The following is a 110,782-nucleotide window of genomic DNA, read 5'->3' as shown; positions in this document are numbered from 1 at the left end:
CTCGTGTCATGCAGGAAACAATAATTAATTAATAGTTCTATATATTATAATTTGATCGATGTGAGAGGAGTAGGATGGAATCTAATTTTTTCCGTTAAAGCAGGAAGATGGAAGAGTAAAGTAGTCATGCCCATCAATAAAATATATATATATATATATATATAAATGAGTTAATTCTATAAAGTTGGAAACTCTTTTTAATTAGAACAAAAGTAGTTTGTCTCTTTTTCACTCCTCATGGCTGTAATTTAACACCTTCTTACTATTGCACGCATCTTTTTGCACATTCGGATTGCTCACCTTTTTTGCTCTTAGAGGATTTCGTATATAGCAAAAATAGAAAAAAGTTGTCTGGCCTGGCCTGGCCTCGTACCTAAATGAACAACACATGAAAGATATACGGGTGGTGATAAAGGTTCCAAAATAGACCAATGCGATCAACGCATCATGCAGCCACCGAAAGACATGCACTAGCTAGCTAATTGGAACGCATGCATTTTGAGTTTAATTATTAATGTATATGTTAATGTTTAACATGCATACCGTCTATCTACTTGTACCACACACCAAATTGGTCAAAAAGTGGGCTAATTTCTATATCATCATGTGTTGACCTGATAGTTTTATTTTTAAATTACAGTACTATTACAAGAAAAATGAACATCTATGACTAATTATTTACAACATTTTTTACGAGAATAGATTCATTTTGACAAAAAAGTACGAAAATAATTAATAATAAATAAATAATTTTCTTGTAATGAAATTTAATATGTTTATCATTTAAATAGTAATTTATTGAAGTATGATCATCAAGAACGATAAAATTTTAATTTTAAGATGAAAATCACGGCCGGCATTTCTTTAAATTCAATGCTAGCTAGCCCAAATATTCGCATCAATAGAGTTTTTTTTTTTCCCTAACTATTTAATGCATGGCCAAAGCTTTTTCGAAAGTTTGTTGGGACAAGCCCCCAAATGTGCTATATATATATATATAATATACGTTGTCTTAGTGAACACGCATGCAGGTTAAACTAATTGATCTATGCTTTATTGATGGGGGCAATGATGAGCTTATTCTCTCTATATTGAAAATAGACTTCTTTTCATTTAATGAAACCAAAATTACATTCGTGACTAATCAATATAGGAAAAAACTCAGATTACAAGTCAAGTTACTCATCTGTTTAGAACTCTCTCGTATACAAATTTCTTTGTGATGGATATTGCATGTCTCAACTTCTATAAACTCTCTACTGACAAACCTTCCAATTTGTTTTAGAGAAACCACTTTGTTAAGACAGAGCTAACAACTCCCCACCTCCAAAGCAGGAGAGGGACAAATGACAATCACCCTCCGTCCTCCAAAGAAGGAGAGGGGCAACAACCCACCATCCTCCAAAAGAGGAATGAGACTCTTCTGCTATGGACATAAAGTCTAACAATCTATTTCTTTTTATTTTAACCTAAAGCAAAATAACAGAACTGTAAATACATAGAAAATATTAAAAAAAAAACAGATGTACAAACAAAACAAAAACTGGAAATGCACTGATATCGAACAAAACATTGAAAAAGAGGCTGTAGTGGCACGTGAAGGCTAGGAGAATGCCGGGAGGTTGATCTTGAAGCTACCGAGCTCGCTGACTCCAGAAACGCCGTGCGTGGCGACTATAGAACACTTCATATGGTGGTGTGTAGATGCCACACGTGAACTTTGACCCGCTCGTGTGGACAACACGACGCATGAGCTTATTCTCACATACCCTTATTGTATATTATTTTCCTTTCCCAGTAAGGGCCATTGCGTTGCCTTTACTTTTGGAAACCTTTTCAAACCACCACCACCAAATGAATACCTAATTAACTTTTTGGAAATCTAATCATATTATATATATGATGATCATGTGGGTTTTCATCTGCTGCCTTTTCGATGATCAAATAATCTTGGGAGCCTCTTTGTCACATATATATGATCTTGCCCTTCCTTTCTCTAAGAACTACTTATTAAGCCTTTTAAGATGAGTGGACAGTGGCCATGCATGGCTCCATCTTAGACATAAGTGGAACCGACAGTGAACAATAATCCTTTGGATTCTTCCGCACTGTCTTAACAACTCTTTTACGTAACTTAAGTGGAATCAACGTACGTATTAATTGATGACGATCTTCTCGATGCTTCAAGATTGCCTAATTAACAATTAAATTAACAATTTCTGAACAACCAAACATAGCACAAGAAAATTTTGAAATACTTCTAATTAAGCCATCGCCAATCTAGCTATATACGTACGCACTACTTTTATATTTTTTTAAAGTGGCTAGCTTCAGCAGACAAAGATTCTAACAACGGGATTGCAGTACCCCTTTCCTAGCTAGTTCTGATTTTGAACAAACAAAGACAAGCTGCTGCGAGGCCCATAACAGGAACTGTTATGGATTTGAGACCCACCAAAAAAGGATCGAGGATTGTTGGCATCTGGAAAAGACAACGATTAAGACAAAGTTTCCACACACCTTGAGCCTTTTGCAGACTTCAAGAAAAGCGGAGCTAACAATTAATGGCTCTTTTGCACAAGGTCACTGTCGATCTATTCGTTCCTCTTTACTTTCTCTTATACAAATGAGTTCATTTTTTGGTTTTTTTTTATTTTTTCTTCTTTCCCTTCCCTTCTGCATAAAAGTAAGGGAAATCTCAGATCCAAAAGTCCCTTAACAATCTGTAGATAGATATTCCCCAGCTATAGTTTCGTCTCTCTCCTATGTTTTTTATGGATTTATCATTTGAAAGTGATGAGATTGAGGGATCCAAGGAGAGGGTACTTTCATGTGCTGCTGTTTCAGTTATGGGTAAGAGAGAGAGAGAGAGAGAGAGAGAGGGAGGTACAATAGCCATGATCGATGTTCGTTTTGGTTTTTGTGTATGGATCTGTGGGCCGGTCGGGGTGGTGGTCTTCGCTATAAAAAGCTCGGTCAAAAAGGAGAGTCGAAGGAATGCTCACGCGAATAAGCCTGAGAATATATGTGTCTGAGCGATGATTGGATTTTGCCATTTTGGAGCTTTTGATGAACGTGTTACGTCGTTTTCCAAAAGCATGTAATTATACAGAGAGAACATGAGAAATTAGAGCTAGCCAAATACGCCATCGGAATATACGAATATGGCATCGATCTTGGAAATCATACTTCGCGAGTACTACGTACTACGTGTTTTGCATGTTTTACTGCACAATGTCTCATTTGCAAACTTTTGTCATATTTGTGTAATGAACTTCGAATTTCAAAAATCAGAGTCAATGAATTAACTTACGTAACAAAGGGATCGTATAATATATATTGATCATGATATCAATACCATATATGAATATATAAGAGATATTTACATATAATATAATACCATTAATTAACAAGCTCGATCATATTATAAAGATTTATGGCGCGCATGAACATGTTTATTTTGTTAACAGGACTAATTTCTACGACCAGACTTAATGTTCGGTCAGCTTGCACAATTTATTGTGTGCCCCGGCCGATAATGACAAAATAAAATAAAATAAACTAAAAAGAAATTGTTTTCATATTTTTTTAGCCCATTTGATGTGGAACCTCTGGTCTCTTTTTTCTTTCTTTCCAATCGTCTTGTCCAGTCTTAGCCCACATTTACAGCAACTTCCAGCCTCAACCCAGAAAATCCAGTACCTAGCTTAATAGGGGCGTTCATCGGGTTTCGATCCCGGAATCCGAATATATCCAGATTAAAATGTGGGTTTCAAATTCGGGCCGGAATCGGGATGGATCCAGATTTTTGAAATCAGAAATCCGGGTCCCGAGTTGTATCCGGATTTTTTTCCTGGGCTTTTTTCTTTCAATTTTCCCAACAACCAAACATATTCATTACACTTTGAGTATGGATGAGTACATATAGAGAGTGAAAAGGATGAAGTAAACAACTTTAGACTTTTTTCCTTCAACTTTCCCAACAACCAAACAGATTCTTCATTAAACTCTGAGCATGGATGAGTACATACAGAGAGTAAAAAGGACGAAGTAAACAAAGTTGGGCTTTTTCCCTTCAACTTTCCTAACAACCAAACATATTTATTAAAATAGAGAATCAATGAATCCATAAACAAGTCAATACCCAATACAGATTAAAAAAAAAAAGTTTCTAAACATTCCAAAAACCACACGGCCACCAGCAAACAGATGGTTAAAGCATCTATTCACCACCGCACAACCCATCTCAATAGTAAATAGTTCACACATCACACACCCAATGACCTTGTACTCATGCACAGAAACATAGTTACAAGGGGGAGAGAGAGAGAGAGAGAGAGAGAGAGAGAGAGAGAGAGAGAGAGAGAGAGAGAGAGAGAGAGAGAGAGAGAGAGAGAAAACTGGAACAACGACCTAGAGGTAAAGGTCGACGGCGAAGGAGATGCGGCGACGGGGTCACGATGGCGACGGCTAGGGTTTCTGCTTCTCCCGCAGCGCAAGAGAGAGAGAGAGAGAGAGAGAGAGAGAGAGAGAGGTGAGTGGGGGGGAGGGTTTACTGGAACAACGACCTAGGGGCAAAGGTTGACGGCGACGGAGATGTGACGACGGGGTCACGATGGCGGCGGCTAGGGTTTATGCTTCTCCCGCAGCGCAACGAGAGAGAGAGCGAGAAACTAGAGAGAGAGAGAGAGAGAGAGAGAGAGAGAGAGAGAGAGAAGTGAGTCAGGGGAGATTCACGATCAATGATATTTTTTTTTTAAGACCCGGGACCCTAACCCGTACCCGGACCGTGTTGGTCCGGGTTTCATATCATTTTTTATCCGGGCCGAAATTCTTTATTTGGATTTTGGACTGGATCAGAAAAAAATCTGGCCTGGATGAATAGTACTACTTAGCTATATATCAGATGGACTTATGATAGAGGAAAGTTGAGATGAGTACTCTGAAATAAACAAACCCAGTTCACGCGTCCATAAGGCATGCAGCTAGTAAAGTTATACTTGATTTCGTAGTACAGTACTGACATTAACCATTAGGGCGTAATTGCTAGGCCTAAGCCTAAGGAATGACGTGTATATCTACTTTCGTCTAATATTTTCATTTTCAATTTTACCCCTGCTTTTATTCCCAAATTTCGATTTTGCCACTGAGATTATTCCTATTTTGCCCCTGATTTCTCCCGCGCGCGAGGCCCTCCTCCCCTCTCCCCCGTCCGTTTCTTCATCTCCTGCAGTGCGCCGCCGCACGCCGTCGTGCTCGACACCGCCGCTCTCATTCTCTTCCCCTCTGACTAGCGTCCATTCCCTTCCAATCTCAGCTGCTCTCGTGCCGCCATTGACCTCCACGAGTGAATCCAAGCCGCGGCCCGTCCAATTCTTCGTCGCCTCCAGTGTGCTGCCGCACGCCGACGTGGCTAACACCGCCCCACCCATTCTCTTCCCCTCTGTCCGGCGTTCCTCCCCTTCCAATATCAGCCCCTATCGTGCCGTCGTTGACCGCCACGAGCGAATCCAAGCCGCGGCTCGTCCGATTCTTCGTCGCCTCCAGTGCGTCGCCGCACGCCGGCGTGGCTAACACCGCCCCACCCATTCTCTTCCCCTCCGTCCGGCGTTCCTCCCGTTCCAATATCAACCCCTATCGTGCCGCCATTGACTGCCACCAGCGAATCCAAGCCGCGGCTTCCATTTTTTTTTTTTTAAGAGCTGCTGTGTCTTTTATTGTGTTTTATTTCCTTTAATTTTGAATTATGTAAATATTGAATTCAATTGTTCCATTTCAATATATATCTAATTTTTTCCTTATTAATGATTTTTGTTTAATGATTTATTAAAAAATAAACTTAAATATTTTTTTTTATTTCTGTATAAACTGAATAGTTTATTAATTAACTTGAAATTAATTACATTATTTGAGGTAGATCTATAGTTTTTAATGTATTATAGTTTATTTAATTTTTTTTAAAGGAAAATGATAGGATTACTACTCTCCTACTACTCCTCTACTACTCTTTTATATTTGATTTTTTTTAAAATTTTTTATTTTACTTAATGATTAAAGAAGTGATTATTAATAAAATTATATATTTTTTTAATTTTTTCAATTAAAGATGTTAAAAAAATACTTCAAAGAAAATGATAAAATAATAAAAAAACTTGAAATTAACTATAAGTAGTAATTGGGTAGTAATAGTGTAGTAACCCTATCATTACCTTTTTTAAAATGTAAAGGATGAGACTTTATAAAATATATGATTAAATTATTTAATACTTACCACTGTAGTTTTGAATTTTAAAACTGACACATTATATATTTATTTTGAAAATAACAAATATACAACATACGCATCCAACTATAATTATTAAGAGTAATAATAGTAGGTTGGTTAGTATAATTACAAATTTTCATAAGAAAATAAATTATAACTTCTTAATAATTTAAAAATATAATATGTCATTATTATTATTTTATTTAGCCAAGTGTGAAAATGTTAAATAAGTTAATGTTTTTCATTGTTATTATTTCTTATAGTGTTTCTGTTTTAATAATATTAAAAAGAGTTATGAAAACTTTTGAAATAAATTAAGATGATGTGATTTGCATTCTTAAATTAAGAACTAAACTCCCTTTAAACTAATGCAATAATTTAACATTATTTGTAGTGTTAAGTAATATGGTCTAGAATATGTTAATATATATTAGAACATTTTTAATTTTTTCCTTCTCTGAAAATTTATATAATGTTAGAGAGAATTAGATGAGATGAAATTTTATAAAAAATAATTGAAAGAGAGAAAGAGTTAAATAAAAAATATTATAAAATTAAAATATTATAAGACACTTAGATTATAATTTTATAATATTATTTTTGTTTTGAAATTTAAAAAGATAAATTATATTTTATTTGAAATTTGAAATTTTGAGAAAGTTGTAATGATTATTTTAAAAGTTTTGTATTTCAGTTATGTTTAAAAATGAGATGGGATATGATATGAAAATTTTGGAATAAAATCTATTTTCAAATAGACTTTTATTTGAAAATAAGTAAAGAATGAACAGTGTTCTTATCAATCTATTTTATGTTTTATGTTTTATGTTTTTTTATTTTTTTTCTCATCAAATCCGGTTCTCTTATGTTTTTGCTCTTTTGCCGATTAGGTGAGTTTGGATACTAAGGTTTTTTTTTTTTTTAGGTTAGATCCTAATTGAGATGAGATTAGTTAAAATGAAAATTAAAAGTTAAATAAAATATTGTTAAAATATTATTTTTTAATATTATAGAAACATTAGCCTTTTAAACAAGAGATTTTGGTAAGTTTAACCAAACAATATTTTATTTTTAGTAAAAGAAATAATCTTAATTTGCTTATGGATGTTACATTTCATTTAAATGTATTCAATTCTTGAATTTGCTGCCTAATAAGATCTAAGATTCTTATTATATGTTATTTTATCTGAAACTCGTAAAAATATTATTGGATATAATCATTGATATTTGGGTTTATAATATGAGATAAAAAAGAAAATGATTTAGTAAAGAATCCTTACGCATATGTTGCTTGTGATAATATGATGATTTACTTTACATGATGATTTTATCTGAAGTTAGTCATATTTTATTATCTATTATATATCTCGCAGCATTTAATAGTAAACAACTGGGCATACGTGCAGCGCAGCACGTTGCTCTAACTAGTATATATATATCTACTTATATATAAAGTGCGAATAGCTGGGGAACAATATTTTCTTCTAAATTTTTTTTTCTCGATTTTACCCCTGCATTTATATTTACTATCCTTTTCTATCCTTCATTTCTGTTTTCTGCTGATTTTTTTTTTACAATTTTAACCTTCTTTCTGCCGACTATTATCTTTATTGGCATATTTACAGATTTACCCTTACTTTTGTTAAGTTCTTCGCATAACCGACTTACTTTTTAGTCTTTTAATTTGTTATGCTTATCCTGTAGTGCGAATAACTGGAAAACAGTATTTTCGTCTAAATTTTTTTCCCAATTTTACCCCTGCATTTATATTTACTTTCTTTTTTTTTTTTTTACAATTTTAACCTTCTTTCTGCCGACTATTATCTTTATTGGCATATTTACATATTTACCCTTAATTTTGTCAAGTTCTTCACATAACCGACTTACTTTTTAGTCTTTTAATTTGTTATGCTTATCCTGTTGTTTTATCTATTTACCCACCGTATTTATATACAATTTTTGGTCTTCGTGAACCTAGAGTTCTATCTATTTACCAAAATCTGAAAACTTTGTTGTCTGCTTGTCACGGTTTGCATCATCGTCTGGTATGATTTGTTATTTTCCTTCTTCTGAGTAAAATTTTTTTATTGCTTATTATATTACATAATTTGCTCACAAGAACAATCGGAAAAAAATTGCCAAAACTAAGCTCACCGGTGTTATTTCTTCTTCTACCTTCGATTTCTATCTCAGTTATTGTCTCTATTATTGTGTTACATAAGAGGTTAACTGGTAACATTTTCAAAAATTAATATACAAACACCAATAATAAGAAAAAATCAAGTTTCAAATCTACATAAAACAAAAAAAAAAAAAGTAACAAAAAAAAAACATCTACATGTTACAAATAAACTCTCAGATCTGTGAGGTGGAAAAAAAAATTGCAAAAATCGAAAATGCATATCTAACCAAAGGAAGAGAAAAAACCTCAAGCAACAATTAAATAAAAATTAAACAGAAACAAGAAATAAGTATCAACCGAGAAGCCAAAAAATAAAAAAAAACTTACAGATCTCAACATGCTCTCTTACATATTAGACGCAACAAAGTAGAAATTTTTTCTACATATCTGAAAAATAGAATCTCGGATTTGCAAAGTTTGAAGGAAATATGCAAAGAAAAAAAATACACACAAATTTGTGTTTTGTTGTTGAGAAGAACATGAAAGAAGAGAAGTGCAGCCGGGGTAACGAAGAAATGAGAAGGACGAAGAAAGAAAGAGGGAGAGGGAGAGGGAGAGGGATAAAGTAAAGAAAAATCTGGAAGTTGTGTGACTTGTGTAGCGATATATTTATAGGGCCTTTTGACTTAGGGTTTTTTCCTTTTGGCCCTTGAAACTTTAACACCAACTTGCTAATAAATTATATTAAAGTTATTAGAAAATATAAATTTGTAAAATAATCCATTGGAATATTATACGACTTTTATTTCCAATCTTACAAATTTTATTTGAATTATATAGTTATTTTTGTTTACATAATATGACGGTTGTTCATAGAATTTGAATAAAAAAATATTAAGAGATGATATTCTAATATGTTAGTGTAGCTTTATTAACAAACAATATTCTAATAAATTAATGAATATTAAATAATATTCTTAAAATAATAAAATCATTTAAATAAATTAATTTTTTAAAACTATATTATTTTCAAAACTCTAAAATATAAAAAGATTTACTTAAAAATTAGTGTATGTTTAATAACACTACAAATATCTCATTTACATGGACCTAGCTACCAGCACATAATTTATTAAATTTTTTTACTTAGTATAAGAATTGTACATGGAACCTAATAACACATGAAAATATAGTTTATTGATAATTTAAATCAATTCATATATCTATTACAAAGTAAATAATATGTTCCAATTTATTGTATTTATTATTATCCCTAATATGTTAATATAGTTAAACTGAATAAATATAATTATATTTTTATTATATTATATTTTTTTTAAAATATATCTGTTGATTATATCTTTATTTCAGTTGTGCCCATCGCGATCGTTGGAATCCTACATTTTCACTTGCCTTTTATTAGTCCCTGCTTTTTGGTATGTCCTGATCCCTTTTAATATAAAAAAAGTCTGGTGTTTATGTTTTATAATAATTATTTTACTTATTTACATTATTGTTGACAATATCTTTTAGCATATTTATCCTAAATTCTAGCTGCAAATATTGAACTACCTACCTAGCTAGCTAGGAAGTACGTACTAAAAAGCCTTGCACGAAATCATAACTAATACTTAGGCCATATATGGAAAGTGAGATGAGTACTTTTCATTTTATTTCAAAATTTTTTATAAGATTTTTTAGATATATTAGTTAAATATAAAATATTTTTTAATTTAAAATCTATAATTTTATCATGTAATCATTACAAATTTTTAAATTTTTAAACAAAATATAAAAAATAATACAATATTTTCAAATTTTCAAATAAAAAATAATATTCAAACAAATTTTTAACTTTTATAATATTTGTATTTAATTTTTTCTATTTCATTTTTTAAAACTCAATAAAATATCTTAATTCAAATTATTTCACTACTATTTATAAACAATTTCATTACTATTTAAAAAATTATTATCTCATCTCATTACCCAAACATAGATACTTAATAAATTGAAAGTGCAGAGCATAAAACCGATCAATTAAGCATCTTTGCGTTAACTTTTTCAAGAAAAATGATGTATAAATTTATGGTTTTGGTCCAAACTAGCCACTGAAGTCTGGGGGAGTATATGCATGCATGTTTACCGTTGTAAGTGCAGTATTATATGATCATAGAAGTCTGGGGGAGTATATGCATGCATGTTTACCGTTGTAAGTGCAGTATTATATGATCATAGGCTGCTTTGATTAGTGACTTTAGTAATAAATAACTAAAGGTCAACGTAGACTTAAAACACATTCTTTAGGTACACGCGTCCAGTACTTAGTACCATTGTTTCCAAACTTTGGTGGCAAAATTCCAAAAGCTTGATAAACAGTAGCTCATTAGTACAAAGATTATAACAAAAACCAAAAAAAATAAAGTAGCATTTCCAATATTTTTCATTTTTGTAGTTCTTTTACAGCCTCTTATTTGTTTTTATTTTATTTTTCTTATATGTTTTATTAAAAATAGTAATGATAATAAATTTCATTTAATGCATTGTTTTTTTCCTTCCAAATTTTTTTCCTATAAATGCTAAATTTATTAATTTAATTGGTTATTATTATTAAAATATTTTTTCTAATGTATTTTTTCTTTTTTATAGATTTGCTGCTTTTGCTCTTACTTTACTGTTCGTCAATCCGGTTGTTATCAATTTCCTCTATTTGCACTGTTCTTTTGTTTGTCCTCTACTTTCTGATATGTTCTCTTTTATCTTATCTGAAAAAATATTTTTTAATTTTTTTATATTTATATAAATGCACTTGTCGTCAAGATAAATTGTTGATAATATATGTTTGTTGTCTGAATATTTGTTTTCGTCATGATATTGATTTCTTTTAATAGATTTGTTCTATGAGAAATGCTAGGGAGCTTGTTTTGAGCTCTTGGTTGATCTTCCCGGTTGCATTTTTTATTTTATTTTTTATTTTTTTTGACTTAGTGATTAAGAAAATATTGTTTAATAATATTGTGAATTTTTTTCTTTTTCTTAAAAAGTATTTAAAAGTGTTAAAAAAAATAATATAAAAAAAAAAGCAAAAAATCTTTAAAATTTTTTTTTCCACAACATTATTTTAACACTTTTAAATATTTTTAAAAAAAGAAAAAAATTCACAATATTATTAAACAATATTTTCTTTATCACTAAGTAAAAAAAAACTACAAAAAAAAAGAGTCCAAAACGGACTCCCTAGCATTTTTCTTGTTCTATTCTAAGATTTACTATTTCATTTCGTTCACTTAATATCATTTGTATGAAATTCTTTCGAATTAATTATTTTCTTCTTTTGATTTTAATATAAATGCTTATAATATTTGTTATGCATATTTGTTGTCATATATACATACATATCTAGCCACATCTTTAATATGTTTTCAAATCTTTTTTAGATTACGCTCTGAAATCGACAAAGAATTTATAATCTTCCATAACTTTATGCCGACTGGTAAGATGAAATTATTAAATGTAAAATATATTTAAACATTATTAACACCAATTCTATTCAATTTTATCTAACTTGTTCTATGAATAAACTTTGAAGAGCGTGAAAAACATCCGGCAACAAAAAGTTGGTATAGTGCGCAATCAAATGAGAAAAAAGAAGAGATTCGTCGAAAAAAAAGAGAGAGATATGTTGAGTTGAAAAAACTTCCAAATAATAAAATGCGAAGGCAAACACAAGCTCAGTCTGCTCTCTCTTTTTGTTCAAACAACAATGAAGCTATTTGTATAAGAGAAATTGGATCATTTTCGAATATCAATTCTTCTGAAACTAACGTCCATAATGATACCTCTCCTTCAATGTTGAGCAATCAGGTTTATTCATAACTATTTCTTGTGAAAAAATATTTTCTTCTTTTTTTTCTCATTCTATTAAATAAATATTAAAAAAAAATTCTTCCATAGGTTAATTATCTTAATGAAGAAGAATTCAATTCTGAAAGCACGTTAAATTTCAATTCGGGTAATGTATAAATTAACACTTTCTTTCATTAATTCCTATGTTAATATTTAATACTTTATCATCAATTAATTTATTATTTCTTTTTTCTTTTATATAGGAAAACGACAAGGCAAATCTCCTTATTTTAAACAAATATTACACACTACAATTCTTGAACCAGATTATTTACCATTAGTACCATCATGTAAACATTGTGGAGCAAACAAATTTTATCATGAACCAAACGGTTTTTGTTGTGGTGATGGAACTATATCATTAGCTTTTAGTCAAATTCCTGATCAATTTTATCAATTATTTACTTCTGACTCAAGTGAATCTGAAAATTTTCGTACATATGTGCGTACATACAATAATAAATTCGCCTTCACATCATTTGGAGTCAAGTTCGATATAAATTTGTGTAGAAGAAACAAAGGAATTTACACATTTAGAGTTCAAGGACAGATCTATCATTACATTAATGATTTAATTCCCGAGGATGGATGTCCTTCATATTTGCAGCTATACTTTTATGATACTGAACACGAATTAGAAAATTGTGTTAATGATGCTGAAAGATTAGATCATTCTATTATTAGTCAACTTATGGCTATAGTCAGGGTTAATCCATATAGTCGTTTCTTCTGAAGTTTGAGTAACATTCCAAATCTCGAAAATCATATAATTCACATAATGCCCCATCAGTATCACAAGTTGCAGCTATTTGGACTGAATCTGACAATTATACAGAAGAAACAAGTCGAAACATTATTGTTTTTAGTCATACAGGTGGAAATCATATTGTTCAATATTATTTTCGTTGTTATGATCCACTTCAATATCCATTATTATTTCCTATTGGTGATTCTGGTTGGCACGAAGGAATTGAAAAATTCAAAAAAGGAACAATATCATTAAACAATCAAACATCAACACTAACTAATCTCCAACAATTAAATAATGCAGAAGAAGTACTTCGAACTGAAGAAGAAGGTAGTAATACTTTAACTCTTCTAACTTCTTTATCTTAAACTTTCATATCTTTATATTTATAAATTTTTTCCCATAATTTTTGTAGTTTTGAAGAAGGAGAGGAAACAACCAACAGTTTCATGTCGTGAATATTATTGTTTCAAATTACAAATTAGACAACACAACAAATCAATTCTATTATTATCTGGTCGTTTATTACAACAATTTGTTGTTGACATGTACATTAAAATTGAAACATCAAGACTAAATTATTTTCGTTCAAAACAACAAGAAATTAGATCAGATGTATATCAAGGTATTGTCGATAGTATTTCAATTGGAGAAACTAACGCCTCTAAAATTGGAAGACGTATTATCTTACCTTCATCTTTTATTGGAGGCCCAAGAGATATGCGCAAGAGATATATGGAAGCAATGGCCTTAGTTCAACGTTTTGGCAAACCTGACATTTTCTTAACTATGACATGTAATCCAAGTTGGAAAGAAATTTTAGATGAATTAAAGCCACATGAAGAAATTCAAAATCGTCCTGATTTAATCGCGCGAATCTTTAGAGCAAAATTAGAAGATTTAAAAAACGAGTTATTTAAGCGAGAAATTTTCGATAAAGTTGCAGCATAAGTTTACACAATTGAACATCAGAAAAGGGGCTTACCATATGTTCATTTCTTAATAATACTACAAAAAGATTGGCGAATTTATGCCCCTAAATCTTTCGATAAAATTGTTTCAGCAGAAATACCTGATAAAACAAAAAACTTACATTTATATAAAACTGTTGTTAAACATATGATGCATGGTCCTTGTGGAATATTAAATCCAACTAATATATGTATGAAGAAAAATGGAACTTGCAAAAATCAATATCCCAAAGAATTTACATCTAAAACAACTGTTGGAATTGATTGTTTTCCACTATATAAACGTTCTAATGATGGAGTAATTGTGAAAGTTAGAGGACAAAATTTAGATAACCGTTGGGTTGTACCATATAATCCATACCTTCTTTCAAAATTTAATTGTCATATAAATGTTAAAATTTGTTCTAAAATCAAAGCTGTTAAATATTTGTATAAATATATTTACAAAGGACATGATCGTATTGCTTTCAATTTAATTAACGATGAAAATAATCAACAAATTGATGAAATTGAACAATTTCAATCAGGTAGATGGATTATTCCACCTGAAGCTATGTGGAGAATATATGGTTTTACACTTAATGAAATGTATCCATCAGTTTATAATTTACAGCTTCATCTTGAAGATCAACATTTAGTAGCTTTCCATGCACAAGTAAACTTAAACAATATTTTAAATTCAGATTTTTCAAGAAAATCAATGTTAACTGAATTTTTTTTAACAAATCAAATTTATCAAAACCCACGCAATTTATTATATAGAGAATTTCCTAAAAAATTCGTTTGGAATCAACAATATAGAATTTGGACTCCAAGAAAAAAAAGAAATGTTATAGGTCGAATTGTTACTGCAAATCCAATTGAAGGTGAAAGATATTACTTACGAATATTATTGAATCACATTAAAGGACCAAAATCATTTGAAGATTTAAAAACAATTAATGGCATTGTTGTACCAACATTTCGTGAAGCAGCTGATTTACATGGTTTATTGAACAAAGATAGTAGTTTAGAAGAATGTTTAGAAGAAGCTTGTTTATACCAAATGCCAAACAGCTTAAGAAGTCTTTTTGCAACAATTTTGGTGTATTGTAATCCTACAAATCAAAGAAAACTTTGGGAACGATTTGAAAATGAAATGTCTGCAGATTTTCATTTAACAAATACAACAGTAACAAATATTAAAAAAATGGTATTACAAAACATCTCTTTTACACTTGAATCAATGGGAAAAAATATAAATATGTATCATTTTGCTCCCATTGATATATTCTCTGATGATGAAGAATTTACACATCAAGAAATTGATGATGAATTAACTGTTACAATTTCAGAAGAAGATCTCCTTGCATCAAACCATCTAAATTTTGAACAAAAACACGCATATAATTTGATTCTCGAAACTTTACTTCTCAACAAATCTGCTGCATTCTTCATTGATGGTCCTGCTGGCACTGGAAAAACATTTCTATATAAAGCACTTCTTGCTGAAATTAGATCGAAACATATAATAGCACTTGCAACTGCATCATCTGGTGTTGCTGCATCAATTTTACCTGGAGGCCGAACAGAACATTCACGATTTAAGATTCCATTAAATATAGAAAAAAATAGTACATGTAATGTTAGCAAACAAGGAAATCTTGCTAAATTATTACGTCTTGCAAAATTAATTATATGGGATGAAGCACCTATGTCTGGAAAACATTCTATAGAGGCAGTAGATAAAATGTTGCGAGATATAAATGATACAGACCTTCTTTTCGGTGGAAAAGTTATTGTTTTTGGTGGAGATTTTCGTCAAGTATGACCTGTAATTCGTAAAAGCACAAGAGAAGAACAAATTGATGCAAGCTTAGCTTGTTCTTATTTATGGTCGTCTTTAATCAAAATTAAATTAACAGAAAATATGAGAGCTAGATTAGATCCTGAATTTTCCCGTTATTTGATTGAAGTTGGTAATGGTAGTGAACCAATTACTATTAATGAAATAATCAAAATTCCAATAGAAATGCTTATTCCTTACAATAATGATATTGAATTTTTGAATTATTTATTAGAAGCTATTTTTGGAAATATATCGAATTATTCAAATAATTTAGTTGAAATGACAAATCGAGCTATATTAACACCAAAAAATCAATCAGTTGACGAAATAAATGCCATAGTCATTGAAAAATTCCCTGGTGACATGGTGCGATATTATAGTTTTGATGAAACAATTGATACATCTGAACAAGGTATTATGGAAGATTTCTTAAATACTTTAACACCAAATGGATTTCCATCACATGAATTATTGCTTAAAAAGAATTGTCCAATCATGTAACTTAGAAATATAAATAATTCAGAAGGTTTATGCAATGGCACACGATTGATCTGTTGCAATTTTAATCGTAATGTCATTGATGCAGAAATTTCAGTTGGTCATCATAAAGGAAAAAGAGTTTTTATAACTAGAATTCCGTTCTTGCCAGATGCAAATGAGAATAATGGTTTTCCATTTAAACGAACGCAATTTTCCATCAGATTAAGTTTTGCAATGACAATAAATAAATCACAATGACAAACATTAAATTCTGTTGGAATATATTTACCTGAACCAGTATTTTCTCATGGACAATTATATGTGGCATTATCAAGAGCTAAAACTGCTAATTCAGTAAAGATTCTTATAAGGCCAACAACAATTGATAATTATGATAAAAATTATACAAAAAATATTGTGTATAAAGATTTTTTAAAATTAACAAACTCATTATGATGCTATATAAATAGTTGGATTTAATATTTTCTTTATTCTACTCAATTAATTTTCTTAAAATGTTGTTATTATTTATATGTTCTATTGCTTTTTTTAATTATATTATAGAGTTTGTAATACATATAATAATATTTCTCTGTCTTCTAATTTGTAAATACAGCAAACATACGGACTGTTTATGCATCAATCAAAGATATCACTCCAGTTACCAAAAATTGGAAAATAAAGATGCTCGTTGCAGAAAAATCACCAAAACGAATAGCGCAAAACTCACCAACAAAATATCAAAACCTCACATTGATAGATCCTCAGGTATCAATAATTTTGTATTTGTTATATTTTATACATTTTATTCTATAAATATTTTTTATATTATATTTATTATATTGTATTTCCTATTGATACATAAATATTTAATTATTTAAATTTAAATGATTAGTTCTTTCGTTATTTTCTTGCAGGGAAATCGATTGCAGGCAGTAATATTTGATAGAGATATTGATCTACGCGATGATACACTGCATGTTTTTCAATCTTATTATATAGGCAATGCATATGTGAAAGCAATAGATCCAAGACACAAGATAGAAGCGCATCAATATCAATGGATAATCAATTCGAGGACAATTATTGAAAATCTTGAAGATGATGAACCAGCACTAAAAGCTCCAGAATATAATATCATCTCTTTCAATGAGCTTGACGCTTATAAGGATACTGATTCTGAAATAGGTAATTATTACATTGATAACTATTATATATATATATAGTTTTATTTTCTTATGAACTAACAACAAATATTTTGATGAAATAGATATTTTAGCTGTTGCAATCCAAATGATGCCACCAAGAGAAGTCAACACTATCCATGGAAAGACAACAGTTCAAGATATACAAGTTATTTATGAAAGGTTTAAACACCCCCCAATTACATTTATAGCATTTTTTATTTAATACGTTATAATATTTTTATTATTACAAATTTAATTTTATTTATAACTTGTATAGCCTGAAGCCTTTGCGTTTAACAATGTGGGCTCGATTTGTTCATGACGAGTGTCAACAAATTTCAAACATTATTGCAGCAAAACCAATAATCCTTGGAACGCGAATTAAAGTTGGTTCTTATAATGATATTTCTCATTGAAAATAATATTCTTCTTGATTATTTATCATATATTTATATATTTGCTAACACATATTTATAATGTAGGTCTTTCTCTATCATCAAAACCAACAAGTGTTTTCATCATCGATCCTCTTTCAGCACCTGCGGTTTCATTACGTACATGGTAAATCCTTCATTATAATATAATATCATATACCTTTAGCATATATTATCGTTTTTTTTTACCACTTATGTCATTTTAATTATTAATCTAATTTTTTAGGGCAACACAAAATGATGGATTGCTAGAAGAAATCATTGCCAAGAATTTAGACACATCAAGAGGATCAACTTCAACCAGTGCCATGCAGACGATAACAAAAATTTCTGAGATTACTGAAGTTATTGAGTCCACAGAACCAATGGCGGTATAACTTTCATTTTTAAAACTAAATTATTTCTTTCTATTTAAATTCATTTTACTACTACTTTCATATTATACATTTATTTCTCTATTTTTAATACAGAAACCAACATTCACAGTTAAAAGAAAATTTTTATTACTCGACTTACGTCAGTCGTTCTGCTATATGTCCTGTGCAAATTGTAATAAAGTAACTGGATATGATTATAATGAAAAATTCTTGTGCTACAATTGCAAAGAAATGAGCATTGCACAACCACGGTAAGCATTTTATTTCATCATTTTAAATAATCATTTTTTACATGATAAATATAACATAATAATTATCAAAATTATGCAATAATAATATTTTTATTAATTATAGTTGTCGAGTCTATCTGGAAATAGAGGACGATACTGGATGCATATCAGTTGTTGTCTTTGGATTGATGGCAGAAGAAATACTGAATTCTACAGCTGTTGATCTCTTTGAACACACAGGCGAGGTAAAATATATGTTTATAAATTTATTCAAAAAAATTTATTGCATTATGTTTTATATTTTTTTCATTATTATAGGAGCATCTATCGTATTTAGCAAATATTGCAAGTACAGTTTCAGAAAAAGAATGGATTATACACTTGCGCGCAGAAATGAATCAATATGGACAATTACGCTAAAATAAACTCAACGTGCTCTCCGCCGAATCTATAAATCAGGCTACATCATAAACACTCTAAATCTTTTTTTGTTAAACTTATCACTATTGTAATTATATGTTTAAATAGAACGCTGACTTGTATGTAAATTTTATGTTTCTTTTTTTACTTTTAAGTTCATATAAATTTCTTACCGTTGTAATTATATACTTAAATAGAACGTTGACTTGTATGTAAAATTTATCAAAAAATCTACTCAACCTCCTACTATTGATACAACCTCCACACTCCACATTATTTTTAATTTTTATTATTTTTTTCTTTTATTAGATATTTATTATATAAATAATGAATAAAAAATTTAAAATAATTTAAAAAGAATAAACTCAAAAAAAAATTTTAAAAAATATTAAAAATTTAAAAAATTTAAAAAAGTGTGGAGTGTGGAGTGTGGTGGAGGTTGTGTAGCAATTAGCAAAGCTCAAAATTTATGTTTATTTATTTTTATTTCTATCATCTGGGCATACGTGCGCTGGGCATACGTGCAGCGCACGTTGCCTTTGCTAGTATATATATATATATATATATATATATATATATATATATATATATATGCATAGCAATTAGCTAGCATGGACCAAACAGACATAAAATCATTCTTGGGCCAGGCTTCAAACGTTTACAGGCCTAGGTAAACCGTACCATAATATTACTGATCTGCTTATAAAGACATTAGCGTAAAGTTAGAACCTTAATTACAAGGCTTATAAAAATCATTTTCACAAGTCACAAGCTGGTGGGTTATATATATGGACAGTTTACCTAAATCACGGCCAGAAACATAGAAAGTTGCTTTTCTTCATCTGATCACGATCTTATCCGTATCTCCAAGACTCATTAATTTAAAGGTTTTAACTAATTCCTTATAAATCACGGTCAAATTATATCATGATGTTATATTTTTTTTAATTTAATAAATAAAAAACCAGCAAAGGCAACATGCATGTCCAAAAACTTGCAACACTCCTTATAGGGACCCAAATCCCACGTAAAGTTTTCGACAGTCTATTAATATTGCTGCATGCATGCATGAATGCTTGATACATGGATACGTACGCATGCATACAACATGGAGCCAACTAATTAACAACTTTATTATACCTACTCGTGGTTGCAAATAACTCTCGTCCGCCCAGCTCATTCAAATTTTAAATGCAAGTCCTTCTCAGTACCACATTGATGTCTACGTCATCATTAACTCTCTCGGTAACTTGACGGATATTATATGAATAGCCTTTTCCGTGATCAACAGCCCAGGCCATAGTAGCCACAATCTTTCTACCTTTTTATCCACCCAAATCTATCTCCCTGCATAATTAAACAAGTTCGATCGTTTTCCTTCAAATTACTCGCTTTAATTTGTAACGCAGGGCTTGCAAACAAATAAACTCTAGCTCTGTAGCAAAACCTACCTAGGCAATCTAGCTCCACTTATTTGAGTCTTCGTTTTGTCTTTATGAGTTTTCCGTTTCAACCGATGCCAACGATCTCTCATAAAACTACTCAAATTACCAGCTGGTACTTCTTTGCTCTCAAAGTCCTGCCAACGGTATTTAATTAACCCAATACTCCAATCTACTACTGTCAGCCATGATCGGTCCGAGCAAGCTCGCCTCGTCTCTCACCGCAATGTTCGCGGTGTCTCTCTTAGCTATACTCGTTCAGCTATTCTGGGTGCTCCGGCGCAGGCGAAGACTCCGGAGACAGAGCATCGAGGTTGGCGGAAACTCATTCTACAGCTCCCCAAAAGAGCTCCTCCACATCTTCTGCTGGGAAAACCAGTCGCGCATCGAACCCAACGAAGCTCCTGCCCCCACTCCATCTCCCCAAATAACGACGGAGGCCGATGACGTTTTCAAGTGGCACGTACTGTACGGACAGTCGAGGATTTTGTTTACGATCAAGGAGGAGGCCGAGAGAGAAGGTCTGGACTCTGAGAACTGTTCGTCTTCGGAGAACGGAACGAGGACTAAGAGGGCCGTGTGCACGGAAGAGGTTGTTGGGGTACTTGCGAGGTCTTTGCCGGTCGTGGCTGTGAAGATTGACGTAGACGATGCGACGCCGTTCTCTACGCCTTGTGCTTCGCCACCTTACTACACTCCTTTGCCATCTCCTACTCGTGAGAAGTAATATGGGACCCGAAAGCTAGCTGACACGTTCGAGAGGAAGAGAAAGAGATCACGAAACAATCTGTTAAACGGCAGCAAGAAAAGCCAGATGATCAGCATGCTTTTTCCGGGAAATAACAAGTTGCCGTTTGTGGGCATAGATGTTAATTAGAATTTAGGTGTTGCCATGTGAACATGGTGGCCGTGAATATCTCCGGTCGGAGATCGATCATTTGCTGGCAGTTGAGCTTCTTTAGTATTTTTGTAAGATAGATCCATTTCCCAACAATCCATCCATAGCATTAGCGTTCAACCTTTTTCTCGATCGGTTTGTTTTGCTCATGCTTTTGGGAATTGTAGGTGAACATTATTACACTAATTGTGTAGTCAAAAAGCATAAATATTTAATATTAATAAATATTATAAGACGTAACTCTTCTTCCAATTGATCCAATTTTAAGAATGTTATAAATTGGATTATAATTTATAAGAAGTACTTGCCAGCTCAAAGTTAGTTGTGAAATTTAAATTAGAATTCGATAGACTAAACCCAACTTTTATTAAGATTAAAGTTTTAATTTTTTTAAACCTTGCATCATTACCAATATAATAAGAGAAAGAGTAATATTATATATAATTATAAAATATACAAATATTATACCGTCGTTTTAAAAAATAATAAGATTTATTATTAAAAAATTAAAAAAAAAAAAAAAAGTTTGACATAGTCAGTGTAAACGAATATAATGGGCCTTAAAGTACATTCGCCCATGAGATTGGGCCATAAATCAATGGAACACAAATGCGGGCCGGATAGAGTTCCATCTCAACGAGATTCGGGTAGAAAAGTAATTAGCTAGAAACAAATTTCCAATTATTTGGTGTTATATAAAAAGTTTAGATAAGAATAATAAATAATATTTTTTTATAACGCATAGTTTGGATATTGATATATTATGAGAATATTTTATTATTAATTTTGAATTATTTTTCATTATTATTTAATATTCTATTAAAAAAATATATACTTATAATTACTTCACAATTAATTTACAATTCATTTTAAATCAATTAATGTAATTGTAACACTTTATTAAAAGATAATTTTAATTTAAACTACCCTTTATTTTAAATAAAGTAGTAAACTAGTTGTAGACTAATTATAAATTTATCATTTTCCATTCTATTATTACTTTTTTTTATTATTATTATTCACAAAATATCAACCTAAGTTCAGTGCGTACGAATCTCACGAGACTTTTGAAAAAAAAAAAATCAATCATAAAAAACAGTTTTTTTTTTTCTTTCCAATATTTTCTTATTTTTATTTTACGAAGATTCGCAGAAAGTATATTTTTCCTAACTTCACCCAAATGTCTGTTCGCAATGTTGGCAGTGGGGTCTACTAGATGAGGGACGGATCTACTGTGGCGCTCTCCAAGTGACTTGACATCCTTTTTGTAATGGTTTTTATTTCCGGTAATGAATGTGAAGTGTCTAATGCTCCACCGTACAAGCTCGCGAGTGAAGCAAAAGCGTTAGGAAATTTAGAATAACAAAGGATATGGCCCATATAATGGGTGAGGTCATAGATTTTAATTCGTAGATAGACTTCTTTTCTTTATAAAAATAACAAATAACAAAACGATTTAATCTTAATTATTTATATTAAAGGAATATTTCTCTATTTTAAAAATTATAAAAAATATCTAAGCACTTTAAATGGAGATAAACATATTAAATATCCACAATAGTTAATACAGGCAATGCTAAATATTGTAAATATCTTTCTAAATCGTAAATAATTCGTTTATCTCTTTAGAAATAAAGCAATTAGCACGACATTTGAAAAAAAAAAAAAAACTCTAGAAAACTTATCATAATTATAAACAAAATATTTGGATAAGTGGTTTAAATAATTTGGAGGGAGTATAGGATGGGGCGTGTTTCTCTAGCTCTGCCTTCTTATTTAATTATAGTGCTCCTGCATGTGACATATAATATATCTATATATATATATATATATCACCAACTCCTTCGTGCCCAAATGAATTTTAGGTTTTTATTAACATTTTTTTATATAAATTGTAATATATAGGTTAATATATAGATAGCCGTCATGTTGATTTGTTATTACTTTTAGCTATTTATTATATTGTTAGTGTGGTTGGTATATGATAGCTAGCTAGCCATTTAATTCAAGGGTTAGATGTCATGAACACCTTTAGCAAATTCAACATGACCTAGCCTTCTGATCTGTCTCTTGTTTTCTTGGTTGCAAGTGGGTAATCGTTCATCTTTTTTAACAGAACCCATGGATTTAAAACATTTATGATCATGTCTATGAACAAAAAGTCCACTACGTACGCATCAAGGCACGACAATCAGCATCGAGACAATATGAAGAACCATTAATTTCGATCTTTACTTATATTATACATAAAAAGTAAACACCAAATTAAAAACGCATGAGAAGAAAAAACATCTTATGTAACGTATGCAAAATAATATCATATTAGTCGTACGTCTATATATAGCTCACCCACTAGCTAGGCAGAAGATCTAGAGCCTAACCATCGTCTATGGACTACGTACATGATATGTGACAGAAAATCAACATGAATTAAGAAATAATGAAAAGGAATCGAAGACTCGGGGAGGCAACTGATCAGAAATCAATGTCGCACTTGGTAGTCTGAAAGCCAACCGCTACTTTTCCATTAGAACTCAAAGGAACCTTCAAGTCGCACTTGATCTTGGGCCTCATCCGCCAAGACTTGACCTTACCCAACTTAAACCTAATCCGGAGATAGAGCTTAACATCAACGTCAAAAACCCCACCGCTCTTATCTGAATTAAGCTCGGAAAGCCCCTCTGCTCCCAGCAAAACAACTTGCTGCCCTTTAAACACCGGACTCAAAACGGTCGTATTCTTATGTCCTTGGTAAAATGGGGGAAGCGTCACCGTACTAAACCTCTGATCTTCGAAATAGGCCCTGGCTTCGATGCGATCGTAGTATATGCCGATCTTTTTGTTGGGGTTTCTAACGTTGATGTCGAGGGAAAGGTTGTAGTGGAGCGTGTTATTGTTGGTGGTGAAGTTGAACTGGGTAAGCGAGGCGTCGGTGACATGAAACTTGACCCTGTTGGGGCGGACGATGAGCCAGAAGATGAGGACCGCAAGGCCTACAACGATAGCGACGCTTACAATGAGCTTGAAAAGCAAACTGAAAAGGCACCCACAGCAGCCGCAACCACGGCTGCTTCCGTGGCGGTGATAGTATCTATTAGGAGGTGGAACTGCAGGGCCGTAGTATGCTCCGTTCAAGTGAGGTTGTTTCTCTGCCATGGCAACCAAGAAAATTAACGAAGGAGAAGAATCAAGATTGCTGAAGAAGACTTCGAGAATATGACATGGAAGGGTACTGGGTGGTTATGGTTTCATGTATGTATATAGAATTGTGTGAGGAGTTGGTGAGCCACACACGCTTCGAGCATACAATATGAAAAGGATTTACTGCAGCAAGCTGCGTGAGACCGTGTCAAACCTATCTCATTCATTAGAAATGTTACGAAAGTTTTTTTTGGATGTGAACAGAGAGAAGATCCCCAGAAAATCTCTACAATTGATACATAGTCCGAATTGTAAAATTTTCAGCCTCTCACATTTTGACACGTACAGATATGATGGAAAATTTTATTTGTTTATCTAAACATATATTTTCAGCAACATTGAAAAAAAAACGCGGATTAGACGGCGTGCAACTTCTTCTTTTTTGAAGGAAAATTCTTAATTAAATTGAGAAGTGGGTTCTAACAATCGATCCAATCAAGCTCAATTTTATTTATTTATTTTTTCATAGATTAACTTTCTTGCACATTTTATTTTTCTATCTATTTTTTTTTTTTTCAACCCTAAGTTTTCCTTTCGTCCATGGCATGCATAGTCTTGCACGTCTCTAGTGTATATTTTTTTTATCCACTCCGCGCATGTCTCTGACTTTACCTCCATGCACACGCACGACTCAACCTTTCATCTGCATGCACGTGTCCCTCGTCTATCATCTAGGGTTTTTTTCGAATCAACTCCATAAATACTGTTTTTCTCACCAGCAAAAGAAGTTGCTGCAGCCTAACTTGTTTTCCAGTGAATCACCTCGTTCACGTAAGTGCCTCATTCTTTCTTCCACTCAAAAGTCACCGTGTGATAGCCCCACTGCCCAGCCCGTTGGCAAACTGTGAACCCCACGTAGCCCCGCCGCTGCCTCTGCGTTACGACCCCTTTAGCGCTGTCCCTGCACCACCACCGTTGCATCCCTTCTCAGCCACCGTGGTACAACTCCTACTACCTAACCACCCTGCCTCCTCCAGGGTCAAACAAACATCGAGGATGCCCCTATTTTAGCCACCGAAAACATAGCAGCACAGCCCGGTACCCTTGTTGTTCAACGCCACCACACACGGTGCCAGCACCTCCATGTCGTTACCACCAGCACAGAGAACTCTGACAGTCACTCTTATCACGCTGCGTCCCTACTGGAAAGCTCACGCTGTTCTTTATTTTTCTCTTTTATTTCGGTCTCTCCCTCACTCTCTCACTGTATGCTTCTCTCGATCATCTCTCTCTCTCTATCATTTGCAACTGCCCAGGTGTCGCCCTCACCGCCGTTGACTTCAGCCAGTCCCTGCGTCGTCACACGTTTCCTTCTCGGTGAGCCCTGCCATGCAAAACTATTTTTTTTTCACGCAAGTTTTGTATGTTTTCAAAGACAAGAGGTCTAGCTATACCTTACCGAGCAAATTGGTTCATTAATTAAATGAAATTACAGTATTACCCTTCGAGTAAAATCTATGTAAATATGTTTTAAACTTTTAATATATATACTGGTAGACTCATTTTGTTTAGTTTTACAGAAAACTTTTAAGCATTTTAAAATGTTATTAGGTAAAGATTTATTTTAAGAGTAAACAATATTAGTGTAATATTATTTTTACACTTTATATATGATTTAGTCTATTTAAAAATAGTTATGGTTTATTTTAAAATATTTGGGATAATTATACTATATAGTATTAAAATTTATAATTTGTTTCCAATAATAAATAGGTTAGATTTTTAAATGTTTAAGTCAAAGTTATTAAATCAACATTGATGATTTTAGAAAGTGATGATTTATAATTTTAAGTTTTGAGGAATTATATAGGTTATTTTAGAAGTTTAGGTTTAAATATCAAAATACGTGAGTAATTAGATATTTATGAGAATTACGTGATTATTTTATAGGTGACGATTAATTATTGTTCGACATTTTGATGAAAATTCTGAAAAAACTAAGAAGTCCGGGTAAGCGGGGTTCTTATGTTAGATTTTGCATTAAAATAAAATGACTTGAGGTTGATTTTTTGGAAAATATACATATTTGGTTACGAAAATAAATTTGAACTACCTCAGTTATTTGTTCTGCATTACTCATGAGATTCTATTCAAGAAGAAAGTATTTTCTGTCATGACTGGTGTAGACATAAGTTTATTTTTGACATTCTGTTCCTGAACTTTGAAAAATAGAGCGAATATGAAATTTGTGCATAAATTATGTTGTGATATGATTTTGTTCTGTTCTGAAGATTTTGTTCAGTACTCTGTTTGGATAAGACGTGATTTCTGAAAACCTTTGGCATGACTCTCTGATTCTGAATTTGATTCTGTTTCTGCTCTGTTTAATTACGGTCATACCACGGGTGATAATAGTGGTATACGGCCCAACCACGGGTAATAATAGTGGATACGGCCCAACCAAGGATAATAATATTGGATACGACCCAACCAATGGTTATAATAGTGGATATGACCCAACCACGGGTAATAATAGTGGATACGGCCTAACCACTGGTAAGAATAGTGGATACGGCCCTGCCACGAGTTATAGTAGTGGTCTCTGTTTTGAGTGCACACCTTGGTAACAGAGTGATTTATGTTCTGCTTGACTATCCATAGATGCACAACTCTACCACGGGGGTTATACATGGCTTCTGTTCTGATATGATGTTCTGATGATGATGATGATCATTTATGTTATACCAAAGGATATTTTTGAATGAATTTATTTCCGAATCTTCACTCTGATATTTTGGTAACATGTTCTGTTTCCGCACTTTGAAAATGAAAATATTTTGTTCTACATTCTGATCTCTGTAAATGCTCATGTTTACATACTAGTATATGTCATCTGCTTATTGAGTTGTTGATAACTCACTCATTATCTCCAAATATTTTTCAGATAATTTTGATAGTTCAGCTGGAGAACAAGAGTAAGAAGTTTTAACAAAGTGTTATGATCGTAGAGGAATAAGTACCCGATGGTACAAGTGCTTATTTGAGAGTCGTAGTTAGAAAACTGATTTATTTTTAGTTATTTTGATTCAATGAGTTAAAGATATTTTCGAGTTTTGGAGAGTTATTAATTTATGTTATTGAGAATTTCTTGGTTGTCCCCATGAAGGAGCATATATATTTGGATTGTTTAAATAGATTAACATTTTTTGAAATTTTTTTAGATTTTATAATTGTGTTATTGAAGTTTGATAATAAGTATTAAGAGCTAACTCTCCGGACTTTCGAGAACGGGGCATTACATGGGTTCATGTTATACTTTCTCATTCAAAAAATGACTAACATGATATGTAAGTAATGAAAGTTTACCATAAATCGTATATGTTTGATCAACAGATATATGTATCCAACTAGATCTTGTGTAGTGATACCACGTGCAAGTATTAATTATATATCGTAATTACGTGTTATATGCATCAAAATCCATAAAAAAAAAATGCCTGTTTGAAAAATAAATCAATGCATTTTCCACAAAAGACGTCTCTAATGCATAATTAGCATTACAATCAAATGATATTTTAGGGCTCGTTTGGGTAGTATGATGAGATGGTATATTTTAGATGAGTTAAATAAAATATTATTATTATTTTAAAATTTAAAAAAAATTAAATTATTTATTATATTTTATGTAAAAATTTAAAAAAATTATAATAATAAGATAAAATAAAATCATCTCTATATCCAAATAGGATTTACTTTCTTTCACAAGGGATGTTTAGGAATCTGAGTCCTTATATCATAACCTTCAGTTAAAATAATAAATTAAATTAAATTAAGAAAAATAATCATGAAAAGTAGTTAATATCCTGCAACGTCTATTATTAATTAAATTAACCTGTACGTACGTATGTTCGGTTAACATTCATTGATTTTTTTCATCTTATATGCTTCAATTAAATTTGATAGTAAAACTAAAGGTACTTAACCTAATTGACATAATTTTCAACATTCAAAATTGAAGTGTGGAGTTCAAAATCCCACTCTCCAATTCAAAAAAAAAACTCGATAACAAATCTACGTGAATGATTTGTCATATATTTTTACGACCAGGTCTACAAAATTACAAATGATCAATTACCTCTGTTACATAACATAATTTAAATGGTTGTTTTAAGTAAACAAATTAGATAAATGGAACAATTAGTCATGTAAGAGTGATTACATGATCAATACCTGAATGAATATGCTTTGGGTCCGAATTCGGGATTCAAAATGTGTCCCGAATGTTTTTTTTTTTTACTGAATGATTAAAAAAATATTTTTTAATGATGTTGTAATTTTTTTATATTTTTAAAAAATATTTATAATAATTAAAAAAATACATAAAATAAAATAAAATAAAATAAAAAACTTACTCGAGATACATTTTGGGTCCCAAATTCGGGAGCCATAGCAGTTCCCATAGCTGAAACATTCCTTTCAGGGTCCCACGTTCTTCCCTCGTTTGTTTTCTTTGGTCTGAGTGCTACGTAGTACGTACCTCTGCTTGCAAAAATTATACAACTACGGGGAATAACGTCATAATTTATGGTCGGGCCTCCGTACACACGCTACACCTATTTACTTTTTGTATTTAAAATTTTTATTTTTGTATTATTATTTTTTAATATCCTTAATTATTAAAAAAAAAATTTAAGAATATACAACTTCACTAATAGTTATTTTCTTAATCATTAAATAATAAAAAAATAAATAAATAATAAATAAATAGTAAAAAATAATAAGCCTATCATTATCTTTCATATTTCCCTTTCGAATATATTTAATATTTTATTTTATTTCCTTTATTAGCCCGTGGGTATTTGGTAATTTCCTATTATATAATTTAAGAAATACGATGCTGATCAGGAATTTAAAAAAAAAAAAATGGCGCAGGATTAATATATTTTTCTCTTCTAGTTAATAACAAGTATTTTATGTTGCAAAATGATGACACTAAAGTAAAAGTAAATAAAAAATAATCAATCACATGACACTAATTTATATGGTTCGACAACATGTCTACGTCTATGGAGCTACAAAAGATTTTATTATGTTGAGGAATCACAAGATACACTTTCAGACAATTTTTTATTGTTCAAAACCGTCATACTGTACAAAATAAGCATATTTATAGAGTTACACGATAAAAACCTAATTTCTATTTTTATGCAACATTCGTTCGAGCGAAATGTTGAGCGCACATTGAGCGAATTCTATGTCTGGTTTTCGCTCAAGCGCTGAATCGAGCGATTGTCAAGCGAACTTTTTGCTTAGGCATTGCTCAAGCTCACTGTCAAGTGAGACTCGAGCGAACTTTATATCTGATTTTCGTTCAAAAATATAACGAATTATTGTCGGATCGAATATATATCTGGTATATTGCCGCCACAACAATATACCAGGCTCCACAAACCTGTCACTTTATCATTTTTCGGTGGTACAAGATGAAAGTCCATCAGATGAATGGATGAAGTGTTTTCGAAGTCTCGAATATGTATAGTGATGATCACGTCCATTCGGCCATTGATAAAGACATGAGATAAGTCTATTTGTTTATTGTTGGTAGGGGTGAAATTCTTTTTTTCAAAAAAAAAAAAAAAAAATCTGAGTTGATCAGTCTCTATTGCTGCTCTAAGATTGACTAAAGGTAAAAGCATATTATGAGTTTAGATGAGTTAAATAAAATATTATTAGAATATTATTTTTTAATATTATTATTATTTTAAGATTTAGAATTTTTGAATTATTTATTATATTTTATTTGAAAATTTAAAAAAAATTATAACAATAAGATAAGATGAGATGAGATAAAATAGTTTTTGTATTCAAATTACTAGCCCTAATTCGGATTAACATGCATGTTTGCACAAGTCCGATTGAAGACAATCATGACTCTCTCTCATGGAAAATTTAATACAATGTACGCCTTGAGAATGATCGGCCTCTCTTTTTTTAGAAATGATATTTGCAATCATAGATTGTATAAATATTGCGTAATATTTTTAAAAAAGTGAGTAAATATAGGATCTATATAAAAAAAATTAATTTTTTAATAATTAACCTTACTTTTATTCAAAACAATTGTGCGGCACATTCGCATTCTATAATTATACGTAGTATTACTCTTATTTTACTTATTATATTGAATGATGTAAATTAATTAATTAGCAGAAGTCTAAAAAGAGTAGGTAAATGCGTAGGAATCATTAAAAACTCAAGAATGGCGACTATATCCACGATTTATTTATTTAAATGCATGCATGACGATATCATGAAAAAGAAGAATACGATATTTAAAACCCAATAATAAAGACTAAACAAAGAAATAGTCATCTATTACTCCTGCATATCTCATAAGCATCCTAGATACATATAAATCGTGTATGCAAAAATAAAAAGGCTAACATCACGTAAAACATTGTACAGAAAAATAAATAAATTAAACACTCAATCAAATATATATGAAGAGGGCATGCAGGATCAATCATCAGAAATCGATGTCGCACTTGGTAGTCTCAAAACCACTTGCTGATGTCCCATTAGAACTCAAAGGAACTTTCAGGTCGCACTTAACCTTGGGCTTGAACCGCCAAGTCTTGATCTTTCCCACCTTGAATTTAATCCGAAGATACAGCTTCACATCAATGCTGTATACCCCAGCGTTCTTCTCAGCGTTGAATTTGGAAAGCTCATCAGCACCAAGCAAAACCAATTGCTGCCCAACAAACACTGGGCTCAAAACACTAGTATTCTTATGCCCTTGGTAAAACGGCGTCAAATTCACCGAATCGAAGCGCTGGTCCTCATAGTGAGCCCTAACCGAGATGAGCTCATAGTAGACTCCAATCTTCTTGTTGGGATTTCTGACGGTGATGTTGAGCGCAAGGTTGTACTGGAGGGTATTGTCGGCGGTGAAATTGAACTGGGTGAGTGAGGCGTCCGTGACGTGAAACTTGATGTTGTTGGGACGGAAGATGAGCCAAAAGATGAGGATAGCAAGGCCAAGGGTGACAACCACGGAGATTACGACACTCAAAAGGAATCTGAAAAAACAGCCACAGCAGCCACACCCGCTGCCACGGCCAGGGCGGTGGTAGGATTGGCGTACTGGTGGTGGTGGAACTGAGGGACCGTAGTAGGCCCCATTCAAGTCATGGGCTTGTTTCTCTGCCATGGTTGACAAAGCACGACAAACTAAACGTACAAGAGAAACTACTGGGTTGTAAGAGGAATGGATGGATATATGCGAAGGGGAAGGTAATAATGCGTGTTGTATATATAGAGCTGTGGGCTGTGAGAAGTGGAGTTTGAAAGTTAGTCGTCGGGTGCAATTTGGTAAGCGGTGGTACGTGTTTTTTCTGAAATTGCGGCACGGCTGCATGAGAGCTAGCCGCCTGAGGTCTGCCTAAAATCAACGCGCTTGCTTCGGAAAGAGTACATGATAATTGGCGTGGCTTCTTATTCCCTTCCTACGTATGTTCGATCTGTGTGTGAACTTGGTACGTGTTTGGGAACTCGTTTTGATATATGGGCTGTACGCGTCGTTTGATAATACTGGACACAACCAAGGGACTTTTTTCCTTGTGTGGTCTGAGTGATAAACTACGAAGAAGAAAAGAAGAAATTCTTGGGGCGTGCCATGATCAATTAGGCGTGACTCATCGTAATTGGACGCATCAGTTCAGCACTAAGGAGTTTTGACTCCCACCAGGGTTGTGCAGCCATGAAAGCCCTATTGCAAAAGTCTACCCAAACTTTTGCACCGATCCACTAAGGCTGGGCTTCGAGCCCACTGTATATCTTCCTCTCGTAGGACCAAAACGTTTTGGGCTCTATAAGCCCCTTTTCTTTTGTTTCGGTCCTCCGGTAGAATTTTATAGTCTACTGTCTACAGCATAAATGTTAATTTTTTTTAAAAAAAAAATTTGTTTAAAAAAGGTTACTTTATCAGAAAAAAATCTTTTTATAATATAAAGAATAATGCTAGTTGTCGTGAGGATCCCTACCGATAATGGTCCCGATATAATTTATTTATTTATTTATTTAGTAATTAAGAAGGTATTTTTTAATAATATTATGAATTTTTTTAAAACCCTTGCTCGAAAAAAAACCATCAAGTATTTTACGATATAGACAACATGAAGCGGAGTGCTTCAGACCCAAAAAAATTAATTAGCATACAAAATTACAAACAACTCGGCAGCTTGAGGCATGCCTCCACAATGTCTATTCCGAAGAATTCTAAAAAAAAATAAAAATAATAATTTATACAATTTGGTAAAAAGGGTAATCATTTGGTATGCCTTCTATGTTATGAAGGTGCGACTGATGGAGAGCATATACAAGAAACAACCATTTCACAGGTTTTCTTAAAAGGAGTAATAAATTATATTTGCAAGTGTGTTGTTTATTCCTTTTAAAAAAATAGTAAATATGAAATTTATTTAAAAAATAATAATTTTTAATGACGAATTCTTTTTCTTTTTTTTTTAAAGAATGCATTTATACAACTTATACTCATTCTTAAAAGGAGATATAGAATCATAGTTAGAATTAAAAACTAACGTATGCTGGATTTTTTTCTTTTGAAGGCACATAATTCCATTGAAATTATCAATTATCCTAGGTATATTGTAAGAGGCTGTCCCGTTGAGTTATAAGGAAGTCTCGCGTCTCAGTCTCACAATCCATTCCTTGCTAAAATTTATGACACAGCAGCTTTTCAAAATCCCCCTTCTTAAATAGCCTTCTTCGTACACTAACCCGTTATCCATCTACTGCTTTTATCGCAAGATTCGCAAGCAACTCTCTCCCTCTCTCTCTCTCTCTCTCTCTTAGCTTTTTCTAGTCTGAGCCGTTACGCCATGGGAGCAAAAGATGGGTGCGGCTGTTGCAGCTGCCTTTGTGGGTGCCTCTTCAGTTGCCTTATAAGCCTTGTTCTTCAGATCCTTTTCACCGTGCTCGTCATCGTGGCCCTCGCGGGCTTTATCTTCTGGCTCATCTTCCGCCCCAACGAGATCAAGTTCCGCGTCACCGACGCCTCGCTCACCCAGTTCAACTTCACGGCCAACGACAACACTCTACACTACAACCTGGCTCTCAACGTCTCCATCAGGAACCCCAACAAGAGGATCGGAATATACTACGACCGCATGGAGGCCAACGCCTACTACGGAGGCCAGCGCTTCGACACCGAGACCGTGACGCCGTTTTACCAGGGACACAAGAATACGACCGTTATCAGCCCGGTGTTTAAAGGCCAGCAATTGCTTACGCTGGGCGGCAGCGAGGTCTTCAACTTCGATTCGGAGAAGGCAGATGGGGTTTTCGGCATTACCGTGAGGCTAAATCTTCGAATCAGACCCAAGTTGTGTTGGATCAAGATTGGCCACTTCAAGCCTAAGATCAAGTGCGGCTTGAAGGTTCCGCTAACGTCTAACGGGAAATCACCGGCTGGCGCGTTTGAGAGTACGAAATGCAGCTTGGATTTTTGATCCATATTGCAGCAGATCTTCTCTCTTCGATCGAGGCGTTGATTTTTGTTTTTCTCATGTAGTTTTTATTCTTTAATTGTTTTTGTTTTATTAATCATCATTAATATTATCTAGCCGTTGGTGACATTTTTTTTTATGATGTTTTAAATTAGCCGTTCCATCCATATTCGGATATAAATAAACACTCGGAGGTGATTAAAAAAAAAAAAAAACACTCGAGTTTTACGATCCGTTCAGATTTTCTTTTCTTTTTCCCCCCGGCCACCTGATGATGATGCCTTTAGAATTTGTATTTTCAGTGGATTGCTGTCTTTCTACGCTCTCTTCATTTTCTTTTGTTCTTCACACCATGCGAATCAAAGGACAGGCGAGCTTTAGACAGTCAAACAGATGTATACACGTGTAATCCACTTAAAACAGGCGGTGGAGGGTTCACGAGTTAAATCAACGTTTTCTTTTTTAAAAAATCTACACAACTTCTTACTATTCATATAATCTCCACACATTACATATTTTTTAATTTTTATTAACTTTTTCTTTTATTAAATATTTAATATATAAATAATAAATAGAAAAATTAAATTATTTTAAAAAGAATAAACTCAAAAAACAAATTTTAAAAATATTAAAATTTAAAAAAATATGATGTGTGGAGGATAAAGAAGTTATGTAGCATTACTCTTTTTTTTTACCGTTACAACTTGCATTTTTGTTTTTGTTTTTGTTTTTTATTCTGAGTAACACTTTCTTTACATTAAAAACAAATAATGTATGATAATTGATTTTAAATGGAAAATTATGGATACAACATGGACTACATGAACAAAAGGATCAATCATCTAAGATTTTTTAAGCCGTATTTGGGATTTAGTAGAATCCACCCAATAGAATATAAGGATTTCTGTTAAGAAAAAAAAAAGAATATAAGGATTTTAGAGGATCTTATAATGGGCATATGGACCCTTTTCCATCTGACATGATATCTTTCCTTGAGATAGATTCCATCAGATAGATTCCTAGCCTAGCCCAACTTGAGGCAACTTTTAAGTTAAAGGTCGCAAGGCCCAATTAGATTAAAGGGTCTGGTTCCTAATCAGCTGTTAAAAACTTGAAAGGGTGACTGTTGTTTGTGGTACGGTGGTTGCGTTGTGTTTGGATCACTTACTGCCCATTAAACTAATGAAGGGCCGAGTGAGTCTGGACGTCCCCAAGATAACATTTCCACAAGTTCCAGGCCTAAGCCCAGCCCATACACGAAAAACAAAAAATAAGTTGGAGTTACCAGTGCTGAATTTCCTGGTCAAGTCCATCCAGGCCGATATAAATTAGCACGTGCTACTCGACCGACCTATACACTCGGCCTAACTTCATTAGTCGTTGCTTGACTATTAGCCCCTCCAAAACTAACAAAAGTTTGATTCTTTTATTTATTTTTGGGTAGATTTTTACAAATTAATAAGTTAAATTTATTTATTTTACAGAGATTTTTGCATTCTAATATATTATAATATGCAGAATCAATTTGTGAATTTGATGTTTATAAAATATGTTTTGTGAGCTAAACATTTATGCAAATTAAAATGGCTGCCAACCTCCAGCAAACGCAAAAATAAATTTGTTTGTTTTTAGAAAATAATTGAGATTAAAATTAAAAATTTAAATAAAATATTGTTAGAATATATATTTTTTATTTTTAGATTTGAAAAAATTGAATTATTTATTTTATTTTATATATAAATTTAAAAAAGTTATCAAATAAGAAAATTTCAAAATTTTTAAAATTTAAAATTTTAGTCTTCAAAGCTGACTATGTAGGAGGGCCATTTGCCTTCGGCAAACACCCATGCACGTGTGGGCTTTAAGTACAAATAAGGTGATTCGTACACACCCGGCCTGTCCTTGGCTCATTGTATAAAAAGAAAAATGCTATTATTTCTCTTCATTTATCTTTTTATTTTTGTTTATATATTTAATTTTTTTATTAATAGTTAAGAAAGTGATTATTAATGTATTTGTATTTTTTTAATTTAATATTAAAACATGTTTAATAAATGTTTGAAATAAAAACTAAATAAAAATATAATTTACACTAAGTGGCATAATGAGCAGGCACCTGTAAGCGGCAGAGTAGCACTACTCAACATAAAAACCATAAAGGTCAGCCTAGTTTGGGTAGTGAGGTATTATTTTATTATTACTTTTTATCTAATTTTTATTTTTATTTACTACTATTTAATATTCTATCATTACTTTTTTTTATTATTATTTATAAAATATCTGAGAATACCTTATCATCCAAACGCAACCTAAAAGAGAGATAAAATGATAATTTTTACTATACATTGATTACTATTCACTCTTACATCCTACACTCATAACTTTTCTATAGGATGTGTGTGTATTTTTTGATAAAATATAGGATAATAAATAGTAATTATTATAGGCACAGAAACAAAGTATTTTGTTTGATTATAGGCACAGAAAGAAAGATGCATTCCCTCAAACAATTATTATTAGGTAGAGGAGATGAGAAAGAGGTGGAAAGGACCACCACCACCGCCACCCAGGCCCATGTGGAATACGAAAAAGAGAAAAACCCATCCCGGGGGGGGCGCATAAGTAGAAGGATTAAAATACTTTGTATTTAATGCTAAATGATAATTAAAGAGAACTGTTTCGTACATCTTATTCCATGAATTATAGTGAAACATGTTCCTCTTTTTTTTTTTTTTTTTTAACCAAGGTCGTAGTTATTTCTTGGTTTTCTTTTTTATTTATATCTACACAAAATTGAACTTAATTTTGCGTCTAATTTATTGGCACATGGAAAACTAATTCACTATCAAAAGCAAGCCTTTTTTTCCCTTAAAAAAAATGCACTTTTTTTAATAGAAAAAAAGGTTGACGTTATTTTTATCATTTCAAAGATAAGCATGAAATGAAAAGCAAGCCGAGTGGAAACAACGAGTAATAATCAACGGTAGGAAAATGAAAGAAAATGACACCACAACCTCCATATAATACAGATATGCACCCAATAATTGATATTTTTATATATGAAAAACACTTAATTAAAATTCAGATAAAATTACACAACTTGTCTCCCATTGTAATTTTGCTATTAATTTGTCTCATATTTTTCTTTTCTTTTCACCTTTTCGGTTTGTTCTTCAGCAAAATGTACAATTCACACAGTACATGACTTGAATCCTGACGTATAGCTAGAGAAGATAGGATATTAAATTAGGCGCAGAATTTGATGGAGAGAGAGAGAGAGAGAGAGAATACTGAATACTCAACGGCCGGCGGCTCCATTTTCATACGCTAACGCTGCAACTCTGCACTAACTGGTACTTAACGCCGCCGCCATTTTCGAGGGCAATACCGCTGGTCCCGGCCGATCCAAAATTTATAGAGGCAGGACACCTCACGTATAAATGGTACCGACCCGAGATGAAGGTCCCGACTTTCCATCTGACCCGTCCGTCGATCTTGATCATGATCATCACAGCACCAATGGCCTTGTCCTGGCTTAGCGCGAGGGCGTTGTACGGAGCCACTGGCACAGAGTTGCCGTAGATGAAAGGGGACCAGATGTTGACGTCCTTGTGGCCCTGGTAAGTGGAAGGGATTTGGCTACGGAGGGTGATCTGCTGGTTGCGGTAGGTGGCATAGACGTCCAGCTTGTCGTAGTATATGCCGATCTTGTCATTTGGGTTGCGGGAGTAGAGGGTGACTTGGAAGGTGGAGGTGAGGGAGTTTGGTGGGCTGGAGACGTTGAAGGCGTAGACGGTGGCGTCCTGGAGGACGAACCTGGGCTTCCTGGGCTGGAGGATGGCCCAGACGATGAGCACCGTCACCAGGACGACGAACATGAAGATGAGGATACCAGCGAAGATTCTCCGGAAGATCCAGTGTCGGTGTTTGAGCCCGTGGTGGCCGCAGTCCTTCTTGGCCGACATGGCGTCTCTGTAGTCAGAGTAGTGAAAGTGGTGTTGCTGAGAGATTTAGGAGACAGAACAGGGTTTTAGTTGTAGATAGGAAGGGAGAGGACCGAAGCTAGAGGAAGAGGAAGATCTAGAGGAAGAGAGGAAGCGAGGGAGGGGCCTCTGCTTTTGTGAGGAGAGCTAGCTTGCTAGCGTGCCGTGCGACGAACGCCTTATGGCCATTGGCCGTGTGCGTGTATTTATATATATAAGAAGCTTCTGCTTTCTAGTACTGTTGAATAGGCTAGCTATACACTAATACATGTATGGTGTAGCAAAAAATGGTATTTATCTACTCATTATTGGGCCTCTATATTTAAAAAGAATATATTAATCAATGAAAAATATAATTTTATTGGCGCAAAGAGTTTTATTTATGAAGAAATCCAATGACACAATTTATTTTTGTTAAATTGTACAAGTTTAACATTATTATTCAAGCTTAACATTAATTACTAGTACTTTTGTTCTCGCCTGCACCGTTTCTTTATTTTCCTTTAATGGTTGCAAAAGTCGGTAAAATTGCCGCAGATGCAAAAACAAGTACTAAAGCTATTCTAGCAACAAGGATCGGACTTTGCACGCAATCTAGAAATTTGTATACGGTAGGTTTCAGTGCCTCGTCAACTTCAATTTTAAGAATTATATTTTAGTCTAAAGTTTAGATGGCGAGATGATATGGTTTTATATAAATTGAATAAAATATTATTATAATATTATTTTTTTTTTAGAATAATTTGAAAAAATTAAATTATTTATTATATTTTATATAAAATTTTAAAAAAATTATAATGTTGAAGTGAGATGAAAGAGTGTTTCTGTATCCAAACGAGATGTATTGATCTATAGAAGGAAAAAATTTATGGATGGATCCGAGTAATACGGTGCGTATCAGTCATTTTTCTTCATAACCCTGCCTATTAGTCGTCGTACGTGCGTGCATGCCTTTATAGTCAACATGTGAAGCTCCCAATCTTTCCATGGAACCAGCTAGCTTTGGGGAAACACAAAAATTAAGTTCAGCGAAATAAAACAGTGATAAAGGTTGATAACTTTTTCCGTCTTCAGCTTGCTCGCGAAGAAAAGCGTTCTAAATACGTAAGTGCCTATAGCCGTTTGATCATGTTGATCTGATCATGAAGTGCGTAAGTTAGGTTGATTTGGCCCAGTTATCATGACAGAGAAGGTCCCACCTCAGTTCACCGACTTTTTCTTTTTCTTTTACTTTGTTATTTTTTAGCCCTTTCCACTGAGGTTCCAGAATATACATGACCTTATGGGAATTGATGGAAGATAGTGAAAAAGAATCAAATCGTATCAATGGATTTGGACAAATAAATCCCGTATGTATATAACACAAATTACTACAGTACTCAAAAAGCTGTGCAAAAAAAAAAAAGTGACTGGAACATGAGAATTAGAGTTATCGATAGATCAGTTCAGTTAATTAGGCAACTTGAGAGAGTTGGTGATGAAAAGGTATTGACAGATCACTTCCACAAATCAAGCAAATATCTCTTCCATATTTGCAACAACATGATTTTAGGAAATTAACAATTAATTTTGTAATTATAAATTCATACCATACTCAAGCAGTTACCATAGATAGATAATTAATCAAGCAAAGATCTCTTCCATATTTGCAACAACATGATTTTAAGAAGTGATCTGTCAATAAAAGGTGTGCGATCGAATGGTGACATGAGTCGAAGAAAAAGGCACCCAGCTGGAGATCACACATGAGTGGCGTCTTAGATGCAAGTTAAAATATCCAAAAAAGTCACCCAGAATGTGATTTTATATTATATATAGGAAGACTAGAAGAATTAAAGGCTTTTTCTAATCTCTTTTTCATCGTCTATGATTAAGATTGTATGCTCTTGGCAATATTCAAGCTGCTAGCTACCATTACGTACGTACATGCATCTTTCTCATTCATTTATTTTAATTACATGTATAGTAGCTAGTCATGATAATAGCAGTACATGAGTCCAATGCGGACAAGAAACCTATATAGTTTGCAAGTTGAAACATGTACATGACCCAACGTCCAATTGATCATCCCCAGCAGATAGACTTTCACTTTCATGTTTGTCAAGAAGGAACTGTTGGCATGCAGCGCGCATGCTTCAATTGCTTGGAATTTTCAACACAAGCTAGCTGATCATGTGAAACCAACCATCTTTGCCCAAGTCCACCTTTATTTTTGTGTGAAAGTGATCTTCTATTCAAACCATGCATAGTACGTAGTACTACTGGCCCATAGTTTGATGTTTTGCCATCCAATTTATACATATAGGATCATTCTGAAAATGTTAGTTTCAGAAGTTTGTTAATTTCAGAATTAGTTAACTTCATGAGATCATGATAATATTCTTACAGTTGATCTAATTAAGAATCTTAATCCTATAAATGAAGTGTTCGCCGATCTGAGCTGTTTTAAAGACTTAATAACAGTCCAAAATAATTAAGTAAAAAATCCGATTTTGTCAGAGATTATTTAATTCCCATCTGAATGATATGGGAATTCAATCTTCATGGTCCATCTAGTATAGGGCTCGTTTGTTTTCGGAGATGTGATAGGATGAGATGAGATTAAAAATAAAAAGTTGAATAAAATATTGTTAGAATATATTTTTTAATATTATTTTTGTTTTAGGATTTAAAAAAATTGAATTGTTTATTTTATTTTATATTGAAAGTTGTGAAAGTTATAATGATTAGATAAAATAAAATGAGATGAGATGTGATGTTTTCTCAAAACAAACGAGGCCTATCACGTTGAAAATTATAAGGGCTATCAAACAAGCTAGACGTGTCAGCTGGAAGAAATCACGCATGAACATGACCACATAAAGATTTCCCAAGTGTTAGCAAAACTAATTAATAGGAACCACGTACGTTAGCTAGACATCTGATCCGGCTCTGTTTAGATAGTGAGATGAAATAAAAAAAATTTTAAATAAAAATAAAATATTATCAAAATATTATTTATTATTATTATTATTTTAAAATTTTAAAAAATTAAAAAATTAAATTATTTATTATATTATATGTAAAACTTTAAAAAAATTATAATGACGAGATGAGATAAGACTATTTCTATATCCAAACGGTCCATCAATCTACTTCAGCTACACAGTACCTGCATTATTGATCATTTACCTGAGTCTTCTCTAATAAAGTTCTCTATATAGTAAAAACCCGTCCACCAAAGTAAATGATCCAAGTCTCCAAGCTTGGGTCCCTTCTTTGAAAAGAATTTAATTTACCTTCAGATCAGTGCCATCTTTATCTTCTCATGCAAGTCTTATCGATCCCATGTATTTGATAGTACATTAATTAAATACGCCACAACCATATATGACATGTATGTAGGCATAACAATAAAAGACGTGTATATATATATATATATATATATAGTAGCCGGCCCCCTAATTTGGACAAACAAATTAAACAACATATATAATTTGACAGATCATCTGTTAAGCAGCTTAGAAAAGGCAGATAAAACAATGGGTTTGGGTTGATATATCTTTCTTTCTTTTTATTTTTTATTCAGAAATGATCAATTAGCAACAATCCGCAACTTTTATACAATTCAACCACTTAATAAAATAATTTTATTTTTGGAAATTTTTTTTTATTCTTACTTTAATTTGAAGTGTTTATTTTTTTAAAAAAAATATTATTCTATTTATAAGAAATTACGAAAAGAAATTGTTAATTATTTTTAGATGGATTGTTATTGTATGACGTCTATTTTTTATTGTGAGTTTCTTTGTTTCTTGCTTCTTCTTCTTTCCTTTTAATACTTTATCTCAGATTTTATTTATTTATTTATTTCTCTTTATATTATATGAGTGCAAAATGTAGATAAAAAGATAAAAAAAGAATAATGCTATGGATACATGATGAAAACTACGGAAACACTTGTACGTACGCGCTGACATGTATTATATAAACAGTAAAAGCTATGAACTTTTTTCTTTTATAAAAATAGACTGAAAATTATCTGTCGTTCATCCCTCACATGATTTGGTGATCTCTTTCATATCTTTTGCTTGATCTAAAGTCTAAAACCCATTTGTTCGTCAGTACTCAATCGCAAGCTTTCATCGATCCCTCCTAACTTTTGAAAATTGAAACCCACTTTTTGAAAGTACCTCTTTTGGCTTTGCAAATTTTCTTCTCTTATTATCGGTTTTGCCCCCATTTTGTTGGATTCAATCACTACTTTTAGTAGTAGAGAGATTCTCTTTTCAAATGGTCTGGTTGCATTGGATGTGGGTATAATTATTGGGTTGCAATGTTAGATATATTTTTCTTTTTATGGATTCGATTGAATGTTAGGAATTTGACGGTTTGGAGGAAAAATGAAATTGAAAAATGTGAAAATATTGGGAGAAATTTAATGCAAGAGAGATCAATTCCAAAATGAAATATGCAACTTTCTATTTGGGTTTCTTCAGCTAGAAGTTTTAGATTTTGTTTATTTTCGCAAATGAGATAGGTTGAGATTAAAATTAAAAGTTGAATAAAATATTATTAAAATATATTTGTTTAATATTATTTTTATTTTAAAATTTAAAAAAGTTAAATTATTTATTTTATTTTGTGTAAGAATTTAAAAAAATTGTAATGATTAGCTTAGATAGGATGGGATGAATTGAGAAGAATTATAAAAACAAACAAAGCCTTAGATTTTGACTTATTTTGACAAGAAGTGGTGCCGGATAAGTTTAGAGTTTGTGCAAAAAAATTAGGTGCTGATTGAAACTGCCGAGGGTTGCTGTTTGTTTTTAGGGTAGTGATAGGATTATTATTCTATTATTACTTTTTTATTATTTAAGTGTATTTAATTGTTTTTATTTTTTTATCGTTTTTTTTAAATATTTTTTTAACATTCTTAATTATTAAAAAATATATAATTTTACTAATAATTATTTTTTTAATCATAAAATAAAATTAAAAATTAAAAAAATCAAATACAAAAAATAATAAATAATTAATAATAAGATAATAACTCTTTTTTTATCTAATAACTTGATGACATCCTTTTCGTATTATTTTTAAGGCTTCGTTTGGATCACAAACTCCTCTCAACTCATCTCAACTCATCATTACAATTTTTTCAAATCCCAATACAAAATATAATAAATAATTCAACTTTTTCAAATCTCAAAATAATAATAATATTAAAAAATGATATTCTAACAATATTTTATCATCTTAATTCAACTCAACTCAATTCACTTCAACATCCAAACATAATTTTAGTGCGGGAGTTAAGTCCGGGGAGCAAAGCCCGCGCGCATCCCGAAAAGATAGAGAATAAGGTTGATTGGTTATGCACCCCCACATGAATGCCGTGGATTTTTGTGGCTATGGATACTGTCAATATGCATAGATGCTTCTGCACTGACATTCAAGCTGATTCCTTCCTATATATCCCCCATGGATGCATGTTTCTCCTTAAAAAGCTTCTAAAGTACGGACATCCAAGCTGATTCTGATCCTCCCATTTTTCTTCTACTGCTAAAAGTCCCAACAAAATCTTCCTCGAACCTCCAAATTAACACCTCTCCTTACATCCAAATTTTTTTATTTTTTATTTTTTGCTGAATCTAGACTCCAAGATTTTGCTTCCCTCACTTAACCATTTGGGCGCGTGTGTAACGCTTCCAATCATAGACAGGATGTAGTTGTGAAGTGAAACCTTCTATTCATATACGTACGTAGTATATAATCCTTTAGGCCAGCCACTTTCCTAAAATATTTACATATTTGTTCGATTTTATTCATAGCCATTTGAGCACGTTTTGTACACGCTCTTAATTCTTTGTTCCTGGTGGTTTCTGTTCACTCCGTGACCTTGCGGTGTCCACATATTTAATAAGAAAATAAAATTAAATAAATTATAAAAATGATGGTGTGTGGTGTATGAGGCTTAGGAATAGAATTTTTCTCAAAACAAATGCACTAATGGCTAGTGAAAGAGACAAAAACAAAAAGGTGGATTGGAATAAAGCAAGGGAGGTAAAGAACTCTTGATTGATGAGGAATTCGATCCCATGGTGAGAAAAGCTCCAAGCTCAAAAGAAGAAAAAGAAGGTCTCGGAAAATGAAAGGAAGGGATTCCCGGAATCAAGATATTGACAAGGACTGTAAGCAACGATGAGATGGTTAAATCTGTTGATTAATAAACAGCCATGCATGCACGAAAAGATCGATTTGAGAGCTTCTTCACCCAGTAATTATATAAAAGTGAAACACACAGTAATACTGATCGACTTCTGGAGGCCTAGAATATTCATGAAGTCGTTGATTCTTGCGTCCCTACGAATAAAAGTAATAAAGACTAGAAAGTGATCAGTGCATGAAAGATAAAGGCGCCATTGCTTCAGATCTAATTTTTCTCATTATTGTACTAAACATAGTGTTATATATATATATAACTATGTGTTTAGAATAGTACTTAGATCAATTCGATTGGATTATTCATAAAGCAAGACAGATAAATGGGCCCGTAACAATGACATCCACGTTCATATCAAGCTCTAATTAATTAGAAAGAAAGTGCAGGAAATAATCAATGTGTCGGCTACCGCAAGTTTTCGTCCCAAAGAAAAATCTACCTACTGATCTTCTTTTTCTTAAAGTACAATTAATAATATAATATAAATAATTAAATTTATCTTTTTTCATCACTTTAAATTTTTAGAATAAGCTTCTTAGATTAAAAATTTATCTCAATTCATATCATCTCATCATTACAATTTTTATAAATTTCTATACAAAATATAATAAACAATTTAAATTTTTTAAATTTCAAAACAATAATAATATTAAAAAATAATATTTTATTCAACTCATTTAAAACCATGTTAACTCATCTCTGAATCCAAACGAAGTATTCGCATAGTATCATACCAGAGGCTCTAATTAAGTTCGAACTATGACTCAACATTTTACTCTATTTAATTAAATATTCTACGTATTACTCTATTTACGTATTTACATTTGTACAGTCCATTACTATATTTAGCATTATATATATATATATATATATTTAATTTCCCTCGACAAACAACAAAAGAGGGGGTCTGGTTGTAACTTCTCTGATTTTCCGGATGAGATTGGTATGGTTTTCCTAGTTGTTTCCGGCCGTGTCATTATTGCTCAAGCAACATTCATGAAAACATTTGGACAAAACCGAAGTTTCCTTTGAACTCAAGTATTTAACCTTACCAGAAACAACTTTCTAAACCCAAAATTATATATATATATATATATATATATATATATATTCACGTTGCCTCTCTCTCTCTCTCTCTCTCTCTCTCTCTCTCTCTCTCTCTCTCTCTCTCTCTCTCTCACACACACACAGACACAGAACATGATGACCAACTAAGGGTCTTAATCGATCAATTAGTCAATTAGGACAAACACAATAGGGTCCCTCTCCTGTTGATGGGGGAATCTTATCGTGTCTGTATTATAACAAAAATACAATGGCCATTGTGATATCCATTGCCAAGCTAGGCTTCTATAAAGTTAAATATGATGGTGCAATTAGCCATTAGGTTTGTCGGATTGATAAAACATTTCCCCTCTCTCTCTCTATATATATATATTTTTTTAGAAAAGCCGGTAGCCACACACCTATATATATATATATATATATATATATATATATTTCCGATTGAAGCCAAGTGACATTTTCTAGTCGTTCCTAATAATTTAAGAGTGTTGATCAACACAAACCTTATATGGTACTGTGTGGGCAAGGCCACTGCATGCAGGCGCTAGTTCTATGTGGGGGACCTGTATGTCTTTTATCACTTCATGGCCATGCAAAGGGACAAAACACGCCTTACTTGGAGACTTATATCATGGAATATTGCTCTAATCCTAGCTAGGAACCGGGCCATGCATGCCCATCCGGCCATCGACCTTTTTTTTCCTTAAGGTCCATGTTTCGGCAAAGTGAGTCCATCATAATTAACAATCGAATGTTTCCTTCTATTAATCATGCGATTCATTTTGCATCTGAAAACATTTTCATGTGCAAAGATACGTTCCCCATGCAATCGAACTTAATTTAGGCCCGGTTTAGTTTGCCAAACTATATCTCATCTAGTCTGTACGGATGAGATAGTTTTGTTTATTTAAACGGTTAATTTTATATCTCTATTTCATTTCTAAGTTTTAAATTCATCTAATTATTTTCTTATATAAACAGTAAAAAAAATCTCACACAGTAAAAAAAATTCATTTGTAATTAAAATAGAATAATCAATAAGTCATTATTAGAATAATATATTTTCACAAAAAAATTGATAATTTTGTGAGTATTGAATAGAAGTGCAATTTAGGGTTTTATTAGAAAATTAGAAATTAATAAATTATTCAAAACAAATCTACAACATAATTCGTATACTTATTTATTACAATAATCAAAATTATTATAATTTATAATTAGAATAAAAAATGATGAATTTCTTATATATAGAAAAATAAATAGATAAAAATATCTTTTGAAAAAGAGAAATTATAAATTTCGGCTAACAACTGCCCAATATATTTTGGGATTTAAATCTATTTATGATATATTTTTTAATTACTCATAAATATTATTTTTATTAATATATTGATAACTATTATTTAATCATTGGTGGGACCCGCCCCTTTATCAAAGAGTGCTTCTACACCCACACATGAGTCGGGATCCCGCCCAATGTGTTTGCTTTTTTTTTTTTTTTGCTTTTTTTCATGCATTTTGTTTATCATTTTTATTTTTTTTTAATTTCACAACATCAATAAAAAAAACTTACTTAATCATTAAGTAAAAAAAAACCAGTCGGGATCCTAGTTGGGAATACTTAGTTGTGGTTTTAATATTTTCTTTTATCAAATCTCAGAAAGTCAAAACTATCTCATCTAATCTCACTATCCAAACATACATTTTTTTATAAAGTATCTTATTTCATCTTAATTCAAAACATGTTATTACTATTCAAAATATCTTATCTTATTTCATCTAAACTCTCTATCCAAACCGGGCCTTACATCGTTCAAGTGGAAATCTACCTTCGATAGTCTTCTCACATGCGTTTGAAACAACCAATGATTATCAGAACATCCGTTCATCACTTCTCCGCAAAGCATTGTAGAATATCGCAAAGTGGGGGAAAAAAAAAAACCATTTTTTCATGTGCAAAGGTTAATGTTAATATATGTTTGATAGCTGGCGATCGAGAAATCCCAATCAGCAAACGTTATCTATCTTTCTGAGGGATTTATCTCGATCACAAATTCATGAGGACTGCAGCAAATGAACAGAGAAATAAAGAATAAGTAGATAAATGAAGGAAAGAAAACAGAGCAATGAGGGGAATATCCGAGGCACTGATATCTCTCTCCTCCAAACAAAGCCAGACACAAAGAATCTTCTTGCTAGTCTGACTGAATCGAACAAGAGAATCAAAACATTTTCTAGGCTAAAAACAGAGAAAAGAAAAAAGTTTTATTACAGTCAGACATCATGGAAAACCTAACTAGAAGTAAATAAAAAAGGATAAAAACCACCGCAATGTTCACTGCTACAACAAAGCCAAAAACCACTATTCTACAAGAACTACTTGACCTCTTTCCTAATTGCAAGATGGAAGCCAGAGATAAAAGAAGACTAACAGATAAAATTCTCAAAACAATCAGACGCAAGCTTCTTGTAATTGTAAGGTGTCAGGAGGCAGAGCAGAGTCTTTGGAGGCTCACCTCACAATGAGTGTTTTGCAGGGTCTTCACCCACATATAGACGCATGCAGCTGCAAAAAACTGAAGTCTCAAAGATGGTCATAGCGTTTCTGCAATGATCTTCTCCTTTTGTTTTCCATTGGAGAAGCTGGCATTCCAATCAAAATAGCCAGGATTAATACTATTTAGCATTCCATCTGCCAAGAAGGGCAGCAGTACAAGAAAGAGAACGATGGGTGCTATCCCAGATGAATCTACTAAAACATAGCTAATGTAAGGCTAGTCATATTGAAAACTAAAAATAACAAATTAAGAAGAGGGACACAAAAATCTTAATTTTTACGAGATATGGCTTAAATGCGCGCAAACATTAACAAGTTAGATATTATATATAATTATATAGACATAGAAAATGGCCCCCCCAAAAAAATTATAATTTCCATATGCTCTCTAAAATTTCAATATACTTAGAAATGTCTTTTTTTTCTTATAGTCTCAAAATTTTGTTTAGTTTCTATATATTATTTATTTTCAAAGATGCGACCTCTCTAAGATTAAAATTAAAACTAAGTTTAGGAGAAATAATAAGCTTATTAATATAGATCTTAAAATTTTTTGATATACAATTTTGAGATTCTTAATATAGAATTCAAAGTGAAAATATAAAAAAAATTATTTAAGATCGATGATCTATAAGAAAAATAATTGAGAGATTTTATCATCTAGATTTCATTAAGCAAAATGATGTTAACAGTTTTAAGATGTGCAAATCCTAATTACTCCTTTTGAAAAAAATAAGTAAATTTAATATTCACATAAAAAAAATTATTTTTTTAATAATAAATCTATTTTTTTTTCGAATGAAATGAATACCGTATGACTTTACCTCATATTAATCTTTACATAAATATATCATACAGTAAAAAGTTGACATACTCGACACTATTGCTGGTTCCACTGATATTATGGATCAGTACTCATTATGTACAAGTACCCCTGTGGCAAGTAAGCAGTACCATTGCTATTGAGAAAATAACTTTGCTACACAACTTCCACCACACTTCACACTCCACACTTTTTTAAATTTTTTTTTTTTTTAATTTTTTTTTGAGTTTATTCTTTTTAAATTATTTCAAATTTTTTATTCATTATTCATATAATAAATATTTAATAAAAGAAAAAAATAATAAAAATTAAAAATAATGTGGAGTGTGGAGGTTGAGTAGATTTTTTGTTGAGAAAATCATTACGTAGAGGAAAATTATAGTTGCCACCCAACCCCCAAAAAAATATCAAAATTTTGACCAAACTTATTTTATTTTTATTTTTTTCATATTTTAACTTTTTTTAATAAAAGTGAAAAAAATGCCAATTATGCTTTTTTTATTTATTAGAAATATTTAAGAGTGATTTGGATTCAAAAATGAGTTGAGATAATTTATGAATAGTAGAATAAAAATTAAATTATTTATTATATTTTATTGAGAAATTTGAGAAAATTATTTTGAAATTTAAAAAAATTAAATTATTTATTATATTTTATATAAAAATTTAAAAAAATTATAATGATGAGATTAAATAAATTGAAATAAGTTAAGATGTATTACAAATACAATCCAGACAATATGAGTAAAAATCATTTCTAAGAGCATTCTCATTGGATTAGCTAAAAGTTAAATCTAATGAGAATTTAACTATTAGGTCATAAAATCTCTCACATTGAATTAGCTATATTTGGAATATAGCTACAGTAAAATCTAAACTAATTTTCAAATTTAGAATACACTATTCATTCATTAAATCTTTTTTATATTATTTCTTTCTCTCTCCTTTTAATATCAATTATTTCTCTCTCCATTTTAAATAACAATTGAAAAAATATAATTAGAATACAATTACTAATTAATATATAATATTATGAATAGTAAAATATGATAAAATAAAATAAATTCATAATTAAAAAAATTAAAAAAAATTTTAAAATTATTAATTACTCATTACTATATAATGAATAAATGGATAATTCAATTTTAAGATTTGATGTGAATAGTCAAAGTTAAATTTATCTTATATTATTTTATTATCATATAATAAAAAAATAGCTACTTCAATATAAAAATTTATGTGAATGAAGTAATTAAATATTAAATTTATTTTGTATTCATTAAAAATATATTTTAATTTAACTAATCCAATATAGCACAAATCTCTTCCAAACTTTTGAAGAACAGGTACCAGTACTTCCAGTCAACTAATGAATGACTCGTCAAAAACCCGGACCCGTTACTCGAGGTAAACTCTATTTGAACCCCATCGCAATAGAGTTATAGTCTTATAGACAGTGCCTCGATCGCCCGGGACTCACGAACGGTTGAGCTAGCCTCACTCCTAGAGCTGCTGAGTGTCCTCTACCAAGACCCAGTCCAGACTCCAAAAGGCTAAACTCAACCAAGCAAACACTTCGGCCCCAAATGATATATATATATATATATATATATATATGTATATATATTTAAATACTAGCAGTAGGGTAACGTCCAAGAGACGTTTGCCCCTTTTTTTTTTTTTATCTACTGATTGAGGAAATATTTTTTTTAATAATATTGTGAATTTTTTATTTTTTTAAAAATATTTATGATGATTAAAAAAATACATAAAAAAAAAAGAAAATAAAAATAAAAAAGTAAAATATACATTCAGGACATATTTTCAGGTTACTTTTTTGTTAGCTGTATCAGTTCTCTTTAGTTAATTAAAAATATTATCATATTTAAATTATATTAAAACTCTAATTATTAATATAGTTATACTTTTTTTAAAATATTTAACAAAATTTCATCATTTATTTAATGATAAAATATTAGTATTTTATAAATTCAATTTGATAATTTATTTACGATATGATATTTATATGTTAATTATCTATTTTAAATTAATTTAAATCAATATTTAAATTTTTACCATTTGATCAAATTTGAAGAGTTATGATGAAGGATTAAATTTAAATCTTAAAAAGTTTCATTTTCGTCTTGCTTTCTCTTTCTCCCTCTCCCACCTTTTTTTTTTTTTTACCTAGTGATTAAGGAAGTATTTTTTAATGATGTTGTGAATTTTTTTTTAAATGTTTATGATGATTAAAAAAATACATGAAAATAAAAATAAAATAAAAAATGAAATACACATTCAGGATACATTTTCGAACTACTTTTTTTGTATCTATAACAGTTCTCTTTAGTTAATTAAGAATATTATCATATTTAAATTATGTTACAACTCTAATTATTTATATAGTTTTATTTTTTAAAAAATATTTAACAAAATTTTATTATTTATTTAATGATGAAATATTAGTATTTTATAAATTAAATTTGATAATTTATTTTTGATATGATATTTATATGTTAATTATTTATTTTAAATTAATTTAGATCAATATTTAAATTTTCACCATTGATCAAATTTGAAAAGTTATGATGAAGGGTTAGATTTAAATCTCAAAAAGTTTCTTTTCTCCTCAGTTTCTCTTTCTCCCTCTCTCTCCTTCCGCTCAGCCACGACTTCTCTCTCTCACCCGATCTCCTCCCTTAAGCAGTCGTGCGCCATCGTGGGTGTCACCGACCTCGTCACCGGCTTCCCCTCACGCCGGCGAGCAAACCCCACCTTCGAAACCCCTTGGCAACTTCTCCCTTCGTCACACGCGAGCAACCCGAAATGGGTCTCAACGCTTGCGCCATTGCACCACCACCATCGAGCTTCTCTTCCTCCAGCGATCACCCATATGTACCCAAGCCACCATCGAATCCTCCACGACAGCCCTCGTCTCCCCGCAACTCCCTCTCCCGCATGGGTCTCACACAGTTTCTCCACCATACCACCGCCGTACGTTGTCCCCATGCCATCGCACCACCACCATCGAGCTCCTCTTCCTCCGGCGACCACCCCCATGGACCCAAGCCACCGTTGAAGCCCCCTTGGCAGCCCTCTTCTCCTCGCAACTCCCTCTCCCGAAATGTGTCTTTCCGTTTATTGATCATTACATATAATTCAATTAAATATTGTATGTGGTGATTTTGTGATCTGTTGTGGTATTTTGTGATATTTTTGTGGTGATTTTGTGAAAAAGATTACTGTGAGGATGTAGAGATGGACGAAGAAGGGAAACGTAAAATAAGAATACTGTTTATCATTGTTCATTACTGTTCATCTTACTATTCATCAGATAATATACACTTTTAAATATAAGGAGATATATATACGCACACATATATAAAAGGTTAATTGATATCCTAATATAGTAAAGTCGGCAATGACAGAAGCGTCAGATATGCCAGACGACAGTAACTAATTAGTTCATATTTTATTATTATTTTTATTATTTTTCTGTTTGTGCTATTTATTTGATTCAGTAATTGTGCTGATCTCTAAAATGAGCTTGGTTACTTTGAAATTAGTGATACTTGTATAAAATCCTGTATGGCGTAAGATTTTCTAATTGATAAAAAAAAACACGTTTGCCACATTTGTCAAATTGAAAAAAAAAATAAAGTGTAATTTCGAATATTAAAATAGTCTAATGTATAAGAATAAAATTATTATTTATTTATGTTCATCATTTATTATGAAATTTAAATTATATTAAAATTTTAAATTAATTAGATAGTTTTTTTCTCTTAAAAATGTACAGTAAAATTTCATCATTTATTTAATGATAAAAAATTAGTATTTTATAAATTGAAGTTAATTTTAAGTGTATGATAGAATGTTTATATTTTAATTATCTATTTTATGTTAGTTTAAATTAATATTTAAACTTTTACCGTTAGATTAAATCTGAAGATTAAAGATGAAGGGTTGTAATTTAAAATCTAAAAACTAATATTTTTCTTTACTTTTCTTTTCTTCTTCTCTCTCATTTTCCACGCATGATTGTGGTATTACGTCGCATATTGGCATTCCAAAAAAAAAAATTTTTACTGTTCATCATTACTGTTTATGATCAATATAAACAGTAATAAGATATAAAAAAATTTTTTTTACTACAGGCATCTTTAAAAACAGTAATGAGTAATAAGAAGATATATATATTGTCACCTCAAAATGACAAAAACTAACGTCACCACCGACAATAAAAACGAAGCGTTGCAATATGGATTGATCCTAAATAAGTAAATATATATGCTGTGGCAGTTATTAACGGTGACATGATTTACCCCCTCAACGATGGCCTTCTCCCTTTCCCTTTTTCTTGTTTTTTTATCATCTGCAGGCAGTGACAATAGATATTTTGGTCAATAAATATCTAATATTATATATATATAGAAGAAAAAAAAATGCCTTATAAAAATATAAAATATCTTCATGGAAATAGACAATAGTAATAATTGATATATGCAAGTGTTTACCTATGATCATTTATCTTACTTAGAGGTGTAAATTTAAATCAATAAATCAGAAAATCGGTCTGGATTGGATCGAACCGGACTGGTTGGTTCGATTTTGAACTAGTCTGGTCTGAAACCAGTTCCTATATTATGAAAACTGGTCATATCCGATCCGGTTTCGATTCCGTAGTTTTCGAGACCAGACCAGACCAGACCGAACCGAATCGATTGAAAAATATATATATAAATTAATTTTATATATTATACAAAATATTTATATATATAAGTTTTATATATAATTATATATACATATGAAATAATTTCATATTATAATTTATAAATTATAATATAAAATGTTGATTTTAAATATGAACATTTGTAATTTGTTTGATCATATGTTATTAATATAATTATATATAAGATAATGTTATTATAATTTATAAAATAAAATTTTAATCTAAAGATGAAAATTTAATTGATCATATATTTTAAACATAATATATATATTAAATTATTAATAACATTTTATTATAAAAAGTAACACTTTATTATAATTTTTTTACACTTAAAAAAAAAGGGAAAACATGAACAGACCTAAAACTGGTAAAACCGGAGGTACCAGTTTATGAGGATAACCGAAGCGTAATCGGTTTTGAAAAATACAAAACCGGTACATACCGGATCGATCCTAAATTTTGTCCAAAACCGAACCGAACCAGACCGGACCGGTTACATCCCTAATCTTACCAGATGAAACAAATTCCAAAATCATACAAACATTTGAGGATGCTAATTGAAAAATTTTCATTTTTTGAGACAGATTTGATTATGTGTGAAAGTGGAGGTCAATCTAGAATATGTTGATATGATACGCAATCCATCATCAAATACTTTTCCTTTAATTCTTGAAAGTTATATTCTTTTAATTTTTCTTTATCACTTAAGTCATACTCTTCTGATTTTTCTTGCGCATACATTCTGAAATTGCATTGATATCATGCATCTAAATGGTCATCTAATTAAACTGATGTGATATTATCTTGCATTTAAACTTAAGAAAACTTACGTGTCTTGTGCAAAGTGAGGTGCATGACATAACACGTACATAACTAAAACTGCTGAATCTGGAAATGATGCAAAATGACATAACGTATGATATACTGGATAACATGTTTGCATATATTATGACATGCATAATACATAAAAAGTGGCTGTCAAAGAACTGACTTTAATAATAATTTATCTAAATTGACGTGATAATCCTAATTCATGATCAAATTACTTACATCGATGTGCTTCTTCCTGAATCTAACTTTGTAGTTCGTCACCTGCACGAAGTACTAAACACCACTAAATATGTTTAGAAAAACATGTCATAATATCCTACGTAATTAAATTCATACCGCAGAGAATAATCAAATAAATATTTTTTAATACGAAAATTAATGAATATTGATTTTTTAAATTATTTAAATACTAATAACCTATTCTCACTTCCAAATTATGATTAAGTGAAGTATTTAATCCTTATATAAATCCATTAAAACAAGTCATGAAATCTCAATTCATAAAACAACTAATTTTCTTATGAATAACATAAACATTCAATTTTACAAGAAACCTAATAAATAATAATGTCATTTAATTATGCTGAACATACTTCTTTATTTTCTAGTTATAACTATAATAAAATAATTTTATCGAAGCTAACAAAATAAAAATGAAAAATATTTTTGATAATTGACTTAATCATATTTAAAATCCAAATCCTGGAAAAACCATTAATATAATCTAATAATAATTTAAGACTGATATCATATTACAATTTAGAAGGAAATTATATCTTATTTGAATCTATTAAATAATACTGGAAATTATTTTCATAAAATATACCTAACCTAACCAGACGTAACGTGCTAAAAATAAAAGTAGACTCTTATTATTTACTACTAAATTTTGTTGTAAAATTAATACTTAATAAAAAAATATTAAAATCGGTAAATATTTTCTATAAAATAAAATTTATGGACTAATAATTTTTAAATAAAACAAAAGCCCATGTGAGGTTAAATAAGCCCAACTAAAACAAGCAAAACAACTAAAGCTAGAGATGCAAGCTGATAATTTAATAAGCCCAATTAAAAACATGGTTCAACTTATAATTCAAGCCCATTAAAACTAAGTTGAAATTAAGATAAGCCCAACTACAACAAAAAGTCCATGAGTTTAGCCCATCTCAAAAGGTCAGAGTCATTTTGGTCAATGTAGTGACTCTAGTGAGAGAGTTTTAGGTACACGGCAGACCATTTTCACTTTTCTTCCTTTTTAATGGCAGTCTTTGTAATTATACTGACATATGAAGACCTAAAAGTAATTTACAGTAAATAATTCTAGAACCAGAGACCGATGTGCGGCATAGCTTGCCCAATGAAAAGCAGAGCACCGTACGGAAGAAACAAGGGCGCGATGGAGCTCAGTGGTTGTGCCGTTATTCACGATGGTGCGGCTGGAGGTCGACGATGGCAGAACGAGATTGAGGAGACGCGGCCGAGGATGACAGTGGCTGGAGCAAAAGTCGTCGGCGACAGAGACATCGAGATGGAGAATACACGGCGGATTTGGGCTTACACGGTGGTTGTTGGCTGAGATGTCCGTGTGGAACGGAGATAACGGCTGAGCAAAGGGAACTCATCTCCATTCCCATTCTTTTTTGTATGCGTTGAAGAAAATTACTTTGGAGTTTTGTTTTTGTTGTTATTTTATTTTATTGTCTGATGGATTTCTGGGCTTGTTGGTTTTCTTTCTTCTTGATAGAGCTTTATGTTGATCATGTGGGTTACAGTCGACAGACAATGCGGCTCATGAAAGTTTTTGCCTCATTCAGAGTATTAGCATTGGTTTCATCAAAAGTTTAATCAAATATAAAATTTGATGAATTTTATTAAAATAGAACTGCATTAAATTAGTCAAATAGATAAATATAAAATTTTGAACTACAGTAAATTTATAGATTTCGTTAAATTTAAAGATTTACTATTCATTCATTAAATATATTTTTTATTTACTTTTAATCTCTAAATATCTTTTTTATTTACGTTTAATCTTCAACCGTTTTGTAATAATAATATAAAAATTAAATTAAATTATTAATCAACATATGATTAGTGTAATTATAAAATATGAAAAAAAAATAAAAATATTTTTATTAAAAAAATAATATTATATTATTATTTTGATGAATTTAATGGTTAATTCAATGTGGAGTTATGGTTAGGAAAGTTTTGGATTTATAGAAATCATGTACTTTTTATCAAATTTTAGAGATAACTTTGATTATTTTGATAAATTCAATAGTTAATTCAATGTGGAGTTATGGCTATGAAAGTTTTGGATTTATAGAAATTATATACTTTTTATCAAATTTTAGAGATAACTTTGATTAAGCCAATGCCAATGCTCTTAGTTTGCTTACTGTATGTCTGGTTTGTTACCAAAAATTTCTTCACTAATGCACTTTCAAATGTCTTTTTTAGTCTGAAAGCAAGCATATGTCGTGATTTTGGGTAAGAGGGAGATATGAATAATAATATCCACACAATACATTTCACAATATATTTTGATCACAACACATGTTGTAAAATAAAAATATTTTGGTAAAGAGTAATGTTATATACAGTCGTGAAATGCGTAAATACTGTGCAGTCGTTTTGAAAAAGAATGAGATTCACTATTAAAAAATTAATTTCTTTTTATATGGATCTCATATTTATTCATTTTTTTCAAAACGACTGCACGACATTTGCACACTCACGATTACAAGAATCATCTCTCTTTCGGTAAAATTGTGTTATTTTTACAAGTTAATTTACAAAAATTACCTTCTTTTTAAAATATTATTATATAAAATATTATAAAAAATGACATGTATTTATCATTTTTTATTTTTGGGATTCAGCTAATTTTATATATAAGAAGATATGTTTCATTTTTCTTTCTTGAGCCCAAGCATTAATTTTTTTTTATGCAATGTTAATTCACTATCTTGTTTCCATAGATTGCAAATCTTATTGGCAAGGTAATTAGGATTGAATTAAAAATAAAAACCGAAGCCAATAAGGTGATAAATTTTAATCGTAAGAAAAACAAAAAGGAATGATCTCAGATAATTAACAACGTCGTCGACCCCTAGCTATTCCAACTTTTCCATTTCCTTGCTATGCTTTCTTTGCAATCAGACGGGCAATATTCAAAAGTATAAGATGATGAGAAGGCAATATATGTTATAATACACACACACATTCACCACTTAGAATTGTCACACATAAACTGCGCACCGCCGTGGCTGATCTGCAAGAAACTTTACATTGCCTGTGGCACCCACAAAACCAACTTTCAGATTATCACAGAGAACTTCCATTGTTTTCAGACTCCTCCACCATGATCCATATTCGAGGGTTGTCCAAGCCAGCATCCTAAAACTAAAGCTCACCCAGCCGTTGTCCTTGTACTCCTGTTCAATGGCGTTTTCTATCGACTTAGGCAGCATGTTTTCATCAAGCGTGTTATTCCTGGATAGCGTCACGTGAAACGAGTCTTGTGCCTTTGTATCCAGGAACATACGCCGCCCAAGCGAGGACGACGTTAATACTTCATCCTCGTAAAACACGTAATTGTCAATCCGATTAGAGTAAATTTTCAGTTTGTGGTTGGGATTTTGAACAGTAATGTCGGCTTCCCAAATGCCCGTCACATGAGCGACATCATCGGAGACGTTGAAACTGCTAACGGAGAACTTGTCGACATAGAAAACTGGGATTTCTGGATGTACTAAGAACCAACTGACCAGATTGGACAGGAACGAAAGGAAGACAAATACAAATAAGGCCGCTAAACAGCCGCGAAAGAAGCCTGTGCATGAGTTCGAGGTGCGGTAACACTCTGCTGGCGGTGGCTGTAGATCATAAGGGTAGGCAGCATTGTTAGCGTTTGGAGGGTAACCGGGCTGCGGCGGATAGGCAGGTTGCCCATGTATGTTTAGGTATGGGTACCCCATAGCCGGTGGATACTTCGTCGGTTGTGGGGGTTTATCGCTGGAAGCAGCCGGAGGGTTGTCCTGATTCTCTTCCGAGGACTGACCGGGATCTTTCTTGGGCTGGTCTTCGGGCGTAGAAGCCATGAGGGTTCTCTCGTTTCTCTTTCGTCCCAATAATTTTTACACAAAATGAAGGGTAAGTCCTCGTAGGGAAAAGGAAAAAGAAAAGAAAACAACGAAGGAGAATTACAAAACGCGTAAATCCCTATAATCTTTTACTTGCGATCGAGTTGGTACATAGACACATCCTTTGATATCGACGCAACGGTATTTGATTTGTAATAGAAATTTCTAATTAAATTCTGTTATATTGTTAAATTCAATCAAATTAATTGTGCGAAAAATATGCTCATTTTCTACATTTAGCATAACGAATTATAAATGTAACATATAAGGTTGTAAATAAACAAGATTACTCCTCTAAAATAAGTTAGGTCAAATTTGAACTTGTCTCGATTCGTTTATTGAATGGATTTACGAATATAAAATTATGATGGATTATTAAACAATACGTACATATATTCATATATAACTCAAGTTCACTCATATAAATCCAAATAATTTAATATTTATTAATTTTTTTTAATATTATCTTTATATTTATAATGAGAATATCTTTAAATATTTAAGGAGATAAAAAGGAAATCGTTTATATTCCTAATAATACAAATGTTACTTAAATCCTTATAAATATAATTACTGATATATATAGACTATATAAATTAGATAATAAAAAAAAACTGAAAGTTTGTTTGTCAAAATTTATATAAAAATAAAATACAAATCAGAATTAATCAATTTATGAACCCCTTCAAATAATTAGTGAGTTGTTGCGAACAATTTTGCTCCTAATTAAGAATATTTTTTTTTTTAAAGAAAAGTACTGTACTCCAATTTTGTAATAACACTCATTTATGACAAGGTAATATCTTATATAAAGAGATGATAAGGTATTACCCTGTCATAAAGAAGACGACATAAATGAAAAAGAGGAACAGACTACGTTAAAAGGGACATGGATATGCCCTTAATATTATTAGATGATCTCATCACCGAACAAATTAAGAATATCATTAAGCTATTTATCATATGGTCGAATTACTTTGTAATCGAAAATAGATGTCATATCAGCTGCTGCTTATCGCTTTTGTTCATTCCAGGTCTTACTCTCAAAAAATTCACCCAGCATGCGTTCAAGATCTTCCGGAGTGAACCTTATGTACTTCTGAGGGTTCTTTCCATTCTCTATCATAGGCCTATAACACAAAAACATATTTTTTTTTAATAAATCAAAACATAAAAAAAAAATAGGAGGAAATTAAAAAGTACGAGGAACGTGCCCGAAACGTCTAAGGAAAGATCTAAAAGCAGGCAAGAGGACTTCAGCAACAGCCAGCCTCAGAGACTCTCGCAGCTCACTATCGGGAACTGTCCACTGAGATTGCCTTTGATGTAGCTCTTCAAATTGGGTATTGAAGGTCTTGAACCTGTCCTTCACCACTGCTCTGGAAAGGCCACTGCCACCAACATCACTTCCAACTGGGCCACCCCCACCCGATGGACTAGATCCCTGAACGGTGAGACATTGAAGAATCTGAGGATCAAAAAACAGCAGCATATATAGCAGCTGAGTTAGATCTTCGACTAACTTCCCTTATCAAATTATCAAGTATAATCTTCGATAAACATTTCTAGCACCTGTGAGCGGTGAAGTACAGTTAAAAGTCAAATAATAATAATACTTAAAAAAAAAAAAAAACAGAACTTCAATTTGCAGGACTTTCAAGAGGATATATGCTGCCAGTACATAAAGTATTACTCACTTATCATGTCCTTGGCATAACCAAAACCATATAATGCTTGAACAGCCAAAATAAAATAAAGATGTAAATGGGAAAGTTCCGTAGATATCTAGCATGACAATTAATGTCTCCAGGTCCAGCTTCAAGAATTTTCAGGGAAAAGCAAACAGATTCTGATGCAACAGGTTTGATTAAAGAAGCAAAACCTTTGCCCAAGAAACCCTCTTATACTGATTTGCATGCTGCTGAACAATCCTCCGCTGTATCTGCACCCAGTCATCCCCCAACAAGTCCTTTGCCTCTGACCTGTGAATTTTTAGAATTGTGCGTACTTAGCATGCAGAGAGGATCATTGCCAACTAATAGAGCAAGCTAAATATATAACTAACCTCCGAACCGATCTCACTATGTAGTGAATGTTGTTCATAAGAAACAATTGTGTCAATGCAGGATCTTTGTACTGCTTGGATTTCCCATCCAGGTTATTCTGGAGAGCCTGCATAATCCTTGTAGTTAGAGAAGCCAACTGAGCTTCAGGATCAGCATCATTGAACTCCTGAAAAAGCTGCTTCAATGTGGATTGGTAGCTGTGCACAAAAATACCCAACAGTCATGCATTTCGTTTCTCACAACATTGACCAAAGACAACCGCAAAAGAACCAAGAAGCTGGAAAAGGGGCCGATGGAACAAAACTGGTCTCCATAGAACATACAAGAAACGATTTGAAGAGTTACCAAAGTGAAACTGTATAGAAACAAGCCAATTAAAAAAAACAAAAGAAATCTTATAGAAACAGTACGGGTAGGTAGGAAACTTGTCTCGGATACAGTCACCACCACTACAACAAAAAATTAGGGATGGATACCTGTACTGCTGTACATGATGACTTATACTAAACCATTAATGCAAAAGATTGTACCAAGTGCTATGAGTGTCCACCAACTACCATAACTTAAGACCGCATAAGAAATCCATCAATAAGAAGAATCGGTCCTCAATAAAGCATTTCTTTTGGGGGGAAGCCTTTCGAAACCAGTAGCAGGAAGTGGAAAGAAGAGGAATTAAAACTCACTCAAACAGAAATTTCACGTAATTTATCACATAGCTGGTCAAAGGGTGGACAGTTCCATCAAGTACAGCAGTTTTTGTTGCGTCTTTTTCAACCGCTTCTTCAAAATCACCGAAGGTCTCCTGGGCAGTCTGAGCTAGCCGCTTTGTCAAACTCAGTGCAGATTCCCGCGTTTCAATGCAATGATTACTTCCGAAAAGTGTTCCAATCTGCTCCACCCCGCGTCCAACACACACACACATGTAATAAAGAGTAAATATGTCAGTTTTACTTAAGTCAGAAAAAAGACCAATCCGCATATGTTTATTTTGTAATACCATCAGCCTCTTAACATAACTTTTTATTTCAACAAGTGAGCCAAAATCTGATAAAAAAGAACTCAGGTTGTGTATGTGCGCACGTGTATATGTACTTGACCATGAATTCATAAAAGAAAAGAAGAATTTTGAGGATGAATCATTTTAGGTTGTGTTTGGATGTTGAAGTGAGTTGAGTTGAGATGATAAAATATTGTTAGAATATTATTTTTTAATATTATTATTATTTTAAAATTTAAAAAAATTGAATTGTTTATTATATTTTGTATTGAAATTTGAAAAAGTTGTAATGATGAGTTGAGAGTAGTTTTGGAACCAAACTTCTAGTCGCCAACACCGATTTTCATTTAGATTTTTTGTCATCTCCACAAGAGTCCTCCTGATCCTCTTCTATATTCAAGTTTTTAAAAATCGAACCATATTGTTCATCACTGGCCTGGCAAAAATTTGGAATAAATCGTGCAAGCTCTTATTAGGATTAAAGCAAAACAATATTTAGCCAGAAGTGAGAAGATGTTGGTGAAGAAAGAAAGCAATAAGACTTAGGTGTACAATCTTAAATTATGAGGGAAACCTTTTTACGTATGCAAATCAATACTTGAACTAAATAAATTTCACATGCTAAATCTAACAGGATTTAGTTTCCTGTCAGTGATCCGTATAGAAAAATTTACCTCTGGCTGGAGTTCTCTCATTATCTCATACATGTCCAAAAGAACAAACAACTTTTCGGGCGATCTCTTGCTTTTGGCAATGGCCTCCCCAAAACTAAGAAGCACAGACACACTATTCGCAGTGACATCAGCAAAACACTGATCCCTGAGAGAATCCATGCCATCGAATATTTGATCGCAGACTTTCTTTTCCCCAGTGAAGAGCAGTTTGACCTGTTTCATGCATTATTATATAGTTGGAAAAACAACAGTACCAACCAATTCAGCCACAAGTAAGTCCTTACAGCAATCCTCATGTAGTGGATCCAGTTCCCAATCTTTGCCTCCAAAGCCTCCCACTGCATTTTCTGCACATCATCTTTCGTAAGTCTCTCCACTCCTAGTTTCCTGAGACTCTGTTCCAAAACAGGAGAACGAGTATCCCTGGTTTTTGGAAATAAAATATGATTGTCATCAATTAAACCAGATTATAAAATAACAAAAATAAAGACAGAAAAGGAAGGGTAGCAAAAAAAAAACACATATCACCTATTTCTTTTTTAAGTAGGGATTCAAAAGGAAATATGTATTATACGTCTGAAGAAAGACATAGCAACTTAAGTCCTGCAAAAAACTTTATTTGCCTCTACCATTCCATAGGTATGGCATTGGCACACCCTTTGGGAGCATCCACAACTTAACATGAGAAATGCAGAGAATCATGAAAATCAGGCACAAGGCTTGAAAATGTAACATATTTAACTTAAATGTGATGGCAATTCTGCTAACCATTATTGTAGAATGTTTATGCACTGAATGATCTCCAGAGTGAAGATGGAAAAGTGAGTAACCAAAAGTGTTGAGCAAGGGCACAGCCACAGATTAAGCAGAAAAGATTGAACAAATAAATATATTCAATCACCTGTAAGTTCTAAATAGCTGTTGTTGATTCGCAGCTTGAACCATTTGTTGGGCTAGATCATGCAGAAGTGGCAAAACCCTCGGCGGAATAAGAGTTGGAGTTTTGTAAACAGCAGTTTCTAAGCATTTTTGGTGCTCAGCGTGAGACTTACTGCTGGCATCACCTTGGTGTCCAGGTTCTGATGATGGCCGCAGAGAGTTTGGAAGACAATCGAAAAGACGATCAGGTTCCACAGGCTTGCTGCATCATGCACAGGAAACAAAAGGGGAAACAAGGTGTACTCTTGTTTTCTTTATTGATTTAAAAGTAACCAAAGATGCCCAATAAAAAGTACAAGTCAACAATATTAAAGTTGTCCATTAATAACTCCTTTTGTCCTGCAGTAGATGAGAAATTTAGAAATGGCATATATCCAAATGAGATGAACACTTCCAAAAATTCCCCCAAATGGGCTAACAAACGTAAGCTCATATTTAGAAAAAACAATGAACTAAAATTTAACATCAATAAGAAACGTTAAATGGATAGATACTCTCATTTTGTAAAGTTTCATCAATATTTTGAAGGAGTATTATCGAGTCTTAAGAAGCACTAAGATTTGTTTTGTGCAGAACAGTAAACATGGTTTTCTTTGGTGTTACAAACTTGCCTCTTTCTTAACGAAAAAGGTTATAAACAAGATAACATAACAAAACAACATTTTGCAGGTTAATTTCCATTAACTTCATTCTTTACCAGTTCAAGCATAAACATTTCACCACCAGTTATCCCCCCAACACTACAAAGAAACAAGGTAGAAAGGGTAAATAATGTAACTACTAACTAGTGGAGTTTCTAACATGATTAGAACAACATTGGCTGGGAATTGAAAAACAGGGAGGTTCTAAGAAATGTGAATTACGTATAAAAAAAAATAGTAATAATTAGTCTGCTTCGTAAGATAAAATTAATACAGTAGTAGAAATCAAAGAAAAAATAAACCTGTAATTTGTTAACAGCTGTCTGAACTCGTCTTCAAGTTTTGAAATGGCTTTTGCAAGCAAGGTATTTGTTTGGTTAAGGATGCCACCACTACTTTTGAAAGTTTTGTTGCTGCTGAAAAACCGAACAATGCTTCTCAGCTGATTAATTGCTTCTAGGTAGCTTTCAAGGTCCTCATGTGGTCCTCTGAGTATCTTAGCCTCTGCCTACATATTTATATTGAACTTAAACCAGCATTGTCAATCAGAACTACATATTAAAAAGTATGGCATGACATGGTAATTAATCAGAATCAAAAGAACTTAAAATCAGCCTCTGGCCCTCTGCCTATTTGACACATCGAACTTAAAATCAGCATTATGAATCAGAACTACATGTTAGGAACACTGCATGGTAATATTTTTTTTTTTTTCATCAAAAGCTAGAAAAGAAAAAAACTTATATTTTAAAATAAGAGAAAAACGATGATCTTATACCAGTCTAGATAATTACATCCTTACCCCCTCAAAGCTGCCATCAATAAATATTAGCTGCCAAAATTTGTCTTTTTTTCCCTTTCTAAAGAATAACCATGGATCCTACGAACTTAACACAATTAAACATTAGCTCAACAGCACACTGCATTAACACTTGACGAGGAGAAATAAATATATATGGATTCACATGAAAAAAATTTAATTTTTTTTATAGTGGATTCCACTCTTTTTCAAAGCGACTGTACGATACTTGCACACTCCATTTAATTTACCCTATTTAAATATACTTTTATTTCCCGTAAAACATTACTCAGCAGTCAGCACTACGTTCCAAAAATCATATAAATAAGACCAAACACGCCCCCAGAGAAAATGACTGACTTGCTATTGTCAAATACTCAAATTGTTTATTTCCACCAAGTACACTTCTCACTAACTCAAAAACAATAAAAGTGACCAACCTTGCGCGTGAGGTCGAATTTCCCCAATATAACCTCTGCAGCCTTCAATGTCTTATCGATATTTTCATGAGCCCTTCGTATCGAATGCGTTCGTATCTGCCACAGCCATTAAAAGAAATTTCGAAAACAAAGAAATGAACAAAAACAGAATTTGAGCTCTAAATTTAGTTTTTCCAAAACAATCATCGGGTAGATCTCATTACATTACGTCCATTGTGTGTGTGTGTGTGAGAGAGAGTGAACGTAAAAACCATTTCTTTTAAGTGCAGCGAACCTCTTAATCGTTTCAATCTTGTAAAAAAAACGTCTATAACGTAAAATTTCCAGGCATTTATATAATTTTCTGTTCGTGTGTAATGGAATTTTTCTCTTTTTTCCTCGGCTACCAAACAGGAAAGAGGAAAAGTGTACTTGAGTAGGACGCATTGCGGTTTCAAGGGCGGAGAGGCGGTGATCGAAGGAGCCGAGAATGGAGACCATGTTGTCCGTGATGGTCTCGCTCTTCTGCAGCGACTCTCTTATGGACGCTGCTCTTTCGCTCAGGGCCTCCATTGCCTGTTGAACCCCCATTTTTCTTTTCTCACCGGATTTTCCCTCACTTTCTTTCACTTTGTTTGGTCAGGGAGAAAATCATGTACATCATTAAACGAAAATGCGAAAACGTCAAAAAATAAAAAATAAAAAGTGTATGATCAGTTTCCGTTGCTTAGGGGATTCTCGTCGAAACACAGAGGACGGAAGTCGTTATAAAGGGATCGCCAGCGTGCGGGTCCATGTGTCTAGCTATATTATGCACACGTGGTACGTGGACATTCAAGGTGGCGAGTATAACAGACCACAAGCCAGGAAGCGTAATTCGATGAATTTAATGTTGTATGTAACCAAAAACACCAATAATTAGAGGGAGGAGAACGACATATAAATTTCAGAAAATTTCCTTTGATTTATTTATCGATCAATGACCAATTGGAAACAGTAAATTAATTACAAAAGCGTATACCACGACACATCAAATTATCTCTACTCTAAATGTACGTATATGTCATCCTCCTTCCTGCTCCTTGATCTACACGTACGCTAAAGCTAAACCTTGAACCAAAAAAACTAACTCACGATGAAGCATCGAAACTTTATTTGGTGCATTTGACGGGCTGGGAAACTGGACCCGCTTTGGACTTGAACTCAACGATCACGGCATCATACATGCAACAATGAAACTCAGACTTACTCCCCAGTTCCTTGACTCGGATACATTCCTCACACTCCACGACATCTTTTCCACCAACCCAGCCATCTTCGTCCACATTGACATTGCCATTGATCTCTTCATCCCCCAGACAAAACCCGCTCAGACCCATATCATCGACTAAATACCTCTCTCTCTCCATCTGCAACTCCCTTGCGGCGGCCTGCTTCTCGTACCAACTTCCAGATGTGGAAATCTTCAGGAGAGCCTTCGACCTGTACTTCACGGCGAGGTCTACTGTTAACAGGCGCGGAGGAATTTCAGTCATGCAGCTCGCGATCATTTGGAAGGTCTCTCCAAACTCGATAAGATGTCGGGAAAACGCTGCGAAATCAGACCTTCTGGTTATGGGGATCCTCTGGAGGGTCTTCGACTTCCTTGAGCGGTGCTTCACGAGGATGTAGAACGATAACCGGCGTGGAGGGATTTCGAGAATGCAGCTTATGACCCATCGAACTTTCTCAAATTCCAGCGACGGGAGAAAGTCGACTTCCCCGACGTTGGTCTGGCAGTGGCCTTCAAAGAAAACGACAGGGAAGTAGACAGAGTTGGTGATCGCCATTCTCGATCGAGAAGGTGTAAGGCGGATTTGCTTTGGACTCCAGCAAGATTGAAACAATGCACAAAAGGGTTTCTAACTTCTAAATAGTAACAGAGATTGGAGCGATGCACAAAGGGCTTCTAAATTCTAAGTCGTAACAGAGATAGCAAGGTGAATATAGATAAATATATATATATATATGTATATAATGTTAAGAGGTGGGGAGATTTCCGAAGTGAAATATAATTTCATTACCTAAAAGAATCAGGAATAGGACATCGATCTCGACGTGAAATTGTGCCCATGCAGGACAAGTAAAAACGACGGGTATTTTGCCTTATCCGAATAGAGGTGGGATTACAACACTGGCGTTACCGAAAAGAGGTAGACTGTAGTAAAACGCCGCGTATTGGCCTTTTCCGGTTAGGAATTTAAAAAAATACCTTCGGCTCTTCATTAAATATACTTAAAAATCACTTTTCAGTCTATTTATTTACATCGGTTTTTCACAAAATACAAAAATCAAATTTAATTTCACCGAAAATTAAAAGATAACTCAAAGATAGAGCTTTTCTTGTAGTGTATCTTACCTTTTCGAGCATTTCTATTTTTTTTGTTTTTTTGTTTAGTGACTTTTAAGTAAATATTTTTGCTGTAAATTTTTTTAATTTAAAGATATGGAAAACAAAACAAAACAAAACAGTTTGCCTTGTCCGGAGAATCAGTGAGGCTTCGGCTGTAGTGCCACCTGCCACCCTACCTTTTTTTCAAAGTCTAAAGCAATCTGAAAACTTTTTTCCTTTTTGTAGATCTTGTCACTTTCGTAAAATCCTCAAGATTTTCTGGAAAGAAACTTTCAAACCAAACGGAACTATTAGATTACATGTATATTAATTTTACAAAGGTCCTCGACGGCGTCAACGCAATGCTTGAACAACATATCTTTCGCCCACATACACTGAAGAAACAATTCTAACTACACCCAAAGTTTGCAATTTGGACAACCAGCTGATAATCGTTAATTATAGAAGAAGTTGAATGATTCTCTGAAATCTAAAAAATTACTCTGCTTTTTTTGGGTTTCCTTAGTTTCCCCGAGTAAATTTAATCATTTTACTTATTTTTTTTTTTATGTCCTAACACCCTCGTGTGAATAAAAAAGGTTATAAATTGACATGACGTGATCAGACGACAGGTAAAGATTCAAATTGAATCACTGTTTATCATATTGGCTTAAGTTTTTTTTTGGAACAGACACTAATTCAACATGTCTAGTTTGTTTTCATAATTTATCTTATCTCATTTCATCTCATTTAATCATTATAATTTTCTCAATTTCTTATATAAAATAAAATAATCAATTCAATTTTTTTAAATTTCAAAACAAAAATAATATTAAAAAATATATTATAATAATATTTTATTAAACTTTTAATTTTAATCTCAATTCAACTCATTACATTTTATCTGCGAAAATAAACGAAACGAGCGGAGCTAAATGTGTACATGTTTTATAAACCAAGAAAGACTGAAGAGCCCCCTAGGAGTCCAGATTGTTGGTTTTATAAACCAAGAAAGATCGAGTGCCAAAATACCTAAATGCCAACTTCTTTCCAGCTGAGGTTGGCTGGGAGAATGCCAGCTGAGAGCGTTCAAGGACAAATCCCATGCAGAAACTTTTCCTGCAATACGCACAAAAATAAGTGAGAATGTTCTATGTGAAACACATTGGCGACAATCAGTCCAGACTCCAGACTTCCAATTCAAGGAGTATGTGAGAAAAAGGATTAAAGGCTTCATCTTCCTATTAGGGAAAGAAACTCGGGCAATTCAAGGCTTTTCTTTATAGTAATAATAATCATAATCATAATAAAGTGAAGCTCTTAAAGAAACCTAATAAATCCACCAAAAGAAAAGGGAGACAGATTTTTTATCTACTGCCTAAACCACATTGTACTCGAAGAACTTGGCAAATCATATCCATAATTGTAATTAAGATGTCTAGATCTTTTTTTTTTCTTTTTTTTCTTTTTTTTTTTTATGATCTAGCTCTACTTTCACTTTGTTGATGGTTTTTTTTTTTTTTAATGATCTAGCTCTACTTTCACTTTGTTGATGTGATTTTCCCATATGTGAAGGAAATGTTCGATTATATGCTATACTTGTAGCTTTTAAATCGAAAAATGCATGTGAACTAACCTCATAGCATCCAGTAATTGGCTGGCTATGTGTTTTCTTCTGTTAGACGGAGTGACCCAAATGGCTCTGATTCCACAAACAGCAGGGACAGCTTCCCTCTCGCAAATAATTGCTCCAAGATTCCCATCCAACGCCACAGAACAAGCAAAGGAAGGAGCTTTTTTATTGACTTCCCTTTTCAAACCAATAACCCCAAATTGGAGGGTAGCTGATTTCTGGCTTTCTATTTTCTTAATAGAGGTACCATGAAATCCCCCATCCTCTGAGCGTGATGAAAGTTTGAATGCTTGTTTTATCGGTTCTGCAATTAGACATCCGGCAATCCTTCGGGAGGAAATAAATAGATATACCTGTCATTATTTACGTGGGAATACAAAGAAATGTAGTCAACACCTCGTGCATTGTTCAACTTTAGAGAGTGAAAATCAGAGGTGAGAAGCCAATGCATATGGAAAACCAATAAAACATTTTGCCATCTCAGAGCTACATGAATCGATCTAGAGATCTTCATATATGCGGGTTATTCAAGAGGCATACAAAAAACTCATGCATATATCATCAATGACAGGGAATCTGAACAGAAAATCGATAGAAATTTTGTGCAACAGAACCGGGAAAAAAACATCCAAGATCTAATAATCAAATAAAAAGCATTGCTGACCACCTTACAGCTCTTATGGAATGTCCATCCGCTTCCAAGCTCAATTTCCATCATCTTTACCACTTCCTCAACCTGCAAGTACAGTAATGCCCGATTCAATACTCCAAGAACGTTAACCGAACAGGTATCCATTTTCAATCCCATCAATTTAAACTAACAAATTGTAAACTATCTTATCTATTTCTATATATCAGAAAGTAAATACGTACGAACCTTTTTCTTATAAACAGGAGGATCACAATCTAACACCAAAATGATTCGGCCCCCTTCAGTACACGGCATAGGAACGAGCCTTTCATTACACCAACCCTGTAAGGTTAAGTTCTCAATATAACGAACGGAATCTTAGAATACTATAGGAAATACCTACTATATACTGTGGTGTCTTTACGATGTTTGGAACAAGACCATCATATTCACTGTATTCCCATAGTACTCCAACGCCAAATAAACACATACGATTCAGGCGTTTAGCGATATACCTTGAATGGGATCCCATGGGTATAGTCCTTATGAAATGCCTTGTGAGCCTTCTCATCGTCTCTCTCTCCAGGAGCGTAATTGATCCCACATGCGGAACATGTGTGGAGGTTGAAATCAGACTGACCCAAATCTAAATGGAACTGCGCATAGCTTCTCTTCTTCTTATTGTTAATTGGTCTTACAGACGCTTTTGATTCCGGCTTGAAACACCAGTTATCGCAAATGGATTTCTTGAGCGTTTCACTGGCGCTAGAAACGGAGGAAATTAATGTGGATGTTAGTTTTTTTTATTTTTTCCTTCTTCAAGAAAACCTCGGATATTAAAATCACCAACCAACTGCATACCTTAATTGCCAATTGTTAGTATTTAAATTCCCAGAAAACGAGGCTATGTGAAACAGTATTTTCTATCTCAGCAGCCAAAGAAAAAGGCTAAGCCCAGTTAAACCAGCACAACGCGTGAAAAGTCAATTTGGAAGATCGAAAACAAATCGACCAAAAACAAAGAGCGCACCTGTGTGACTTTTGAGCTCTGCGAGTGTACGTATTGAAAAACCGATGTTCTTTCTTCTCCCAAATCGTCAATTCATCGTCCTGGCCGTGGCCGTTAAAGATAGGGGATTTGGGAGCAACAGAAGCAGAGGGTTTGAAGAAGGAACTGATCTTGGATTGCATTTGAAGGAATGCCTTTTGCCATCTTCTTTGGACTGGTGTCTCTTCGTGTTTTTGTTTTATAATTTTTGCATTCCGTGTTTTTGGCCGCCAAAATGATTTCCCGCTCCTTCTCTACCCATTCAAACTTCGAATGCTTTGGGCCGGTTCGGGTTATGGTGCATTTTGACGTTTACCCTGGAAAGCTCGGTCCGTTAGGCGTTAAGCAGCCTTGGTTGCAACCAAATAATAGAAAAGTAATTTTGGATCTTGGGCTAGAGATTCAAGTTTGTTTGAATACTATTTAAATAGTGAAATTAGATGACTTAGATAAATAAATAAAATATTATTTTTTAATATTATTATTATTTTAAAATTTTAAATTATTTATTATATTTTATGTAAAAATTTATAAAAATTGAAATGGTAGGATGAGAAGAAAGAAGGTGAGATAATTTTTTGTATCCAATCCAACCTGAGTTTTCAAAAAAATTCGTAAATAATATGGATATTTGTTTTCAGAAAAAATTATTTGGATCCAAAAATAAAATTAATTCTTTTCGAAGAACTTGCATGAAGCTTGATCACCCTAAACCTGTGTAAAAATTATAAAATAGCTCTCTATTATTTTCTTATTCCAAACAAAAAAGTATAAACATTTAAAAAAAAAAAAAGTAGAATAACATTCTTTAATTCTTTACCATTCCGGCAAATAGTCCCTCACGGTTAAGAATAAATTAAGCATTATTTATCTACTACAAAATTGTATATCTTATAGATTAACGATACTAGGAAAATCACTCATAAAAAAATCTATACTCAAAAGATAAATTAAAAAAGAAAACATTTTTTAAGTACATGCCGGGATAAGAATCTAAGATTGCAACTGTAATTGACTTATAAAATAAAAAACAGATTGCAACTGTAATTGATCTCTCCATCTGAAAATCGAGAAGCCGAGTGGATATCTGCAACATAACTGAAAACTACAGACCAAGGGACTTCGTCGCCTAGAGTATGACTTGCTCAGGTCTGAAAAACTCTGGCAAGGTGGGTTGTCCAAAACTGATGCACATTCGATTGTGAGAGCTCGGTATTCATGCAATCCTCCTTGTCCAGTTATCATTCCTACGAATTCCCTCAAGGAAATGAAGTGTTGCTGCAAGAAATGAAAGAAGATATTATTAATTCTATAGATGAGAACTCACACACACGTTCAGCCCATGCCCCATAAAGCTGAATCGCAGAAGATGCTTTGCTTGATAGATTATTGACATTGTCAGAACTAGTTGATTGCACAAATTTGGCAGAGATGTAAACGGCATGAACCATGTTATAAAAGAATGCAAATTTAAATGATTAATACTATGCAAAAATGATTCTTGATTAAGTTAAAAAACTTACTACGATAAGGTTTTAATCCTCAAACATCGTCCTACAATGCAGGCAGACCATTGGCTGATGCCAGAGCTTTTAGTTTATCGAAGGCACGCCGAATTTTGTGCCTTTCTTCTATGGTCATGTTGATTTCCTCTGAAGACTGAATAGATAACATGCCAGAAATCCAATCAACATGCATCTTAAAGCTAATTGCATGACAAAAAATAGCATCTAATGGTGGAAAAATGGTGCTAAGCTATTCAATACTAACTTGCTGGTAAAAAGAAGTTTTCAATGTGTTCATAGATCTCATGATTATTTACTGTACAGGACCAGACGGTAATTTTGCCATTCAGTGAACAAATTCAACCAATTTGGGCATTGAGACTCCATGTAGCTAGCACTCGATGTAAAGTTCTGTTTTAAGTTTCACAAAATCCAATGCATAGTGCAAAAAATGGCTATTGATACCAAAATGTGATACTTGGCATGAATGATCTACATAAAGGAGCATCTGACTCGATAGTGCACTTGGCAAATCATGGTTCCCACACAAGAGGGGGGGTTCCATTAATACGTGTGAAAGAGACAAATGCACGCATTAGTTATACTGTCACATTGACTTTGACAGTTTTAATATACAAAATGTTACAGGATCATCACAAGAATTAGTAATTTCTTTTATCAGCATGATTTAGTAATGTTTAAGAACTACATGCAGAGTTCACGCTTGAGGTGCAAAATTGTACCTGTAAAGAGAGTATTTTTTGTAATAAATTGCGAGTTTCTGCCTTCAGTTCAGAGAGAATTTTATGAACTTTAACATCCCTGTGCATCAAAACAATGACAGAAACAATGGCATTTGTTCTACTTGAACTGTCTGTTGCATATCGGATATAGTCAGGTGAAAAAAGCGGTGAACTACTTTCAGTTATCAGTGACCCCATCATCCTCAGCACGAGATCCAGAAGTTTGTGACTTCTATCAAACAAGAAAAAACAAGGGAGGAGGTAATAACGGAGGATAGGAATGGAGACATTGGGCTCGTCATGATCTTCTGGAATGCACTGTACAGGGCATACATATTAACAGGAATCATCAAAACTTTGAAAAAAAATCAAAACGCAGAACAACACTAATAAGCTTTGTGCTCTTGGGAAAAAAATCCAGAGACAAAATAGACATTGCAGTGTTTATGTTCAATAATGAACAAGAAAAAGGCATTATTGAAGTACATGGATAGAATAAATCAGACTAGAAAACGTGACATAATGCACTATCTTCACTAGTGCAGTCATCCCAACAAAGAGAGTCGCTTTCAAGCCCCTCCATTTTGGTCTTCAATTGAAAAATAATGATTTCGTTCCTTTTTTTTTTTTTTTTTTTTTTTGGGGGGGGTTGATAAAGGATTATCAAATTATTTAACTTTCCTCTTGCATAATGCATCTAGTCATCACCGTCATAATGGCAAGGCCAATCATGAGATTTACCACAACAAGATACCATAATACAGTATCAAACTCAAAATGCTCCTATAGACACAAGATGTACCTCCCCAACTCCTCCCCTTTTCATCTCCACCGAGGGGCTCAGAAACAAAATGCTTTTACACGACTTTTCATTTAATAATTATCAGGATCTTTTTTATAAGTTATTTTTGGTGATACTTATCATAATTAAAACCTCGTAGGTTTCTGTCCACAAATTCATTCCCACCGCACCATGCAACTCTAAGACCCTCAGAAAATAGCTTTTATGGCATACCATGTTCACTGAATGATATGTATTAATTAAAACACAGTCCGCACATGGTTGAGATTACTCTCTTTACATAGAAGAGTACAGGGATAACAGCATATGCATAATTCTCCTTCCAGACAAAAAAGGAATCATATTTCAGTTTTGCACATTCCATGAGAACACAGAACACTATTAACAAAGACTGCACTGACTTGCATACAAGAATCCTCTGATTAGGGAGGCTTCAAACTATTCAGACACATATCTTAAACAAGAGGAATTACTTACATGCACAACATCAATGAGGTATCCCGAAAGGAAATTGCTTAGAGTGTTAATACTCTGCTCAGAAAGTCTTGTGGGTTTGGAATCCAGTATAGCAAGCATTCTGAGCATAGCACATGCGTTGTCTAGAGGTGGCTTCAGCAACTGGGATACAAACATCACATACAGAAACATTCTTAAAAGCCCGTCAACGGAAAGCAAATATGGGTAAAAAAAAGGGTTCAAAATGTACTTTATATGAACGAAAAAAAATATATATGACACCAAAAGTTTCAGCTTTGTAAGGCAATAATATGACAGGAAAAATAAAAGAATAATGCTACATACAATCGTGGAGTACACGAGCCATGCAGTCGCTTTGAAAAAAAGTGGGATCCACTATTAAAAAAATTATTATTTTTTCCATGTGAGTCCCATATTTATTCACTTTTTTCAAAGTGATTGTGTTGTGCTTGCGCACTCACGACTGCAACTATCATTTCTCAAAATAAAAAGCTTCTGGATAAAGAAAGCTTTCAACTCACCATCTGTCCAAGTGTTACTTTCTCTACTATCTGAAAAATAAGAGAAGTATCACCCATCTGCGATAGGTTTGAGCAAACAACACTAGTGACTGACTTAAATGTTCCACGGTTTCCAATCTCTGTGTCACTCTGTATAACAGGATATATGTTTTCTGCAACGGATAAAAAAAAACACTTTTCAGACTAAAATAAAGCAACAATCATAAATCTGAATGAAGTAAACAAACTGGGTACCTTAACACCAACTCAATATCTTTTTATTATTATTGGTAATCAAGAGATTTTATTCATAAGAATAGACACAGCCCAAGTACACAGAGAGTATACATGAGAAATGCCTAACTAGAGTTTACAACTGATAGTAAAAAGTCATGGACATTTAGTCCGTTACAGACAATGACCCCCACCTTGAGAACAATGTTTTAAAGAAAAAAACTTTCAGCTCCTCCATTGTCTTCTCAAAAACCTCTACCCTTGACGAAAACGAATACTTTCTTGGAACTCATTGACAGGCACTTAGGCACCGTTTGGATACAGAAACGGTTTCATCTCATCTCATCATTACGACTTTCCCAAATTCTCACACAAAATATAATAAACAATTCAACTTTCTCAAATCTCAAAACAATAATAATATTTAAAAATAATATTCTAATAATATTTTATTCAACTTTCATCTAAAATCATTCCATCTCATCTCACTATCCAAACGGGACGTTAGTGTTATAACTATATAAATATACCAAAAATTAATATATTAGACATTTTACAAGGTTAAAAACAAATTGCACAGTTTCCTAAAGAAGCATAAACCATCTTCTGCCAGTGTAGCAGCTTCCTAAAAAAGATGTATTCTTAAGACACCTTAATACGAAGCAGTTTTAGACATGTATCTTGTCATTGCTACTACTTCTAATAACTTCAGTTACATGTATGAATTATGATTGGATAACCCTACATGAGTAGAAAATAAACATTTATCTAACCACAAAGATAATCAACATTTGTGGGAAAAAAACAATTTCCAAATCCTTAATGAGTTCGCTAGCAAAAGAGAGATGTAAAACATGCTGAATTGAAGTTATTTAAGTCTGCTGATAAATATGAAAAGAAGCGTAAGATCAGGGGTGAAACCGGTTCGGTTTGGTCCAGTTTTAGACAAAATTTGGGATCGAACCGGTATGCACCAGTTTTGCATTTTCAAAAACCGATTCCTCACTGGTTACCCCCTTAAACAGGTAATTCCGGTTTTACTGGTTCCGGTTTCGGTCCGGTTCGGTCTGGTTTTAATATACTATATTGTATGTTATATAATATATATAATAGTATACTATAGTATATAATACTATAGTTATAATATATTGTAGTATATTATAATATATATTATAATTGTGTTATAACTATATTGATATATTATAATATATAGTGATATAGTATTAGTATAACTATTAATACAATAGACTATAGTGATATAAGATTTTAAAATTTAATATTATATTAATTAGTAATTTATCATATAATACAAAACTATTTTTTATATGATTATATATTATATATAAAAATTATATACAATATAAAAAATTATAATATATATATGAATTGGTCCGATTCGGTCCGGTCTGGTTTTTAAAAAAGAAAAATGGGAACCGGATCGATTTTGACCAGTTTTAAGAAAGATAAAGCCGGTACCGGACCAAACCAAACTTTGTACTGGACCAAACCCACCGGTTCGGTCCGGTCCGGTCCGGTTTACTGGATTACCGATTTTCTTTTACACCCCTACATAAGATGAATACAAACAAATGAAAATTGGACTGGCGAATAGGGAGCCAGACGTTGCCTTAAAATGCTTAACAAAAAGGAGGTTGCCAAAGAATAAATTCTTCCAAAGGTACCAGGAAAAACTTTCACACGTGAGAGCAAAGTGATGAAGAAACTGATATGGTCAGTAATTTTGATATGTCCAGCAGTATATGCCGAATGCAGAACCTCTACAATTCGAAATAATATAAATGGTTCCAAATCAGGACCTGCAATAGTCATGAAAGAAATAAAGCCAGTTCAGGATGCAACAAATAAAACTGGTTACTAAATTAAAAATTCCTAAAATCGCATTATTGAGATTCCAATTATAAAACAATTAGTACTTACACAGGCAACAGGAAGCTATTGACTTCAACAAAGGTGAATCCAAATTAGAGAAATAGTAGAGGGAACAGAGTGAGAGTTCTTGAGAATCTTTAGGAAGCCTTATGAAAGGGCCATAGTATATATCTCCTGCAAGATAAAAAAGAATAAGTAACCAAATGATTATGCTCCAAGGCATATTGACTAAACACAATATCTTTAGTAAACTGATTTCTACCGTCATCTCTGCACGTGCTGTAAAACTCTAGTAATGAGTATTGCATGTTTTCATATTCCCATGCAAAGGATGAGTTTACCAGAGCACACTGGCCCAGGCGAAGTTGCAGACGCAAGACAACCTGCAATTTTGCAGGGAAAAGTACCCCCATGAAATGATCAGTAATGAGAAACAAAAACATTAATGGTGAGATTACTTGAAATATGTGGTGCTAAAAACCTACATATTCAACTTAGCAATGCTTTCCAAATTAAATAAATTTTCCTTATTGCAGCATTAAGAAGTGTTAATAAAGTAAATTATATCATTACCTGGGAACAATATGGATTTTTATCACCTAGCAGGATTAGCAATGGAGAAAGCTCTCTTATCCAAGCAATTTGATGGTCTAATATTTCTGGATCACTAGAATCAAGGCACGGCCCATCTTCTTTCTAAAAGATGTACAGAAAATATGAACAATAAATTGGTTGTGGTGGGTTGTGTGTGTGTGAGTGTGTGTGTGTGTGTGTGAGAGAGAGAGAGAGAGAGAGAGAGATGTGCAATCTATGAAATTAGAGTAATTGCGGCCAAAGAGTAAAAAGCCAAGCTTACAGGAATAAGCATGTCTTCAATTGTAGAAAGGCATGCCAGTTTTAATGAAGACTCGGGATGGCAATCCATGAAAGTTTTAGTAAACGCCTGCAATTAAATAGTTACTATATTGAGATTATCATTGGGTTTCTTGTTACTCTCTGGAAACTCTAGATCTTCAGATAAATCAAGAATCACAGGACAACCGAAGTGCATGAATAGGCAATCAAATAAAGAGGAGAGAGAGAGAGAGAGAGATTCAACATGTAATTTTCCATACACACGCGATTGGTAATTTTTCAACTCTTAAGAGAGCAAGTCAGACCTGAAGAAGACGAGACCTCCAATTGCTCACCACTTGTAAAAGAAGTTTCGGAAAGAAAGGAAGAAGGGAAAGTAAATGCTTTTCCCATACTGCTTTGCCAAATCGTGTTCCACTACAAATCTGCAAAACTATATACAGTCAAACAAAATGAAAGCATTTCACTCATCCATACAATATGATTATCTTATTAGAAACATCAGAACATGTTAAAAGCCCATATAAATATCAGAAAATTAGGGTTTAGTAAGGGGAACACAAATTAGACTGCATAAGAAATGGATTTTAGTTCCAAGATAATCAGCATACTTTTGTCCTGGGAGTCGAGACAAAAAAGGATTTACAATTACATAAAGTAAGTTAATTCCTCCAATAAGAGTTGAAGGCATTATAGATTCAACTGATCAAACTCCCAACTCTGTCAGTGAGATTGTGGTCCAGTAAATGCTGAAAATGATACTATATAATTCCACAAATATTACCTATGGGAATATTTCGAATTTGTTTGTATATTTTATCTCCTATATACTTTGTAACAAATAATAAGCAACCAAAATCATTTTTTATAGGTCGCCAAAATCTTTTTTTTTTTTTTGAAATCATAAAATCAATATCAGCATTAATATATTTCTAATTGTGCTATTTCTTTTATATAGATAAAATAAATTTGATTGACAGGAAGAACGGCGTGGCAAAAAACTTCTTTTAAACCCCTAAGCTAAGGGTTGGCTTAAGTGGTAAGAGCCTTGGTCTTGGGATTATGCTCCCCCCAGGTCTAAGATCAAACTTTGGCTGCAAATCAATTTCTAGGGGCCATGTCCCATCAGTAAAAAGATAATGATTTACCTAATCCATATGATGTGGACATGTTACACATGTTAGAGGTTTAACCAGATAAAATACACCTTGCATTTTACATGGTCTCTGAGGTTCCTCATCATAAAAAGCTATAATTTTTTTAATGAGTAATACTATACACCACACTCTTATCTCACTTTCATCCTACTACGTAAGATATGGCATATTTATCACCATTGGATGATAAATAATCATCCAATAAAGGATCATCCAATGGTGATTCTTTATCATCCAATGGTGATAAATGTGCCACATCTTACATAGTGTGGTGAAAATGGGATAGCAGTATAGTGTAAAGAATTTTCCTTTTTTTAATAGGTAATTAAGAAGTTTTATTCATAAGAAAAGAAGGCATAGCCAAGTACACAGGAAAAAATTATGCTTTTTTATGTTTGGGACTTTACTCTTTCTGACATGAACAATTGCTAGTCAACAACAATTGGTACGAAACATATTCTCTATGATTTTACCAATTAATAGCATGAGAATTAAATAATTACTTGAAACAAAATATTAGGCTTTTATGGTTATACCTGCACATCATAACCTCCCGATTATATTTTTTTTTTTTTATAAGTCTATCCTCTCAATTATATTACCACACCTCACCAAACACTTTAAGTAGATTATATAGATCCACAGAAGCAACTTTGTGAAGCTTGTCCATCATTAAAATCGTAGAAACATAATGGTAAAAGAACAGACCTTTCTAAGCAGCGCATTTTCTATAAATTCTAGAAATTTTTCCATTACACCAGCAGGAGGGCATATCCATTCACTGAATTGCAAAAGTATTCCCGTAATCAAAACATTGAAGATAAAATATCTATCCACATCCTGCCAAGAGGAAATAAAAAGAACCAAACAAACTCAAATTACAACTTCTAACCCACAAAACATTGAGGTCAAAAGAGATGGGCCTAATATTACCACAGAAACATATGTAAAAGGAAGGAAACCCAACCAGAACAGTGACATTAGAGAGGATAAAAGAATGCATTGTTGTGGGAGCAAAGGTGATGATCTAAGAACTTCTATTGAGCTTATACCTTTTCGGAAAGCTGATGCGCTGGACTGAGGGGGAACACTACTAGTACCTTCTTCATTAACAATGATGAGATAGCTTCATCCCGCACTGTCACATCTGATTCTCCATGAGAAAGTGCGTATTCGGACTTACCCTTACTAGTCCCATAAATAAAAGATCTGACTGCAATATCTATGCTCTGAAGTATACCCACAAGACAATCAAATGATTGCACATCGAGAAGTGGCATTGTATGAACCAGTGAAATGAAATCTTGGAAACAATTAACTAAAATTGGCACGAGGTCCTTTAGTTTCTCGACGATGAGAGGAAACCCTACGCAAACAAAGCAAGCATAGGCCAGGACCATCAGAACTTACAGCATAATAATAATCAGATGTGAATTTCATTTTCATATCTTATTATTTACACCCAAAGATAGGCTTTTCCATATATATAATAAAGAAAGAAAAATGCCTTGAAAGCTCATAATCAAAACAATGATACAAATGAAAGTTATTGAGGTGAGAGATATCATTGAATGTAAGCTGGTAGGATGCCCCATAATATCAAGTTCTCGATGTGAAGAAAAAATCTTAACAACGAAAGACTTGATTACTGGTGCTACCATTAGTGCTGGATTAAGTAATTCCATCTTTATGATTCACACAAGTATTGCCATGACCCGATTACTAAATGCTAACATCAACAAAGTTACAAATCTACATACAAGTCTGGTATAAGGTGCTTTCACATACCAGCAGATTCTGCAGGCATGTCAGGTTCAAAAGCATGTAACATCCCTTGTCCAGCATCTTTCTATTACATGAAGAAAGATATTATTAAAAAAAGATAGGCAATAACAATGAAAAAAGGCATAAGAGACTACACAAAAGTATCACGCAAAATAAATTAGAGTGAAACATTTACTGAACTTGGAAGGACAAAACTAATTTGTAGAAGCTGAAGACATCAAAGTTTGTTGTTAGGTTCCAGGTAATAGAACAGAATCTATTATCTACTAATATTTCAGTGGAGGAAAACCAAATACGGCCATCATCACACAGGAAATATCCTCTTAACCCTTCATATCAACTCAGTCATTTAGATATTCACTTTCTAAATAGAAAGATTTATACGCATTAAAAACCTGATTACAGAATCCACCCAATTACATTGTCTAGACAAAAACATGTGAAATGAACTTGACACAATACAAACACAAGACAAAGTACTCAAATACAAGAATAAAGACATGAAAATGATGGTAAAAAGCACAGAAGATGCTAGTACAACAAGCTTAAGTAGTGAAAAGTAACAAAGACGAAGATTTTTAAGATGGTAAAGGAATGACAAGATCATAACAAAAACTCAAAAGCAAAATATAACTGCATCCAAAGTTTCAAAAGCAAAATACAATTATGAAATACAGCTGAATTGCTAAGCACCACGACATTAAATAGCCAACAGATAAAAAAACACTCAAGACAACTGTTGCATTCACAATTGATAATCAGAAGGTACATTTTCACATGAGTCAACTTCTCTTTTATTACATGGCACCAGTGACAAGCAGCGCATCAACCCAGCAAGAACATTCTTGAGCTTGCCCTTGTCATGTGAATAGAACTGATTCTTCCGTAGAATATCCCCATAACTTTGAAGAATCTGTAGATGACGCAAGCACTAAAATATTTGATAGATTTCCAAAACCATAAAGAATGATAACACTTAAAAGAAACAACCTAGTTTCTTTGAAATTGGGATGATTAGCAGCCAAAAACAAGGGTTTAAACAAAACCATAAAAAATGGGAAATACGAATATTTAATTCTGTTTTTTTTTTTTTTTTATTGGTATTTGACCAAACTGCCACCCACAATCCTTATCTCGGTTGGACATGGCAAAATACCAGAGTTAATGACCCAAAATTAAGAGCATGACTTCTCAAACAGCTAAAATGAGAAGAATTTTCAAGAGATAAATGCCAAATACTATAATTACACTGAAACAACTCCAAACATTAACCAAAAGAGTCAAAGTAAGACACCTTTTCAGCATACAACAAAAAGGATGGGGAATGATTTTCAACAACAAGGTCAAGAAATTTGAACGCCATGAGCCGAATGTCAATTGATAAATGCGTCATTGCATTAAATATATATGCCATGATTAAGGAAGTGAAAAGCCCTTGATTGTCCTGTGCAGGAAAATGAGATAAACAGTGTCACAGAAATAGAGAACAGGTGTAATGAACAGTAAAGATTCCTATAATTTATAAATTGAAAGAAAAGGAAATTACCTCTTTACAGCTTGGGAATATTACTGTCTTAAACAGTTGATACAGTGTTTCTCGAACCACTTTATCATCATCACTGATACGTTCACGCAATTTTTCTATGACAGCATATTTATGCAACGTTAGCTCTGCTGGGTGTTTAAGGAATAAATCCCTGATACCAATCAATGCATCTGCAAAGAGAAACAAGGTTTTTAGTACACCGTCTAGACTGCCACTCAATACATAAGAAAACTTCAATGTGGAAGCTAAAGCGAGATAACAAGTGCAGAAAGAGTATAATGCATATATCCCATTACATACATACACTGATATATACTTTGATGACCGAGTATTTACTTCATTCATTGAAAAGAAATATCACAAAGGCTTATGTTTCCTACCTTCCTGATATCTAAACATAGAATTGCTCTGCAAAGTGAAAAAATATTCCATAAAACTTCAAGTGTGACATAAAAGCGAGAGAGAGAACCCTAAACACCCAGACCCGCCGCCACCCCTCCCCCACCCTAGCCGGCGTGTGGCATCTCACCACCGCAACAAACTTGGCCGATGGGCCCCGACGCTGCCGCTGAGGGCCGGCCGGTGTCGGTCCTCCCTTCGACGACCAGATTTCGTAGCTTCTGTCTAGGTTTCCGTCGTCTGTGTAGTCCTTCTGTGCCGTCTGTTGCCATCGTTTGTCCCTGTCTCTACCTCTGTCTCCGGCGTCCGTCTCTGTCTCCTTCGTCTGCTCTGTCGCAGAAACTAGATCTGTCTCTGTCTCCCTACATAAACTCCGCCACCCTTTCCCACTCTAGAACGGCGGGTGACCCCTCACCGCCGGCACATATAAGGTCGACGAGCCCCGGCGACTCCACCAAGGGTCGTCCAGCGTTAACTCTGGTGACAGGGTTTTTTCACAAAAACCCAACCTGGATGAAGCTCTATTGTTTTACTTTAAGAAAATGAAGTTGAAGCAGTAGGGAGCAGTGGCCACGGAGGGATTTGACGATGACAACGCGCAATGTGGACTCGTCTCAGTTGGAAGGCGAGAGGTGGTTGAAAGTGGAATCAAAAACTTTTGTTTTTACGAAAGAGGGAAGAAATAATTTTCGTATTTTTTAACGTAGCAAAATGATAACTAAGTTCACGTGTCTAGGGGGGATGACAGCTTCGTGGGTGGCTAAGGGGATTGAGGATTGTTTAGAACTTATCTTTCATGAAGGTTTCTTTAGAAAGTTAAGGATAGGTAATGGAGTTTTTATCATTCAACATCATGTTAATGCAAGGGGCAGCTTTCTGCAACTCTTAGAATTCTGGAATGGAAGGAGGAAAGGATTATTGGTGATTCCGGAGGGCGCTAATTGCATTGGATGGAAACGCTTTCTGTAGTCCATTCGAAGTGTTACTGGGGAGTTTGGAAAAACAGTGGGAAGGTCGTCCTCAGTCAAAGGTGCTTTGTACGCTGCGTTGTTGAGGTACTTGTAGGAGACAAAAGCCGTCAGGTGAGAATGGGAGAGGTGGAGGGGGTCTTGTGGGATGTCAAAGCTCAATTGAACGGAGTTATGGAGTATGTGAGAAATCTGATGATTAAAGTGGATAAGGGACTAGATTTAGTCGTTGGTTTTGGCGGTGGGTCGAGCATGGATGAGGGAGGGCGGGGGGTAGATCCTTCGGGTTTGAAGGCCACAAGTGTGCCGACAAAGGGCGTTTCAACGCCATCACAGATAAGGTCGTTGGACGCTGGCATCTTTGTCCATGCCAGTGTCACTATGCCTCCTAAGGGAGCTGTAGGACCTCAATCCCCATATGCAAATGGGGTTGGTACTTCTGTACAGGGTTCATCCTAAGTTGAAGACAGGGGACCCTCCAGTGTCTCAAATATTTTGGAAGAAACAGTCAAACCTCTTTTGGAAGATGCAAACAAGGTTACAAAAGGTAGTGCTTCCCCTTCCTGTGTTACAGAGGGAACAATAGGGCCAGACAAAGCGACACGACAAAGATCGTTGGGGGGTGGTGCAAAGCCAAGCGATGTTGATGGAGGGGAGGAACCTATAATGGAGGCAGAAACAATGGACACTAGCGGTTTGTCGTTGGTGCCTCATGTGGGGGAAGGCTTGGAATCGGGAGTGCAATCAGGTACATTGGCTGGATATAATGTCATTCCCTTGGTTTTTATCCCTCTGTTAAACAATATATCGGATTCACCATCAGATTGGGTTCTGAATAAAGTTAACGGACTTCAGCAAATCATGAGGTTTTCATATGGAGAACATGAAGAATATGAAGATCAATTTAAAGCTCTACTCACTGCAATTGAGGCGAGTCACGCGCTTGAAAGGGAGGTAGCTCAAGTCGAGGGAAGAATAAAGGGAGGGCATTGTGAAGACAATCTCGTTGTGGGATGTTAGGGTAGAGGATTAGTTTTATGGAAACAATGGGTTGGGGTCGGGGTTGGGGAGGTGTGTTCAATTCAGGCTTGGTGTATTTTGGGTAGGTTTCATGGGATTTTTGGGTCATTAGGGGCTCTCTTGTATGGGCTAGGTGTTTTCTTGTATACGTCCAGTGTACTTGATTACTCCTATTGATTTATATATATAATATTTTTATTTATCAAAAAAGAATTGCTCTGCAAAGCACTTTCAACATCCTTCGAATGCATGAGGGAAATTATTAAAACTGAGAAAATACCTCTACGAACTTTCGGATTGTGGTGGGATGTTTGCTGAAGAAGTTCTTTCAAAGTCAAACCTTTCTTGTTCACAGCTAAACCTTGCTTTTCTGATGCTACGCTCTGCTCAGGAAGAATAATTGCTGCTCACAATGCACATGAGAAAACTTTTAGGCAATAATATCGATCATTTACCACTCATTGGAACAACACTAAATGCTTCACTGGTTTCAAAGGGAAAGAAACTTTTTTTTTATTCAGTCAAAAAGTGTAATTAGGCATTCCTCTTGTATATTACAAGTGTGTCGGGGGTATGCCTTTTGAGTTTACAATAAAAACTTCGAGTACTTATCAAAATAATAATAATAATAATAATAATAATAATAATAACTTATCATAAAAATAATAATTATATGGTCCTCTATTCCCCTCAACCAAAAGTATAATTGTTTACCAAGATAGATTAGAAACCCCAAAAAAAATATATATATATATTTTTGCCAGGTCCTAACAGAAGAGGACACAGTCAGTTGTATTTTGTGTTGGCATTATCAAGCGTTTCATTGAAACTTTTAAAAGGCAGTTCTCAAGGAGCGCCATTGCTCCTTCGTTCTACAACATCAAAGACCTTATCAGAGACTCCAAGTTTCAATGAAACACTTGATAATGCCAACTCAATATACAACTGAAAATTACTAGTGGGTTTTCCTTGCCCAATTTTGTAAGGACAACAATCACATTGAATACAACAATTAGAAGTACAAGTAAGACTCGTAGCCTATACCTTTGGATTTAATTTCAGTATTCGTAGCATTCTTCGGTGGGGGCAATTTCCGGCCAACCTTACGCTTTATTTTCTGCCGAGTTTCAACCAAAAAAAGTCATAACATCATCTTCTAGAGAGTTTAAATATTTAACACAAAATATGAATAAATTAAATGTTGTGCTAACGCATGGATTATTACTTTAAAGTCGACTCCCCGCTTTTGCTGCTTCTTTGATGAAGCTGAGGAACGCGTCATTTGAACTAGCTGTTTACCCTAGAAAGAAGATAAAAAAAAAACAATTAAACGGCGCAGCCTATGGTTTTTGGCACCTGCTGTAGGAATTTGGGGAGCTAAGAAATAAATTATTCTACTTTTTAGGTTTTGCTTTCTGTATTACAAAAAAAAAAAATTAAACGAGCTAGTGATGGAGCCGCTATGGGTGTCGGCTTCGTGCACAGAGAAGAGACAAAAACATGGAGACGTACTGGTGGCGAAGGAAAGGACGACGTGCACGTGGTGAAGGGCTTGAGCGGCGGCTGCGAACAAACGGGGAGATGAAAGAGAGGCCGAGACGCCGAGGGGGAGCAAGAGGAAAACTTACCAGCGACAAACTGAGAGCCGGATGACGAGGTGGAGTGCGACTGGACTCTGTGAGGCGGAGGAGCCTGGGCGACGGCGTACAAGAGAGAGAGCGACGGGATGGAGTGTGAAACCGAGAGAGTGAGATACGCAGATGGAGGGAAAAAGAGAGAGAGAGAGAGAGAGAGAGAGAGAGAGAGGGGCAGACGGACGAAGAGGATGAGGATGGCTTACCAGTACCGTAGGAGCGCAGCAATTGGAGCGTGTATAAGGGTCAGAGGCGGCCGAGGGACGTGCTACGGCACGACGGAAAGAAGACAGCGAGAAAGAGGAACTTACCGCAACCGGCGCCAAACGGAGAGGACCGGCGGCACGGAGCACTGCGGAAAAACAGAGAGAGACGCGGGTGGGGGGGCTGTGGACGTGGACGAGGACGAGGACGGAAAATAGAACAAAAACATGATTCTAACGCATAAGAAACGGCGTCGTTTGGCCTCTTTTTTTTCAGGAGGGCTGGGTTAAGGGTTAAACGGGTCTTGGGCTTATAAAACAGGGTAGATTTCTACAAACGGGCTTGGGCCTCTAAGAATACGGGTTATGACACTGCCGTAGGAATTTTAGGAATTAAAAAATAAAAAAATTTAATATTTATAATCATAAAGTGTGCATGTATCGCATATTTTTTTTTAAAAGTGAATAATTATAAGATTTAAATAAAAAAAAATGAATAAGTGCACGACTCTTTTACACCCATAACTATATCTAATTCAACTCATAAATAAAATTATTCTACTTATTAGGTTTTGCTTTATATGTTATAGAAAAATAAACTAAAGAACTAGTTGCTATGGGCACAGTTCAACGCCCGGCCGAACAATATTACGGATAATGATAACTTAGAAATTTAATTTTACATTTTCGTTTGTTCCCTTTCATGCCTTTTATTGGGAACCAAATAGGGGTGAAGAGTGGCTCTTAGGTGCAGGGGTTTAGTATTGAGTTTTGTTATACATAAAACGATAGCTAGCATATCACTTATTGTGAGACTCGTTATAATTTTTTTTTTTTTAAATACCAATAATTTTTTAGCATAGTTGATGTGGAAAGTTTCTACATTAGCAATGTGTTGGGTGTGAAAAAATAAAATTTTTAAATAGATTTTCTCTTAGTCCAGGCCACCGATATGTAAAATCATCACTTGTTTTAAGAGCTTAAACTTATAATAATATTTAGATTTAATCATTTGTGTTATATTATTAATAGAATAATGATAGGGTTAATACCTTACTACTACCCATTTACTACTCTTTTTATATTTGATTTTTTTTAATTTTTTTATTTTACTTAATGATTAAGGAAGTGTGTATTAGTAAATATATATATATTTTTAATTTTTTCTTAGTGATTAAGGATGTTAAAAAAATACTTAAAAGAAAATGATAAAAAAATAAAAAAAACTTAAAATACCTTTTGGTAGTAGATGGGTAGTAATAGGGTGGTAAGCCTATCACTACCCTTATTAATACTCCCCCTTAATAAGCAAGTTCATCACGTGTAATATTTAATTAATTAGGTATATTATAAAGTTAAGGTTCAAATTCAGGTTTTTTGCTCTGATACTATGAAGAGTTTTAAAAAAATACTGCACAACGTGATGAGATAATGAGAGGTGTAATACTGCTTTTATAATCATATTACAATGAGTATCTTCCCATATGGATGGATTTGTACAGAGGAGCTAAGATTTCATAACATGCTAATAACATGCAGCTAAATAAGCATATACAAAAGATAACCTAATAATGCACGACTGGTCTATCAGTGTGGTGTAGGAAAGGGCAATGGGGACCTTCCCCACCACCCCACCCCACATCCAGGCAAACTTGCAGGGGCAACAGGTGAGATAGGGATAGCCCTAGTCTGCTTTTCTCTCGCCCTATCTCGAATATATATAAATATATATATATATATATATATATATATATATATTCTCCCAACTCTCATTGTCTTACTATAAGACTAAAATCCTCCCAACTCCCACTTCCCAGGACTCTCTCTCTCTAAAATTTGAATCTCGCCCCTCTTTCTCAATCCAAATAACCTCAACCGTTGCACCCCCTCTCTTGCGGAGCACCCTCATCATCACTGACGCACTATTTCTCCTACGTCTTATATAGTACGTTCTTAAGTATCCACAATCCCTCATACAAATTTTGTCTTGATGTTTGGATTCGAATGATGTGATTGATGAATGGGTTTTGAGGATGAGGATGCGAGACTGGATTCTGGGGGGGAAACTCCACCCTCTGCCAAGGCAGGGGCAGGGTGCGAGAACAGAGCTCCCCCGCCCGGGGGTGCGGGTAGCACCCCTAGTGTGGAGGATTATATGAATTATGGCATAATATCATCCTCTATTATCTTAGAATCTGTTACTCCATCAATTATGCTTAAATTACGATCCATGTTTGGTGGTGTGCTGACATGATATAGGAAGTTTTATCATACTGAAAATAGACTTTCACTTAAAATATAAGAACGAATTGTTTTAAACTTTTGTATGAGAGATGGTTATGGGATAGGGCGTGTTCATCCTAAAATCTAACTTGACCTTATAGACACCATTCTACACCTTGTAAATAGATATTTCCTGTTCTAGATATTTGCTTTGCCAAAATTGCTTTTGCTAAAAAAAGCAAAGCCATTTGTGTTAGAGAAGTAAGCAAGAGTGGTTCTTTCTAGCATTTTCTCATAATTTCTTGCTAAAATGTAGTATTTTTGTTGGCATCCTAGGCGAGAGATTTGAAATGAGAAAGGGGTGCGAGGGAGCTAAAAGGCAAGTCAATCAATTTTTTTTTATTTTTTATTTTTAAATAGCTAGGTGGCAATTAGTCGGTATAAATCTTTGATACTTATTTCTCAGTGGAAGTAGTGTTTTCCAAATTTTATATATAACAAACAAAAAATGTCTTTAAAATTAGTTTACAAAAGCTCTAGTTTAAGTTAAGATGAAAACTCCTTTGGCTACCATTAGTACTTTATTTTTATCTCTCTTTTTTTTTTTTTTAACTTCGCGGGGTGTTCGTTCAATAAATAATGCCTCGCAATATACACATTTAAGTGAATAACTTGGTTTAATATATATATACATATTTTTTAATAGCAAATACGCTATTATAATAGGTGCAGTGCAAAAAATGTAAATAAGTTGGGTATTGGGGCACAAAAAAAAAAGGTCACCACCCATTACTTGTAGAGGGGGCATCATCTTAAATGATCATATTTTACAGTTTGATAAACAAATTGTAACGCCACTACTAGAGGTGGTGCATTGTAGTTTGTTGGCCTGATATGTTTGAAGAATAAATTGACATCCTCATCTTCAAAATTTCTAATTAAGGAAAGCAAGAACATAATGAGATAGACGTCATGGATTAGCCCAAATGTCCGTGGCTGAATTGTTTTTAGCATGGTCATGATGGCACTTTGATACCACACACGGGTGGTATTGGAGTGGGTTGGGTTAGATCTAACACGTATTAGAGTGGTAGATCCACTAATATGACGTATGTACAACGTATGTAGCTGTCAGAGGTGTTTCAACAAGGTGGCGCGTGGTGGCCACATGCTAAGATTTTCGATTTTACTCTGTACCAATAGATTGGCAGCTGGAGAGTTGTATGATGGGGTGCATGTAAACATCGATAGCTGAAAAGCAATAAATCGAGAAAATGCGAAAATGGGTGAAAGCTCCACCCTCATTTTTGGTGAAACAATAAAACAAAAAGAATAAGATACTTTGTGTGGAGAGAAGCGGACTTTCTCTCTCTGGAGAGATCCGCAAGATCAATCATCTCTTGTATCACGAATTGATTTCATATTTGATCTCATTAAAAGTAACAATAACTTTCTTGAAAATATGAGACTTTTTTCTCATTTAAGCATGTTTTCCATCATTATCTCAACTATTATTTTGCAATACAATACTAAATAATTTATTTCATACAAAGGCCTTCGTGTTGCATGCTAATATTGGTCTACTATTGAGTTATCAAATACTCACTATAAGTGAAATGACCCTCATAACCCTAAAATGAATGGGCCAGATCAGGAAGTCCATTGGATATAAGCCCAAAACAATAAAGGCTTAGTCACCCAAGTCTTAAAGACCTATACGAATCCTTAAGATAACCATCATGCGGGCCACGTGAGATAATTAAAAACACATGTGATACAATTTTCATTGATTTATAAAATGGTATATTTTTCACATGCAAAGCCCAAAACTTAAAAACACGAGCCCAACCCCCTTCACCTCATTCCACACAACACCGTTTAAGCCAATCCATCAAAACCCTAAAACTTATTTTATTCTTTTATCTATTTCCCCTTACTCACCTCCTGCGCCAACACCTTCAACAATCTCTCACAAACGTCTCTCTCTCTCTAGGTCATGCTATTTCTTCTCTCCTATTTGTTTTGTTGCTCCTCCACCAACTAGGGGTGAAAACCGACCCCATTGGCCTAATTTTGGGGCAAAATCGATGCCGACTGATGCTTCATTTGTTGGGAAGGAAATCGGCCGAAACTGGTTGATGGGGAGGAGAAATACCAGCAGTTCTCTGATAGTTCACAGTCGGCTCATCGCCGAGCTTCGTCTGAGATAGTAGAGAGAGAGAGTGTGAGAGAATGAGAAATGAGATCAGGGAACTAGGAAGAAGGCGACCTAATTTCTAAACGACACCACCAAACGGCGTTGTTCAACTTAATTTTTATTTTCAATATGTTATGAATAAAACGACGTCGTTCTATGTTTGAACTGACGATTAAAGAAATATATAATTTCTTTAATCGATTAGTTCAGTGGTTTAAACTATGTTTGAACTGACGCCGAACCGATCGATATCGGTTTTCTCTATTTTCTACAGCATGCCAATCGATTTTCCACTGGTTTCAGCCGGTTATGAGCTTCGGTGGCCGGTCTGAATTGGTCTAAGTCGGTTTTCTTGTACATCTCTACCACTAACAACAGCCGCCGACATCTTTCTCTCCTTCGTATATCTCCATTTGGTCACGTTCGGCATATTCTGAGTTTCGGTGCCGCCTTATCGAGAAGCAACGAAGTAAGGGAGGTAGAGAGGGGCGGTCGTGTGCTTACAGGCGAAGCACAAGGTGACGGTGGTTGACTAGTTGTCAATTTTTGTGGCTTTCGGCGTATTCTGTGATGGCTCCTGGTGGTGGCTTCCGGCGAGGGAGAGAAGGGCTAGCATGCTCTATTTTGAAATGAGAAAACAGAGCTGAATTTAGACATGGATTTGGTGCTTCTATGGCCCGTGGGTTATTGCCTTAGACTTCAACGCACGGTGAGGAGAAATATGCCGTAATGTTGAGAATGGCAACATGCTTCGGTAGTTTGTTGTGGCATGCTTGAAGCCTAGAGGCTTGCAATTTTTAATGTGAGAATACGTTAGAGGACCAAACGGAGAGAAAATGAGAAAATAAGGAAAAACTAATAGAAAAGTAATGAAAAAAATGGGAAAAAAAAAAAAGACGAAGGAAGCAAATCATGGATACAAAGGAAAAATAAATAGAAAATTAGGGACAAAAATGAAAAAAAAATGGACGAAAAGTTATTGCTTATTGATGCTTATCATACATAAGAAGAGAGATGTTTTGAAATTCGAATTTGTGTCTTGAATATTTTTTATTTATTTAATGATTAAAGAAATATTTTTTAATGATATTATAAATTTTTTATTTTTTTAAAAAATATTTATGATGATTAAAAATTATATAAAATTAAAAAAAAAAAAAAACGTTTTACTTTTTCGGTAGATTTTCGGGCTACATCTCTGGGGAGATGTAGCACCACTTATATAAGAAACGTGCTTTGGTGGTTTGTTGTGGCGTGCTCGATGCCTGGAGGCTTGCGACTTTTGATGTGAGAATACGTTAAAGTATCAAATGGGGAGAAAATGAGAAAATAAGGTAAAACTAATAGGAAAATAAAGGTAAAAATAGAAAAAAAAAATAGATGAAGGGCAGGTTTGAGAGGTGAGATGAGAATTTTATATTTTATTTTAGTATTTAAAATATTATATTTTAATATTATTATTGTATTGAAATTTAAAAAAATTAAATTAAAATTTTAAAAAATTAAATTATTTATTATATTTTATATAAAAATTTTAAAAAAATATAATAATGAGATGGGATATAATCCATTTACTCCCAAACCTGTCCGAAGTCAGCCAGTCAAGAATGCAAAGGAAAAACAAATAGAAAAGAAAGGGCAATAAAAAATAAAAAATAGACGAAGAGCAGCCTACTTATTAGTTATTAACGCTTATTCTATATAAAATATATTTTACAAATCGACCGATAGGCTCAATTTTTCTACTAGTCACTCCAACGCAATGCGACTACATCAGCCACAGCTGCATCAACCTCAGACGGAAGAGGCGGTGCCGGTGACGACCACGGCGACGCCAAATCAGAACCCGGCGCAGTCGGTGGAGGCACCGCCGAAGCAGGTGGCTCTGGCCATGGACAGGCTGGGCCAAGCTGCTCGCCTGATCGCCGACATCAGGCTCGGCGCCGATCGCCTCCTCGAAGCTCTCTTCGTCACCGCACAGCCTCACCAAAGCACCAAGCCCCTCCACTTGTTCCTTAAAGAAGACGCCTCCATGCGCCAACACTTCCAAGACCTCCGATCCGTTGGTACGTAGTATAGCATACAGCGGTCCTCGAATCACAATTACATTCCGTTTCTCGCACTCTAGGGTTAGGATAAGTAAAAATATTCTACCGTTATAATTAATTTGTCCGTATTATATACCCTTAGACCATTTTTAGCTGGCTTTTGGTAGGAAGGCAGCTTGAGGAGTCTGGGGTTCTGAATGAATCACTTCGGTCGCGAAGTAATTCGTGGGGGTTGCACATGCCCTTGGTCTGTCCTGACGGTGCTGTGGTTGCATATGCTTGGAAACGCCAACTTGCCGGGCAGGCTGGTGCGTCTGCGGTCGACAGGACGAGGTTTGTTTTTATTTCAGCTCTTTCGGAGTGACAGATGAATTCTTTTGCAGTTGGAAGTTGACCGTTGATTTCTCAAATGGAACTTCCCATTTTTGGCAAACATTAAGGTTAGGTTAGTCTATGTTAAAAGGTTCTTATTGACCGTGGAAATATTGAATTTTTTTATTTTTGACAAGTAAATGATTATATTGATATGAATAAGCATAAACCAAATACACAAGATGGTAAACAAAAGATCACACCTATTTAGAGAAAGGAAATAGAAACAAAAAATTCATGAAAATTGAGGCCACGAAAATCTATAGTTGTGGTCCAAAGAAAAAGAGTGCTAACTAAAAATAATCTTAGTTCTTCTAGTGAGTGCTCATTGTCTTCAAATGTCCGATCATTTTGCTCCTTCCATAGGCACTACATGATACAAATCGGGATCATTTTCCACACCACTGAGATTTGTGAGAGACCTCGTAGATTTATCTAGCTGGCCATGAGCTTTGTCATTGTGGCAGGCATAACCCAAGCTAACTCCATTCTATTAAACGCTTCATTCCATAATGTTTCAGCAACCTCACAATACAATAGTAAATGATCAATTGTTTCACCATTTTTCCTACACATACAACACTAATTTACTATGATCACCTTACGTCTCCTTAGATTATTCATCGTCTAGATCTTACCTAATGTTGTTGTCCATACAAAAAATGCTGCTTTGGGAGGTGCCTTGTTTCTCCATATCTCTCCCCATGGGAATTGCATATTATGTGATTGTGTAAGAGACTTATAAAACAAACGGACCAAGAATGTACCTTTACCAGTGGGTGTCCACCACATCTTGTCTACTCCTTGGGATCTCGGCATCATGGTGTATAGAAGACTAAAGAACTCCTCAATGCTGCCAACTTCCCAATCTTGGGTGGCTCTAGTGAAATTCACGTTCAATTGGACTAGTTCCCCATATAACTCCATGCAATTAGCCACTGAGGCATCTTTCTCACCTGCAATCCCAAAAATGGATGTGAATGAATCCTTTAGGGCTTGATCTCCACACCATAGGCCAGTCCAGAATTTTATTTTAGATCCATCGCCCAACACCAGTCTAGTATGCCGATTAAAGATCCCCCACCCACTTCGAATGCGTTTCCAAATTCCCACTTTATAAACCCCGTGAACCTCCCTAGTGTACCCCCCCCCCCCCCCCAAAAAAAAAAAACATGCCTACATATTTGCAATCAATCACTAACTTCCATAGGGCTTCTAGTTCCGTATTATATCTCCACAACCACTCCCCAAGTAAGGCTCGATTGAAAATCATCAAATTTCTAATACCCAACCCACCTGAAGAGGCTGGAGAACATGCCTTATCCCACCTGACTATATGATACTTGAATTATTCTCCTATCCCACTCCAAAGAAAATATTGTTTTTATCAATGGATAGTGGGGATTGCTACACTCGAGTGCAAATCTGGTGAAATTTGATGATTGTTTAATAAGATTCGAGGGAAATGCTCGTGAATTATAGTTTTTAAATTGTTTTCCGTTGCCAAAACTACAAGACAATGGGCTTAACCAAGTGTGCTCTATGCAAAAAAATTTATAATTTGAGATGCTTAGGAAAAATGTAGGGTGATTGTTTGAGATGCCATATGTTTGAAGGAGGGACAGAGGTGGGAGATGATCAATTGGCTTGTGAACTTCTGGGGATAGACTAACCTTTAGTGTCGATGATTAGCTTGCAGCTTTGATTCATGGAAACATGGTGGAAAGAAATACATAAAGAAACAAGGTGCCTTTGATTATTTCTTTTAACAACTAAAATTCTCCGCATAGACAGAAACTTTATGTCTTGGCTTCACAAAAAGAAATTAATTACAAAAGGAACCTCGAATCCATTAGAGATTCTTTATTTCATTGCAAATATGCTCAAAAATTAACTCCTGGGCTTCGGTCATTGTTTGTAATGGGGATAGTTTTCATAATTTGGCTGTATTCATCACTAGTGCTCAGTGGTTATTAGGTGTATTTGGAGTATGCTTCCTGCGTACTTGGGCTATGTTTTTTACCATCAATAAAGTTTTACATTTACTTATAAAAAAAAAATTACCTGCCACCCATAGGCTATGAATCTCTCAAACATATTTATCAAAAAAATGAATCTCCCAAACATGTGCCTCATCAAACTTACCCTTGAGGAACTTTTGAGGAACGTGTGTTGGCTAATCAAGAGGATTGACTTTGAAAAACTGTTATACATTTTTTACCAATAAAAAAATTTACCTATCAAAAGGATTGACTTTGGAAAACTAGTAAAAACAATTTTTTTTTTTTTGATAAGTAAAAAACTAGTAAAAACAATTGAGAATGGTATTCAAGATATTCTCTTGACTTTGCTTATTCGTTGTTCTAAAAAAGGGTTCAAGAAAATCCCTGGACTGAAACAAATTGAGTTATAGTATTGATGCTTAGTTTAAGGCTTTCAGCAGTCTACTTGTATATGTCCCGTGTACTTGGCCTCGCCTATTTCTAATAAAATTTCCTATTTACTGATAAAAAAAAGGCTTTAAGCAGTCTACAGATATGAGCCGAGGACTCTATTAAATTCTGAAATACTTAAAAATGAATTTTTATCTATAAAGAAAAAAAAAAGAACTTCAAAATGACTTTGAAAATTACATGTGTGATTTGACTGAATACGGACTGGCACTTTTTTTGGGGCACTGAGAGTCCGAGATATTAACCCAATACTGTTTTTGGTCTAAATGCAGCAATTGAACTGATTAAGATATTTTATTTAACACAGAGAAGTTCTTCTAGTCATTAACAGTGGAATTGAATAAACTTGCTCCTACCACCTGCTGTTGGTAGCACGAGCATTGACTTTAAGCGCTCAAATGGCCATACACCAACTCCGGGCTTGAAAGCTTGTTATTGATGTTTTTGAATAATTGCAGGTTAGCTCTCAAGGCCTTCACTGACCAGAAAAGACGATTTTTCCCTCACCTTGATGATGGATTAGATGGTCAGGGTACTGAATCAGATTCAAAAAAACGTTGCAGTCCCCAGGTACAGATGGCAAATCATCATGAAGAGTTGAGTGATTATAAGACACTAACAGACGTTCTGATGTGTCTGGAAAAAGAAGTGCCGAATCTAAGAATTTTTACATATGAACGTTTGGACTGGTTGAAAAGAGCATTGTCGCTGCCCTCTTTAGCAAATGAGACTTCCCTGGAAATCTCTAAAGAACACAATTTATACAGTTCAAATAAACTAAGACCAGGATCGCTGAGTAATGTTGCTACAGAGAAGATTGCTGTGATTGAGTTGCTGTTTCCCTCTATCTTCAGAGCTATTATATCACTTCATCCAGTTGGTTCTACTGATCCTGACTCAGTTGCATTCTTTTCTCCGGATGAGGTAATACGTTTTCCAGGATATCTGAAGCCTTTTCTTTAAAAAATCTAATGTGCTCTTCTTTTATAAGATCATGCTATATGTTTTTCTCTTCCTCTTCACTAAGTTAACCTTTCCCGATTACTAGTTAATCTCGATATGTTATGTATGAGGATTTTGATATTCTCAACTATTATGCGGGTTGTGATTTTCTTAATTAGCACACTGGGTGTTACTTGAAGATTGTTGATTTTTTGGTGAAATTGTGAAGTGACTTGTTATCTTTATGGAAGTGCAAATCCAGATACGTTCTGTCCACCCATTTATTCATCTGTATGTTGGGGGCTTTGTTAAGATTATGGCTGTAAATGAAGTGTGGTCTCAGCTTTATTGAAATTGAGCGCACGAGCAGAGCTCAATCATGACCAATATTATTGCCGCATTCATGCTTGGCTTTCAATTTAAAGTGAGCTTGAGTGTGCAAATGAGTCTAACAAAACCTTGATTAAAATACTCTTTATATATTATTTTTATGTTAAGATTGATATTAGCTTTGTAGTTGGATGTTGAACCCTGTATTATCTGAAGTCCTCATTATTCAACTCTCTTATAAGTCCCGTTTACTGTGTTTCTGAGAGGTTATGACTGCTTACTCATTTTCTGAGAAGTCTAGATACCATGGTGGTTTGTGGAAATTCTCAAGCCATGTTGCATATATGGTATTCAACATGTCATTGACACTGATATAGATTGTCTCTAAAAGTGTCACGACTACTTCAGTTTTCAGAAAGTTTGCTGATGGCAGTTATACTGTGTGTTTTGAGTTTAGAATGACTATTATTTTGCCACTTAAGGCATCTGCTTTCATTTATATTTCTTGCTATGACCTCTACCAGTTTTATACATAGGGTCGTAGTTCATGATTTGCAGAATAAGAGAGTTAGTCCTTCCTCACAAATGGGATTTTTTTAGAGGGCGGCAGGGGGGATAAATGAGTTATAGATGTAGGTATTATGTCTTGCGGTTTGGTCATTTTTGTTACCTTGTTGGCTGTAGTTTCTAAATCAAGTGCACTGAGCTTCACACTGCCTTAAATGCTTTTCTGTAGTGCACTGCTTCATGATATATTTTACTCTGTATCAGAATCTATTTGAAGCTTTGAGTTGGTCCCTCGATCCATATGATAGATGCTTGTGTATCTTTTTATATTTCTTTAGCCTCATCGTTTTGCTTTTATTTTTGTGCTTTTTGTATGGCCTTACCAGTACCTCGGTTCAATGTATTTACTTCCTAACGTTCTTAAACAGGGAGGCAGCTACATGCATGCCAGAGGCCTTTCAGTTTATCATGTGTTCAGATGCATTACGGTAACAGCCTTTGTTGCTAATTTTGTCTTTCTCATAGTTCAGGTGGTTAAACCTGCCCCCTTATTCTAGCAATGTCCCATTGCAGGAGCATGCCGCTATGGCTCTGCAGAGTTTTCTCGGAATTCGAGCTGAAACAGCTCTACAATCTCTTCTGGTACCATCTCTTTTGTACTTACAAATTTACTTGGTTAATTAAACCGTCTACCATATTCTTATTCTGCCTTTGTTTTTGTAGCATTGGGTCTGTAGCTATCAATCTATATTTACCAAAGTTTGCAGGTAGGGCCAACTCTTTTCCCCTTTTAAGATTTGTTTGGTAATGTTGAAGTTCTGAACTTCATGTTGTTGATGGTGGTGCAGCAAGTGTGGACGGCTGCTATTGATGGACAAAAAATCGGCTTTACTGTTACCTCCAGTTTATCGTCCTTACAGGCAGTTTTCTGCATTGGAAATGTCATACACCCAACCTATAAAGGACACGAATTATGATCTTGCTCAGGCTTATCATGTCGGTTGCTTTTCAGAGGAAGTGTAGGCGCGGCGGGTATTGAGGAAGGTAAGTTAGTGAGGCCTTTTTAGTCGAATAATTAATCCATAACTGTTATTTGCATGTTGCAATTTTTCATCTCCTTTTTCTGTTAATACTAAAATATGCCCTGTTGATTTAAGTAAGAGAGAGAAAAATCACAATGACCAAATTCCTTAGGTTGTAAAGTGAATTATCACGTGGCGGAATAGATGTACGTAGCTGCGTGCATGCTGCCCTCGCATAGATTTAATAGCAATGATGGTATTTTTTTCGGACATACAAAGATACACAAAACCAAGCACCCTTGATTCCTCGAAGCTATTTAAGATCTTATCTTATTTCTGTGAAGGGTGTTTTTATTCCAAATGTCCCTTTTGGTTTAGGGTTTATAAAATTTCAAGAGGAGATGACATGCGTTGTTATACCCCATAGATCTTGGGTCGAATAATGGCAGGGAGAGAGAGGAGAAGATGTGGCAAACCGCAGATGCGATTATGCATCGATATTCAAGTTTTCAATTATGCATCGATATTCAGTTTTCATTGCACTAATAATTAATGGGTTCATTTATTTGTTCCCAACGTCTACTCAATATTAGTCCTCATCTTTTATCAAATAAAAAAATAAAAAATAATATTAGTCCTCATCGGCTCCAGCCGATGAAAAAACAATCTCAACGAGATGATGCGTGTGGGGTCATTAATCAAACAAGCATTGCTACTTATTATTCACATATACCATACATCATATTTTTTTAATTTATTTTTATTTTATTCTTAAATTAATTGAATTTTTTTACTCATCATTTATATACTATACAATTTTGATAAGAGAAAAAAATTTTAAAAAAATATGGTGTGTGGAGATGATTAATACATTTTTTTTTTTTGTAGTTATAAAGTGTACAAACGTTGTGAATTTCTTTTGAAAACAAGCTGTACAGCGCTTGTTCAATACATGACATGACCGTATTTAACATTATTTGCTCTTGAAAATGACAGACATGCAATCCCGTGCTCCAAAAAATCAGTTAAAATAAATTATGAATTTGATGGGCCATTTGGCACTTGGCGGGTGAAAGCGAAGCATTTTCTTAGCTCTATAAATTCTGATTTATATTCCCTTTACAATATTCTCGACAAATGCTAATTTTAATAATATAAAGAATATATCATTTTACGCTATAACACTTGCATATGAGAAGAATTAAGGATGTGAGACCATAGAAAATGCAACTTCTTAATACGACAGTCATCGAACCAGCAAAAATGGAAAGCTCTCGAAGTGGATATAAAGAGAGTGACCGGGTGAATGCGCGGGAAGCACACGATGGAGGCAAAAACAAAGAAACATTATTAATGTGGGTCACGTAATCAGTTATGTTGTGGGTTGGTTTTGTAGGTTGTGGAACTGAACATGCTAACAACTCATTACACCGAACATGCTAAGGGACCCCACGAACACAACATGGCACATTTGCCCCCTGCAGGTTCACTCATTTGGATCATTGTCGGTGGGCTCCATTCCTTTGAAAAACTCAGCTCGTTTTTTAAGTAATTGTCGTACCAAGATCAATGAGAATGTGAAAAAAACTATATTAAAAAACTCCAAAACTAATGAAAACAGAAATAAGGATTCAGGGTTGAAAGAAGACCGATCGTTATCATATAATAACAGAGTACCTTAAAAAAGGGTTAGAAAAAATGTAGCTTCTACTAGAATAAAATTCTTACTCATGAAATCACAAATTCATCAACATCAAAGAGTAAAGAGTTTTGTGTGGTTCATAATGGGACACCACGACCAAGCTGAATCGAAATGAATATTTCTGATTGACGATAGGGTTTTGAATATGGTCTCTGCTGAGCTCACTTGACTCCATTTATGAATATTGGGATACAACCACTGACCTGCTTGGCTAAAAGTACTATTATCTTGTCGGTGTTTGGAAGGAGACACCAGGAAGCTTCACTTTTAAGTTTTAACAATCAACCTCATGCAATTCTATATGCTGTACCCATTTATGAATGAATATTGGTGACATGAGCAGCATGTAGCTGCGCCCAAATGGAGAATTTGATCTTGCCGAAAAGAAAGAACACTGGCCCTTTTATGCAACTAGCAGATCAAGATCTTAAAAGGTAGAAATAAAAAAATAATAAATCCTCAAACATAATTCATCTCTATCTACATCATCAACAATACTAGAACGTAAAATTTCACAGATAAATTCAAAGCCTACTACTCATGAGATCTCAAACATCTGAAATCTCAACTTTATCAGCCATAAATCCAACATCGGATCTAAAACACATTGACACTGAATTCCCCACACAGAACGAAGACAACATGCTATCTACATCCTCCCCCCCCGCCGGCAAAAGAAAAACAGAAATGAACATGGTACCTACTTTACCGACCATCGGCAGAAGTGAAAGACTCCGCAAATCCAGTAGGCCTTGCTGGAATACTGTCCTTGCTATCTTCTAGAGCCATATAACTTAAGTCCTTTCCTTCCTGCCAGCCCTTCACCATCTGGTTAAGAGGAAGATTGTAATCAATGCCAGAATATTCCTCGGTGTCATCATCGAACGGTCTCCATTTTTCCACAAGTGGGGCCAATACATTCACGGCGTGGCCCATATCTGGCCTTTGGCTAGGCTCTCTTGCAGTGCAATGTGCAGCTAGTTGAGAAATTGTGTAGATGCTCTCAAATGTTTCTTCGTTTACATCAAGGGCTGGGTCAATGCCAGCGGCCAGTTTTTCTTTGTCTGATTTTATGCGCAAGAACCATGCAGCTAAGTACTGGCTCTCCTCGGGCCTGTTGTCATCAAGTGCCATTAATCCAGTCAATAGCTCCATTAGCACAACCCCAAAACTGAAGACATCTGCTTTGGTTGTAATTTTGCCTGTCACTGGATCAATGAAGTCATCCAAGTTGGAGTTAGTATGAAATTTGCAGCCACTATTTTTTGGATGATAAAGCAAATCAATTGCATGATCATTCCAACATATAGCATAAATAAGCAAATGTTCATCTGTACATTTTAAACCATCTGCATTTGAGTTGGCTTACCAGGTCAGTTGTCTACTGGGCATTGCCAAAACGTTTGATAAATGATCAATATTGAAACAATCGGTTATAACAGTTTCAAAGAAACACGAGTGTGGAAATAAGTATAAAGTTCCAGCTTGCATATTTAAACCATATGGCTGATACTCATTATCTATTGAGATTTTACAAGCATTTTGCTTGCTTATTAGTGCCATATAGATCAATGCAATAAAACCTCCTGATTAAGCAAGTGTAAATAAATAAAATAAAATAAAGCCTCCCTTAGGATACGAGCCCCAATTTGAAATGTGTTTAATTCTTATGGGAGAAATTAGTTCCTCTAAATTATGTGTTCCTTCAAGTATGTAGGCAATAAATAAACAAAGAAGGTTTGCCCCCTCGTACTCAAATAATTTCACAATGCAACAGATTGAAAAGCATTAGTTTGAATGTTACCTGCATATTCTGGTGCTAAGTATCCAAAAGTCCCAGCAAGCCTGGTTTCCACTGATTTCTCCCCATCAGGAGCAAGCTTCACCAATCCAAAATCTGAAATTTTTGCTCTGAAATCATCTCCGAGTAAGATATTTGAAGATTTAAGATCTCTGTGTATGAAGCTCTGATGAGCCATACTATGGAGATACTCCAATCCCCTAGCAACATCCAAGGCAATATTTAGCCTCCTCTTCCAAGAGAGAGGCTCCAATTTTAAGCTCTTCCAGTGGAATAGATGCTTGCTGAGAGCCCCTTGAGGCATATATTCATAAACAAGAATTCTCTCATTGCCTTCTATGGAATAACCAAGAAGAGATACCAAATGACGGTGCCGGACCTTCGAAAGCACTGCAATTTCAGACTGGAATTCATCCAAAGCTTTGCTAGTAATGACACCAGCCTCCATTCTTTTCACTGCTATTTTTGTACCATCATCCAATTCTCCCTTATAAACTACCCCAAAGCCACCGCGGCCAAGTTCATTCTCTGGAGAAAAATTCCCCGTCACATTTCTAAGGACTTGAACTGATATGATAAGATTTCCAGCTTCAATGACATGAGATTCACCCCTTCCACTACTATTTATGCTTCCAGAACAACTCCCCGTCAGTGTAGAAGTGCTCCCATTGGTGTTGTTGGCAACAACCACTTTGAACATGTTATCTGAATCAGATGGATCTCTTGGGTGAATTACAACTGAACTAGCAGTCGGGGAGGTGTCTTTTCTCTTCTTACAACAATAGACAGATAGAGGTATGACCAGAAAAGCAACAGCTGCGACACTTGCAGCAGGGGCCACAACCGAAACCAAAATGGACCTCTTAGAACTTTTTGGTTCACCAGAAGTGCCATCGCCGCCAGTTGTTGGTGAAGAGGGGTTTCTTGATGGGGAATGCGAACTACCAGATGATGGGCCATTTTCTTGTGGACTGTTCCCTGCAGGGGGGGCTTCCTGCGATTGATTACCATTCAATAGAGGGTCAATGACAAGTTTCACACTGTCACTGAATTTCGGCAATGGAGGGGAAATATTGTTCCCAGTTAGGTCCAACATTGTCAAATATTTCAAGCTACTCCAGTTTTGGGGAATCGGACCGCTCAAGTTATTATTCTGAAGTCTAATTTGAGTAAGGGCTCCTAAGTTTGCAACCGAAGGACTCAATGAACCGTTCAGATAAAACTTAGGCATGTTTATGATATCAATCTCGTTGCTGGGATTGCAATTCAGTCCCAACCACTGCCCTTCACAAGGGTCATTACCAGTCCACGAAGAAACAAGCTTTGAAGGGTAATTCACCCACCTAAGGAACTCTATAAGTGCCATAACAGCCGGGTCACAACGAACCCCAGGAGTTGATTGACAAAATGCATTAGAATCAGAAGAGACCTTTGTGGCTTTGAAGTTCGGTATTGGACCCATTAGCCCGTTATTGCTCAAATCCAAATTACGCAATGCCATATTAGCTAAGCTATCAGGAATTAAGCCAACAAGTTGATTACCATTCAGATTGAGATCCTCGAGGAGAGTCAAATTCCCAATGCTCGCAGGAATCTCCCCAGTGAATCGGTTCCCATGAAGCCAGAGACTCGTGAGTAAGGTCATTGTTGTCACCACGTCGATCGGACCCGTCAGTCCGCCTCCATTCTGGTCATTCAACCAGAGAATCTCCAAATTCATACCGCTAAAACTCGCCGGAACTTCACCATACAAATTGTTCCCAGAAAGTTTCAAGTTTGATAGAGAAGAAAGATTTCTCAGAAAGCTTGGTAACGGACCCACCAAATTGCAACTCATACAAGAAAGATTTCTCAACTGGGGCGACTCCTGCAACTGAGCAGGGAACATCCACCCGGTAGTGGCATTCAAATTGATGTTATCCAATGCCAATACCTCCAAACTCACAAGCCCATCAAAGAAATCGGCAGGAATGATATCGAACTCATTGTTGTCCAAGTAAGCATTGCGCAGATTGGACAAGCCCCGGAACGATGGTAAAGCCCCGGTGAATCTGTTCTTCTGGAGACCAAGGTCTGTGAGCATGGAGAGCTGGTTGAGGTTCTGCGGGAGAGGGCCACTCAGGCCCACGTTTTGGACCTGAATCTGGGTGACCCTGTCGCCCTTACAAACCACGTAGTTCCAGTTAGACTCGCATGGGTCAGCACCATTCTCGGGCCACTTCAGGAGCTCTGGGTTCTCCAGCCCTTTCTTGAACTGGCTGAGAATCGCAACGTCATTGGGGTCAGTAGCACCGAAAACCACCGCGAGAAGTGAGAGGAGGAGTGGAAAGACACAGGTTTTATGGCGTTCCATAGTAGATCTGTGAAGGCGGATCATGCTTCTTCATCACAAACATACAGAACCACAATAGCAAGAAAGAAGCTCCATTTCAAGCATTCGTGACGGTTTTCCAGGATACCCAACTGAAAAATCTTGCAGAACTCAGAATTCAGATTATTTGGAGCATACAAAGAGTAGCATTGAGTGAAACTCACCAGCACTCGAGTCCTTCACCCAAAATAGAATAGAACATCAAAATTAGAAGAAGAAAAAGAAAAACTCAAGCTCGAGGACTACAGCAGTACAGGCAGATCTTCGACGAGGAAAATCTTGTAACAAAACGAATAACGAAAAATTGTGGAAAAACTCTCAAAAGACTGTAAGAAACGAGAAGAGGAGAAGAATCTGGTGTTTCGTGACCTTCCCGTACCAGTTCAGCAAATGCAAATGTGGTGATTTGCAATTGCCACGCACAAAACTCTGTTCAAACGATTCGAAAGGGCAACTTTGTCTTTTCGATAAAAATGGGACCGGTGACAGGATGGATCATAAATTTACTATTTTAATACTAATTATTTAATCATAAATTTGGCAGCAGATGCCAGACATATCCGCTTTTCACATTCTCTCGGACCTCTTAAAAAAGAATATATATATATTTATATATTTGTATTATTATATTTCAGTTAGAGACATGGGAGCAAGGCCTATTTCCACGCTTTTTTTTCTCTGGTAAAATAACAAGATCTCGTAAAATAAATAAGAGATTAAAAGAAATCAGTAATATCCATTCCTTCCCTTTTATTATTTTCTCTAAATTTGAGAGCAATGTACTTAAAAAAATGAGAGTGATGGAAGAAAATAAAACGGAAGTTCAATCAAATTATCTATGATAGTCTTCAAAACTTTCTTTCCTTTTCTCAAACTAACTATTCACATAATCATTATATCTAATGTTTATAAATTTATTTTTATAAAATTTTTTTAATTTAATTTCATATGATACATTAGATCTATTATTTTTTACAATTTAATATATTATATCAAGTTACATCAATTTATAAATTTATTTTTATAAATAAAATTCATAAGTAAAACATTTCTTTTATATCAATATTCATTATATATATATATATATATAAATATGTGCACGTATATTTATATAAGGAGATAATGGAGTCATTAATTAGGAGTGGTAATATGTAACACGATCCGTTAACTCAATACGAACACGACACGATAAAAGTAGGTTAGGGTTTAGCTTTAATGGGTTCGGGTCAAAACGGGTTGACCCGTTAAGACACGATTGCTTAACGGGTCAATCCGTTAAGAAAATTAAATTTACCTTTATACCCTTAGACCTAAAGGGCAGGGAGGACGCTCCACTTCCTTCTTTAAGTTTTAAATTTGTTTAGATCTGTGTTTTTATTTTTTTATTATATTTGAGATTTTAACATTAATATATTTACATTGTATGTTTTATTTATTATATTTGGGATGTAATTTTAATAATGAATATTATTACAAATTTTGTGGATCATATTTGTTTAGATTGTAATTTTAGACTTGTAGTTAGTTTTTTCTTTTTTTATAGATATTATTTATATTTAAATATTTATATAAAATCAATTAAGTCAAATGGGTTGGGTCGTGTCGTGTCTTATTGTGTATATTTAACCCATTAACGTAAACGGGTTGAAACGGAACGGAACGGAACGGGTCGTGTCGTGTCAATTTATTTATTATTCATTAACGAGTCATAATGGATCGTGTCATGTCAACCCGTTATCTTACAGTGTCATGTTTGAGTTTTGAATTTTGACACGAAATTCTTAACGGGTCGTGTTTGTATTGACCCGTTAAATGTAATATACATTTCTTGACATGACATGAATACGATCCGTTAACACAATTTGACACCCCTATCATTAATCAGTGTCACATTTCTAATCTTCCAAACCTACCAGCCCAAATAAAGCTATCAAACTTGGTACTATTTCATGGTTCACCACAAATATCTAAAACAACTTTTCCTTATGGCAGGCGATGACTCAGTGACATCAAAAAGTTAATTAATAATGTAATGTAATAAAAAACCCGATAATTTCTTGGTAACATCGCAGGCAACAAGATTCGTACATCTCATATCTATCAAGGTGCCTAAAATTAAACAAGAAGTGATAGAGACTTGGAGTTATAATGATGTACAGCTATTTCATAAATTTATTATTAAAAATATATATATTTTTTAAAATCAAACTCGTCAAAGTTAAATATATTTGTATAAAGATTGTAAAATAACAGCATATTTATTATTTTCTAAATTAAATTATCAAGTCTTCGCTCAATTAAAAATCTTGGAGTTGGTTAGAGAAAACATTGAAAAGCATGTTGTGAAAATTTTCAGAAAAATTATGGGAAGACCTGATTGGATACATATTTGATTTGTTTTTTGGGATATAAACTTTAGAAAAAATCTACACAATTTCTTATTATTCACACAACTTCTATATATTACATTTTTTTTAATTTGTATTATTTTATCAAATATTTAATATATGAATAATAAATAGAATAATTGAATTAGTTTTAAAAAAATAAACTCAAAAAAATATTAAGAATAAATATTAAAATTTTTAAAAATATATAATATATAAAAATTAAAAAAATTGTGTAGCATTGCTCTAAACTTTAACCATCAATTGCATCGAGACATTTTTCATGCAAGGAAGATATTTTGAGTGATCCATCTAAGTGCATGGTACCAAAAACTGTGAGATTCCAATTTCGGTGCCCAGTTTTATTTGAGTTATTATATTCGCAAGTTCAATATATATAATATATCATTTAAATAATAAAATTTTATTTATAATATTTAAAATTTAAAATTTTTATTTCAAATCAAATTTACTAGGAATGTTATTCGTCATGACTTCTAAATAAGATTTTATTTTTTATTTTTAAAATGAGAATGGATATTTGCGATCTTAAAACGTGCTAGTCTAAAAAATGGTTAAATTTGATATCTATATAAAAATTATTATTTTTAATGGTATATTCTATTTAAAAAAAAAAGAATATGCAAAAACTTATACAACTAGAATTGTAAATATTATTTTTTAAATTTCTTTATTCAAAAGTCTTACATCACATATTTGTTGAAGAAAAAAAAATTGATAGAAAGCTGCTAAATATAATTTTTGTATATATAATAATTGCATCCATAAATCTATTCCAATGTTAAAAAAAAAACTGTAATGCTACATATAGTTGTAGAATATCGTGCAGTCATTTTGAAAAAAGAGTGAGATTTATTATTAAAAAATTAATTTATTTTTATGTAAGTCTTATATTTATTATTATTTTTAAATAATTGTACGATATTTACACACTCACAATTATAAATATAATTTCTGAAAAGAAAAAAAAAATGATCATATCATGGCAGTCTTGTGAACAGAGGACGTGGTGCCCATGAATTATGCGAGGGGAAGTGCTAGGGCACCAAGAGTGGTCCCGACACTGCCCACCAATAAAACAATTTATTTTTATTTATTTGATTTTATATATATTTAATATTTTTAAATATTATTTAAAAAAAAATTACAACATCATTTATAAATATTTATTTAATTATTAAATAAAAATAAAAAAGGAAATCGAAAATATGTCTCCTGACCACCTCTGGGGCCCAAGCATTTTCCTTATGCGAAACTTGCGGTGGAAATCGTTGAAAATTTGGGGACCGTGATTTTCTCAGTCGAAAGCATTTCTCCCTTTATACGTGTTGGCTATACCTGAAATTACGTATTGACCTTGTTCACCACAAAAGCCGCGAATTGGTGTTGCACTGTGGAAGACGCGTGGTCGTTTTAGGAGTGGATAAGTGTCATCTAATTATTTTAAAAAATAATAAGATTTATTATTAAAAAATAAATTTTTTTAAAATAAATTTTATATTTATTTATATTATTTTAAAATAATTATCCGTTACTTGCATGTAACTATCTCATAGGGATAGAATCGATTGATGGCGCAACTTTGCAACCATGGTGGCCGGATGACCACACTATTCTGCATGGTTCGAAATGAGCTACAAGCCTACAAATGTCAAATACCATTGCCATACTTTCACTTCACCGTCCGATCATTCTTTATTTTTTTAAATAAAAGTTTAAAAATTAATGGACGATATAATATCTCGTTATAATATAACGAAAGTGTGGTATATTATAATCTTTTTATAGTTTATATCATATCTCAATTTTTTGAAAATAATTAGAGTGAGATGATATGAGATAAAAATATAAAGTTAAATAAAATATTATTTTTTAATAATAATATTATTTTAAAATTTAATTCTTCATGATTGTTATTGATTGTTGAAATTTTAAAATTTTAAAATTCAAAATAAATATGATAAAATGAGTATTACACGTAAACTTATAAGAACATGTAATAACATTATTCTTGTGGACCTGTGGTAGAGTGCACGTTCTCGTAATTCCTTTCTTCAAATTTCACGATCCACCTTGAACCGAAAAATGATATTATTTTGAGATTTACACAATTGAAAAAAATGAAATAAAATCATTGAAGAGATATTGCAGTACTGTCGAATGAAATAGTCTGTAAAGCCAAGATCACGAGATCCAATAATCTGTAGACTTCATTCAACCTTTTCGATTTTAGTTGAAATTACTTTGATTAGAATTGTTAAAACACAATAATTACCCATAATTTGTGGATCTGATTGGCCAATGCCACAGTGTTTATTTAGCAATCATATCGCAAGCTGTTTATGGACAACACAATAACGTAATCCTTCCCCACGCCCTTCGATTTGCATAAATTAATGTTACGAGTGTGTGAAATAAATGATTGGTCACGTATTTTTCAAGCCATAAAACCTAACAAAATAGCTTCATTCTTGGAACACGTGAATTAATGTTATTTATCATTTGAGAGAAGTCTGACAAAAACACTTCAAATAAATATAAAATAACGTGACTTGATGTGGTATGTTAGATTATATATTTATTTTTATTATAAAATAAATTTAACATATTATATAAAACCATATCAAATTATAGATTTATTTATATAGAATCTTTTTACAACTGTAGCATTTCTCAAACATGATAAGAAAAACAATCAATATGTTCATATTAGAGACTTGTTGAACAAATCTTCATAACATGTTTGGTCTAAATTTGCAGCTGAGGATTCATGCAAACTACAAAGCTGGGCAGTTTACATAATGCTCGATCCATTGCATGTGCACAGCTTTTATTAATCTTCTCAATCAATTTAATTTATTGCAATGTAGAGTTAAATCCGGGTTTTGTTGGGGTCAAGTGCTTCTTTCAAGGAGTCATGTTTTTCTGTTCGGCTTTGCTTTCCGGAAAGCAGCAATCAGAAAAGGAGTTAGACAAAGGCACAAAGATAAGTTACAGGCGTGCACAGGAAAAGCCAAGACCAACTTCTTCGAGAATCACAATTGCACTTGGGATGAATCTTTTAAAATTTTATGCATGCACGTACTTCAAGGATGCTGTGTAAGACAACAATTTTGCCTCCAATTTTGTTGGGATATGATTATTTTTTTTATTTCTAATTTATTTTCATAAAATTAAACTATTTAATCTCATCTCATTTAATTATTATAATTTTTTTAAATTTTCTTACAATATATAATAAATTATCTCATTTCTTCGCACCCATGTTCCGAAACGATGTTCCTGTGAATTTGGTGAGGTTCTGACTATGCAAAGCTGGCCTTTTAATTGAGCCATAAAAGCACAGAGCCACAGACGGACAGACCAATTTTGGGAGGGGGCGGTGGGGTTCCATATCTTATTGTTCAAGCTTTTTGTTTGCAGTATTGTGTGGCAACTTGGTCCTTGGATACAAGGGGTCAAAAGTTTGAGGCCCTCCCACACTTTATTTTTCACGAAGCTCTTTCTTTCACAATTTTGTTCTGTTAACTGCATCCTCGATCGTCATGCGTGTTCAGTTTTATTATTGAATTTCTGAAGAGACGTGATATGATGGAACAAAATTATTAAAACGAAACTTCATAGTACTGTATTCGGTGCTGAAAATAACCCGCATTTATTTTTCTCTCCTACTGCATAGGCCAGTTTCGGCGCCTTCATTGTGATCAGGTACTGGTGGGCGAGGAATATTAATCGTACTAAAGTTGGAATTTATATATATCGGTAGTTCAGTTAATGGCTGTAACTCGGCGAACTTTATAAAGAGTATAGCAAGATGTTGGTTGCCAGGCAGGGCTGTGCATCAGCAGCGGGCCGGGTAACGCACGGAGGCTCAGCAATCAGTATGCCGATTACTAGCATTAGACGACCGTGCGTGCGTGATTACTGAATAGCATGCTGGGCGCTGCGAGCCATAGTCAATCTGGCACTTATTTAAAATGTATCACATTATCAAGTATGATTAGAGACAATAAAGATTTACTGGAGTTAGCGGACAGTCTCGTTTGCAAAGCAGCAGCTGTATCTAAGGTAACTTTGATCTGGAAGCTGAACACTGCGGTCCTGAAAGAGGAGAGATGGACAGATAATGCCGCCCTAACCCACA

At 33.8% G+C, this 110,782-nt stretch overlaps 12 protein-coding genes across 18 annotated transcripts; 4 read left to right on the top strand and 8 right to left on the bottom strand.

Moving 5' to 3' along the window:
* Positions 1 to 15,255: 15,255 nt before the first annotated feature.
* LOC118348236 (ATP-dependent DNA helicase pif1-like) lies at positions 15,256 to 18,318 on the top strand. The gene is made up of 4 exons (XM_035689305.1): positions 15,256 to 15,816; positions 17,238 to 17,508; positions 17,591 to 17,687; positions 18,168 to 18,318. Exons 1-4 carry the CDS (start codon positions 15,256 to 15,258, stop codon positions 18,316 to 18,318), a joined length of 1,080 nt encoding a protein of 359 aa, XP_035545198.1.
* Positions 18,319 to 20,281: 1,963 nt separating this feature from the next.
* LOC109013557 lies at positions 20,282 to 21,430 on the top strand. Its single transcript, XM_018995704.2, has one exon. The coding sequence runs from the start codon at positions 20,598 to 20,600 to the stop codon at positions 21,135 to 21,137; it is 540 nt and encodes a 179-aa protein (XP_018851249.2). The 5' UTR covers positions 20,282 to 20,597; the 3' UTR covers positions 21,138 to 21,430.
* A 2,081-nt stretch (positions 21,431 to 23,511) lies between these two features.
* LOC109013538 (NDR1/HIN1-like protein 10) lies at positions 23,512 to 24,560 on the bottom strand. The gene has a single exon (XM_018995672.2). The coding sequence runs from the start codon at positions 24,462 to 24,464 to the stop codon at positions 23,784 to 23,786; it is 681 nt and encodes a 226-aa protein (XP_018851217.1). The 5' UTR covers positions 24,465 to 24,560; the 3' UTR covers positions 23,512 to 23,783.
* Positions 24,561 to 30,703: 6,143 nt separating this feature from the next.
* LOC109013599 (NDR1/HIN1-like protein 3) lies at positions 30,704 to 31,729 on the bottom strand. Its single transcript, XM_018995741.2, has one exon. The coding sequence runs from the start codon at positions 31,660 to 31,662 to the stop codon at positions 30,976 to 30,978; it is 687 nt and encodes a 228-aa protein (XP_018851286.1). The 5' UTR covers positions 31,663 to 31,729; the 3' UTR covers positions 30,704 to 30,975.
* Positions 31,730 to 33,186: 1,457 nt separating this feature from the next.
* Positions 33,187 to 34,106, top strand: LOC109013537 (NDR1/HIN1-like protein 10). The gene has a single exon (XM_018995670.2). The coding sequence runs from the start codon at positions 33,353 to 33,355 to the stop codon at positions 33,980 to 33,982; it is 630 nt and encodes a 209-aa protein (XP_018851215.1). The 5' UTR covers positions 33,187 to 33,352; the 3' UTR covers positions 33,983 to 34,106.
* Positions 34,107 to 36,994: 2,888 nt separating this feature from the next.
* On the bottom strand, positions 36,995 to 38,223 carry LOC109013536 (NDR1/HIN1-like protein 1). The gene has a single exon (XM_018995669.2). The coding sequence runs from the start codon at positions 37,942 to 37,944 to the stop codon at positions 37,300 to 37,302; it is 645 nt and encodes a 214-aa protein (XP_018851214.2). The 5' UTR covers positions 37,945 to 38,223; the 3' UTR covers positions 36,995 to 37,299.
* A 19,200-nt stretch (positions 38,224 to 57,423) lies between these two features.
* LOC108999717 lies at positions 57,424 to 58,284 on the bottom strand. The gene has a single exon (XM_018976623.2). It carries the CDS (start codon positions 58,282 to 58,284, stop codon positions 57,424 to 57,426), a length of 861 nt encoding a protein of 286 aa, XP_018832168.2.
* Positions 58,285 to 59,200: 916 nt separating this feature from the next.
* On the bottom strand, positions 59,201 to 65,600 carry LOC109013593 (exocyst complex component EXO70A1-like). Its single transcript, XM_035689441.1, has 11 exons — positions 65,294 to 65,600; positions 64,883 to 64,978; positions 63,946 to 64,151; positions 62,965 to 63,204; positions 62,348 to 62,486; positions 62,064 to 62,276; positions 61,076 to 61,281; positions 60,392 to 60,589; positions 60,209 to 60,308; positions 59,541 to 59,794; positions 59,201 to 59,456 (listed from the first exon to the last, which is right to left on the bottom strand). Exons 1-11 carry the CDS (start codon positions 65,450 to 65,452, stop codon positions 59,339 to 59,341), a joined length of 1,929 nt encoding a protein of 642 aa, XP_035545334.1. The 5' UTR covers positions 65,453 to 65,600; the 3' UTR covers positions 59,201 to 59,338.
* A 2,472-nt stretch (positions 65,601 to 68,072) lies between these two features.
* On the bottom strand, positions 68,073 to 70,710 carry LOC109013608 (protein CHROMOSOME TRANSMISSION FIDELITY 7-like). Of its 2 annotated transcripts, none has more exons than XM_018995753.2 (6): positions 70,527 to 70,710; positions 70,012 to 70,261; positions 69,743 to 69,838; positions 69,533 to 69,601; positions 68,869 to 69,218; positions 68,073 to 68,351 (listed from the first exon to the last, which is right to left on the bottom strand). In XM_018995753.2, the coding sequence occupies exons 1-6, from the start codon at positions 70,685 to 70,687 to the stop codon at positions 68,210 to 68,212; spliced, it is 1,068 nt and encodes a 355-aa protein (XP_018851298.2). In that variant the 5' UTR covers positions 70,688 to 70,710; the 3' UTR covers positions 68,073 to 68,209. The 2 variants fall into 2 exon arrangements, with proteins under 2 accessions (XP_018851298.2, XP_018851299.2); XM_018995754.2 differs by having other exon boundaries at positions 68,143 to 68,351; positions 70,012 to 70,255; positions 70,527 to 70,703.
* A 673-nt stretch (positions 70,711 to 71,383) lies between these two features.
* On the bottom strand, positions 71,384 to 86,443 carry LOC109013534. 6 transcript variants are annotated; one of them, XM_035689722.1, is made up of 23 exons: positions 86,266 to 86,443; positions 86,054 to 86,117; positions 85,938 to 85,988; positions 85,651 to 85,725; positions 85,470 to 85,542; positions 84,706 to 84,828; positions 82,039 to 82,208; positions 81,787 to 81,936; positions 81,262 to 81,405; positions 80,496 to 80,556; positions 79,760 to 80,073; positions 79,416 to 79,547; positions 77,856 to 77,975; positions 77,552 to 77,638; positions 77,269 to 77,391; positions 76,958 to 77,078; positions 76,744 to 76,869; positions 76,488 to 76,622; positions 74,593 to 74,744; positions 74,072 to 74,212; positions 72,793 to 73,110; positions 72,068 to 72,203; positions 71,384 to 71,822 (listed from the first exon to the last, which is right to left on the bottom strand). In XM_035689722.1, the coding sequence occupies exons 4-22, from the start codon at positions 85,705 to 85,707 to the stop codon at positions 72,099 to 72,101; spliced, it is 2,652 nt and encodes an 883-aa protein (XP_035545615.1). In that variant the 5' UTR covers positions 85,708 to 85,725; positions 85,938 to 85,988; positions 86,054 to 86,117; positions 86,266 to 86,443; the 3' UTR covers positions 71,384 to 71,822; positions 72,068 to 72,098. The 6 variants fall into 6 exon arrangements, with proteins under 6 accessions (XP_035545615.1, XP_018851213.2, XP_035545616.1 ...); XM_018995668.2 differs by having other exon boundaries at positions 85,938 to 86,117; XM_035689723.1 differs by lacking the exon at positions 85,938 to 85,988.
* A 5,948-nt stretch (positions 86,444 to 92,391) lies between these two features.
* On the top strand, positions 92,392 to 98,494 carry LOC109013533 (mediator of RNA polymerase II transcription subunit 27). Its single transcript, XM_018995663.2, has 7 exons — positions 92,392 to 92,748; positions 92,898 to 93,063; positions 96,014 to 96,479; positions 97,763 to 97,822; positions 97,908 to 97,976; positions 98,058 to 98,101; positions 98,183 to 98,494. The coding sequence occupies exons 1-7, from the start codon at positions 92,445 to 92,447 to the stop codon at positions 98,355 to 98,357; spliced, it is 1,284 nt and encodes a 427-aa protein (XP_018851208.2). The 5' UTR covers positions 92,392 to 92,444; the 3' UTR covers positions 98,358 to 98,494.
* A 1,939-nt stretch (positions 98,495 to 100,433) lies between these two features.
* Positions 100,434 to 104,637, bottom strand: LOC109013531 (receptor-like kinase TMK3). The gene is made up of 3 exons (XM_035689517.1): positions 104,395 to 104,637; positions 101,863 to 104,322; positions 100,434 to 101,266 (listed from the first exon to the last, which is right to left on the bottom strand). The coding sequence occupies exons 2-3, from the start codon at positions 104,234 to 104,236 to the stop codon at positions 100,764 to 100,766; spliced, it is 2,877 nt and encodes a 958-aa protein (XP_035545410.1). The 5' UTR covers positions 104,237 to 104,322; positions 104,395 to 104,637; the 3' UTR covers positions 100,434 to 100,763.
* Positions 104,638 to 110,782: the final 6,145 nt, after the last annotated feature.

The sequence above is a fragment of the Juglans regia genome, chromosome 4, assembly GCF_001411555.2.
Source record: "Juglans regia cultivar Chandler chromosome 4, Walnut 2.0, whole genome shotgun sequence".
Taxonomy (NCBI): domain Eukaryota; kingdom Viridiplantae; phylum Streptophyta; class Magnoliopsida; order Fagales; family Juglandaceae; genus Juglans; species Juglans regia.
This window is presented reverse-complemented; position numbering and strand designations above follow the sequence as displayed.

Coding starts and splice junctions, on each gene's coding strand:
- LOC118348236 (XM_035689305.1), top strand. CDS start 15,256: ATGTATCATTTTGCTCCCATTGATATATTCTCTGATGATGAAGAATTT. Junction 15,817..17,237: donor TTGGTGGAGATTTTCGTCAA/GTATGACCTGTA, acceptor ATTTTCTTGCAG/GGAAATCGATTGCAGGCAGT. Junction 17,688..18,167: donor ATACAAGTTATTTATGAAAG/GTTTAAACACCC, acceptor CTAATTTTTTAG/GGCAACACAAAATGATGGAT.
- LOC109013557 (XM_018995704.2), top strand. CDS start 20,598: ATGATCGGTCCGAGCAAGCTCGCCTCGTCTCTCACCGCAATGTTCGCG.
- LOC109013538 (XM_018995672.2), bottom strand. CDS start 24,464: ATGGCAGAGAAACAACCTCACTTGAACGGAGCATACTACGGCCCTGCA.
- LOC109013599 (XM_018995741.2), bottom strand. CDS start 31,662: ATGGCAGAGAAACAAGCCCATGACTTGAATGGGGCCTACTACGGTCCC.
- LOC109013537 (XM_018995670.2), top strand. CDS start 33,353: ATGGGAGCAAAAGATGGGTGCGGCTGTTGCAGCTGCCTTTGTGGGTGC.
- LOC109013536 (XM_018995669.2), bottom strand. CDS start 37,944: ATGTCGGCCAAGAAGGACTGCGGCCACCACGGGCTCAAACACCGACAC.
- LOC108999717 (XM_018976623.2), bottom strand. CDS start 58,284: ATGGCTTCTACGCCCGAAGACCAGCCCAAGAAAGATCCCGGTCAGTCC.
- LOC109013593 (XM_035689441.1), bottom strand. CDS start 65,452: ATGGGGGTTCAACAGGCAATGGAGGCCCTGAGCGAAAGAGCAGCGTCC. Junction 61,282..62,063: donor TGAGAGAACTCCAGCCAGAG/GTAAATTTTTCT, acceptor GGGGTGGAGCAG/ATTGGAACACTTTTCGGAAG. Junction 59,795..60,208: donor AGAGGGTTTCTTGGGCAAAG/GTTTTGCTTCTT, acceptor TTTGATCCTCAG/ATTCTTCAATGTCTCACCGT.
- LOC109013608 (XM_018995753.2), bottom strand. CDS start 70,687: ATGCAATCCAAGATCAGTTCCTTCTTCAAACCCTCTGCTTCTGTTGCT. Junction 69,602..69,742: donor CTCCTGTTTATAAGAAAAAG/GTTCGTACGTAT, acceptor CTGTACTTGCAG/GTTGAGGAAGTGGTAAAGAT. Junction 68,352..68,868: donor CAATTACTGGATGCTATGAG/GTTAGTTCACAT, acceptor TGCGTATTGCAG/GAAAAGTTTCTGCATGGGAT.
- LOC109013534 (XM_018995668.2), bottom strand. CDS start 85,707: ATGACGCGTTCCTCAGCTTCATCAAAGAAGCAGCAAAAGCGGGGAGTC. Junction 84,829..85,469: donor TACTGAAATTAAATCCAAAG/GTATAGGCTACG, acceptor CATTGTGAGCAG/CAATTATTCTTCCTGAGCAG. Junction 80,557..81,261: donor AAGTTGACTCATGTGAAAAT/GTACCTTCTGAT, acceptor TTCATGTAATAG/AAAGATGCTGGACAAGGGAT.
- LOC109013533 (XM_018995663.2), top strand. CDS start 92,445: ATGCGACTACATCAGCCACAGCTGCATCAACCTCAGACGGAAGAGGCG. Junction 96,480..97,762: donor CATTCTTTTCTCCGGATGAG/GTAATACGTTTT, acceptor GTTCTTAAACAG/GGAGGCAGCTACATGCATGC. Junction 97,977..98,057: donor CAGCTCTACAATCTCTTCTG/GTACCATCTCTT, acceptor TTGTTTTTGTAG/CATTGGGTCTGTAGCTATCA.
- LOC109013531 (XM_035689517.1), bottom strand. CDS start 104,236: ATGATCCGCCTTCACAGATCTACTATGGAACGCCATAAAACCTGTGTC. Junction 101,267..101,862: donor CTTAGCACCAGAATATGCAG/GTAACATTCAAA, acceptor TCATTGATCCAG/TGACAGGCAAAATTACAACC.